We start from the raw sequence: 101,229 nt of genomic DNA, 5'->3' as shown, positions 1-101,229 counted from the left end.
TTTTACTCAACATAAGATTCCCCCAACTAATGTTTTATATATTGCTTATGGACTGCTCATTATAATTTTGGCTGAGATATGGAGGGGGAAAAAAAAGAGATACTCCTCTGATCTCAGGGAAGATGATCGTGTCTAGGAGAAATAACTCGGAAGAATTCATTATAGTACAAAATTACCTACATATTTCAGCTGAGATCCATGTCCTCGTGAGCAACTTGCTATTTGCATAGTTGACCTGCAGGTTAGACCTGCTCAGACAGTAGCATGTTTGTGCACTTCCCATTACCAAAACACTTTCTAGGTTTTACAGTTATTACAGCGTTCACATACTCACTTTACCTTTTTCCTCATCCCTGACTGGTTCCAAGTTTGTATATACTTTTGCCTGGTTCACTCAATGTGGAGAGACAATATTCCAAATTGCACGCAACAATTGTTGATTTCACGTGCACACAAACACACGGAGGTCTTCATATACTTGTGAGACTGGAGCACAGCCCCTCTTAAGGTATTTCCATTAGTTAAACACTGTAAATATTCCTGAATTTATATGCATTTAAAAGTTGCTAAGGCAGTTGTTATTGAGGGTATAATTTCTACTGACACCTTTGGGAGTTTTAAAGTCCAGACAGGCTGAAAGCTCAGCCTTTAGTCTGCATTTTTTTGCTGTGTATCTCACCAACAGCTGAAACTTTGCAAGGACGTAAATGTATGTGCATAGGTCATTTGGTAAAGCAAGTAGGGGTTAAACCTTGAAAATATTTTCAAGCTGCATGAAAACAAGACCAACAGAATTTTGGTAAGGTATTTGCCTTAATTGGAAAGGCTTAGAATAAATGATCATATGATTAAAAAAAGCAAGGATTGCCTGCTATTTGTTGTAACCCCTATTTCTGTAGTGCCCCTGTAGCCAGAGAAGCAGCTGTTCATTGCTGACATTCTCCCTGCCAGGCATTCCAACTCTCTGAGGTAATGGGCTACAAGCATACGGGCCTTCGCTTTAATTCTTTCAGCGTATCCTTCCGCATGGATAGAGCGAGGGGAACGCCTCCAGGAAAAGAAATTAAATGCACACACACAGAGGCACACAGGGACGGCCGATTTGAAAATATTCCTGAGAACGCAATTTGCGCTCATGCGGCACAGCGTCACATGAAAGAGGCCGCCTGAAGAGCTGGCTGGCACAGGTTTATTTTGTTGTAGTATTTTCTTCCACCCCCCAGCTCTTTACCCAGTGGAATGATATCCAGAGCAAGTTTTTCGAGACAGGAAGTGAGGAATGTTTTCACTATGAGTGATCTGAGAAGAAGGTGGGTTAGCCGAGCTAGCAGCTGTTTGGGACAAGAGGAGCACAGTAAGTCAGCTCCCGAGGAATACAGATGAGATGGCTCCGGCACAAGAAGCCTTGGAGCGCTGGGGGCTGTTTTCGGCTACACGTATGTGAAAGGAGACCCGGTGTCTTCGGATCGCTGTGCAAGGTAAGGGGAAAACAGCGGGCACAGCAAAAACATAGCGGCTGATCGTCTCTGCTGTGTGCCGTAAAACTGAAGAGTTTCAACAGTTACTTTTTGAAAAGCAAATGGGTGAAATGGTTGTGGGACTGTGCTTCTGGAGGTGGGCGAAGTTTGAGATATGCCCTTACTACTGCTCTCAGTCCAAGAGTCATGTCAAAGATTAATTGGTAATACAAGGAGAGGGTGGAGTATTTTGATTACTTTTTTGGCTGCCCAAATAGCTCTAAAATAAAAATATGTGTATTTCGAGAATGAAAAGTAATAGGAACCCTTTTTCACCACGATATATTGCAGTTTTATTTTGATTATTTTCATTTATGCAGGCTGTTTAAAAATATTTGTAAAGTAAAATGCTAATAATTGAGGGGGGAGTGGGAGGTGAAAGTAAAGGAGAAAGATACAACAGTGCTCAGTAATCACACATTAGTCATGGCCATGTTGCTGAAATTCTGATATAGTATTTTTGAAACGACAGGTTTCTGTTCAAATATAAAGGTACAAAGTTTGGCCACTAAAGACGTTTTTAGCTGTTGCAAGAAAATTCCAGGCTTGGTAAATAAAGGCTTGTTATTGTAAAGGTCATCAGATGGATTTGTAACTCCTGGCAGTATGTAGCCGTGAGTTTTGGCTAAAGTAGCTTAAAACAATGCAGGTAGGTCTGAATTTAAAGTAATTCAGCAGGCAAATTTGAGAGCACCTAGGACCGCAGAATACTCACAAGCTGAATAAAACCAGCGCAGCTATGTTTGCAAGAAGTACACACGGCTAGCAGTAGAAGATGCTGAATGATACCTTGGTGTTATTCAGCAAACTTGCCTTAATTCTACAATATGTATTATATGTTAGGAATCTTTTTTTAGTTGGTCTTTTGTGATGTGGCTGGAAGTTAATTACTGTAGTTTTTCTTTGTATAAATGAGTTTTAGAAGTCATGAAGATTATGTCAGGCGTACAAAAATGAAATAATTTAGGGTAAATGCTCAGTGAAGCATTTAATGTAAACAACAGATCATAACCTGGAGAATGTTCCTGGCTGGCACATTCTGTAAATTCTGCTCTAAACTTCCTTCCTATGTTTGCATAGCTACCTGTTTGCATAGTGAAATAAGCGAAAGTCTGAGACTGCCTCATGTCAGCATTAGATGGTTTGGAAATTTCACCTCTCAGGTTAGCCTCTGGTTAGTGATTTTCGGTTTTGTTTTGTTTTTTCCATGCTATTAGAATAATCCTTGATATGGGCGTAAAAGATTGAAAGTCTTTCATACTCATTGGTACTTCATAAAACCTGAGGTTGAAACACTTCTGCGTTTCTGACTGTAGTTTTCAGAGAGGAGTAAATTGGTTTCTCTCATTGCTGTAGCACCAAACAAGACACCTAATTGTGCAAAGAATGTATTGGAAAATGGACTTCGGGGATGTGAGCTAAGGTCAGCCAGCTAAAAGTTACTCTGTCAGGAATAAACCCAGTGCAAGATTCTGCTGGCAGTGGACAGCAGACTAAAAGCTTCTGTCTGTAGAGCATTCCTTGCATGCTGTTCAAGCAGGGCTGGATTTGGAGGATCAAAGTGCAGAGGGAATAATAAAGTGAGGATTCCCTCTGTATCCCTAAATTTTCAGGGAAATCTGTTGTTATCTGTTGTTACTTATTCTACAGCTACACTCAAAAATAAATTTGTTGGTGTTTGGGTGAGGATTGTTTCTCCATTCAGCTAAGATTTTCAGGTGGTATCTGTTGAGGATAGGGATTGTGTCGAATGATAGAACTGCTTCAAGATTATCACAAACGAGGTCATGAAATATGCTTCTGGTCATTCTTTGGAGTAGGGTTGCAAAGATGTCATTGAGAAAAAATGCCATGCTGCCTCCTCTTTCTCCCCATGGCAGGCCTTTAATGTGTTTCCACCTTCGTTCCTTTGCCGTGCTGCTGGCTGGGGAGTAGGGAGTCTGGGATTTTTAGCCCAAAGAGTTTGTGCTTATGTTGGATAAGTTTCTAGGTGGGTGTATCCACGTCCAAGGAGAATGTGGTATCGGTTTGTTTACAGCTATACTTTGAGTTTAAAAGCAGGTGTGCTAGGAAGACTACTTCTTCCGGTTCCTCCATTCCAAAGAAATGCATATCCTCACGTTCCTCCCGTCTGGTCATCCTGAGAGTCCTCAGAAATCAAATTGTGCCTTTTAATATGTGCTACTAATACATGGCAGCCTGGAAAAAATAAAGTTGAAGAAGAAACGTAGGCGTTTGTTTTCTTTCCCGTTCGGTCGGGGCGGCACCGCCGGGGCAGAGCTCCTGCCCGCCGCAGCGGGGGCGAGCGGCAGCGGCGCTGGCCGGGCGGCTCTGCCTGGCCCGGGCCGGCTCCGGGGTCGCTGCCGCCGCCGCCCCGCACAGCCCAGCCCAGCCCAGGGCAGGGCAGAGCAGCCTCACCGAGGGAATGGCTTCCCTTGCCCAGGGCAGCGGCGTGCAACGCGGGCATCTCTAAGGCGCCCTCCAGCCCAGACCTTTCCGTGACGCTGTGACAAATTTCACAGAGCAGGGTGCGTGCGCTACGAAAGCGCTTGGAAAAGGAGGAAGGCAAAGCGTGGAATGGAGTTGACAGGAGAGGAGGCGTGAAGGTGTTTGCAGAAGGTGGGGAGATGAGTGGCTACCTGTAATCTGGGTATGAGTATGTTTTTCAAGGAAAAAATAGAAAATAAATAGTTCTCAGAATTCACATACTCTCTCGGTGAGGTAAAGCATAACCTGAAGCATCATACAGCAGTTTAGCATAAGGAATAATGGTAGGATGGGCTGTAATCCATGGAAGATGAGAGGAATTGCACTTTAATTGTCTGGTAGGAAATGGCTAAGGTGTGATTTTTAATACCTCCCTTGCCTTTCTTTCCCCCCCCCCCCCCCCCTTTATCATATATGGGGCTTGGTTTTGTGTTTAATCCAACAGCAGATAGTGACTGAGGCTGCACAATGCTCTGAAAAGCCAGGTTGCTGGATTTGCTCTTAAAGAAAATGTCTTTGTTTAGTATTACAAATACCTTAGGCAACTCAGATTTAAGAGATATATTTAGTTTAAATACTGATTCAATTTATAAATACTTATTTTAAGACATTGCAGTCACACCTGATTAAGACTAATTATTCACTTGTGATTTAAAAAAAAAAAAAAGATCAACTTGCCAAAACCCAGTATCGTCTGTGGAAAAACCAGAAACTCTGGTACTTATTTCATTATTTGAATACCTAACAGCCTGCATTTTGGAAAGGTAGACTGATTATTTAATTTAGAAAAAATATACATGTTATTTTTCCCATGTTACCATTCCTCTTTCAGTCAAAGTATTTCTGATTCTTGTACTTCTTCTCTTTCTCTTTTGTTCCTAGGACTCCAGTGGATGTCTCTTCTCCTTGTCTCTTGGTGGAAAACTTGCTTGGCTTTAATGGATACTGCTGCTGCTGCTGGTGGTTGATCTCTGGAGACTTTACAGCTCCTTACCTTTTGAGAGGAGGTGATTTCTCATCACTTCTCAAGGTCTCAGTGGTAGTAGCTCTTTATCACTAACCATCACTGGGGGAAAAAGAAGATGCCTCTACCTTTTGGGTTAAAATTGAAACGAACTCGACGTTACACAGTGTCCAGCAAGAGTTGCTTGGTGGCTCGTATCCAGCTGCTCAACAATGAATTTGTGGAGTTCACACTGTCAGTGGAAAGCACGGGCCAGGAAAGTCTGGAAGCAGTGGCTCAGAGGCTTGAATTGCGGGAGGTGAGTTGTCAAGCGAAGGCATAACTTTAGTTTTTGGCGCTAGTTGACCTATGTGGTAAATCCTTGCCATGTAGGGTAATCAGCTACGGGAGCAGCTATCCCGTGTTCCCATTGTTATTTCACCTTCTGGTTTTTATGGGGACTTGGATTGCTCCGAAACAGTTGCAAAAGTTGTTACAGAGTTTAGGGAATCTCCAAGGGGAGGAAATGGGAGAAGTGTTGGTGAGTAAAAGCTTAGAATGATGAACAAAGCAATGTTTTTTTAAATGTGACAGTGCTGAAAATTCTGCTTAAAAAAAAAACACAAAGGAAGAAAATAATTTCTACCTAAGCAACATGGTTAAAAACTACAGCAAGACTTGAGTCATAAGACAGTGTGTTATTTGTGTGCATGTATTTTTTTTTCTGATGGATTAGTGCTGTGAAATCCTAAAGCACAAAATGTGATAAGTGTACCAGTGACCAACCATTTTCTTGCTTGTTTAAATGCCACCTATATTTGCAGACACTGTCTTGGAGCTCATATATAGTCAGATTGATTGAGTGCTGGCCTTATGATGAGACTTGGTTTGTGCTAGTTGAATATATAAGTATCTGTTCAACCTGACCTTTTCCCCCAAAATCTCCTTACTTGGTATTTTGAAGGATTCTTTTGAAACTGAAATTTTCTCCTCCACACATTTAGTGATTATTCCTACATTTCCTGTGTTGAGTGAATTCCTTCTGAAATGCTAAGCTTTGAAATGCTAATGGAAATCTACATAGCTGACCAACATAGGAACCAATGTCATTATTTTATAAAGTTGTTGAGCACAGGTGGTTTGAATGCATTATTTGAATGCATTCAATCCTGAGTAAACTGACATTTCCCCCTAGAGTCTGATTTAGTTTATTTGATTCTGGAGTCATTGAACTGTGGCAGCATGTGCACTTCTGGGGGGCAGGAGAGAGAAAACTAGTGATACAAGTTTAGTGTTGCTAACATTGTTCTGAAAAACGTGCTGTTGTTCTGTTATTTAGTCTGCCACAGAATGAGCTTTTGATTATGGGTTTCAAATACAGGATGAAAACCCTGGACTTAGGTAACCAAAATATGAGTAATTGTGCAAATAATAATAAATATTTGCATTTATAACTATGATATTTTAAAATATTATCTTTTTATTGTCAAGCATTGGTAACTTTGCTCAAATATTGAGCAAATATATTTAGAACTCAATCCTACAAACATGTATTACATTTATTATAGCATTCATTACTGTAGGATTCCTCAGTGGGAAATGATATACATAGTCATTTGTTTTCAGAAATGCTTTTTATTTTTTCTGTTTAAAGAATAATAAAAAAGGAAATCGATGTGAAGCCATTAATCCATAAGAGTTTGTTTATTGTGGTTATTTTCAATTGTAAAGTCTCCAAGTAATTTTTTAGTTATTTTGAAAATGCAATTTTTTGTAAGGGTATGCCTTCTTTTTCAAATCTTTCTCCTTCTAGCAAAAGGAGAGTCTAGTTACTCTTGTACCCTAGTGTTTACTTAGAACACATCAGATTTCATATATTTAGAATTCAATTGGTGTGTGAATGGAGTTTGTCAATTTCATCTGTCCACTTCCAGATGTAACTTCTAAGTCACAGAAAGTATAGAATTTTTACTGTTTGCAAAATGCAAAGGCCTTGTCTTCCTGAATGGTGACTGCTAGCTTCTATTGAACTACTCACAGAGTGTTGGAGATGCAGGATTTTTTTCAGCCATTCTTCATTATCTCTCTTTGGAACCACTCCTAAAAATCTTTATAAAAACAAAACAAAAACAAACAAAAAAACCCAAACAAAAAAAACCCCAAAACAAAAACAAACAAACAAAAAACCCCCCAAAAAACAACCAAACCAAAAAACAAAAAAAACCCCAAACAAACAAAAAAAGAGAGCAATAGATGCAATTCCCTCAATTAGGAGTCATATATCAGAATAAGGGAGTTGACAGTACACTATTGAACTCTGAGCAGATTCCTTCAGTCATGCATTCTTGCATGGATTATTTTGGCAGGAAAATGTGTTGCAATAAAAGGGAATGGAAAATAGGGATATAAATTACTTTCCAGAGCTTGCATTCAAGAAAAGTTGTTCTGCCTTTAAATAGTCTGATTTGCCAAGCAGATACTGGATCATTCCTGATGGCTTGCTTAGTAGCAAGTTTTCAGAAAGAAAAATGTGTTCAGCACTTTTCTTCAATCTGCAAAAACAACTTTAGACTTTGATACAGTAAAATACAAAGTATTTCTTGCATATTTTTAGTGCACTGAGCAGCCTTAAAGCATGAAGTTGAATTCCAAGTGTTAAACATGAAAGTATGACTGTTTATTTGAATACTGAGACTCGGGACCATTCTTAAATCCAAGCTATCAGTTTCAGATTACTGTATATGGCCTAAGCAGCTAGGACAAGCAGTTCCCAAGCATCTTCAAAACAGTTTATCACATGAGGCATTGGGAGAATCTCTGCCTTTTTTTACACATTCAGTGGTAACATTTGTAAATACCTCTTTCTCTCTGGTGTAGTCTGGAATTACTGAATTTGGACAGTGAAGTGTACTCTTTTTAATGGTGTGTCATATTTTAAGATACTGGTTTCAACAAATCTTTATATAAATGAGTAATCTTCAAATTATGCATTGCATGGCTAAACATTGTATTTATTTTGATTTTCATATTAGTACTTCTCAATTTCCAAGTTGTATACTAGTATGGACACATAGTTAACATTTAGGAAGATTTACATATGTTGACAATTTTTTCTCTTTTTTTTGCTGAATGATAAACTTTATAGAAAAGTGAAATTAATTCACTAAACTGAGTATTTTCTGGTATTCCTAGAATGTGACTCATCAGGAATGAGTGTGTAATCCAGATCTTTTAAACTGAGGAACGGGGGAAAGAAGCCAAAGGGAACAGTGAACATAAGTTATTTACCCTTTGTAGCACTGTCTGTCTTTTAGCCTGTGAGATAACTATAACCAAACACGATTTATGCAAAAAAACTTGCAAAAAACCCATTCTGGAATCACAAGTTTTGAAAACCTGCCGAGAGCTCTGCTGGTTAACTACCTTAAAAAGTACATACAACAGTGCTAATCTTGCATCTAGGGCATGAGTGTGCAAATGAAACAGTTGAAAATATAGCATTGAAATATAGCTAGGTATATTAGCTAGCTAGGTTTGGCAGAAGATGTAACTGGTGTCTTTCTCTTGTTGATTTGTTGTTGTTGTTTTCTAATAGTACTTCTAAACCAGAGAGAAGGGGCAAATTCTGCTGCTGTGTACAAGCAGAGTCTGACTTAACTGCAGATCTGTGGTAGAGTAAAAGTATGAGAACCAATGGAAGGAAACTTCTGTGGAGTGTATGTGCTGTTGAAGTTCCTGTGTTTGTTTTGGGCATGCAGAGGAAAGGGAACTAAAGTTTTCTGGATCCTGAATAACTTCAAAGTTCTGAAACAGTGCTTTGGAAATGCTTGAACTATGCTGTAAAACTTTGCTCTGAATTCTAAAAAATCAGTTCTCTTTTGGAGAAAAGACAAAAAAATACCTTTAATTCATTGTGGTGGTTTCTTAAATGTGTTTTGCATATGAAAACAGTGTTTTTAAAATCAGACCAAGTGCAACCATAAATATTCTTATGTCTATAAGTATCAGTAACCATATTGACAGACAAATAAGAGCTGGGCTACGTCATGACAGAGGGATCATTAACATAATTGTGTTTATGTCTTGTTTCAAAGTCTGACAGCATTTTAGCTGATGCTTGCAGAAATAAGAGAAGCAGTTCATGTAGTTGAACTGCTGTGGTTGCCTCTCTGAACCAAATTTTCCTTATAATTAGGAAAGGAGAATTTGACATGGAGGAATGTATATAAGAATACAGATCTTCCATGTGTAATCTGATTAGCTTAAAAGATGCTGCTTTATTGAAAAGCAAATTTGAATCCATCTAAAACAAATATTAGTGATAAGAGTGTGATAATTGTAATTTAGGAACCAAGACAAATTGAAGGACAGAACAGTCAGGCAAGAATCAGTAACTGCCTCAGTTCAATTATTGTAGTTCTTCCTTTCCCTGAAGAAAAGAAGATATATATTCAGGTAAAGGGTTTGCACTCAGTCTTATTATACTGAGCAGCGCAAAATTAAGGTTTTTCCATGAAAACAGTAGTGGCAATTAGGAAGCCTTGCCCCTGATTTCTTTACCATTTTTATAAATTTAAGTCAGAATTTGAATATATCACTTAATTGCATTTTGTTTACCATCGTGTCAGTGAATTGCTGTACAGTTTTATACCAATTTTGACAGAAGAGGTTTTCTTTACTTCTGAAGCAAAGGCATTAGCTTATTGTTTAGTATTTTTAGACTGCTTTGAAATTTGGCTTTTCCCCTTAGTAAACCAATCAGAGCTTAAGCCCCTGATGAATGGGAACATGACGCTTCTTCTAATGTCAGTGATGTGTAAGGTGGAAATCAAAAGCATTTACGTGAGTTCATCCTTCTCAGAGTCTTGAACAGTGGTGGGAAAAAGTAACATGATTTTTTTCAAAATAAGTATATTTCTACATTTCTGGATCATGTTGATAACTGACCTATCTCTGCTAGAGGTTAAAATATATCTTTGATATAATGTTTTCTTTGCACTATGAAGGTATGGCTCTTTAGCTTGTAAATTAGTCATCTTACCTTTGTCAAATGTCCTGATGAGTATAATCTTCCTTGCCCGTTAGTAGATTGTTTATTCAAGATATTTGAAGGGTGTGAAACACAGAGTACTGAGATTTGTACAGCGTTACAGTGTTTCAATACATCAGATTATAGATATATTATATATATATATTGATTTGCTTATTTATTTCTTATCCCTTCTGTTTTGCTTTAAACTATAGTTGGCAATTACTTCGTTTAAATAGTGTTTGTGAAATCCATATTAGAGTAGTTAGGAGGAAATTGTGTGTGTAAGTGTTGGAAAAATTGTTTCCATTATGAAAGAACTAAGATTTAAGAATAAATTGTCTTTGTTCGTATAGCTACTCTGCTAAATATTCCCTCCTGCAGCTACAGTTGAAGAGCTTGTCAGTGCTAGAACAACAAAAACAGTATAGACAAAAGTATCCTATGGTAAATGGCTTCAATATGGGGGAAAAGGGAGGGATTTTTGTCGGTGATCCTCCTATTTCTGCATGAAGAATTGGTCATGGTAGTATACAGAGAAGTGCAAATTTCTACTTGGTGGCATAGAGGCTTTTTTCTCCACCACTTCCAGGAAGTCTTGGATATTGTACTCTGGCCAGTCCAGGCTGCTCCAAATCCTTTCTCAGCTAGAGATTGGAAAGTTTTGTGGAGGAGGTTGTCTGCTGTGATAAGAATGGAGTTTCTGGAGAATTTTCAAGGCCTGTTGTCTCCTTCTGTAGTTTTAACACTGAGCGTAGGGAAAAGCTTTCATTTGATATCTGCTAGTTGTGCTTAGTATAAGATTATTGCCCCATTTCTCCTGCACGTGGTTTATTTAAGCTGTGCTATCCTGATAGCAGGAGCTGTTCTGTATCCAAGCATATAACAAAGCTAGACGTGGTGGAGCCCTTGGGCTAACTGGGATTTTAGGAGTTTGACTGTAGTTCTTATCCTTCAATAATGAGAAGGTGTTTTCAGCATTCTGATCAGGGAAGTTATAGGGTCTGTTTTATTTGTATGTACCAGCGTAAAAGAGGAAAAGCCTGAAAATATATTTTGACTGCATTCTTCTGCTATTGTTTTCTCTTTTCTGATTTTTTGCCTCAGATCTTAGGATAGCGATTTCTCAGGTGCCCTTGAAGCAGATAGCCAAGTGCATTTATTAGAAGATACTGTATGAACCGTTTGAAAACAATTCTCCTTTCCAGACTATTTGTAATCTATGACATATTTTGTAAGATTTATAGTGCAAAATATGGAAATTAACTGGAAAATATATAATTAAATATGTGAGGTTGAAGTAAAGTTTGAACACTGCTGTGCCTCAGGGGACCTCCAAGGGTTGCGTGGTCCTACCCTCTGCTCAGGAGGATCAGGTGGTTCAGGGGCTGCCTGGGGGAGTTTACCACCCAGGTGCCTCCAAGGATGGAGATTTGACACCTCTTTGGGCTATCTGTTCCAGTGTTTGGCTAGTCTTGTTGTGAAATTTTTTTACTGATCTAATTGGAATTTCCCACATTGCAGTTTGTCCCCAGTGCTTCTCATACTTGCAGTGATTACTTCCAAAAAGACTCTGGCTCTGTCTTCTCTATCTGTGTCCTGCTCTTAGGCAATTGAAGTCCACAGTAAAATTTTACTTGTCTCTTTTAAGGCTGCTCAGCACCACTTCTCTGACTTTCACAGTACAAAAGATCTAATATAGTCACCTGCAGTAATGTGGTATTGTGGCACTCATACCTCTGCTTAGCTGAAACTCCTCTGCTTAGCTTAGGAAGTCTGAGTGATTTCAATGATGAAGTCACTCCCACCAACTTATGAGCTGTAAATACTGTGTGGGGCTTTTGGTACTTTTGTGTTTTTGATAGCTCTTGGAATTTTATGCAAAAACATTTTCTGCATCTAGTGTCAGAAAGCAAATAGAAATTAACTCTGCAGAAATTATATGTTCTTTATATTTCTGTTTGATTTTCTTCAGAGGGGTTGGGTCATGAATAAGTCACTAAAATAAACGAACCACAAAGTAGTGTTAATCTTAACAGCTTAACATATTTTAAGAATTATGTCATGCCATTCTTTTTAGCACTGGATGTTGTCCTGAGCTGCTAATAATAAAATGTTTTAGCAATGAATAAAAGTGGGTTCTATTTTAATCAGTGCGAATATTCCAGGGTGCATAAGCTCCTCTGAAAACTCATAGGATCAAATTCTGCCCTTGAAGTGAAGTGAAAGGTTTGCATAGAAGTCAGAAGACCAGGTTTGGTCTGTAGTATTTTGCATGGCTTGTTTAATGATATGCTGGATTCCAGAGGATATTTTAAAATGTGAAAACATTTTTCTTAGTCCGTTATGCCAGTAACTGCTCAGTTCTGTGTGTAGGCAAGAAAAAGTGGTCAGTGTTTCAAAGAAATAGACCTACTCAAGTGATCATCATGCCTTCAAAATAGTCTGTACATTCAGTTTAAATTCAGGGTGCAGAACCAGGAGAATTTTACATCAGGGAGTTCAAAACAGTGGCAATGTTTGTGGTCTCTTTCTCCTCACCTTTGTTATACATCTGTGCTTCTATGAGGTACTTAAGTACACCAAGGATGCAAGTTAGTTTATTCAACAATTAGCTGTACTTTTCTGGGATGTATTTTTATTTGGTTTCCAAAGGTGTTTGTGTGACATCATCTATCGAAGTTTTTCAGCTGTAGCTCTTACCCTTTGCTTTCAGTGTCTGCCATGGCCATTGCCCTTGCCCAGAATGTTGTGGTTCCACATTTTAGATGGTGCTCAGCCTGAGGCTGATGTGATTGTCCTGTCAGAGAAGTGGGCTGGGTCAGAGCAGAATGTCAGCATCGCAGTCTGACTCTGGCTCCTGTGACTGCATGCATGGTGTTAGCAGTTGTGATGGAAGAGAAATACACCTTTTTACATGCACTCCTTTCCTTACTCACTCTGCAGGAAGGATTAAGGAGTAGTCAGTCATTCAGTACATTTTATCCTTTTTAACACGTAATGTTGCAGACAACATGGTATTTATTTTGTAACGGAGTGTCTGTGGTACTACTGTTTGGGTTTTTTTCCCTAGCATCTTATGGAATTTAAGATACTGTCTTCACAATATCCTTGTAGGGTGATAGTAGTCACCTAATGATTGGGGGATTGAAGAATAGAAATAAATAGAATAATAGAATAGAAATAAAATGTAGTTATGACAAACTTTGTGTGCCTGGACTGGGAAATGAGGAATGTGTTGTTCATATTATTTATATTCAGAGCCATATTTCTTTTGTCCTCTTGAAACTCAAAGTTTTTATGACTTCCTAAATCTTGGCTTTCAGAATTTAGAAGTGATGAGCACACTGTGTCCTCCTGAGAAAAATTTGGTTGTTTGCTATACAGAGAACTCTGTTTCTTATTTGGGAATAATCTAGTTCTCTATTGTGATTTTTAAACTTTTCCATTCTGCACTTTCTCTAGATATCTTCCTCTATACAGAAAAAACATGCATTTTTCTTCTATGAACAGTTCTAATTAAATTGATTTTCTGTATTATAGGCTGTCTTTTTATCAGAGGGTCAGAGTTGCTTTAGAGTTAATAGAAAGCATCTCAAGGTTAAATAGGAAGCTAAATAGGCAGATTTTATCTGTTTCTTTTTTATCTTATCTTACTAATTTTGCAATTACATGGTAGCTAGCACTAGTTTTAACATAAAGATTTTTTTAAACCTTGGGGAAATAAAGCCTCCAAACACCAAAACCCACCAACAATCACTTAGAACTGTGTTTATGCTAATTCAGAGAAGAGCAAAGAAGTACGTTTTGCCAGTATGCAATGTCAAAGAAACATTATGCCTTAGAACTAGCTCTAATTTCCTACTTTTGCGAATATCCCAGTCAAAATGGTTTTATGGAATAGATAGTTTTATTAATTTAATGTTACACCTTGACATTTGTGCCTCAAATTACTTGATGGTCTGTGCTGATTTGGAGCACTGATATGGATTCAGTTGCTGTCCGTGTTGTTTGGGATGGGTTTATATGTGCCTGTGCTGTGGTTGTTGCACACGTGGTCAGCCTGTCAGAGCTGTAAGGAAAATCTGGAATCCTGTGAGAGTGGACTCTTCATCCTGTTTAGACTGTAAACTAAGAAGATGTATGTATAAGAATTTTCAGATGTGTATATTGGGCGAGTTTTTGCAGGAATATACTGAAATGGCCTTTTTCTACTAAGCTGTTGCTCCCCAGTGAATTTCAAATTTGTGCTCCACAATATCAAAACGCTAGAGCTTTTGAGAAAAAAAGAGTAAATACTTTTTTAGCTAAGGAGACAATTTTTCCATGGCTAGTTCACAGAAATTATTTAGAGAAATCATGATAAATATTTCCTCTGCTTTATAAAACTTCATCCTTAAAAGCTTTATTTTGTGTAACTTAAAAATGCCTGAAAATATGGAAGGAAAGATATTGGATTAAAGGTATTTCTACAATTTTTACATACATTAAAGTTTATGTAGCAAGAGCTTGCAGAATTTTCATGTAAATACCTACCAGCCTAATTGGTAATTCATAACAATCACTTATCTCTCTCCCTCAGTTAAAACACTTCTAATTATGACATCTAGTTTTGCTATGATAATGGCATGAATATTATCCAGTCCACATCTGTTTACTGGTCCAGAACTGAATGAAATAAGTACTGTGAGAGCAGATCTTAGCCAGTTTAAATATAGTGGAGAAATTTAAATTTTAGTAGGTGACTGCAGTATGGATTTAGAACTGTATTTTGGAGCAAGAGAAAAAGTACTCTGATCCAAACTCCTTCTGGGAGAGGATCTAATAAAAATTAGATTGTATTGCTCAAGATGATGCCCAGTGGGATTTTGACCTTCCAAGGGTGAGATCCCTCAGCCTCTCTGAGTGGTCTGTTCCAGTGCACACTATGTTGTGTTTTGGCTGGGTCAGGAGTTGCCCACTCAGGCAGGATATCTTCCTGCTCTGCTGTCTGTGGTTATTTTCCTGCTCATGCAGTGAGCCATGCATATGGTTTAATGAGCTCATCTTTGACTGAGCAGCTGTCCTGTGCTCTTTTGTCCTTCAGCATCCCATGGGAGCCTGCCTACCAGCTCCCCAGAGAAGCCATGCTTTACTCTACTGCTGTCCCATGTCATTTTCCATTTGCCTCCCCCACTTCCCTCAGATTTTCTGTCACACGTGAATGCCTACTACTTGCATCTGTGAATTGGCACAACAGAGTTATGAGTTATGAACTGTTTCCAAATAAAGAGTAGTTCTGGTACAGTTTTAGGTGGGGGACGTTATGTACCTGAGTTGATTATCTGAATGTAATGTCTGCTTTTTATAGTAAATGTCTCTGCAGTTCCCTGAAGTTTTCTATAACCCATAGCCTTAGTGTTTTAAAACATTTATTTTTAAGTAGCAAGACTTTCATACAGTGTATTTTACAGATATCTAATATCACAACACTAACTTTTTTTCATCATTGAAATGCCTCTTTTTCAGATTACATATTTCAGTCTCTGGTATTATAATAAGCAGAATCAACGCAGATGGGTAGATCTGGACAAGCCTCTGAAAAAGCAGCTGGACAAATATGCCTTGGAGCCAACTGTGTATTTTGGAGTAGTATTCTATGTGCCTACTGTTTCTCAGCTTCAGCAGGAGATTACCAGGTAAACCTCTTAATATAAACTTCTACGTTTATAAATTTGCTCTCAGCGTTCTGAAATGTATAGTTTATTTAAAAGTTGTCTGCTTTCCACTCCCCTACCTTTATAGAAATGAAAATTATTTTAGGCAAAATTTATGTTCAAACTGTACGCTAATTTATCTTTGGAATAATTAAAATATGTGATAAACTAAGCAAGCAACTAGGTTTTTTGTAATCTTAGGAATCTACTCAAACCTGTTTTAAGTAACAGGTATACCTCCATGGTCAGACTTTTAATTGTTTTAGTCTTCATGTTTGACTTTTTGATTTGTTTGGTTGATTGGTTTTTGGGTTTTTTTTGTTGTTGTTCTGGAGATCCATATATTGCTTTCATGGATATCTATCCTGTACAAAGCACTTGCAGATTTAAGCTATGCTTTCTTTGGTTTGCTTTCAGTACTTTCTGTTCTTTTAGTACAGTACATTGGCAAGCTACAGTCTAGACTTCAGCTTGTGATTTTTTTTGTGTATCACTGAGCCATAAATATGGATGTTAGTTCTGGTATTACATGTATGTTTCTACTTTGAAACTGGGGAACGTCACATAATTGTTACTGACTGCAGGGGAAAAAGTAAAATTGAGCATATATACTAGCCAGTTATTCCAATGAGCCTGTACATTGGCTTCTAATGGCTTAATATGTATAGTTCTGATTTAATGATTATTTTTAATTGGCAGTTGAGTACAAAACCCATAGCTGATTGCAAACATGAATTGTTATTTCAAAAATATGTGTTTGTATTAACTAACCCATTTAAGCTAAAAACTTTAAGTTGGCCCTGGTCTGAGTGGGGAGTTGAAGCTGATGGTCACTCAGAGATCTTTTTCATCTTAATTTATTCTATGGTTACATGAAACTGTCTCTGTTCCTAAAATAGCCTGCCAGACACCTTTCCTGCTAATTGTGATGTGAAAGCTTTTCAGGGTCACCAGATGCAGACCTCTTGGTGCAGACACTGGTGTTGTTGTGTACTGCTCAATGCTTGGCAGCTTTAGTTTTTGGTTTTATATGTAATTTTTGAAAGAGTTATTTTTTTAAACTCTAAAATTTTGTGCTGTTTCTGGGCAATTTTAGTGGCTTAAAGATCTCTGGTTCATATTCTGTGTTGGTGTACTAGAATATATTAGAGTAAGATAAATACTATAGTATTGCTTTGGAAAGCTAAATTGCCTGAAAAACCTTGAATAGCCTTCTCTGGCATTTATTTAAAGAATATGGTGTTTATGCTGGAGCTTTAACAAAAATTTGGCAGTGGGCTACCTGGTAGAAAGCAGGAATTTATGTGCCAGCTTGTGTCCTAGAGGATGGGTGGTACTTACTTTGATAGCAAGGGTCTGGGTTAGTTTCAGAAATCTGAGTTTTTTCGTGCCTGTTTGATATAAATGAAATTGAACATGTTCAAGCAAATTATATGTTTAATGTACACCAGGAAGTGGAAATGCTATAGATAAAAAGAGATGTGCTTTCTTGAGGTAGTGTTAAGATTCTCTATCTATATGTTTACTTTTAATAGTTGTTCTATTGAAAAGAGCTCACCTTCTGCTTTTTGACTAGGAAGACTTGTTCCCCAAATGCCTTGGGCTTTATCTTTTCTGTTTTTTTAAGACCTGGGTTTAGTCCCAGCTGTTCTTGTGTGTGTTGTTTAGGGATGTTATGTACTGTCATATGATATACTGGATTTTTGTAGAAGGATCCCCAAGAATCTAAACACAATTTATAAATTATCACTGTATTTTGCAGGGCAGTAAACAGTGATGGAAGAGAGCTGTCCATTAACATCAATAAAAATTATGTGGAGTTTACCTGACCTTTCTAATCACTAAATGAGTTATAGCACATATTTCCATGTTCTCAGTATTAATACCTTGCTTCACTAGAGTTAACATACAATATGAGGAAGAATTTTTTAAAACTAGACTTACAGAAGACAAATGCCTTCCTTGGCCAAGTCTCTGTAGCTGTAATGGCAATTTTGAGGTGTTTTGGGCTCCAGATAGAAAGTTCCTTGAGTGGCTGAAAGGGACAGAAAAATACAGGCAAATAGTGGCTCAGGCTGTGGACAAACAGTACAGGTAGTAGTGGTTGCATGTATGAGAGATAATGCAGGAAAAGAATAGATTAAAAGAAAAAAGAAGGTGCCTTGAAAGTGAGAACAAAATGTACTCAGAAGTTGTAATGCAGAAATGAAAATCACTACTGGGATTGAGGGAATGTACATTGTTAGATCTATTGGAAGAGAATGCAGCAACCCAGCAGCAGTTTGCTGAACAATGTGAAGAGACAATAACAACAATTTTAAGGAAGAAAGAGGAAAAAAAGAAAAAGAGGGTTTGGTAAGTAGATAGAAGTTGTGGAGGTTCTTCGACATCACTGATTATAGAATGATATGTGAAAGCTGAGGGAGGCAGGAGTTTTAAAAGGCTTTGAAGCAGTGTGTCCAAATCATGAGGGAGACTACCCTCTACTCAAACTGGGGAATGCAGAGAGGAGTAGGAAAGGCATAGTCTTCTACGCTCTCTTGAAAATTAAGAAGCCCATGTTAGCTTTTTCTTTTTCCACCACCCCCCCCACCCCATAGGTATCAGTATTACTTACAATTAAAGAAAGACATCTTGGAAGGCAACATTCCTTGCACACTGGAACAAGCAATACGTCTGGCTGGTTTGGCAGTTCAGGGTAAGTAAGAAATTGTACCAACTAGCTAATATTGCATGAGATACTTGGGTGATATATTTTCTATTGCCAGTTTTCTATTTGTCACTCAAAAGAGCCAATTCAGTAAGTTATGAAAGGGGCTTACTCCTTAGGACTTCGTCATATGGGCTGTGGAGAGGAACAGTTCAATCAGTGGCCCTGAATTTGCTTCTGTGCAGTTCTCAGAGTTGTACCTGGGTATCTAACATGTAGTTCCAGGAGCTGGATTTGAATTAAGACACTGGAGTGCCTTTGGGGGCAAAGGCTTCAGTTGTCTGCCTATATCAATAGACCCTTGCTCTGTTTCTGTTAATGAAAACTCTTTATTCTGACATATCTTCATAAATAGGCAACTTTGAATGTACTTGTATTCCCACTTTTTATCCAAAATTTTCTATCACATAAGATTATTTCAAGTTAGTGTGCAAGACTGTTAACAGTTCTTGTGTTCAAGTCACTCCTGAAAACACATTTCTATGATACCTATATGAAAAAGGCAATTTTATTTTTCTTAGCTAGGATCATATGGGATAGAGTATATACCAGTCCTGAGTCTGTCTACACTGATCATGTTCAGTGTTCCTTGCAACGTGCTTGTCTGATACTAAATCTCTCAAAAGTTTTTAATGGCAACAGCTGTGTTTAGTATGTTTGTATATTGTTATTTGTATATCATTCACAGTGAATACCACTTCAGTATATCTAACAGCAATTGTAAAACTGCCAAAATTGAACAGGACTTAAAATCACTGGCAGTATATACAACCAAATTTTTTTTTTTTTATTTTGTTAGTTATATACATTGGTTTTATCATAATAAAGATGTTGATTATGTTTTTTGGAAATATGGCTCCCAGTGGAGTAGGATAAAATGTATTAATGCCTTGTTTATATAACAGTGAATCTGTTTAATGCAAGCCAGGTTTTAATGGTCTTCAACTGAAGAAACCTTGCTGTGTTTTTTCCATGTATTTGGACAGTGTAAATGTCTCTCTGCTCAGTGAGTTGTTTATAGAAATCTTTCAATATAACCCTCTTTCCAGATGGAAAAACATTCATCCTTTTAGGTTTCACCTTCCTTTTTTATTCCTGTATAAGAGATGAATTGTATGTGTTGATAACACAGTGAAGAAACAATTCAAAAAAAGCACAGGTTCCAAGTTAATGTGCTCCAATGACTGAGGTAGCTTATACCAGGTAGGTTAGTAATTTTAGCTGGTGAATGAACAGAAGCAGTGCTTGCTGTTTCAAGAATGATCTGTATTTAAAAGCAGTACAATAGGTTAATTCTAAGCACTGTTTTATCTCAAGAGCTGTATAGATATAGTGTGTCAGAGGTGGTCCCCTTTCATATAAATAACTCCCATATTAAGTGTTTCATCATTTCTTCTTCTCAATCCACAAGGAGTGTTACCAATTTTTCTGAACAAGGTAAAAAGATGGGAATTTTTTTAACCTTTTCTCTTCATAAACCTTATTGATTAGTTGTTTTATTTTGCTTTGATATTGTAGTTCAATAGGATAGAGGTTTGCTAATTGGAGATCCTGCTACAATTAATTGGGCTTTGAATAATTTTGTTAAAAGTGTTTGAATCCAAGATCTTTTTTATTTTTAGCGGATTTTGGAGACTATGATCAGTATGAATCTCAGGAGTTTCTACAAAGATTTGCTTTGTTTCCAGTGGTAAGTACTTTCTTTAAATTGGTGCATTTAAATTATTAATTTGACAAATTTAAATGCTTCTTAAAATTGGTAAATGGAAATAATTTTTAGCAAGCCTCCATGATCTGTCTGTCTTACTGGTCCCTAGGCTGTCAAATTTAGTAAAGATTTTCTTTGAGATTGGAGTGAGATATGACACCCTATATTACACCAAAACAAAGATGTAGTAAGATATTTTCAATTTTATTGTATATTACACTGAAAAGAAGGTTGAGGTACAGATGGGAAAGTGAGTAAAACCAGTTCAAAACAGTATTTCTGCTTTTAGGGTTTATTTGTGCATATTGCAGCATCTAAGCTCCAAGACTAGAGTCAAGTGTTGATTAGCATGTGCAAAGAATCTATAACCATTTGATTTTGTAGAATTTTTTTTGTATTTCATTCTACAAATGCTATTTTACCTTCAGGGTTGGCTACAAGAAGAAAAAATACTGGAAGAAGCAACACAGAAAGTTGCCTTGCTACATCAGAAGTACAGGTAAGTCTAAAGCGCTTCAGTGCTTAATTTCAGTCTTCAGTAGCTTCTGTAGCTCAGAAAGTTGTGAATCTTGAAATACAATTGGACTAATTTCACTTCTCATTTAAATGAGTTTTTTCTCTAGTATATCTATTAAAGTTACAAGAGCTTTTGCTGAATGAAAATGAAACAGAAAACAGAATATTTAGTAAAATAAATTAGAGGATTCAGCTTGAAAAGAGTATGAGACACAATTAAATAGTGTGACTTCAACATATAGTGTTTCTGACTCTTGTTTATATGAAGTTCTGACCCCAGTAAGGATGTTTCTTAATAAACAACATTGGGAGGTTTTATGAGCAGGAGAAATGTAGAGACCAGTAACTGTGCCAGAATGCTTATGATCTTGGGTAGAAGGGAGCTAAGGTGCAGTAGTCCAGGACAAAGGAAAGTTAAGTTCTCTTTATCAGTTCATTAGTGAAAAACGTTTGTGACTATGTGAGTAATACTGAATATTTACCCCGTATTGTTATAAAACAACAGTTAGAAAATTGCAGTTTCATTTATCTTTGAAATGCGCTTGTAACAAGATTACGTTGGTTCAGGTTCAGCAAAGAAAACTTAATCTTCATGACATTAGGAAAAAGTGGAGAAATTGAGATATTTATGATTGAAAAAGTATTGAGAGACATAACAATGAGCATGATAGGATTTTTCATGTAGAAATAAAGTCTTTTATGACATTATTTATGAGGTAACTGAGGTGTGTTGGTGGGTAGGTAAACACAAGCTTTTAAGTTCCATGATACTCCTGCAAGTCTGTGAGAAAACTGTCAGTTGGTCTAATTATAAAGAATTCTACCTTTACCTACAGATCTTGTCCTCATATTTTCAAAGTATTACAGTAAAATAGTCAGCATTTAGAAGATGAAACTGTCTTTTCTGAAATGCAAAATGCCAGACTTTGTATTTCCCCTATAGCAATATAGAGGACATTCATGTCTTGAACATGTGTGCTTCTGATAAAATGAGGAAATGTGGAGACACTGCTGGATTTGATCAAGAATGTGATAATTGTCTGCCATTAGTAGAGATGGTAATTTTGACTGATCTTTGTTGCTATTTACACTAAAGATGCCAAAGAGAAAGAAGCTATTAGAATCGAAGTGTAAAGGCTGAGCCAAATGTATCAGCCACTGGTACAGATAGAAATAGCACGATTTAATGGTTGCCTGCATGTCCTGGGGATGCTTTTTAAGCTTTGACAGTGTCATTCAGAGTAAAGCAAAGATGACTTTTTCTTATTGGCAGTATTAGCTGATTGCTGTTTTATTTGTAGAGGCCTTACTCCTCCTGATGCAGAAATGTTATATATGCAAGAAGTAGAAAGAATGGAGGGCTATGGTGAAGAGACCTATCCTGCAAAGGTAAATGAGGTTTTGATTTTTGTCTAATTGCCCTTTTCTCCCTGTTTAGAGTGGTTACTTCCTGCCAAAAGTAAATAAAACCTGAACAACAAACCACCGAGAATTTTCTCCTCCAGAATTATAAAAGCAGTTGTTTCGTATGTAACTTTGCTTTCAAAGACTTTTTTTCTGGACTTGCATAATTTTTTGCAACTTCTTACAGGACAGCCAAGGAAGTGACATATTCATTGGAGCATGTCTTGATGGTATCTTTGTTAAACACAAAAATGGTCGTCCTCCTGTTGTATTTAGGTTAGTATTGTTCTTTCATAAAATATCTTAGTGAACTTCACATTTTAAATGTGCTCCTCACATCAATGCTCTTAGATATGATGTGTACTTATGCATTTGATAAACCTGAACATACTCTCATAGTCATCATGCTACAGTGAATACTGAAGCCAGTGGGAATTTCTCAATGTATTAACTGCAAAATTAATCTCTTTAAATTCTAAGACATGAATATTTTGTATGCAGTTGCATTGCAAAACATTTCTTGAATCAAAAAGGAGCAATTCTCTGCACATAGAGCATCTTAAATCCCGAGACTGTCATATCCATTCATATAGAAATTTGTGAAACTGTCTGGGAGTTCCTTTCATATATCATAAATATATGTGGAGAGGTACAAGATAACATTTGTTTTATTATTTTGGATTCATGCATTGTTTTAGTTTATCATTGAATGTTCTTATAAATTATAAACAGAGCTCTGACTTACCTAAACACTTAAAATTCAGTCTTCACATGAAATGGCTTCCTACTGACTTTGAGAGGGGTTGCTTGGGCATCTTTGAGCAGAATTCAGAATAATTTCTTAAAAAACATTTTGAGATTTTTTGCTAAAACAAGGAATGGTTTATTCTTAGTGAACTTTAATCTCCTAGAATCGAATGTCTGACTGAATGTGAACAAAAGTCTTGAAATCCTATGGTCCAAGAGTTACTGGAACTTCACTATTGGTGAATTTCTGGGATTAGGGAAAGTAGCCAACTATGCTTCTTTCGTTAGTAGTTTTGTTTTAACAGAATTTAGAAATTCATTACTGTAAATGTCCTTCAGAAAAATTTCTATCTCTGCTGTGATAGGAGAGCTGATGCTGAGCTCTTTTTAATTGCCTGGAGTTGTCAAAGTGCCCTTCTCTGCTTTCCTACAGCATTAAACAACAGCTCTACTTACCAAACACACAGGGAGAGGAATAAATTTTTGTTCATGCATTTCACATAAAATCTCAAAGAATTGTGGATGCAGTGTCTGTAAATATAGGAAAAAGTTGCACATTGGGAAGCATCAGAAAGTATTTCTATTCCAATATCAGGATCCAGTTTTCTGCTCTTTTGCTTGTTTGTTGTAAGAATTTTGGCAATTCCAGCATGGATAGCAATATCATGTTATTTGGGTGGCAATAAAGCGTAGACAAATGACCCATTAGTATAATTTAGAAGGACTGGATTATGCTTGAGATTGGTTCAGGTAATTTCATAGTTGTGCCCACAAAGGCTTATGAACCAAGGCCTTAGATTTGAGGGATTTTTGTTCTACATTAAAATGGAGACATTAATGTTTCTCTACCTCATATACATGAGACAATAGCTACGGAAAGTGCTAACAGACACCTCTATGTAATGCAAATGGGAGCCATAAAAATGCCTTTAGAGAGAGCCCTATATGAGGGTCATGTTTTTTTCCATGGGTTTATGTACTGCAGAATATTCTTTTAATAAATCTATGATACAACCTTTATTTACACTAACATAATACTAGTGGTTCAAGCTACATATGCATTTAAAAATAAGATGAAAAAATATATTTTATGCAATCCAAATTTTTTTTATCTGTCAATGTGCAAGAGTTCTAGAAAATGTGCATAATAATGCCTTAAACGCTTTGTTTAGTGTAGGTTTAAGTTTTTTTCCCCTGGAATGTTTTGTTTGCTTTCAAGCAATTGGGACATTATAATTTACTGATGAGTAAATTTGTCTAAATTCTTGATGGTGGTTCTGCTTTGCACTTGCATTTTTTGTGGTTTGAAAGTCAGAGCTTGTCCAGTCATATCCTGTCCCTTTTGTCTGCAGGTGGCATGATATTGCCAACATGTCCCACAATAAATCCTTCTTCGCATTAGAATTGGCAAACAAAGAAGAGACAATTCAGTTCCAAACTGTGAGTACTTTTTTTTTTATTAACTCATCAGTAAATAAAAACAAATTAAAATTGATAATTTAACTCAAAGTTAAGATCTACTATTTATATATTTAGCAGCTTTAAACTGCATGAGTGAGTCAAATGTATTAACACTGTCTTTGGCCAGCTTTCTATGGGAAGGCGTTAAAACTGGACCTTTTGTGTTGAGTACATTGAAGTGTTTGTGGTCATAAACATTTTCATCCATTACAGTAAAATTTTCTAGCATGTTTTTTGACTTGAATCACTGTCAATTAAAGATAAATATAGCCTTAGAGCTTTGCTGGAATGGGCCACGGCATTCCTTGCAGAATTAATTTTATTCAGCATCTTCCAGTTGCTTTTGTCAAAAGGCAGCTGTTGACAATCTTATGGCAACCTGAAAAATAAATTATGTTAGTATTAGAGCTGGTAAGTGTCTTGAGCAAAAGGCTTCTACTTTCAAATTTCATAAGTCTAAGAAAATTGCTAGTCTAGAGTGTATATTTGGGTCTGCAAAGTAGAGTTTTAGGGAAAACCTGGTGACATTAATGAAGTTACATTAAAATTAAATCAGTCAATGGTAATTTAATCTTAAAAATTTCAGTGGCTTGTCTGAAAGCAAGTGAAGGGTATGAATGTTTGACTTAATGTAAATGTTGGGTTTTGTTTTTTTGGCAGGAAGATATGGAAACAGCAAAATATGTGTGGAGGATGTGTGTGGCTAGACACAAATTTTACAGACTAAATAAATGCAGCTTGTAAGTAGAATGCATTAGCAGAACTCTTGGTGCCCTTGCAGCTTCCATTGGGAAGTGAAATGTCCCCCTTCCTCTCTAAAGTCTTTACTGTCCTTTTTAGATGGTAGTAATTAATGACTTGGGTTCATTTTCTTAATCTTTTTTGAGAAAGTACTTACCACCAGTTTTTGAAATACATCCTGCTTTATAACAGAGGACCATATGAAGTGCTGAAATCTTACCATAAGTAATGATGTTTGGCCTTCACTTCTGGATCACAGTGCTATGAGAGACTTGAGTTGCTTTGGGGTCTAATATTGCTAGTGCTTGTGAGCTACTGGAACCAGCAGGGTTTTGGCCTGTGTTTGGATGAACTGCTCTGAAAGGACACTCGAGGCTGTAAAAGGGCGGGCAGTGTATGTGAAGCACTCCTGAAATGTGCTGGATTGACAGCTAAGAGGTATGTGGTTCTTTAGGTATCCGTGGAATCTCTATAGCTCAAGTAGCACCAGTGCAAAGTAAATTTAATACAATTCATCAAATTAAATTTAAATGGGCTGGTCTCCAACTTGTAAATCAATGGCTGGAATTTGAGCTACTTTACTGGAATGGCTTTCCTTCAGTTAAATTTTTTCAGTCAAAGAATAGAGAATTAGACACAGTGTATAGCCTATAACTGGAAAATCATAATTCCCATGTTTCACTCCTCTTCGTACATGGGAAGACAGATGTTTGATATCTGCTGAGGTCAGTGCAAAGATAATCAAGTATTTTGTGCCTCAGGTGACTCATTAACATGTTTAATGCTAATTTATTTGAGGAGTAAGATAAATTTGAAATAGAGCAAACCTCATACCTCAAAGCTTGTAAACTTGTCTGTCTTTTAAGAGTGATATGAAGCATTGGTAGAAGTAATGCATTCATGGGGCTTGTGCATTTCTGTCTAAATATGGTCAGATCTGTAGTTCTATATTAAATGTCAGTCTCTAGGACTACTTACAGTAATTGTTTCACCACAATGTGGTTTTACATGAGGTTAAGTCCTCAAAATATTTTACTGATTATCTCCGCTCTTAAGATTTCTTATCATCTGGTCCTGCTGCTGAAAACTCTTATGCATGCCTGCATCAACTTCAGGGTTTTTTCCTATATCTCTACATACCTTGTCTTTAGAGACTCCTTGGACTGTCCACCTGAGGAGGCCTCTCAGAAATCTTCCCTCATTCTTTCCCTTCCACGCTTTCCAATCCTTTCTCGTCCTTCACTTCCCAAAGGGTGAGCTTAAAAACATGTTTCTCACTAAAAAATAGCAGTTCCTGCATTTGTATCATGCTGTGTTTTGACTTGTCTTGCTATGAGATGCAGAGCACAGGTGCAGTGTAAGGTGGGGGGGAAAGGAGCTTAAGACTTCTGAACTTTATGTCCTGGAGCCAGTCCAACAAATTATGAAAATTCATTCCCATTAGCATAAATGTTAGAAATGCTAACGCAGTATAGTAATGCTTTCCAGTTCCTATGACATCTGTAACGTTACAGTCCCCATACAGTTTTATGTCTGACTTGTAGAGCAGACAACTTGTAGAACAGGAGATTAACTGAGGTATTTTGATCTTGAGCTTTTGATTTTTGCTTTGTGATGGTGGCTAATGCACAGAGCTCTTTCCTTTTGAGAGTCTTGTGCAAGACTAACACAGGCCTTTGTCCTGGAAATGTAGAGTGATTTTTAATTGAACTTGGGAGTGCTTTCTCATGTTTGAAATGGGTTTTGCTAATTGTTAAGAATAATTTCTTACCATTAAATTTCTTCTGTAGACAAACTCAGCCTGTTACAGTGAATCCTGTTAGAAGACGATCTTCATCCAGGATGTCCATGGTAAGGAAAGCAAATAGCTTTATGTTTGCATTTTTATGGATTTCAGTTGACTTTGAATCAAATATTGGTTCTCTTCAGTGAAATTAAATGAGCAGTGAAAAAGATGAGTCTAGTATGTGAGGAACTCTTTCTGACTTGTAGGAAGAGCTGCAATGCAATATCTAAATAGTGAAATTAAAGCAATTGCAATGAAGAATATCTTCAACACTTCTGTTTTCAGTTTGAACACTGTCTCTAGGAGACTGTCCTAGATGTGAGATGGCAAGATACAGTCTTGGGTTAGTAGAGTGTGATTTAAAGTTTTTTTCCTGGTTTTTAAATTACTTATTTTATGACCTCAAAGGTGAAACTTACATTGCAGATTTAAAAAGTGGTTTAAGACTAAGGCTTTGTATGTGTTTATTTGTAATATTATATGCTTTTAGAATATAATATATAATGCTTGTTATTACTATATGTATAGTATTATATATAATATGTATACATTATATATAATATTATGCATCTATATGGTATACATTATGTATTAAAAATACTTCAATAATTATTTTTTAAATGAATAATCAATTTTTAAGTAACAGTAAGATGTTTGCTTTCTTAGCCCAAGCCTCAGCCTTATATGATGCCTCCACCACCTCAGCTGCATTACAATGGTCATTATAGTGAGCCATATGCATCTTCCCAAGGTAAGTTCACTAAATCCATGGCCACACTACACAGTTTTAGAAGGTAAAAACTATAATTTATATTTTTAGCTACTTTAGCTATAGCTGAATAAATTAGGAGGTGAACATGAGGTAGGTTCGTACTGGAACACTCATTGAAGTGCTTGCTGCTACTCTAGACACATAGAATGTGAAATGCAGTCATGGAATCACCAAATTGTTTAGGTTGGAAAAGACCTTTAGGATCATCATGTCCAGCCATCAACACAACTGTCAAATCCATCACTAAACCATGTCCACATGTGCCAAATCTACATGTCTGTTAAATAACTCCAGGGGTGGTGACTCCACCACTTCCCTGGACAAGCCTGTTCCAATGCTTCACCACCCTTTCCAAGAAGAAATTTCCTAATATCCAATCTAAACCTTCCCGGGTGCAACTTGAGGCCATTCCCTCTTGGTCCTGCCGCTTGTTACCTGGGAGGATACAAACACACCTCACTGCAGCCTTCTTTCACATAGTTGTAGAGAACAGTAAAGTTCTCCCTGAGCCACTTTTTCTCCAGGCTAAACAACCCCAATTTCCTCCACTGTTCCTCCTCCATATCCTCTCCTATGGGAGATGAGCAGATCCAGTTAGGATAGCATGTACAGCAATTGTAGATGTCTTGTGTGAGTTTAAGCTGACTTTTTTTGGCTTGTGTATCAAACTGGTATGTTATGGCATTGTGAGATCCTTGTCAATATTGGTCTTAATAGCTGCAAAGAGATTGCCTCAAGACAATTCACACAACTAAAAAATAAAATTAAAAAAAGATTAAACCCAGAATGCAGGAAGAGAGACATTTGTCTAAGTTTGCTGGACTATAAGGTGTTGAGGAATTCAAAGGCTAAAAAGTTTGCAGGTTATGGACTTGGTATATATTTGATTGAAACAAAGAGCAAACTCTGACTAATATTCTCAAGCAATTAGACTCCTTATCTTAGCAGCTTATAGCAGAGTCATGGCTGCTTACTCTCATTATTTTCATTGTTACACATTGTGTCTTTAATTAACAAAGTTGCTGCCCTCAAGGGCTGAACCTAGTCTGTTGCAAAGTATCCTCAAATTTGACAGGAACTTTCCTCTCAAATCTCCTGGATAAATAGTACTCTAAAAAGCCAGCTCATTGGGAAGGGAATAAGCACATTTTCTATCAAAACAGAGTTACACAGGTCTGAATGAAATGCAGGTATTCAGCTACATTCAGAACATAACTGAATTCTTTGCAGTTTAGGGTTGTAAGTATTGCAGGGTAGTTGCTACTGCAAGTGTCCTATTTTTGAACGTTTTTTTCATAAAACAATTTTTGATTGTCAGCAAATTCATTAACATAAGTGTGGCAATTATTTTGGTGAACCCAAACAGTTAAATCATCTACATCTATAGCAATGACTTAATTGTTCTTCTCTGGAGATTGGCAAATTGTACATCCAATGAAGTAGTAATTAAAATGATTAAATATATCTTGGATATATAAACTGTTAGACCATTTTCTTTAAAGTGTAGGTATATATAATATGTACAAACAAGACATGGTGGAAGTTTAAACTGCCTCCAAAATTTCTGGAGAAAATCTGATTTTTTTTTTGAGGTCATGTGATGCTATATCTACATACATCCTGAAGGAGAAGTACAGAGAAGAGCAAGGGTTTTTGTTTCCTTGTTATGGGGCTGTTTTTAGGGTTTTGGTGGTTTTTTGTTTTGTTTTGCTTTTTTTTCCCTGTTTCTTTGCTGTTCAAACTGATTACATTAGTGCAAATCCTAGTGTAGATATTCATTTTTTCAGTGGTGTGGTTTAAGGTTGATATGGACTTTGTTTTTCTTGGACTGAAACTTAGGTAACCTATTCTAAACAGAAGAAAGTAATTTGTAAACAGACGGTGTTTTCCCATAGGGATTTGCATGATCGAAATAAATATAAGTTATTCTGGTGTATATACCTTGAATATCAACGTCAACAGAAAATCTGGGATTTTGGTTTGGGTTTTTTTCCTTCCCATTTCAATACATAGCTAAGAATAAGTGAGATTTGGAAAATCTCAAACATTGCCTTAGCTACATCTTAATAGAGGATAAGTATTTGAGGATTTGTTTGATGTTCTGGACATAAAGATTGTTCTTAAACTTTACTTTCAGATAACCTCTTTGTGAGCAATCAGAATGGATACTACTGTCACTCTCAGACTAGCTTGGATAGAACCCCTCACGACTACAGTGGTCGGATCCGCAATGGGAGTGTCTATAGTGCACACAGCACAAACTCCTTGAACAATCCACAGCATTACTTGCAGCCATCCCCCATGTCCTCTAACCCAAGCATTACTGGAAGTGATGTCCTCAGAACTGATTATGTCCCATCACACAGACACAGTGCACTAATACCACCTTCTTATCGTCCCACACCAGACTATGAGACTGTGATGAGACAGCTCAACAGGGGCATGGTGCACACAGATAGACAGAGTCATTCAATGAGAAATCTTAATATCAGCAACTCATATGCTTACAGCAGGCCTGATGCCTTAGTTTACAGTCAGCCTGAAATTCGAGAGCATGCCCACTTTGCTGCCCCACAGTCTAACCATTATCCATTTAACCTGAACTACAGCTTCCATAGCCAATCCCCCTATCCCTATCCTGCTGAAAAGCGCCCAGTTGTTGGGGCAGTCAGTGTGCCTGAGTTGACAAATGTGCAGCTCCAGTCTCAGGATTACCCAGCACCAAATATAATGAAGACTCAAGTCTATCGACCACCTCCCCCATACCCGTACCCAAGGCCTGCAAATAGTACTCCAGACCTTTCTCGACACATCTACATCAGCAGCAGCAATCCAGATCTTATCACAAGGCGAGTGCACCATTCTGTCCAGACATTTCAGGAAGACAGCCTGCCTGTGGCACATTCTCTTCAAGAGGTCAGTGAACCTCTAACATCGGCTCGCCATGCTCAGCTGCAGAAAAGGAACAGTATTGAAATAGCAGGCTTGACTCCCAGCTTTGAAGGAATAAGAATTAAAGAGAGGACCATGTCAGCTTCTGCAGCAGATGTGGCTCTTCCAAGAGTTATCTCAGAAGGGTCACAGCCCAACGTTCTGATGGAGAGAACGAAGCAAAAAGAAGGTGAGCAAGAAGAATGCGTGAACTGTGATCACAAGAAAACCCTTTCAGATGCCACTATGCTGATTCACAGTAGTGAGGAAGAAGAAGAATTTGAAGAAGAGAATAAGGCCAGTACAAGTCTTTCTCCTCTCCCTGAAGATCAAACTCAACTTTCATCTGTTATGGGAGGTTATTCTCATGATTCAGTACTAAACTATCCTTATAGCTCTGTTGCTTCATCTGCTGGCCCTTTGCATATTCTTGAACCTAAATTACATATCACAGAGGCAGAAAAGAGAATGAAAGATATGAGCCCTGTTCATTTACTAGTAGAAAGCCAGGTACAGAGAAGAGGGGAAGGACTGCTTACTCCATCTATGTCAGAATCTGATCTTACAACATCAGGGAGATACAGAGTAAGGAAAGATTCAGTAAAGAAGAGACCCGTGTCCGATCTTTTGTCTGGGAAGAAGAATATTGTGGAAGGCCTTCCCCCTCTAGGTGTAAGTGGATACTATTTGTCTTGTTTTGGGTTGTCTGTACCAGTTGATTGTTGTATTTGTTTGAGGTTTGGGGTTCTTTTAATCAGCCTGAGATGCTTTTAAAACATATAAATTAAAAGATACCTAAAGCTTGACCTTTATAGTTCTGTGTTTCCCTGGTTAACTTTGTTATCTTTTATTCCCTTCTCTGCCATGCCTGAGTTCTGTTTGTTTAGTCCACCCACACAAATCCAGCTGCACAGTCTCCATCCATCTGAAAACCTAACCTGGCTAGAAGCTTTAGAAGGAGCTAATTTAAAATCAGTTCTAGATCCCTGTTCTGCCCTACTTCTTATCTAGAGCAGAAGCCACTCTTTCCATTCAGCTTGCTCATCTTCCTCTCACTGAAAAATGATACGTAGCTGGAATGTTTACTTTTTAAAAAATTTGTTTGCCTGATTCTTCTGACCCAAGAGGGAACCTGACAACTTAAGGAATAAATTCTTTCCTTGCATTCTCTTCTTTACTTCACGCCTTCCCTTTTCCATATCCTTTCCCTTTTGCCTTCTCTTCAAGATGTTTTTATCCCATTGAGGCTATGTCTTGTTTGCCATATCTTTTTCTCCTATTCCAATCTTAGGACACCGTAAATAGTGAAAATCTGCAAGTTTTACCTTTCCTGTATTCCCCACCTCACAGAAACATCAAGGTCTATGTGGACTGCACAATTTCACTGGCACTCCTTAGAGCCCACTTTGCTTTAAACTTTTGTTCAATTCTATGTAGTTTGTGGCAGATTTCAGGTGCTAATAGAGGAAGACCAGTTTTGTTATTATTTTGCCTTTTAAAATCAATTGATACCTGAGTTAGTGTCAAATAGTCAAATTGGACTGCAAGGGAACTGTTATATAACTGGTACTGCCGTGGTAACAGCAGATACTGCAAAAAAGAACCTGTGAAAAGCTATGTATTGAAATAGTTACTACTCTCACAAGTTTTTGTCTGTCAGATGTGCTATACATGGAGCTGAACACAATGAAATGAACCTCCATCAGCTTAAATTCATTTTATAGTTATGTATGTTTTTCTACATCTTCTTTCTCCTGTTTTTTTAATGTGGATATAGGGGAAAAAAAGGGATATCTTCCTCCTTGTGTTCACATTTAGATAGTTACTTAGTATTTGTTCTCCAAAAGATACATTTTCAGACAGTAATGTGTTTACTAGGATCATACCCTGCTTTTCCTTTTGACAGTTATGTAATTAGGACATGTTCCTGTCAACCTTTAAATTAAATTAATATTAGAACTCTTTCATTAAAAATGTTTGTAACATAGTTCCTAGCCAGAAACATTTAAGAGTGTTGTTGCATAATACAGAAAATTACCTTTCTGTATTCATAACTGAGGTGAATATCCTGGTTACAAAGCTGGCCCCTACCAGTGCTTGCACATGTTGCTTTTCAATGAGCTTTTTATTTTTGTATTTGAGTTCACTTTTAAATGAAGTCTCACACTCTTAGTTTTGTCTTCCTGCTTCTTACCTCCATTTAACTTTTGAAACCACTGATTATCATTCAAGCAGCATATGTGCTCATATTTTCAGTGTATTTTTATTAACAATTAAACTTAGCAACAGCAGGAATGATGAAGTTTCCTCTTACCCTGTTTAAAAGAATTATTTGAATTGATTCTTTCATAGAAATTTCCCTTTGATATTTTTCATGAAATAATGGATGGTAATTCCATAATTTAGATTCATGGCCCGGTTCAGGACTCAAATCTGTCTGCAGTTCTGTGTTTGTGTTTTGTATGTCATGTCTGTTGCAAACTCAGTAAAACACTTTATCCAAATATCTGAAAGTTATATGGTCATTGTCTGATTGTAGGGAAGTGCCTGCAAACAGAATAGTCTAGTAAGGAATAACTTTTATGTATTTTGGGTTTGGGAAGTGATCCCAGGTCTGTTCAAGAATGTTAATTATCCGAAGCTGCCATCACACACCCTCAGTCATGAGCTTTGTAGAGAACAATATTTGTCATTCTCATGCAGTTTCATTAACCAGTCTGGAATGAAGACAGACTTGTGTTGTGTCCTTGGAGGAATGTAGTCCCACCACCCTAATCTCTCACTGCAGTGCTTATCAAAGAAAAAGGTCAGAGCTGTTCACAGGAGGGGCCAGAGAAATATATTTTGCTTAGTTGAACTCATCTGGTTTCTGCTTTATAACTGCATCTGATATTTAATAATATTTACAAGTTTTAGCTTTTCTTTTGCAGGGTATGAAAAAGAATAAAAATGATGCAAAAAAAATGGGGCCACTGAAGCTAGCTGCCCTAAATGGACTAGCATTGACTAGAATGCCTCTGCCAGATGAGGGGAAGGAAGAATCAACAAGAGCAACAAATGATGAACGAGTATGTGGAAGTTTTTTAATGCTTGATTTACACTAGCAATTTTTCAAAATGACTTTATTATGATGGTATATTTTATTGACTGTAAAATGCTTCAGATTAAGGCAACCCAGATGCTGAGAATAGAAACAAAATAAAAAGATTCCTAATTGACAAGTCGTTGCTAGAAATATTAGGTGTAACTCAGATTTTTCTTTAAGATGACAGTGATTCAACTATAGTTTACTCTCTGAACATACAGGAAGTGAATTAACTAGTACCTACTGATATATTTTTGTGCTACTGATAGTGTTTTCTTTCTTAATTTTGGGTTTTCCAGAGTGAAAAGTTGTGAAACTTAAAATTCTGAGTGTCATATTGATTTATTTGCAATTATTAAAAATTCACATGGTGTTTAGACTAAGTTTCACAGCTAAATTGCATCCCCAGAATACAACTTGTGCAGATTGTATTTATCTGTTTTCTTCAGGTAGAACCCATAACATATAGACAGAACTTGTCTGATCTGCTGAAATTTTAAACTCAGTAAAAGATGTCAGATCAATGAGAGGGCATCAAGTTCTACAATTTGAGGATCATTCTTTGAGAAATATAAGACTCCATCAGCTTGTGTCAGGATAAAAAAAATCAGTAAATCTGCTTCAGCCTGTCTCATATAGCATTAAAGAAGTGCAGGAAAGTGAAATACGGTCAATATTCAGGCTGTGATGGGCTATAAAGAGCAGTGCTGCCATCATACATCTGACCATGGAGCAACTAGGTACACCAAGTTCTACAGTGATTATTGCCCATTCTACAACCAGTGGTATCTGTAGACTCTGATTCTGAGCATGGTTGGGCAGCCTCAGCTGCAGGTCTCCTCAATTTTGTTTCTAGTCACTAGGGATCTACGCTAGGGATTAGAACCTGAAGGAATAGTCCTACTCTCACCTCTCACCAGCTGCACTTTAAATGAACAGGCCAAGAAAATTAATTGCAAATCACTCAGTAAACTGTGTTGAACTACATATACATTGCTTAAGATGCTAAGGGACAAAAATTAACATTGTGTTACTGAGGTGCAGGTTTAGTACCTGTGTTGGTTATTTCCTCTTAGCTAGAGCCATCATCTCTTTCTGGGTTGACCTTTGCTGTATTCAGCTGTGTTTGTATTTCAGCTAGCTCTGCCCAAAGCATTGTGGCAAAGAAGAAACCACAAAGTCAGATTCTGACAAAGTCATGTCACTACACTTTCTCTTCAGGCAGTCATGTAGAGGTAGAATAAATTCCATGAAACGGGAGTAGTTCCTAAAAGAGTTGAGAAGAGGCAATGCAAAGTAGACATATGACATAAAAGGAAGTCCAGAGTGCAAGTATTTTAAAAGATAAGTTTAGTGTTGATTCAATGCCTGTTTCATTGCTCAGTTTCATGTTATTATCAGTTTAAATATGTGAATTTAGCCTAAAGATAATAAAGGAGTTTGTACAGTTGATGTATTGGTGTGCAAATTGCATATGATGGAAGTTTACACCTTCCTCTGCAGCATTTGGCATACTTACTTGATATAAGACACTTCTATGACCTGATACCACAGAGCAGTTGCTGTAAGAATCTGGGGACATGTGACATAGATGAAATTTTCTGGCTGAAATCTTACATATTATTCCTCTAATTATTGTTGGCAAAGACATGCAGAAATTCCAGAAGTGTCTTATGATTTAGAAACAACCTGGTTTCAAAAGAATAAAGGGGAGGAGAGAGCAGCTTATTAAATAAAAAAGATTGAATTATACTATTAGAAAAAATTCTGGATTTGTAAATTAACTGCAGCAAGTTTCTAAGGTAGCTTTCCTACTGTAAGCAAAATTCAGGTTTTTGCTATCCAAACAACTAAGTTTGTGTGGTTTTTTATTATTATTTTGGGGGGTTTTATTACTATAAGGTTAAAGGAGAATTTTCAAATTATGTCATTTAGCTGTTGTATTGAGCAGGTGGATCAAAGGTATTTGAAGTCATCATGCAGTATGGCATAGCTGTCTGGTTGGCCAATTTTTTTCTCCCCAGCTGGGCTGTCTTTACAGAAGCTATGAAGTAATTTTTCCTTTACCAGCAGCATCCACATAAATCTTTGTGACCTAGTGAAGTATAACATGCTGCTTAGTTTGCACTTGAACAAAATTCCTGCTGGTTAGGGTTGCCTCTAATTTATTCTGGTATGTTTGTGGAAACATTAATAGCTGTGAAGGCATTGAAGAAATATGTAGGAGAAGAAAGTACATACATTTTATCCTTCATGAATTCTCTGTTAGAACAGACTCCCCTCAGAATGTGCCTTTGCATGGTTCCGTGTGTTGTGCCTTGCAGTGTAAAATGCTGGAGCAGCGGCTGGAGCAGGGGATGGTGTTCACGGAATACGAGCGCATCCAGAAGAAAAGGCTGATGGATGGCGAGTGCTCAATAGCTCGGCTGCCTGAAAATGCTGAGAGAAACCGCTTCCAGGACGTCCTTCCTTATGATGATACCAGAGTAGAGCTGGTCCCAACCAAAGAAAACAACACGGGTTACATCAATGCATCTCATATCAAGGTGAGAGAAATACTCTGGGAGAAAAATTTTCCAGTTCATGTGGTAACTAAAAATGCATTTGGCTATCAGTTTTGGTTTGGTAAGATGAGTGAGTGACAATCCCTCCATCTCTCTCTCTCTTTCTTTTCTTCTCCAGAAGTTTCTTTGGGGAAAGCAGGAACCTGCTTTCCTAATCACCTACAATAATGGAGGGTTAATTATTGGAGGGATCTTCTGCATTTTGCTTCTGTCTCTATTTGATCTACTGTCTCCATTCTGTGGTCCCTGTCTGGGGATTGCTGCTAACAGAAGGCATGTCCATTCTTCCCAGAACTAAGGAGGCAAATAGGTTTAAAACAAACTGGGATCCTCTGCAATGACTGATATTTTTTAGTTGCAGTAACAATCATAGTTTCTTCTTTTTCTGCACTCTCAGACTGTATCCACAATCGGCAGTAAGCTAGCTCCTAGCTTAAGTTTTTTTCCATGGTTAGAGGACCCGCCAGAGCCAGGGGGAAATTGGCTTTTTCAAAACCTTCAGCTGCCCTCTTTCCTCATCCTTAACTCTCTAAGCTCTGTTTAAAAAAATTTGAAAGGCGACTTCAAGAATGTGGAAGGCAGTTCATTCATTTTTCAATACATTTATCTGCTCTACGTGCAAGTACAGTTTGCTTCATGCTTTTTCCATAAAGATTTGAGATTTTTCAAGGCAGCATTTGTAGTTGTGTTGCTGTCTTTTTGTAATAAATCTGTTTGAATACCGAGATGGCATCATAATTTCTCTGCTTCATTCACAAATGTTGACTCTTCTTAAGCAAGATAATATTTTTTCAGGAAATAACAACTAGTACTATAATAGTGTTTACAGCCCCAGAGTATAAAAGCTTCTCTAAACTTGGATTTGCTAAAGTATCTTAAATTCACAAAAGAGAAATACAACTTTTTTTCTCAGTTTTGCACAATGCTTATGATGTAAAATACATTTATTTACCTATGAACCTATACAATTGTGTTTCTTCTGCATCTAATGTGACAAGCTAAAATATTGGGGCAGTATAACTCACAATGGGCTCCTACTTTTGTGGTGTTGCAGTCTTTTCATTTTGTGCATCTTCAAATGGCTGATGTTAGAACTGGAGAGAGGGTTTTCAATTACTAATCTCATGTCTTTCTTTTTACAGATCTCTGTTGGTGGCATAGAGTGGGATTACATTGCCACGCAGGGCCCTTTGCAAAATACGTGTCAGGATTTCTGGCAGATGATCTGGGAACAAGGGATTGCCATCATAGCTATGGTGACAGCGGAGGAAGTGAGTATAAATTGAGTTAGGTTTCTCCCAGAAATTCCACAATTATTTTTTTATAATCTGTTAAAGGAAGGAGATATTTGCTCCAACAAATAGACAGATCAAAGATAAGTTTCTAGTGACCCCTTTGGGCCTTGATTTCTTCGTCAGAAAAATGAATTGCCAAACTTTCTGCTGAAAAGTTGGTTTTCTCAGTAAGAGGCCATAACACGCTAGAACTGCTTAGCAGAGGAGAGATGCAGTTGTTACTACATTAGTAACATTAGGAACATTAGTTGTATGACTGTTCTTAGGTTTCTTGTTAAACACGTGTTCTGCTTTTAAGGAAAGTGGGAGAGAAAAAAGCTTCAGATACTGGCCACGTCTTGGCTCAAGACACAACACTGTGACATATGGAAGATTTAAGATTACCACGCGATTCCGTACCGACTCGGGCTGCTATGCAACCACAGGTTTGAAGATTAAACATCTTCTCACAGGACAGGAGAGAACAGTTTGGCATTTGCAGTATACTGACTGGCCAGAGCATGGCTGTCCAGAAGATTTAAAGGGATTTTTATGTAAGTTGTATTTAATAGCTTTATTTTGGGGTGTGGTTTGTGGTGTTTTTTTTAATATCTTCTAAAATGGCTGCTATACATGAAGTAGCTTTTGACAAGTATGCCAAGCATTCCATTGTAAAAGGTTTCTTTACACCAGGGAGAGATATTGAACGATATTTTTGGTAGTGATATACCTGATATTTTATTAAAGTGACTCCTTCTGTCTAAAGCAAATAATATACTAGAAGTCCGTATAGAATAAAACATAATTGTACCCCATACTGCACATTTGAGTATGTTGCAGCAGGAGCAAGATGGTCACAAGCCATCCTTAGTAGGAATAGGGGAACAAGGCAAGGAAATCCTTACAGAAGTTAGATGAGCCTTGTGGATCTGTATGGCTATGGTTGGGGCATGACTTGTTGATTTACATAATATATCGTTTTCCTGTGGCATGTCCACTGTTAAATCACTACTTTCTGGTGTCATACAGTGTAATAGCAGAGCTTATGGGGCTCCATCTCCTAAATTAATTACTCTTCTGTTGAACTTAAAGCGTACTTGGAGGAGATCCAGTCGGTGCGGCGCCACACGAACAGCACAGCAGAGCCGAAAAGCTCAAATCCTCCCCTGCTGGTGCACTGCAGCGCGGGCGTGGGGCGGACAGGGGTGGTCATACTGGCAGAGATCATGATCGCCTGCTTGGAGCACAATGAGGTGAGCTCTTTTTCTTTCTTCTGCTTTAAATTATGTTAGGTAATAGGAGAGCAATAACCTACCCAAAATATGTTACGACTGTTCATCAGAGCCATTGGAGAGGTCTTACAGCTTTGCTTGAAATGGCTCTTGGGAATTCAACAGGAGTTAATAATCTTCTAGAGCTGCCCACATTCACACCAGGCACTGGAATGCTCATTTGGATTCTTGACTCCCTAAGATTTTGAGTCATTGAGTGGAGCAAGTATGCCCTAGGCCACCGAGCATATTTCAGGATTTCATCCAGACTTTACCGCTCCTTGCCTTAATTAGAATGGAAAATATTCAAGAACATACTTTCTAGCCAGTCTCTGTACTTATTATTATTTTGTTCCTAAGTGCAGTGTATTTGCAGTATCAGGAGTAGAGGACAAAGTGGTAGTTTAATAGAGTAAAATCAGTCCCATCAACTTGTAGCCAGAAGTGGACAGCTGTAAAATGTTCATTAATAATATAATATAATATATCAGCTGAAACTCAACAAACTTATTGTTTCATTGCGCATTCCTCTCCTAACACTGTGACAGACTTTTTCAGCCATTAGATTTGTGAAGACCAATACCTCATGAGATAGGTAACTTTACTATTATGCATATTTCCTAGATGATCAGTGGTGTAGTGCAGTCCTTACTGCAGGCATGGGCAATGAATTGTCAGAGCTGAAATCAGAACAGTTGATTCTGTCCTTAGATCACTAAGGTACTGCTCTGAATCTCCTGCTGGGAAAGTGCAAGCCAGTTTCCTTGCTTGCCAGTCACTTGTAATGTTTTGTTCTCTTCCAGATGCTGGACATCCCACGAGTGCTGGATATGTTGAGGCAGCAGAGAATGATGATGGTGCAGACTCTTTCGCAATACACTTTCGTCTATGGAGTTCTCATTCAGTTTCTCAAAAGTTCTAGACTTATCTAACCCATATGATTTCCTAAGAGACTCTGCAAGAGTTTACAGAAAGAAAATCAAGAGTTGTCCAGACCTGCTCTCACTGGTGTTCTCTTCATATGATGAATCACAGCGTTACCATTTAGGGCTGCCATGAGTCAGTGTAACAGTCCCTGCACAGCAGGATCTTCACTGGACTGAATTCTTCCCATGTTCAGCCACAGTCACACTAAGGAATGATTTTACTTGCACACATTCTTTAGAGTGGTGTTACTCTGAGCAAAATAAGTATCTTATGGAATGGAGGTATATAGTACAATTTTACTAACATTATGTTTTGAAACGTAATTGTTGACTTTGCAAAAGCTAAAATCTGTAGGTGCACATGGGGTCAGAAACCTGCCCCTTGGGAATGTCAAGGTCTTATGCAGTTTGATTCTGCTTTCAATTTTATATTTAGAGCAATACATCTATATTTTTTAAAATGAACATTTGGTTTCCTCTGGTTTACTTAACAAAATTAGCAGCTCTTAGGTATCTTAAGCTGTTGCTTTAAGGACAGTTATTTTTATATTTAGGATTTTTTAAATAAAAAAAGACAAAACAAAACACCACAACAGAAAACTTTTTAAACATAACTATTTTCAGAGGAGAAGACTAACAATGTTTGAACCAACTTTTCAAAAATCATGCAGAAAGTCCCAGGGAAGCTGTTGGTAGTTGCAGCACCATGTAATAGAACAGACAAGTGAACAATAATGGTAACTGTTGATAACTTTCATTTGAGAAGAGAGTGCTTACCTGCAGCGGGCAGGGGAAAAATATTTTAAATATATACGAGATTATTGGAAACAAATGGATGAGAGAAAGTACATATTCAGTATTATTCATATATTTAGAGGACAGTTTGATTTTACTGGCTGAAATCAAAATGGATGAAAATGTTTTAAGCACTTTTTTTTTGCTCTGTTATTTATGTAGCTAAATATAGAGACTATAATCATGCATTGTTTCATTTGGTAATATACCATTACTAACCTGTTATTTTAAGAAGAGCTTTTTAAGTTGATGAAGTGAGAGAACTAAAATGAGAGTAGGAAGGTGCAGAGTTGGTGAAGTGGAAATGATTGAATGAAGTGTAATGGAGGAGGTGTGGCAGCTATGATTGCTGGTTTACACAGTGCAAAGATGACCTTAAAAAAAAGTTAATGTTCCCAGCCAAGAAAGCCAGTAAAGCACTGGAAGTTTCTGTAGAATCCTCCAGATTATTTTGTTAGTGCTAGAGCAGATTTTGCTAATGCTGTGCAGTGTTGAAATGAAGAACATTTGAGAACTTGCAGAAGAAGAGATCCTGGAGGAAACACTGGAGATGTGGGTAATTTAGCAGCTGTGTAGGTGGCTGAGTCAGTGGCTGTGGCATGGACCTGAGGTGGGCAGGTACAGCCTACAGTAATTTCCATTTTGTCCCGTGGGGCTGGTCAAATGACAATATCCCTAAATAATCCTCTGTGGTTTTCAGTGAGGACAGCCTGGTTTTCGCTGCCTTTCCAAGTGTTTTGAGATGCTGAATTGAAAATCCCTATTCCAAATTGAGCTGTAGATTTTAGATATCTTGTTTAATTTCAAAAAAAACTTATAGTAGACCAGTCTGCAGGCATGGTTAAGTGTACATTTCCCTTGATACCTGCTTAGTGAAATGAAATGAAACTAAAAGCCAGGTTTATTAGCGCTGGAATTGTTATTTTTCTGAGCTCTAACAAGGATTTGGAAACTCTTAAACCCCCTTCAAAAAAATAGTTGTGTCCCAAAACATGAATTAAGAATTATAAATAGGTTGCCTAAATTTCCTCTGTAGTAAGCTGCTTCCATGAATTTAAACACGTGGTCCAAAATACATTGTACTAGTATGTCATTTAATACAAAATATATTACTTTTAGGTACACAATATTGATCTGGTGCTTTCAGGTCTGCTTAGAAGCAGTCTGATTTGTTGTACTCTCACTATAAATTAGAATGAATACTTCAGACTAAGGAAAATAAATGTTGTTCTTATATAAAATTCCTAGGAATTATTAATTGCCAAATATAAAACTGGAAGTCCAGAGGAAACCAGTTAGTGATTCTTTATATATAAACCTTGCAAACATACCAATCTGACATATCCGTGTTGACAGAAGTATTGAAAGAAGCAAGCATACTTTGCTATTTGTGTCATGCTGTGTTTTAAAAACATTGTTAATTTTTACCACAGTTTACTTCTATCTGCAGAAATCTTTTTGAATGGGAGGGCAGGCTCTAAAATGTAGCTTGTACCTCCTGCATTTCTAAACTTTGCACTGTGATCTTCATAACCTGATAGATGCAGTTTTAATGACATGATGGACAACCAGAACTTCAAGCAGCAGTTTCTGAGACACAACGTCAGCTGTGAGGCATTAAAAGGAGCAGTTATGAGAAGCAATTTAATCTAGTATTTATGGGATTATCTGAGGTGGGTGAGGCAATGTGTGTCTTATGGCTTATTTTTCTGTTTCTAGCTAAAAGAAGTTGTGTTCACTTTTAGAGGTGGTTGTGCTCAAATCTGGTAGTCACAGTTTTGGTTTTTTTAGTGCAACACTGCTACCTCCTTCCCTTCAGCTTCCAGTTCTGTCCATCAGCAGTCTGTTTTTGCAGTAATAGACTTGACCTTATTAGACTTGACTTTATGTGAGTTTTTCTACTGAACACTGTAGGATGGCTTTTGTTTGTAAGCATATGGCTCTGAGTGAGCATTGAAAATGAGAAGTTTCTCTTCTAGATACCAAATGAAATTAAACTTCACAACCTTCTATAAAAAATATTTTTTAAAATGTTTAGACTTTCAGTTAACTTATAAATGACAATTCAGTTTTTAGCACTTTTGATCTGAGCCTTGAAAAGGGATGCATTTTTACATGTAGTTGTGCTGGGTGCTTCATGAAGTTTTGGATGTTTTAAAAATATCCACTGTCCAAATCCAGTCACAGTGTGAGTCAGAGGTGGATTTATTTGTAAAAAAACTTAAAATTTTTCTAAAAGCCTGTCCAATTTTGCCAAATGTGTATCTGTTTTTATGGGGATGAAATCAGATGATTATGCAAGATTTGAACAGAGTTTGTTTTGTAAGAAAAGTTGTATGAAAAATTTTTGCAGCAAATGGCAAAGATGATGCTGATCTCTAGGGATGTCAGAGCTCTCAGGGACAAATAAAGGTGCTATATACTGTCAAGAGACAGATTTGGTGGTTTTTTGTTGACTAGGTTAGAAGATGCTTTCTAGGATCAAATTATATGGAGAGACAGGAGAAGAACATGCAAACTGTAGTAAGGACTTCTGCATATTTGGTTTCTTTCTTGGTTACTCTATGAAAGATTTTTTGGCCAGTGAATCTTTGTAGTCTTGGGCTAAAACCTGTTCTCTAAGAAGCTAAGTCAGAGCCTGTCCATTACATGTCACTGACTCAGCTGGGTTAGCTTTAGGCTGCAGGTCCCTCCTGGCCCTGTTGAAGAGGGAGAAGCTCTGAGGTGCACAGGGGAGTTTTGCTTAGCCTCTGCATCCTGCACAGCAGTGTCCTCCTTTTCTGCTGTCCCTCAGGAAAAGTTTTATGCCTTAGTATTTCTGTCCTTGGAATACCTTTCACCCAAGTGAACAATAAAAGTGCAGGGTGCTACAGTTTATATATAGAAATATATTTAATTCAAAGCAGGTGACCAAGGCAGTGTTCCTGTATCTCTGTGGATGAAAAGCTGCTCTATGTTATCACCAACATTTAGAAAAAACCCTAAAATACAGTAATTAAAAATAAAAGGAAAATAAATTTTTACTGAGGTGGAAAAGATTCTTGACATTTTACGTTTGGCTCCTACTGTAATCCTGTGTATCTCTTTTTGAAGTGGGCAACACTCAGAGAAATTTTCTCCAAAATGGCTCCTTTAAATTTAATAAGTAAGACTGAGGCTGCTGCTCCTGCTGCTGCTGCATATTTTGTGTTGGAACAGCTGTTAAAGTTGAGTGGCTCATATATTTCAATGGCTTCTGGACCAAACTTGGAAACTGCAGCGTTGTTTATCATAGCTGTGTAATGAGACCTCAGTTTTAATATCAATAGCTAAATTACTAAATCCCTGAACTTAAAAACAGTGAACCCATTTCTCTATTTCAATAGTTTAAATTCTCAATTTAAAAGAATCTGTGCTTCAGTTGCTAAGAACTCAGTGCTTTAGTGTTTAGGGTTTTTTTGATAGAGCAAAATTGTGAAAAGCCAGAGTCCAGCCCTGCAAGATGCAAAATTCCTGCAGTTCTTCATGATACTGTAGGAATTAAAATGGGCTTACTGCCAATGAAAGCTTGAGCTCTTGAAGCACGAATATGCACGTCTGCTTTAAATTTAAATACAGATTACAAGAATTAACCAAAAGAATGCATCAGGAATGTGCATACAGGAAAGTACAGCATTCAGAGGAAAAGTAGATGAGAGTTCAAAAGAAATTCTCTTGTGCAAGAACAGAATTTTGGACATAGAGAGTGAGGATTTGAGGAGTGGCAGAAAGCATTTGGAGGAGGATTTGGAATGTTTTGTATCCAAAGTAGAGCTGCTAGTAGGGTTTGAGTCATATGGTATGTTTTTCATGGCATGGTAGGGTAAGTGAATATGTAGTCATAGGTGTTATTTTTACTGGCTTTTTAAAATGTGATTTTTTAAACTCCAAATATTTTTTCAGAGGCTGTTATTTTTACATATCTTCCTTTCCAAATGTATTGAATGCAATCTGTCAGCTCAATTTCTGTTTACTTACTAAAGGTCAGATTTTTCAAACCACAGTCTCTGGTTTTACATACACAAAATGCAGGGGCAATAGGCATACTTGCAATTTTGCAGTAATAATTTCTAATGGATGCAGGTGAGATGATTCCAAAGTTTGACTATGTTTTGAATGAAGCCAGATGTTTACAGTTGGTGTGAGTTGCACCAATTTAAGGCTGGGCTAACAATGAGACTCTTGAAATGTGGAATTCACCATGTACTTAGACGTTCTGTTGCAGTGAAGCATTCGCAGCACAGTGACATTAAAACAATGTGATACTGTGCTAATGTAAGGGAGAAAAATCTTAAACTTTTAACTGCTGTTGCAAACATGTCTATAAAAAAAGAAGTTGAAGAAAAAGAATTCTGAGTACAATCTTGCTCGGGACCAGCTAACTTGGTGTACTCTGTTGGCATCACATGTTACTTTAAGGTCTAACTGGCTGAAAAAAAAGGATTTGTTAACTTAAATGAGCATTTAAAAAAGATTTTGCTAAATAGACTTTGGTTCTATTCTTTGATATTTTCCACATCATGCTGCTTTCAGTGGTGAGGAATAACCTCCAGTGTGTTTGTTAGGTTGAAGTCTATTCTTCAGCTCTACTTAGGGAACGAAGATTGAAATCAAATGTAAAGAATCTAATGAACCGAGTTTACAACAGATCCAGCCTGTGGCAAGTCAAAGAGCAAGGCTGTAGATATTGTAATGTTCTTTTGGTTCAGATATGCAGCAATCAAAACTACCAAATTATTAATTTTATGAGTTTCAGAAGGTGCCTAACTTTTATAAAGGGAATTAAATGCTCTTTTTCCATTTGGAAATATTTAAGTAAAATTAGGAGACTTTCTTTTAATATACTTAAAAGACGTTACAAATGCCATTAATTTTTAGAATGGTAGGAAATTTGATGGAGAAAACCCCTGTGAAATCTTGCTAATCCTGGAAAATTCTGACAGACAAGTTGTGTGTGCTCTTTACAAAGATACTTGCTTAAATTGCTTTGAAATACCCAACTTATCTGTCCTCTTTGTGGCTTTTCTGGGGGCACTTGGATGGAAATTTAAGAGGCTTTACCTGGCGAATCAGCAAGTATGTACACTCCTGCACACTGCTGAAATATCTTCATTCATTAAAAGAAAACAGACCTTAAGAAATCCTATCAGCAGTTTTGTAGGATTGAGTCCTTAGTGTCAGAGGAACACAGGATCTGGCTCCATTTTCTTCAGTTTTCACTTGAGCCAGTGTGCAAGGATTTAAATGGGACTTTGTTTAAAAGTAGCAAACATGAAGTATTATTTTCTAGTACTAAGCTAGCAGTTAACATGTCTATTTTTTGCTGTCTTGCCACCAATACTGTAAAAAATGTATAATCAAACCAGCTTTAATTCTTGTAAAACTGAAATTGGTTTGTAAAACAATGTATAAATTGTGTTTCATAGACAAAAAAGCTTGTATTACTGAATGTAATATATGTGAAATGAATATATTATAGTCTATTTTTGCCATGGAAATAAATATTTGAAGCAATTATGAGTTTTTATTGTTCCATTATTAAAGGAAAAATATGAGAACTTACTGTTCATGTGTAGTCCTAGACTGGGACTTTGCCTTCAGTTCACAAAGGTGTGATCTGTCTGCTGATGTGCTTCAAGTACTGGCTATAAAACTTTTGCTGTCAGGTACTAATAGATGTCATCTCTGTGGCAGGAAAATCTTGTGCCTGCTGCACTGTCATAATTTTTCACAATGTTTTGCATTTTCTAAGGCTATTCTTGGTGCTTAACTTCCAGTTTCCCTCTAACATTTAAGTGTAGGAGGGATTAAAAACTTTGGAAAGTTGGACAACCCTTTCCAAAAGCGTGTGAGAGAACAGTTGATCGTATGCTTACTATCATTGGAGCTGCTGCCAACAGCTAGCATTGAAGTTATTTTCATTCTAGATTGGCATTGAGTTAAAAAGGGAGGTGATCCAACAGCTTGCTCTACACCCCTGGTACAGCAGGAGGCTTTGTGGGGTGAATGCAAGAATTGCACACTGGACATTATAGTTTCACACTGGACAATTGCATTTCCCTTGTGTTTGCTAAAAGTCTAGGGCATTGTCCACCTAGCTACATCTGAAACAATCAGGCTTTTGACCAAAATTTTGTCGTCTATGGGCACTCAGTTTGAAAGCAGTAATCAGCATCAGGTAAGACAATTACATACCATAGATTCATCGGTACTTGTCTGATCGGTTTCCATTCCCTGGGGAATGTCCTGTACCATGTTCAGTGTAGCAAAGCTCTTTTATTAGACATGGATTCAAAATCAGAAGAGGAAAATGTGCCTTCCTGGGACCCAAGGCTCATGATAAAGCATTCAGCAGTTTTGATCATACTTATTATTTATACTGGTTTTAGACCTCTGGTAAAGGTATCTTCAGAAACCTTAATCTCCTCTAAATCCAAATGGTTTTAAACTGCAGCTATTATTTTCCAGCCACAGTAAAATCTCCATTAGAGACTTCTGGCCCATTAGAGCCAGAGTTGGCTGACAGGGACGTGACTTGATGCTTGGATTTGGCACATCTGGCCAGAGCTCCAGGATGTGGTGTATGAGAAACTTATGGGAGCTGAGAAGTTTCTAGCTCAACCAGAACAGCAACAGAAATCCAAATGAGAAGTATCAGATGCGGTAGCTTTGATGTATTGCAAAAATCCCCAATCTGCCCAAAATAAGGAGCACTGCTGAGTGTATGTACTCCCTGTAGTCAGAGCAAATTTGTCCTTAGTGTCATGGTGTTAGGAGGGCTGCCATTGTGAGTTTAGCATTTTCAGTGCATATATGCCATCAAGCTGGAAGTAAAATGCTCCATTTGAGCCTGTTTTCCAGACAAAAGGTCAGTCTTATCCTTCTGCACAGTGCTAGTGTTTAAATAATGACAAATAAGCAGAACTGAGGGTAATGGACATTCTGGAAACGCTGCACAAATACTACAAGTTGAATTTCCTGATATTTGGGAAGGTAACTTTGGCCACAGGCTGGCCCATCCTACCACTCACCTGCCCCTCAGCTTTGTTACTGGAGTGTGCCTGGGACTGCACCACGGGTGTTTTATGGCAGGGCTGTGCTCCCACCTGCGAGCTGCTTCCTCAGGTCAAGGGAGGAACAAGGAGCTGGCTGGGGAGATGTGCCCAAGAATCCTTTGGGGAGATCTGATAGCACCACAGAGTGAATCAACAGAGACTCTAAGATGTTCAAATAGTGAGGAGGAGCCATGGAGAAAACACATCCTATGGAAAGGCATAGTAAGGGCCTTTAAAGACTGATGTTTAGGCTGAAACCCTGTATAAAGCTAAAAACTATCAGCTAAAAACTATGGGAGTAGCCATTATGCAAGCTTGTGTCTGGGGAGGGGAAAACCAAGATGAAAGCTTCAGGAGCTCTTCTTTCTCTTACAATCCACTGTTATCTTAGATGGTTGTGCCTAGCTTTTGGGAAGTCTCATAGCCAGCTTTCAAACCTGTGCTGTGTCATCTCTGGTTTCACTTGTGTCAAACACTGGGAAAAAGCAGGGTGTCAAATGCCTCTGAGCTGAATTTCTGATTGGAGAGGCTACACCTCTGAGGTCCTGCAAGGAATTCTCAGGCTGACAGGAGAGCTGATGGCCTTTAACATGTTGCTTCACTTCTTTGGCATGTGAGCATGCTTATGAGTGAGAGAAACAGATACTTGGAAGAGCTGGGGTCATCTCGTAGTTGTGTTACTCATCTGGAACCAGTCTCTGGCTGCTGTGAGATGTAAAGTATGCTGCAGCCCTCACACAGATACTGTAAGGGGAGTCCTACAGGCTTGCTGAATTCTTTGGATAACTGCAGAGAGCTCTGCACCTCGTGCTACAGATCACCCTGCCTGTCCTCTACGAGAATGGGACAGCACAGCTCTGTTGCCTGCCAGCCTGAGGCTCTGAGTTTCTCTCTCTCAGGTTTCAGAGGCCTCCCTACTCCATTTATGTAGCCTTTCCTTGCCGCCCTTCTCAAGGTCTGATTTCATTCCTCCAATGTGGTAGGGCTGGAAGGATTGTAGGGGAACCTGTGTGTGCTGAAGCCTGTGATCTGCAAGAGCAGCAAGGGCACGGCAGCAGCAGCCTGTGCTGGTCCCTGTGGGGATGTCTGGCATCCCTCCAGTCCAAAATTGCAGGCCAGTGTCATGGTTTCAAAGATGAATGCAAGTGAAGTTTTGTGTATTGTCACCTGGCTGTCAGGCACACCTCCTGCCCTTTGCTGTCAGCTAGAATTTTAGCTTAGTGGGTCAGCTAAAAGGTACCCTTAGGAACCCAGCTACTCTGGAAACTTTCTACAAAGAACAGAAAAGTTCCTCTGCATGGTAGACACTTCATCCTTAATTTTGGTACTATTCATCTGAATTAACAATTCTTGTTGCTACTCAACTCCCTCACACCCTGGAGTCCTCCTAGGCTTTCTTTAAGGTGGCTGAAATGGAGATGAGCTATGAGTGCCCTACAGCTCAGCAGATTTGTCATGCCAGTGGTAAGTGCTGATTCTTCTTTTCCCTTCCCAGTGATGCTTTATCCCTGTGACATGCTCAACTTCCGCTGGCCCACGACCTGCTACAGGTTTTGAAACTGGATCCCTTGACTGGCTGTGACCCGTGCCGGGGCAATGGCTGGGGCAGATTAATTTACTGCTCACCTGTTTGCATATCACTTGCTTTACTACTGGAATACAAACTGAAGGTGGTTGTTTCTGAATGAAGCAGATGTCACTAAAGGAAAAAGGAAGATTAGATTGCTTGTATCTGGTTTGGTTGTTTTGGAGAGTGAGAAATTATTTTTGTTAAAACTGCTGGTTGCTGTTCTGTTCCTTGTAATCTGTGTACATACCAGGTGTCAGCTCTGAGAACAGCAGGTTAAGTGCCTGGGAAGTGCCAGAGAAAAAAGATTGATGGCTTTGGAGACATCACACAACTGTAGTGCCCTGCAATTGCTTATCAATGTATGCTCCTTGGGTGGTCAAAAATTAAAGTGGGATACACTTTCCTATAGCTTTCTGAAGTAGACCTTGAGTTCCAATTTTGTGGGGTTTTTTTCCCGTTACCTAAAATTTTAGATCTCAAAAAGAAGCGCTATGATACAAAGGCAGAAAAATTGAGGGAGCTCTAAAATTCATTTGAAGGCCACTCTGCACCTGTGCTCTACCCAATAATAGATCTCACCATTTTTTAAAAGATGGAATCAGTAACTAGTTTCCTTTCACCTTTTTTCCCTGTATTCTCTTTAACATTCATTTTCCATTTCTATTTCTACCTATCCCAGGCTGTGGCCTGGGGCTGCTGCCTCTCCCAGGTACTCAGACACAGGAACAGTAGTCGTGCACTAAAGAACATTAGAATGGCTTGTTGGTTAGAAACTGTGCTGTCACCACAATAGAACAGCCTGCCTTAGGGGCTACAAATGAAACTCCTGGGCTTAATTTTTATTTATGCTGATGTTCTAGTTCTCTTACTCATAAACATTGTACAAAACATTGCTGAGGAAAAAAGTAACCCTTTTTCCCCACTGTCTGATGGAGCCATTTGTACTTGAATCATGAAATGCTGTCAGTTGGGCTGCATCATTCTTATAACTACTCTTGCATAGCTAAAAATGATAAAGTGTACAGAACAGCAGAGAAACAAGATTGTGTTGTCATTCTGCAGCTAAGCCTAAATGAAAACTCTGTAGGAGCTTTAGACACTGGGTGGATCAAGGACAAAAGGATGGCTTGATGGTTGTTGTTTTCTTGTCAGCCCTAAGACATGTAAGCACCTTTTTCTTTTGATCCTTTTAATCTTTACTTCAGATGACTGAAAGCCCTACTTTGCTTTGTAAATAAACAGAATCCTACCTTTGGAAAAAAAAGAGCAGTGATGACAAAACTGTAGCTTTTAAGATAAGAGGCTGTTTTGTTAGAGCAAAGTAACACTAGCAGGCTTCTAAGTATTTAAAAAAAAATTGATGTTATGGTGTAGATGCTCATGGCTCACATGAATCTGGGCAGAAAAGTCTTGATGTTGCAGATCATTGTTACTGACTGCTCCTAAGTTGCTTACATCTGAAGGACTGATATGTAATGTTGTATGAGTGCCTTGTCCTGCTCCTGCTTGTGCCACGACTTGAGTATAAAACAAAGTAAAACGTGACGAGAGAAAAAAAATTCAAACCCAACCAACTAAAACTCTCAGAAAAAATCCCCAAACCTTGCAGTGTTGATCAATCTTATCAGTGATGTGGGTCAGTCTTGCATATCAAGGTCTTTAAACAACTTACTTTTTAAGCACCACCTTGAAGTAAATGTGAATAGAAGAGAGAAAGTCTTAAGACCAAGGCAGCCTGAATTTGCTCTTGGCTCTGCAGATAAACTGATTTTATATAGGTAACATTTATCTGAAATAACATTTATCTGATAGGAGTGCCTGTACAATAAGAGAAACCAGTTCTGTGGACTGAACTAACTGCTCCAGTTGCTGGATACTGGGGTGTGTGATTCTCTAGTTTCTTACCAGACAGTTCACTGTGGATCCAAATGTTCACACTTAGGGTTGAGGCAGAGAGGTGCTTTCTTTGTGAAAGGTCTGTTTTAATTAAGTTATTTCCTCTTTTAAGTTGCATCTACCCAGAAAAAAAGTAATTGATGTTGAGACAGTTAATCAACAGGAAATATGGTCAAGGAGCTGTTTTTATTATTTCTGTGTTACATGTATTACAGGAAATGAGTATGTCATTACTTGTGCCTTTCTGTGAGGTTCACTACTGTGGTGTTTTCTTACAGTATTTTTTCATCTGTAGAATTTGAAGGTGAAATTCTTATTAATCTTCTTTCAGACTCATGTTGACAACAAGCCAAAGTTTGCTGAGTGACATTTTTTATGATGTACAAGTCACAGGTGTTAAGACAGATAGGGAAAAAACCCCCAAAATTCCCATTACTGATCAAGAATGGAGAACTTGGAATGGAGGACCCCAAGAGTGAAGTCCTGTCTGAGGAGCAAAGAGGCTTTATAGTTGGATACATCTAACCACACTCTTTAGTTTTCCAACCAGTCCCTCTGTGTCAGAATTCTTTGTAAAGCTGAAACAACAGTGTCCTAGGGCATCCCTTCTATTCAGCTCTCTGGGGGATATAAAGAGAAATAACTCTCCTTGAGGATGGGAGAAGGTCTGTGATTACTTGTGACTGAGGATAAACCCTCCCTGCACTATACTGACTCAACCCTGTGGCCACATTTTTGCAACAAAACAGACTCTGATGGGGGGATGAAGAAGTCCTCACATTATCTCACCTGCTTTTCAGTGAGCCAGAACACTCATGCTGGAGGCCAGATTTACAAGGCAGCCAACTGAGTGTGGCAGATGAAAGGCTGGTGCCCATCTGCCCAGCCACAAGTACATGGCTAAAATAAACTCTGGTCTCCTGTCGTTTAAGTGCAATTTATTATTGTGGACAAGGCACCCAGGAAAGTGCCTTCTGGTTTCTTTGGGAATTGTGTTCTGCACTGCAGTGCTGTGATTATGCTAGACATGCTTTTCTCTGACTGGCTTCCTCTAGCTGTTTTTTGACATTTTTGTCTAAAAGTTTATCCTTCACAAGTGAAGCAGTGGTCTGTGTCTATAGGAGCTACCTGAAGCTGCAATGGGTCATTCGGCTGACAGAGTCACAGACTTAGGTCGATGCTCATAAGGTACAGGGGAGGCAGGTGGTGGCAGTTGTTATGTAAGAACTGGTACAACTTGGGCCTGTCCTTGGAGGAAGAAGGTTAAAAGACTGACCTAGGAGATATTAGGGGACAGGCTTTATCCTGGTTCCTAAGACTTCTCCTAGTTCCTAACCTACAGCAAGACAATGTAACTTGCCAGCATTTCCTCAGAACCTGTTGAACTCATTCTGCAGCAATGGGAATGCCAAGCAAGAGCTGTACTCTGATTATACAATCACATTTGGGTTGATTTCATGCAATGCATGTGCTGACTTCAATTTAAACTTTAACCAGAAAATACACCATCTCTTTTCCATTATCTGTGCAAGGTGCCCAATGTGTCTTCTTCTAGACAGCCCTAGTCATCAAACAGTAAGCAACTCAATGCTTTTCCAAAACCAAAGCTTGATGCAGAATGCTATGCCATGGCTGTCATCAGTGCAAGAAACTGACCTTAGCAGCCTCATTCACTTAAGAACTGAAAATAAAAAAACTACAGTCATTAATCTATATAGATCTGTCAGAAGTCAGATTTTCTTCTCGTGGGCTTCTGCAAGTGGTAACATAGTACACTACATGGTACAACTGTCCATTTTGGAAGAGGATATTATTTGATGTTAAATTTATGTTATTGAATTTTTGCAGACTACAAAATCTCAGATCTTTGTAGCAGGACCACAACTACACTATCAATTAATTTATTTAAAACAACAAATATTTCATAACTTATTATTACAGCTCTAAAAATAGAAATCTAATTTTAATATTCTCAAGTTTGTTTCGAGTTACACAATTATAGGCAAAATATACAAAATTATTCTGATAACTGACACCTTATCCTTTAAGGTTTAATACACAAGAGATTAATGCCAAATTAACAGTATCCTGCTAGAGAGATCTTAGCAGTATTTCAAGAGAAATAACAACAATTTTCTACTGGTTGACAAATGGCAGCTCACCTCAGAAGGAGCTCTATCCCTGTCTAAGAGGTAAGTTTTGGTTACTGTTATGAATAGTTACGTGACATGTGAAAGGTGTCTGCAAATTTTTCCTCAAGTTCATCAAGTTCCTTACTGATGCCCAAATCATAGTCACAAGAAATCAAGTTTAAATCTGCCTCACAGGTGCGTGGAGTGTCTGGGTGTTCTTCAAATTCCACACCACAGAAATCACACTCTGTCCCAGCATCCACAGTTTCTGAGGTATCTTCTGAAGACTCCTCCCTGCTGTGTGTCTCCCTTGACCTTTCAGTCCATGACAGTGATTCATATTTGCTTGGTTCCTTTAGAGAGAGGTCCATGGTCTCAAGGGATTCTTCATTTTTTGTAGCTTTCCTCAGCCTGTGACCTTTACTGGTAAACTCGAGCTCTTCTGTCTTATCAAACTCCTGTGGGTCTAAGGCTTCCTGGTCTGCATGGATTAGCTCTGTCTCACTGTCCTGGCCACAGCCCAGGTCTGATTTCAGCACGTCCAACATCCGGCGCATTTTGCCCTAAGGGGTAAAGGAAGAAGAGCGTGACACTTCTCCAGCCCCATGGCACCTGAGCACTGCTCAGACTCGGGGCTAAAGTCTGACAGGAGGAAAGGGAGGCTGTTTGCAATCAAGTGACTAAATTAAGCACTGAGTGTCACCAAACTGAACTGACTGTCGTCTATTCTTTGCCACTGTACCTGTGACTCCTGATCTGTCATAATCCATGAGTGACCCTCAAACACACCAATGCATTTGCCCTGCTCTTTGGAAACATCACCTAAATCATGTGCAGAGTCTATGATAAAGGGCAGCACATACCTCATCAAGGCGGTTCTTATTTGCTTCTATATAGCTCTCAAACAGCTGATCTAGAACCCTACAAATAAAAAAATCGGATTATTTCACAAACTTTTATAAGATGTTTGCAACCTAATAACTGTAGTTATGGTTTTTATTTCCATTTCTTAGCTGAATGGCACCTCTAAGACTGTTCCAATGTCACCTGTAATCAGGAACTCACTGGACACATGCTCAGCAGACAGAGCTGGCTTTGGGCAGCACATGGCAATCGTGGGGTGACTTGTAGCACAACTATGTGCATGCTTGATCTGTTGGGCCTATGTGCTGGGAGAAATCAACAATCCAGTCGTGATTCTACTGGAATGCTGAAGTATCCAAAATCTCTTGGATGCACCATAGTGGCTGCTATATGCAAGAATAAATAAAGAGAAGGAATAAAATTCAGCTTCAGTAAAAAAATCCAGAGAGACCTCAGTCTTGAGAGCTCTCTTCCATTTCTTAGGCTGAATGAGAAAAAAAAAATCTGTAAAGAAAGTGTTCTGTGACAACTAATGTACACAGTCACTGGAACAGAATTCCAGAAAGTCAAGTGAATTTAACCTAGCTTACTTACAAAATTACTTTTTTAAAAAGTGCAAGAAGGGTTCTAATGGAAAAAAACATTACTGTAAAAGAGCCAGAAGGAGACTGCTGCAAAAAATTTCTTGAAGAATAATTTTTTTACTTAGTGCATTTAGTATTCTCATTGATAGCCTTGACATAAGAAGAAAAAAAAGTAAGGATGCATAGAATAGGAAAAACAGCTGGGAACATTACCAACTTAGAGCAAGATCAGAATATTATGAAATGAGACTGCCCTGAATGCAGAATTTCAAAAAAGTGTTAAGATTCTGTATATATATTCTGTGTATGTACAGAAATACTGCAATGTTTTTATGCATAAATTGAGAGTTCTTTCTTAGAATGAACCAGTATCATATTGAAAAAAAATTTGATTGACCAGCTGGTGAACTTTTATCTGAAAGAGACTGTAACCCTTGCAACCCATGTTGAAGACTGAATTCATACTGGAACAGGAAGAAGGACAGAAGGGGGACAAAAGACCTGCTGTGTAAAAGATTAGTAACTTGGTTTATTTCGCAAAACAGATGTTGCAGACTAAATGAGTTCTTAGTATTATTCCACCTAGGGCTCCAAGTCAGATTTTAACAGAAGATTTTATCTCATGTTACATAGCAGCAGATCAAAGTCAATGACCCAAAGGTATTTCCTAGTTCCCCTTTCTTACGTAAAGCAAGAAAGAAGAGGAAACGAAACAAAAGCAAGCTAACTGTGTATATGTGTGTATAAAGAAATTATTACTAATCTCTACTTCCCTTACTTATGGAGTCCATGGGTTTCTGACATAGCATTACAAAATCGAAAACAACTGTAACTTACCTGTTAGAAAATAACCCAAGTCTAAGAATTTCATTTGTTATATCTTCAATGAAAGTTAAATATAAAAGCTCCTCTTCTCTGCAGGGAGAATAGAAATCCCAATGTTAAATGCATTACCATAGAAACACAATGACATATTTTAGTAGGATTAATCACCTTCACAGGAAAGGCCATTAAGAAGATTTTATAGTTCTTGTAACACCAGTTATTTTTCATAAAAGGTAAAGCTATCATGACAAAAACTAAGTCTTTCCTTCGATCTGGATTATAATAAAAAACTGCAAAATGTGAGACTCTTGGACAGGTGGCCATGGTGCTTTGTCTTTATGCTAACTTTCTGTTGTGGTATAAATTAGCACAGAGATCCCAAGCAAGGGAATCAGTGAAAGAATCTTGGCAAGTGTTCAGAACCTGCACTGCACTCAAGAAAGGGGAGCTAATTGGAAAGAAAGTGCACAATTGCAGTTTCATACTCTAGGTAAAGGCTTCCAAAGGAGCTTCTAGAGAATCTGACTGCAGCTGTTGGTCCTATATGGAAGCTGACAAGGATTTAACTGCATATTTGGCAGCATCCACTCATTTCAGCATATCTCCTTGATGTCCATAATCTTGTTAGTGTTACACATGACTTCCACCTCTTAGCTCTATTTTAATACCTCTAAAGAGTTGTTGATGCCAATTACTCTAAATCAGACACTTTCCAAAAGTCTGGAGTTCTGCTTGAAAGACAACAGGAAAGTAAACCCCAGAAGAAAATATTTCAGTGCTTTTTCTCTTTCATAGCATCCTTCTACGTCTCCCAAAGCATCCAATCAACCTCTGCTGAGTCATTCTCCAGTCTTAATAAACAGAAAATAAAAAATGGAATACATCTTGCATGATTTTCATTACATAAAATTTGTTATTGTGCCTAAAGATTTTAATTTTTGGTTTCCCTGTAGTCAAGAAAGTTACCTACAGCTGGTGTTTGAGACCTCTATTATAAGCCTTAAGTTAGGCAAACACAAGCCTAAAGCACAAAGAATTAAATTACTTTTCCAAGGCTACTTGATGAAGCATTAGTAGTGTTTCTGAATATAACTCAAAACTCTTCTAACTTTCATCAAATTTCAGTGCAGAAATGTGGTAAGAATGCCTTTCAATTTGGCATTTTATTTGCCAATATTTGCTTCAGAGATTACAGACCTAAAAAAAATGGAAACAAACTACAGGCACTCTATAATCTTCTGAAGTTACAACGAATTTTCTTCATTTTTAGATTAACATAAAATTTTTTAAGCATTGTATGTTTCAAGTTCATCACTTTCGAGGAAAACTTTCTAGTTTGATGTTGTAAATGAGCAGAAAAATGGTTTAAGCATACTTACTCAGCATCGACAGTACTCCTTGTTGAAGACTTCTGAGGACACCCTGATGTCTTTCTAATCAGAGGGCAAGAAAAAGAACATTCTAAACTCCTTTTATACTACCTTGCATGTAATTTTCTTCTGTAGCCATTGAGTGCCATTATATTATTTCCTTTTGCCAAAAAACCCACCATAACACCCTTAAACCCTGCTCTGGTAGCAAAATCTCCTGCTGCCACTGAAACCTGAAAGACTATGGCTCAAGAGTATTACACCACCTCACCTGATACAGTGCTTACAAGACCTCGTTGCTACTTCAGATGTTATTCAATCTCTGTTATCCATAAGAATGCTTTTAAAACTCAGAATACATTTTTTTTCCTCATATAAAAATGCCTTTGTATGAAGAAGCCAGAGAGCAAATCAGCGAGTCATACATGACACTTAGGTCAGCAATGAGGAGAATCAGCTCAGAGCCCTTGGGTTCTGGCCTAATTTCCAACATTGCTCTTGCATTGTAGGAATCTCAGTATTAAGTTTTCAGAAAAAGATGTGGGAAATGCTCCTGCAATATAGTGTTTAATTATAGTACTATATAGTCTGTGAGCTCAGATGTACAGAACTAACAACTGTATTAATGTGTCATCACTCAATTCTGACAAAAATACTCATATTTCAGAGCTCTCTTTCTTAATTGGCTTCCCAGTGGAACTTATAACAAAAAACATAATGAATTTTGAAGTTGGAAAAGGCCATTGATATAAAAAACCCAACAAAAGTCCTGTGAGAAAAAGACTTATAAAGAGAAATGCTAGTGAAGACTTATGGCCTAAGGACCAGCAGTACAGAAAGGAACATTTCAAATATTCCCTTCTACTGTAAATCAGGCACCTTAGATTGCAGCATTGATACCCATCTATTCCTCTCTCAGGCTCATCCAAAGTATCTCTTTTATCTTCAGCCTACAACACAGAAATAAATATCTTTATTATCAGTGCAAGTACACAGCAAATTTTACCATTAAAATGAATGTAATAACTCCTTGTGATTAAGCAGCCCTAGAAATTCCACATATTTTCTTAGAAACTCTGGATAAACAGACAAAAGGCTGTTTACCTTCTTCTGCTGGAAAGTCATGTACCAATTATCTATGACCCTATCAGATATTTGATAGTGCACTTATAGAAACAATGAAAAAAAAGAAATTTAAAGAGATCTCTTCGTGTGCCTCAGTGTTTTTTCTTATAGTTTCCACTCAATGTTCTGAAATTCTCTCTGCTCTATGGAACTAATTCATGTCATGTAAAGAGTACACCAGTAGAGAGAACATCACCTAAATCAGCTGTTCACTGCTGTGGCAGTGATGAAGTGTATTACCCCACAGTGATGGTGGCAGGTGTGGGAAGAGTACCCACATGACTGATGGATGCATTATTACCTCTGATGCCATCTTCTGCTGTTCAGCCATAACTTTTCTCTTGTACACTTTGTCTGGAGATGTAAAGCTACAAAATACAGAGAGGTATTAGATTCCCAAGTAGACTACTTTTAAAATATGCCAGTGCCACTGTGAAAATGTCTCACTGGCCTGAACAGAATGTAGTACTGAACAGTTTACTGAAATTTCTGCCAGACAGGTGATCCAAATTAATTATTTAGCTGCATATTAGCAGGAGATAACTAAATTATTCAAAATAATTGTTCAGAATTAAGAATAGAGATGATCCTAAAATTAAAAGTGCACCAGGAAAATAGATGACCCACAGCCAGAAAATCAACAGTTGCAATACAGAGCCAAAGCTATCGTAACTCCAGTCTTAGGAAATCCCTGATTTATTCTATGACAAAGCTGAAGTTGGACATGCAGGCATGGAAGGAAAAGATTTCTCTTTACAAGGTAGTATCAGTATAAACAAAACTAAATCAGAACTGTTCAATTTGCTAAGATCAGTGCAAGAGAAGGACACTAATTTTGTTTAAAATATTTTATACAGTGTATATCTGAAGGTATTTAAATTCAAGTGATAAAAAAACAATGAAGAGCTGCATTCAAGAGTTTAAAAAGGACGTTTGCATTGTATATTAATTAACAGACTGGAACGTATGAGACTACAGGGGCAACAGTGGGGAACTACTGAGGGGCTTATATTGGTTAATTCTTTACAAGACAGAACTATACATCAGAGAGCATAGGGAAGAAAGAGAAAATGATTATCACCAGATGTGAGATTCCACAGTTTGAATTTAGTGGCACCTCAAATCCAATCTGAATAGATTAAACCAGTTCCAGAAAAAAGACAGCAGAATATGCCAGTGAAAAAAGGAAAATCACATTCTGTTCTAATTATTGCTAAAGCGTCTCTAGAACAACCTCAGAATAATTATTCTGGTTTTGTACAAATGTAATGAGAGCAAAACGTCTTACTTTTATGAAGATTCTGTTATGATAACATCTAAATCCCAGAATTTCAAAATAAAGTTTTAATCTCTGTACCTGATCATATCAGTCTGTGTCTCAGCTTCCACACGCTGCTTGTGGTGGTTTCTCTTATTCCTTCGAGGAGGAGTGTAATACCTGTACCGTGACAGGAAAGACTTAGCATCGGATACTAATGTGCGAGGAGTAAAAGGATGCTGGCTCTTAGTAAAGCATTCTGAGTGCCTCTCTAGAAGATCCCCACAGCTCGATTTGGGGTTGTTTCCTCGACACCTCCGGGAACAACCGGTCACAAAACTGTCCCTGCAGCTCGCTTTGGGTTTGCTTCCTTGACACCTCTGGGAACAATTGGTCGTAAAACTCTCAGTGGGATCTCCACAGCAGCTCGATTTGGGGTTGCTTCCTTGACACCTCTGGGAACAATCAGTCGTAAAACTCTCAGTGGGATCTCCACAGCAGCTCGATTTGGGGTTGCTTCCTTGACACCTCTGGGAACAATCAGTCGTAAAACTCTCAGTGGGATCTCCACAGCAGCTCGATTTGGGGTTGTTTCCTTGACACTTCTGGGAACAACCGGTCACAAAAGTCTCAGTAGGATCCTTGCAGCTCGCTTTGGGGTTGTTTCCCTGACACCTCTGGGAACAACCAACAGTCACAAAACTCTCGGTGGAGCGACTGCGTGAAAGTCCAGTGTGTTTAACTGTTGGCCTTGACACACAGGTGCTTGAGATTGAGTGGGATGGCCTGGATGGATGCCGACAACATTTCCTGGTGTATTTTACTGGACAGGAGTGAACCAAGCAATGCTTGCCATAAGCACATGGTGCTCTTGATAGGAAGTGTGCGTGCTGAGAACAGGGGAAGAGACCGTCTTGTACTTCCATGAAATGCTAGAAAAAAATAAAACAACATTTGATTGCTTTGCAAGTTACCTGCTTTTCCTATGATGGTACTCCCAGCTATTACTGTTACCACCTTGGAGGTATTCTCTATGTAAAACTTTCAATTTTTTGTAAAATCAAACTGGTTTCACAGCAGCCTCAGTGCTAACAGATTTTAAAACCTACGCACTGGAAATAAGAGAGTAATAAGCAAATGGTCTGCTTCAGTAGCAAAACACTGGTGCTCTGTTACAGGATACTGGTAGCTATATCAAACCAAGAGTTTAATAAGTCAAGAAATCACTGCACTGAGGTAAATTATTTCATCTGGATATACTCTGTTCATACCACCTGGGCAAGATAAGGTGGACATCATCCATAATTATCCCATGCTTAAAAATTCAAGATTATTCCTGAATTGTATTATGACACTGCAGCAGACAAATAAAACAGAAACACAATTAATTCAAATAACATTTTAAGGTGGAGTTTTTGGTTGGTTTGGTCATTTGTTAATTTGTTTTGTTAAATTAGAAAGAACAATTAAATAGAAATTTAATTTCAGTCATAGAGAGAGTTTTTAAAAATTTGCAATATCAAAACATAAATACCCAGGGTATGCACACTCATACATTTGCTTTACAATGTGTCTGAAATACCTCATAAAAACAGCTGTTGTATGTTCTTTTCATACCTAGGATACAGCCACCCACCGAATATTCTGTCAATCAGTGAAAATTATGTATGACATTTTACAATCTCTATAAGCAGGCATACTGCATAACTGGAAGATTAAACCAGAAGCCTATCACCAAACAAAATTTGTATAAACCAATTTATTGCATCCACATATATAACTACGAAATTCAAGTTCTGTTACACACAACTGTATGATGCAGAAGAGATGACTCCCACTGTGTGTACTCAAACTATCTAGCACCACAACTCCCAGAGGCAGTGCTTACAGTGCAACAGTGAGGGAGACAAGCTGAGGATAGTGTTATTCTGGAAAATCTCAATACTGTACCATGCAATCAGCAAGGCAAAATAACAGCTGAATTATAATAACTGAGAAAACCCAATTCAAAACCAAGAGCTAACTTTCTAAAATTATTACCATACTTTCCTAACACTAGGGCAGTTCATATAGGTCCACATCATCAGCAACAAAGTGCTGTAAGGTTTTAAGAGAATGTATACAAGTAAAGATGTTTCCTAAGAAGAAAATTCATTTTCTAAGGCCTTTTGAGGTTTTACACAAACTTGAAGTTTAGTTCAGATAGGCTTACACAAAAATTAACTTGTCCATGTGCCTCCACTACCTGAACAAAGAACAGGAAGATAAGCAGACACCAGTACAGACCATAAGCTCTGCAGTGACAAAAGGAAGAAAAGGAAGATGATTTCCGTAGGTGTTTCATTCATCTCTATTATACGCCTATCAAAAAAATAAAAACTATTAAGCAGAAGCATTACATTAGTGAAGTTACTGAAGGAACATGTGCCCTTTGGGAAGCCTGAGAAAGAGTGGATGCAGTATGGTATGACTTATACATATGCTGTGACATGCATTTATTTATGACATACAACCATAATGCCAGCTGAGAAGATTCACAGATTCACCAAGTAGCCTATCCTGATCTCATAATTAAGCTATGTGGAAACTACTTCCAGGGAGTAACACTGAAACACAGATCCAGTGCATTTCCAATGGGCCTTCACTGCCTGAGCACAATATAAACCTCGAGACAATCCTCAAGAACACTTCACTTTTTGAAAATAATCAGCTGATTAAGATGTGGATTGATGGCTGGATGTGTGATTTTCCCCACTCAGGAAGTGACAATGGACTGAATGCCAACAAAAGTCACAAAAACAACTGAAAAAGAAAATGCCTGTGGGGATTCTGGAAGATAATCGATACTTGTCCTGAAACTTCTGAAGTCTCCTACTGGTGTGGGCACGGAGAGAAAAAAAAACCCCAATGACCAAAACTGGAAATCTTTCTACATTTATTGAAAATTCATGACATTCTAACCCACAAATAGATGGTATAAGATAGTAATGTATTACTAGCAAACCAGTAAGATATAGTGTAGCATATTAACCTATATAATTGGTAGTACAGCTTGTAAACATACACAATTTTCTATTTTATCATTCAACCCTAAAAAAGGTGTTTTTAAAAATTCTAAGCAATAGACCCTTACAGTATAAATGCTCCATTTTCTCATAACACTGCTACCATTATTGCTTAGAATCTACACTATCTCATTTTTTTTCCTTTCAAACACAGTATTTTAAATTAAAGCTCAATTATGATGAATACCTATTTTGTAGCCTGCAATAACTACTATTTAGAGGAATATTAAAAATGCAGATATTTTATCATGAAAATTAAGTCACAGATCATACTGCTGTCATACGATATACTTCCTTCACAACAATTTTTTCTCACATCAGTAAGACCTATCTAAACTATTCCAGTACCCCAAAATATCGAGAGTTGCTGGTGCCTAATGCAAAGAGGATTTTTTTAGTTAGCTGAGGCAAAATAAGCTCTTCTTGATGGTGTCTCATGTGAATCAACTGTATTTTACTACTACAGCATAATTAAATGCTGAACAGATAACATGCAGTTACAATGCCAAACAAATGCCTGTGTTAGCAAGCAGAATAATGAGGCTTACCAGTGTGATTGTTTGCATATAAAGTAGTTGCAATGGTAGCTCAGCACTATAGAAAGCAGATAAGACTAGAAAGTTTCAGCATCCACCTATATAGATAAAAGCTAACTCCATACCCTTCAGTGTATATTATAAACAGCTTAATTCTTGAAAATGCTTTACTTGCAGTGACTCAGTTCATTGAGCTGAAATATAAATTGGATTGTAGAAGCATTTGTGAGCATACGAGGACTGGTTCCCTGCATCATGCAAAATAATTATTAAGAAACAATATGAAGTTATATAAGAAAACAACATGCTCTGCTCCTCAGAAGCAGTTGAGTTGATCCACAACAAGACAAAGGCACAAGGTTGACATGGCAGTATCCTAAACTTAAGCACTCCTTATACAGGAGGAAGCTTAGGGTAGTTATTGTCTTCTCCTCAAATATTTCATAAGCAGAACAGACCAAGTACCTCGCTAATGATTAGAGAGAACTGTAACCCAAAGCTGCATCTGTGTCAGCTGTGAGATGTACTCATTCAAATACTGAGAAAATAATGTCTTTCAAAGCCCTTATCTTGAGGCAAAACTTTGCTATTCAAATAGGGAGATGTACACTCCAAGCAGACAAAGAAACAATATCATGAACAAGGAACTGTGTCACTTCTGAAGATTTTAAGGAGTGTCAGAGAATGGTGCTTGTCTGCAATTTGTCTTTTTTGAACTTTCAGAAAATTGTCCTGTGTTGCAAGTAAACTGTAAGCGAGTAACTGGCAAATCAAAATGAAGACACTCACTTTCTGCTCTAGTCTGTTTTCTATAAAAACATTAGATGTTTAAGTAGGAAACAAAAAAAAAAGACAAAAGCCATGCCTACAAACAGCACACTTATTAAAATATGTTTAGTTCTATTCTTCAAATAATTTTTTTTAAAAATTCATTATAGTATCTGAGCTTTAGCTATTAGAACTATCAAGAACTAAGATAATTTGGAGTAAAAAAATCTTGACTTGTATCTTGCTTATCAATATACGTTTCTATTCTGTTGATTCAACCAAGTATAAACCGATTTTAAAGATAACAAATCTACTCAATGATACATTTCAGCAACTCCTTAAGAATTTCATAAAGTATGTATTTATGCTTCAATTTTATTAGTCACAAAACTGGGGTAAACTGAACAGTACTTTGCAGCAAGCATGTAGAGACCTCTGAATTTTCATAGACTCTGTGGAAGAGAAAATTCAGTAAAAAGGGATGGAAGCATATTACTGTCATCTGAGAGGCAAAAGCAGTAACACAGAGAAAAAACTCAGATTTCTCTCTAAGTTACTTTCTACAAGAAGTTTAGTTTCCCAGCTCAAAAGCCACTAAAGTATCAGCTGCCTTATAAACACCAAACTCTGAAAAGAAAGGCTGCTAAATACTTTTTCAGGTAAAAGGTGCAAGGCAGCTCTCACTGGAGTCAAGGAAATTACAGTAAGATTAATTTAATCTTGAAATTAACTTGTCCTTGTATGAAAAGGTCTTCTAATAGAAGAGTTCATCTACCGTCATTAAATGAGATTGAAGAGATGCTTTATGAACTGCACTGTCAGGACACAGAAGCTGCAAATTTGCAATAAATGAGTGCATGATTCTTTTAACTTGAGAGAGCCATTTAAATATTGCTGTAAGTCAGCTGAGCACCTGCTCTTTGTTTTCTGGACACAGCAAAGGTTTACTGTAGGAAGTGACAACCAGCCTTTAGAGAAAATTCATACAAATATGTGAACAAATTGGACCTTCTATGAACATATTCATTTTGTATCCTGGTGTCACTATTTTTCAAAACTATGTTCCTGGTACACTCTTTCATTTTGTGCATGTCTGTGTGTGGGTATCAATTCTGTAATGTGATAGGTTCCTACTTTTATCAAATACTGTGATGTTTTTAGGAAGGGGTATTACTGAGTGTGCATTAATTCAAACAACCAGCACAAGAGGTAATTGTCACTATGAAGCTTGAAAGGAAATCTGAACATTCCTAATGAAAACAAACTTTCTTTGATGCTCAGAAGGTTCTTCTGTTTTGTTTAATCACTGACATCTCCCATTATGACAGAACTAATTTAAGCACAGCACATGTTCAGACTGCTGGTATCATGAGTATAATAAATCTTTAAATATAAAGCATTTGAGTAGGCATTTCACACAGCCACACGTGTTGCATACAAAATTAACATGAGACTAGAACTAGTTAATGGTGTTTCCCAATCTGTATTTCATATGTACAAGCAGATGGCCACAACTTTCATTCTTCAGAGAAAAAAAAAATCTCAAAAAACAGGCTGAAAGGGATCTTGAAATGTCAAGGCAATGGCATACTTCAAACGGTTAAGAAAGAAAAATTTAACCTCCTATGAAGCAGCCTTCCTTCAACTGACTTTTGGCATGGACTAATTTATTTTTAAAAATTCATTAGCAGCCAGAAATGCCTATTAATAGGATTACTTGAACACGAGATATGAAATACCAAGTGTTGTTCCAATCAGAGATCTTACTCATGGGCAGTTAACTCAGGTGGAATTTCAGGAAATCTTATTTTGAAAATCAAAGGAAAGAGGCCGCATTTAGTTATAGTGCATCGTTTTATTTTAAAGCTGGGAGTTCGTGCAGTAATTAGAGACACATGTTTCTTGGTTTTGCAATGAAACAATTTAAGGAACTTTGCCTGCCCCAAGTTTGCAAGAAATAGCATGTAAGGACAAAAATGGTATTAAGAAGAAATAAAATTTATATTTTAAATATCACATTTCCTCCCTTTTCTTATTCATGCCTGTGCTTTCATCTATAACTAAGAGTCATGTATTGAATTTCAAAGCATTATTTCTCTGCACTGCAATAAAGTCACAGTCAGGCTGCCTGCAACAAAAATCAGTCACAGAAAGAAACAGTGTTTGCTGTACTACTTGGAAATGTCCTCTAGCTTTACAAACATTTAAACAATGTATGAAGCTTATGCTGTTAGAATCAAAGAGTTAAATCATTATTCTGTTTTAAGCTGCAATTGCTCATTTACAGCAATGAACAAGAATGTAATTTATTGGGCTATTTACATATTTATTTGTTAGTTAGAAATACACACCACGTATCTTGACGAAATGCCAGCCAAACTAAGTGAGCCTATGCATATAAGCAGAATATATACATACAGAATGGTATGTTTTGGTTTAAGCACTACTTCTGCTTTCAAGAAATGCAACTGAATGATTTAGTACACTGTTAGATACAAAATGTATTATCAACTAGGACTTTTCATTAAAAAAAAAATGGAAGATTCCTGATTCTTCTGCTTGGAAGGGTAGAGGTAACAGAGTTCTGCCTTAGGAAATGGTACAAAGCTCTGGAGTGACAGAGGACAGGAGTTTCAGCTGAACTGAAAGCAAGAGAATTCAGGGGTAATTAAAGCTTGCATTTACTGCAAGCACTCTTTATCCAGATACCTGACATCTTTGTCAGAAGGTCAAGACATGCATTCAGTGTTGGGCACATGCCAGGAAGACACTTGTCTACTTTCTGTTGCTTGAAAGATGCCAGCCCTCACTGCACAGCAGTGATCAGCTGTTACTATGGGAGGCAAGTATATAATAGTATCTACTAAACAGAATTACAATACATACCTTTTTAGAGGATGGAGGCAGCCTTCTGCCGTCTCTTGAACAGCACTGAGAGACAGCTTCACACACATTCATCTTCTCTTCACTCCTGCCTGTCTTCTTTTTCAGTTTCTCTCTATTTTGCTGGTCAGCAACTTAGGGAAGAGACAAAATTGGTCAGATCCAAACTAAAATATTCTTTGTTTCCCTAAGTGTTTGAAAACACTGTAGTGGTTTCCAATTGCTCAGTAAAGTCAGACTATTGAGAGACATTCCACTTCCAACACACAGCAGTTATAAAATTTATGTCAACTCTCAGAAAAAAAATTCTTAATAGAGTATGTTGGTAGCTGAAGCTGTGCCTTAACTTTCCTGAAATTTTCTTATCTCACAACAAACACCAACATACGTCTTCCAAGATCAGTGTTGCTAACAGAGTATTTTGCTCAAAAAGTTACTAAGTTTTTCAAAGCTATAACTCCTTTGACTGTACTCTTATCCAGTATTTCAGAAAATATCCTGTGCTTATTGTTAGCAAATCTGGTATGTAAAAAAATCCATGCTTACAATATGGAGTTTCCTAAATACAGAAATCCAGAGCAGAACAAGCAAGTTTTTTGTCAAGAACAAAAAAAAAAACGAAGGCCAGCTCTGAGAAGACTACTGTCAGATCAGAGGCAAGGGATTTTTGTCAATCCACGCTGGTCTGCAGTCCAAGACCTCATCTGCAGTGTGAAAAGCTGAGTCAGGTATCTATGTCATCAGAAAAAGAAACCCAAAAGATGGGTAAATTTTCTGTGTAAGAGTTTGCCATCAGCTGCCTAAATCTTACATAATACAGTCCAGTGTTTTTGCATATTGGGAACAGCCAGGTTTCACAAATGAAACACAAAATCATTTAGGTTAGAAAAAACCTCCAAGAACGAGTCCAACCTTTGACCAAACACTACCTCACCAACTAAATCACAGCACCAAGTACCACATCGAGTTGCTTCTTAAACACTTGCAGAGGTGGTGACTCCACCACCTTCCTGGGCAGGCCATTCCTATGCTTGACAACTCTTTCCATGAAGAAATTCTTCCTGATGTCAAACCTAAACCTGCCCTGTGTCCTCTTGTCCTGTCGCTGGCTGCCTGGCAGAAGAGGCTGACTGTCACCTGGCTACAGCCTCCTTTCAGGCAGTTGTACAGAGGGATAAGGTTTCCCCTGAGCCTCCTTTTCTCCAGGCTAAATAACCCCAGCTCCCTCAGACACTCCTCACAGGACGTGTGCTCCAGAGCCCTCACCAGCCTTGTTGCTCGTGTCTGAATACACTCCAGCACCTCAATGTCTTCCTCAAAGTGAGGGGCCCAGAACTGGACACAATAATCAAAGTTCACAAAGTTGTAAAATCAAAATGAGGCCGATTAAAAAATTAATAATTTCATTTCCAAATAGGGAAAAAAATAAACAGGTTTTTGAAGTCTGTATACTAAATGAAAATTTTCTCATTCACTTAACACATATCCAAGTGTATGAATCATTTGTTTGATAGAGATACATAAAGGCCTTTGAGGATTTCTTCTCTGGTTTCATAATATATTTATATCATACTCTGGGAGACCCCAATCTGCACATGCACTACTATATTTAATGCATGGAAATGCAAAAAACTTCAGGGGCTGGTGTGGTACATTCTTCTACACAGCTGAGACTTACAGCAATCTGAGGATGTTTGATCAACCGTTAAAATGCATTCATCTGTGTACATGTACCCTACATACATGTTAATCTCCAGGAAATACCTAAGTAAGTGTATTCATTGCATTAAACATTTTAGTCCCCTTTTAAGATAACATTTAATCTTTCAGATGTGAAATCTTTGCTCTCATTGCTCAGGAAAATCCCACTTTCTCTTTCTTTTAATTCTTACTTGATATGTAAGACTTAATTCTTAATTGATATGTAAAATACAGAGTAATTTCTTTTATGGCTGCTGATTTATCCACGTTATCCATTTATCCATATGTTATTAGAGTACTTCCAATATGAGACTTAAATTACTGGGAAAATATTAGCTGAAGATACAAATGCTACATTATACAACCCTGAATAAAAAATACACATTGTAACAGAATAAAATATACTGTACCATTAAATAATTAAATCTGAATGTTTTTCTTTCTATAATGAGTTATTGTGTCTGTACAGAATTGCTACTATTTCTAATTCTAATTGTGTTTGTCTTAAAAGTTAAGACTTTTAAGTGTGAAGCACTCAAAGATTAGCTACAGGGTAGACATTTTATATGTTTGAGAGAAATAATTACTTATTCTGGGCCAATAAAGCCAATGTCTGTGTAGAGCAGGGAGGCTATAAAAACTCACATCTTGCCTACTGCTCAGGTAAAATGGTGATGGCTGATTGAACAAATATGTAGAGAAACAAGGGGTGAAAGAAAGCCCTACAAAGCAAAAGTGCAAATCATACAGAAGTATGGGTAAGAAGTAGGTGTCTGAATTAGCAAATTCCTTACACTCAAGTGCTTAGGTGAAAAGTGGGTCTGCCTAAGACAAGGTTTAACATTTTACTGCATGCTCCACCTGCACACCATGGCTTAACAGGAGTGTCTGGGCAAAGTGAAAAGCAGTGGGAATATTACTGCAAAACAGAATTTCCATATTGTCTTTATTCTGCTCTTTAAAATAAAAACTCTGAAATTTGACATACACGAATGCCTTTACTACTGGCATAGTTAAAAACGCTGTTAAAAAAACCTCCTCCAGGACTTTTCACCCAAAGCATGGTTTCTGCCCAAAAATAAAGAAGGAAAGAACAGTATTCCAGCTAAGGCTATCTTGGGATATCAGAACGATGCACTGGGACTACCACCACCATGGGAAATGTGGAGTCTTTGCCTTGCACCTGTCATACAGCGAGCTTAGCTCAGCTAATCCATTAAGTGTGCTCCAAAAGCCATAATGTCACTCGTGTGTAGTGAAAGGAAGCACAGACACGCAAAACAGAATGTCAGAAAACTCCAGTAATATACACATCTTATTGCCAATTTAGGAATTTTTAGTTTAGATCTGTGGTAAAAGCTAGGAATTTTGAAACCAGCAAAGTAAGAGATAGAGAAATCCTCCTTTAAAAGAGTTAATGTAGATGTAAACAGACAGCTGGAGGTAAGTTAGGACGGCTCTGAGGCAGTCAGCAAGTAGCACAGGCAAATGCAGAAACAGGTATGCTACCCTACCTCTCCTTAGCTGCCCTTTATCTATGCAAGGACTGGAGAATCCAGTCCTATGCTTTGCCTTCAGCCAGATAGAAAAATTGCCTGGAACTTTGAGGCACTAATTACAGTATTACAACTGAGAGAAGCTGGAGATACTTCATACATAACCACTTGTGTTGCAGTGTGAATATATTAAACACAAAGAGACCAGCATTCAAGAGACATCCAACTTCAGAAGGCAGATTTAGCTTTTAATTAAAAGCATTGCTCACAGTTTAAGGTATCTTCTGCTTCAAATCCATTACAGATAAAAAGCCTCTTTAGCTTTCAGTGAGGTTCGTAAACTAAATTTGAAAGAAGTGCCCTTGGCATACTGCTGTAGATAATGGGAAGTAAACATAAACTGCATTTGTTAGGAGACACTTAGAACAGTTTCACTGCAAGTAGCTTTTATTTGAACATTGGCTCCAGGAACATGTAGAATATGTAGAGTTAAATATGGGAAAAGTACATAATAGTAAGGATCTTGTGACAAATAAATGAAAAAAAAACCCCACTGGGTTACTTTTCATCTTTTTAGAAGGGGGAAGCAAAATAAAATAATACAGTCTATAGATACAAATGAGTCCCTTTAAAAGTCTTATTAGAGTTTTAGAGATTAATTGTATCTCATTAAGTACTGTGCTCAAAACCCCACAGACTCATAGTATAGTAAGAGGAAATGTACTAGAATATAAACTATTTAGTGATTCTGTAGATCATATAAATTCAGTCTGTGAACACAGATTCCATAACTTACTGCATCCGCTCCATGAATCCATTCTCTTAATTTTATTGTCAGCAAAAGGGAGCACAAGAAAGACTATGAATTTTCAATGTTAAACTGTAGCACTCCTCATAAAGAGATACCTATAAAACACTGATCAATCTGAAACTTCTGCTTAGGCAAATACTCTTTGCAGAGTACACCACACTTCAACAGTGATCACACCACTTTATTTCCCTTTTAGAATACTCCCTCTATAGGCTAATTATTTTTTCTGTAAGTCTAGACTGCAACAGCATTTCAAGATATGCTTCGAGTTATAAAACAAATGTCTTAAATCCGGAAGAAACAAACTAATCATATATTTCACAGTCCTAGTCAGCTTGAAAGCTCTGCACTTAGAAGGACAGTATGATCTGGAATGCCAGCGGTTGGTTGTCCTTTGCTCTGAATTTCCAACTGCTAAATTTATCACATGTCACATCACAAAACAGTTGGCAGTTAAACTTCAAGTTATTTCATTTTTGATGTAAATAATCGATGGCAGAAAATGAAATAGAATGTTAGATTTAAATTGAGTTCAGCTTGCAGAACAATGTATCTTAAAGGAATTATCCAACACTCTGAATTTCTCCGCTGTGTTTTTATATATGCTATTTTTGCAATAATACACTTGGGGTTATTATTTCCCTTTTGAATTCTTTTTAGATAAATCATACAAACATCGTCTCAGCTGAGCTCGAATTCACTGAGCCTAGTGACTGTCCAGAATATCAGTCAGCAATATTATTTCTGCAAGCAAGCTCTTCCTTCTCTAAAAATTTTTACTATCAGTTTCCTAACTCTACATAAATTTCCAGTACACCATGATTTAAGCACCTGGGGTGAGAGCTCATCAAATGAAAACTGAATTTTGCCATTAACTCTGAAGTTCAGGTTTCTTAAAGTCTAAATCTAAATTCCTTAACAGAAATTTAACTTTTTTTAACTCTGAGGTGATTTTGCAGTCCTTCTTCACATCCGGTATCAGTGGTACTGTTTCATCAAATAAGGAAGGAATCACCATGAAAAAGGATGACAAAGTATTTATTAAGGGCTGGATAATAAAGCTTTGCTTGTATCAAATACAAAGTAACAATTATATGAGGGTACTTCAGAAATCTGATGCTACTTGGCAAAGTTACTAATGGCAAAATTTGGTGATTGCTAAGACGTGGAAATAAAGCCTAACAATGAGATATAAATCCTTCAAAGGCATTTCAGAAGAAGCTAGAAGCACTGGATTCCCCAAATCCATCCACCTCTGATGCTCATATGGGGTCCTCGTCCAGCAAACATGTCCTATATATTTCTGTCAGCTACAACAAGAACACAGCAGCCTGCCAACAGTGACTGCACAGAACCTGTGGAATGCTGCAACAACCCTAAAGGAAACATTTAAGCCTGCCCAGGTAAACATCTATTTTTGCACCCTATAGAGAGGTCCATTGGGATTCTAGGTGGCCCTTGACCATGATTTTTTTTTTTCAAGTTACCACTGGGGCAGCCCCCAAGGACAATTTACACACTGTACTGAGATAACGCTGAAAATAAGTAGAATGCATAATTTTTATTCTTGTTCTCTGGTATCCTATGGCTATTTTGTAATCCTGAGTAATGGTGGACAACTGTATAAAAACAATAGTTCTGCCCACCAGCTGACAGAGAGTAAAACTGGGTATGTTAGATTAAAACTCAGGGACACATTTTCAATTATAATGACAAATAACTACTGAAACATCTACGAAAGGGAATTATGTTTTCTCTATTTCTTGACCTTTACAAGACAAGACTGCAGGCTTTTCTTGTTTATGTGCTTTATTTACCACATTCAATACGACTGTTAAGTTCCACTGGATAGAACTTTTGGTCTGCTTGACTCATGGTGTCAGACTACATGATCTAAAGTCTTTTCACATCTACAAGTTGTGAAAAAGGTGTTTTTGATGTGCTAATCTAAAATTAATTACCTCTCATAAAAAAACCCAACACCTTTTATTATAGAAGAAACCTTACAGTAAGTAACTTCTGGGGGAAAAAAAGTAAAATCACTACAGTTAAAAGTACAGATTCATAAAGATGTTTCCCCGCTCACCAAATTTCAGAATTGATAAAAATATTAGAACACCTTTCCAAAGACGTAACACAGGCATTAGAATTACCTGAGTGTTTGAATTTTAAGAGCTTATATTTGTTGCTTGTAACTTTCATTTTCAGAAAAGCATACTTAAGGACAAGATGTAACAGAAAAAAAAAGATACGGTGATTTTGTGAAAGCTTCCTGTAAAATGGCAGCAACAACAAAACATGTAAGACAGCTTTTTATAGATCTCTGCTTTGTCATAATGCAAAGTATAGATGAATATATAATATATATATTATATGTATAATGTATAATAATGTATGTGTTCATGGGAAAAAATAAGGTTTACATACAGAATTACATAACATTTTTGCTTGAACTTAACCCCTTGAAAGGGTAGAAAACCAATTTACTATTAATCTGAATTGTTGCCTTTCCCCATCTCTCACTGCCCTCCTTCCAACAATTCAAGTTCCACCTAAAATAGATCTATGGTGGGTAACTTCTCAGAATATTTGTTTTCCTTCTTCTCCCCCTGTCCCAGTATCAAAGAGACCTGCATTCCTAAGCACACTAATCACTGGGTTCAAGCTGTACTATCAATATGCCTTGTGGAAAAACCTCTAAACATATGGGTAGAAAAGTTAGTACTGTTAGAAACCAGGCATGTGTAGCAGCAGCTGTCATACTTGGCACAGCCTTTGTCAAGTTTTCTGGCACAAGTTTCACAACCACAGACTTCTAATGGCCACTGGTATCAATCAACATGCCTGGACTAATTCTGAACATAGAAGTTTCACATTTCAAGAAGTTTCACATTTTAACAACTATTTTAAGTCAGTAAGCCTGATCTAATACACAGGAACATGCTCACTGCTAGCCTAGGGGCATGGCACCCTGCCTGCTTTGCTGCCAGCTAAGATACCAGGAAAAGAACAGTGGAAACTAAATCCACTTTAAGGACAGAACACATTCAGTTGGCCAGGGAGAATGCCAACTACTGTATCATGTTTAATTCTTAAACGCTAATGACTGATTCATGGCAACAACCCCAAAGGGAAATACTCACCTGCTATTCTAGCAGTACATGAAGCACAGTTTCTGATGTTTTTAACACTATCTGCAAGAATTCTGTTTTGTAATTCTATGCTATTAATAAATCATATCATTTTAAACTAAATTTACCCCCCTGCCCAAATCTCAAAACAGAGGGGGAACACAAACTTTATTTGGAATGCAATAACTAGTAAGACAAAGAACACAAAGATAAAAAATAATAATATGCTTTAGTTGAGGCAATGACAGGCAGAGAACTACTGTGAGAATAAAGGTGCAAACCCCTCATCCTCAGTGACATTATAGGGATACTGCTGATATTCAACTATATTGAAGTTAAAATTGTGCCATGATAAATCATGTGTCTCATCTTGAGCAAGAAAGAAGAAATTATTTTGAAAGTATTCTAAAACCCCTTTTCCATTATTTTTCTTCCTCAGCACATTTTCAACATTCTCACTGTCTGAGCTACTGGCTGTCATCTCCACATAATTTGTTTCAGAAAACGACAGAGGAAGAAAAATGGTTCTCCAGTGGTTTACCAGAGACTCTACAAATGGTACCTTGCACTTAACACCTGAACATGTCACACTTGGTTGCATGGTTATTACAGTGCAGAAATCTGTATTTCTTGATGAACAATGCATAGAATTGCAGGAAAAAAATGCAATCACTCTAATTTTAGGTATGAAATAAAATTGAAATAATTTTTACTTTCATTCTAAAAATCAAGAATTTATAAGGATAGTGCAGAAACTGAACAAGATGCACGGGTAGTCTTAACTTTAAATTCCTTGAAGGCAGTGGGACCAATAATGACGAATTTGAAAGCAGGTGTTTCCCATGGAATTTACCTCTTTGATAACTGCAAAACTTTCAGCCTAAACGGCAGTTTCTTATCTGTTTGTAAAGGAATCTTGGTCAGATGGAACAGCATATAAAGGAAAGCAGGTCAGAAAAAAATATCACTTACATGCACACATTCATTGAGAGAAATCCTCAAAGGTTTTTATTAAGAAAGGTCCAGGATTTTTGTCTATGCATTTGTACCAGATACTTAAGATTATCCAGTCTCTTGCAGTTGAGAGACTTCTGCCATTGACAAATGAATTGTCATGCTAAGTGTAACTAATCACTGACAGATCCACCTCTCCAGCATTCCATGCAACGAAGATTGAATGCATCTACAAGTAGCTGAAGAAGGATGTGAAAGCTGAATGAACAAGCAAAGTTCTCAATTAAGGGGTTATATGCTATTGTTACTCTTTGCTGGCTCTTTTGCCGAGTTAGTTTTACAGAAGCACTTGAGAATCAACATATAACAAATACTTACGTTTGATGCTGGATAACCTACTTTTGGGCATTGAAGAGTCTACAGCTGCTGAAAATAAGAAAAACACCAAATATGAGTAATTCAATATTTACTTAGTATATGTGATAGCTAGAAAAATGTGGTAACAAACCAACACAGAACAAAGACTAATTTAATTCTTCTCTACTTCAAAACATACTAGGTACTGTGTACTTAAAGTATTACGTTCATATTAGTATGGTCACAGCATCTGAGTGATAAAGCTGTCCGGGTAAAATATATTTAAAGGAAGAATCATTACTTAAATGAAGACTCCTTTCAAAAGATTTCTGTACATTTTGTTCCGATAGCATTTACCTGCATATCTGAGGATACTGAGTAAGTTACATGAGATAACATTGTGAGTATTGTATTTGTCAGTAACATGATTTTCTCATTTGCAAACATACAGGGCAATTTTCATGGACCTTAGAACTCACTACTACTATTCACTGCAAGATGAACAAAAGATTATGAAGTTTTTGAAATAAAAATAAAAAAAAAGACATCATGATCTAAGTTTAACTAGAAATGTTCTGCCTTCGTTCCTACAATAATTTCTGTATGTTTGCTGTTACGACTATCACACACAGTCATACGACTATGACTTTCAGTTCAGCATATTATTTCATAATTCTTCAAAAGCAGAATGAAGCCAATACAGCACAAAGTGCTCTAAAATTAAGGTAGGATCTTTGGTAATTTAAGGAAAATGTTTTCATACAAAACTTCTCATCTCAGTAACAAATTAGTAAAATACAAAAGTATTATTAAGTAGCAGTCACGTCTTGTTAAGAAACAGGAAGAATAGTAAACTTCCTACAATCCAGTTAATTCCTTCTTGGTATGAGCCAAATTTAGGGGGAGACACTTCACTCATACATACACATTTTTACCTTTGGCTGAATTAATTTTGTTATAATGAAACACCATGTGATTTCGGATCAGATATTCACCAGGTAGATGTCGAGAGGAGCCAGTGCAGAAAGCTGTAAGATTAAAATATACTTGAACATCAGAAATGCAAGCAAAAAAAATACTAAAACTGTAAACAGTTATTAACTGCAATTCAAAGTCACAAACTTTAAAACACTGTTTAACTTCTTTGCTCAAGGGAAGTATTTTTTTTACCAGTTGCTATCACATGAAATCATCCTGTCTCCTTTTTCTTTCTCCAATGAGCCAATAATTCAATAAATAGCTGCAAATGTGGCTGACATTGTACCATGAAAATGTTATCATGGAAACTTCCTGTTTCTTCACTCTATGTTCTTTTGAAAAAAAAAAGTATCTGAGGTGTCAGTACAGCACAGAAACATACACTAGCCCATGTAAACTACTGACTCTAAAGGAATGTGTTTAACCTCAGGGGTTCTTTAACGTGGTAAATATTCCACTGTTTTCTGTGCTTCAGAGTCAGGCTATAATTCCAGAGGGAAGTACCTGTGGGATTGTTAGGTAAATGCTTACAGTACCACCTCTAACTCGCCCTTATGTGACAGAATCTTAGAAGAGCAAGCATGGTAACTTTAAAAAAACAGACATTGTTCTTCTCTGTACAACCGATTCTCTTCAAGTAAGCTAAAAGACTTTGTCCCGCATTAAACACCATCGGGGACACTCAGAAACCTGCTGCCTTTACTGCCTTCAGCTGGAGACACAACTGTTCAGCACTGCAGATCGGACTTTACAATGTTCACTTGCTTTGCATCACCAGCAGATGGCACAGTGGAAATTCTGCTGGGAAAACCACTCCTGCTGGCTTTGTCCTTTACAATTAATTTGTATCCGGCTTGCGGGTAAGGAGAAGGGAGTTAAAAAAAGAAGTAGGCATCAGTATTTCATAGGCATGAAAAGCTGCCAAAAAGTGTCAGTCGGGAGAAATAAATATTTCTGCGTCCTCTATTTTGACTATGGACATACAGACAGCACAGAAATCACTCTTATGAAGAAGCATGTCGCTGATGTCCGAGAAGAAAGTGGAGAAGTTGGTATGTGCAGGCTCTTTTCTACCTTAACGAAGGTAGAAAGTGCTATTGGTCAAAAGTTTCACAACTAGAATTTCAGGTTGTCTTTTGACTTGAATGGGTATTTATTTGGATTCAGACTGTGTTTTCACAGCTATTTGCACAACAGCAGAAACAAACTGAAGGCTTAGATATGTGAAGAGAATTTTAGAGGAGAAGGTGGGATTTTCAGTAATTTACAGTTAATCAAATATAAACCAAACAATGCGAGGATAACCACGAAAATATCTTTGATATATGATACATGTAACATCTGATATAAATGTGAATTTCCTAATAGATGTAAGTGGACTGTCCACACTGAATATAACAACAGGATTTTCACACTGAGTGTCCTCCTAAAGTACAGACAGCAAACAAATTAAATACTTCTAAAAAATTATTTGAACTTTTAGTTCCTTCTATGACACTAAGCAACAATGAAGACAAAAACAAAAAAGCTTTCTCTAAATTTTTTTCCAGCTGGTATCTAATGTAACGAATAACTACATTATTCCAAAGAGAATTGAAAGATATTTTGTTTAAATTAAAATTATAATTTAAAATGCATCCTATCTTAATTTCTGATTTTACAGTATTAAAAATTATAGAAATTGGTGGTTTACTTTGTTTCCCGGTTGTTAATAGATATGCAGAATTTGTGGAAATCATTTTTCTACAAAGCCACTTCAGATTTGGAACGTGAATATGTACTGGAAAGAAGCCCAGTCATTCATTACCATGTTCTCCCAGAGAAGATTTTAAACACAAGTATTAGACTTACTATTTTTATAACAAACATGTACTTCAGTCATAGCAAATAAAAATTAAATAAATAAATAAATCATACTACCCTTACCCATCTAGACTTGCTACTTAGAAGATAATCCATAAAAATACAGAAACCTTAGGTGGAATACGGGATATAAGCATCTAAATCTATCACTACAAGCCATGAAACCTTAACTGTGTAGGGACCTGTGAACACTGTAATTTCCAAAGGGCAGCTCCCAGACCCTCAGGTCTCCCCAGCTGTTCCAGAAGAATATGCTTATCACTGTCAATATTGACCCCTTTGTGCAGTGGTTTGGTTTTTGGTGGCTCCAGGACTCCTAGATTCCTAGCTCTAGAGTGGCTTCTTCTCAGCTGGCAATGCAGAAAGCATCTCTGCCTCTAACAGACTAGAATTGCATCATTTGCATGAGATTTGGGCATTTGATCCCTCTGACACTGCTAAAAATCCAAGTTAACAAATGCTTTCCAAACACTCTAACCACTACAGTGATTTATAGAGGTTTGGTATTCTCGCTTCTTCCACTGCCAACTTTTTCTTCCTTTTTTTTTTTTTTTTGTTCCCTAATATCTCAATGCTCTAAACCAGAAATAGTTAAAGAGACACCTTTGTATAAAGGGATAATTCAGGCAACAACATGCAGAAGGTTTGTCCTGTGAATTTCATACAAGTCAAGGATGTTTATCATCACTACCCTTAATTCTACCAGTTTTATGATTTTTTCAGTGGGCTTCCTGCTATGAATTAACTCTTCTAACTCTATACAACTAACAGTACATTACAGCACTAATGCTGTTCACGTGCTGAGGAAAGAACAAAACTGGTTTAAATAATCCCTGTGAAATCCCAAATCACTTCGGCAGCAACAGAAACTCCTTTAAGCATCTTACCTAGTATGTCTGACAAGGTCATACCTAAAGGAATTACATCATGACCTGAAATCCATGCTCCTCTCCTTCTGGTACTAGGAGAATTTTCAAATCAGAGTATCCATTAATTCTTTATGCTACAGAAATTGTTGTATATATGAATACAACACAGAAATACACAGAGTAAAGACTGATAGCTCAGAGTACATTAAAAGACGAAGCTAGTTACAAAATTCCACATTGGATTTAAATTTTATTTAAATAAGAAACTATTTTTTTCTATTTTTAACTATTTTCCTTTCATATTAGCATGATATACTTTAAAAAAACCCCATATTCTATTAGTAGTACTAATAATGAGGCCAGCTCTCCTATTTATGTAGCTTACATCTTTGTACCATCTCCCTTAAACTCCTTTACATGCCCCCAGTTTGCTTCCTCTTCTTTACCTGTGGTCATTCCTTCCCTCAATCATCCCCTACTTGCTCAGCTGTGGCTGATGAGGGGCTATAGGAACTACAATTGATCATCTAGTTTGAGCTTCTCTGGTTGCTAAGTTTAAGCTTATCCTTGGCTGTCTAGTCCTTACCCTCTATTTACATACCTGGGAATGAACACAGAACAGAATAAGTTCTCTAAAAAATGTGTATTAATTTGTTGGGTTTTCTCCAACCCAGCTACTGGCTAATACTCATGCTCCTAGCTCTTACTTACAGATGGGTGAAGTTGGCAAACAGATGCAGAACTGAATAGATGAAAAGGCCAGCAGAGAGCAGTGACCCACCCAGAGACTCCTTCTTTAGGTGAAGAACACAGGTGAAAACCTGGCAAGTTTCCACTACTTTTCTGCAGCACCTATGCAATCACAAGAGACCTTCAAACATGGCTTTAGATTTAGCCACTAACTGAATGCAGACAGTACTCCATTTTAGTACTCCAAGTTACAGTGAGGCAAAACAAGCACATCATAATCACACCTCCATTTTCTTCCCTGTTCTTCAATTGAAACAGAAGCCTCTTGGATCCCTTTCTGGTTTCACTGATAACAAAACTCTTATCAGTCTTGGGAGTATAAGGTCTCACATGTGAAGCCATCTTTAAAAGAATCACATTTAAGATTTGTTAATAAATGGCAGAATTCACCAGCAGAAAGGATAGTCATTAGTATCTAAATTTCCTGAAGCAAAACTCAATGAATAGAGACCCACGAAATCACACTACCCCAATTTTGAAATAAAGTCCCAAATGTTCCATCTGAATTTTGCATGGAATCATTTGTGTCAGAGGCAAAACATGATGGAAATGATACAGCCCCTGACATGCACTATACATAACCTCCTAAGCCATTAATTAGATGGGTACTATTTATACACTTCCTATGCTGGATTACACAAAACCTCTTCTTTACACATACTCTCAATGCCTAAGATTTAGGTCTCTCAGACCTTTAGAAGTAATAATCTTATAGTATTCTATATAAATTAAAACCATGCAACCAAAATTGCATTTCAGTTTCAAGAGTCACATCCTCCTCTGAAAAATATAAGGAATCTAATGAAACCGTACAGTAGGCCTGAGCCATATCTGATTAAATGACTCTTAAAAAATATTTAAAATTTTTCTAGCTACAGGCTTCAGCAAGGGAAATTTTAGATGCAAGCTACTGCTCTATTCCTACTCCAAAAGCAGTAACAAACAGCTGTGTGTGTCAGTAGCACGTTTTGTGATATGAACTGCAGGCAAAAGCAAATAAATTTATGTCAGTTTACTACAACTACCTGAAAGGAGGCTGTAATGAGGTGGGTATCAGACTCTTCTCCCAGGTAACAAGTGACAGGATGAGAGGAAATACCCTCAAGTTTTGCCAGGGGAGGTTCAGATTACATATTTGGATTTTTTTTTCATGGAAAGAGTTGCAAAGCACTGGAACTGACTGCCTGAGGAAGCTATGGAGTGTAAGCTATCCCTGGAAGTGCTCAAAAATGTGTGGGTATGGCACCAGAGGACATGGTTTAACAGTGAACATGGTGGTGGTGCTTGATGGTTGGACTTGATGAACTCACAGGGATTTTCCAACCTTAAAAATTCTGTGTTCACTGGCTTGGGCAGCACCTCTAGAATTAGCAGTGGCACCAGCAGTTTTTGATATTCTAGGAGGGTGTGTGAGGGGTGGTATTCCAGAAGAGATTGCACACTGCTACTCAGTGATATGTGAACAACAATCAAGACTCATATCACAGTTTAGAAACTTCTGTCTTAAAAGGTTACTAATGATGGGTGGTAGAACACTGGCCCATGAGCACACCCTACACAAAAATGTGTGTGCTGGCTTCTACTGCTACACGAAGCTCTACATTAAGTCATCCCATGAAGTTTGAAGTTGTTTCGGTATTTACCATCAAACAAGCCAATAGAGAAAACATATATTTAATACCTAAATGTACAGACACATTACATATAGATTCTTCTAAATATATGGAAAAAAAATCTATTTTGCTAGTATAATCTGCACCTACAGGGATGCCCCTTCCTTCATCCACGAGCACCTGTTTCTACCTGGAAATACATCACCAAAAGCTCTTACAGCACAGCCAGCCTCACCCAGAATGGAGAGCAGAGAAACCCTGATCCACTGTGCCTCAAAGAAAGCTGCAGGTTATAATCTGGAGCAAAGAAGCTACTAGGATTAATGGTTTGAACACTGTTCATTTTAACAGGTATTTCACTTGAAGCACAGAAGAAATCCTCAATAAAATGGGGCCAATTAGGCATTTAAGTAATTATAAAAACTTATGTAATTTGCTGAATGGAGTCAGGATTTTAAGCAAATTAAGTGATTAAAACTCACTTAATAGACTATTTGAGTAACAGTTACATTAAGGATAGGTTTTAAGAGATTTCCTGAGTGAAGGTTTTAATTTGGTAAAAAGTTAAGAACAGTGATTAACATTTTCCAATTTCAGTTAAGATTATTGTGATTTAAATAAATCTTCTAAACATCCTTCATTCTTTGAAGACACAACTAAATAATTTTTCATCTTTCTTGTTGGTCAAAGAAAACTTCAGCTTCTAAAAACTAGTGCTACCAAACTAGTAATTCAGTAAGTTTAATAAGCTGTTTGTTCAAATGGCAAATGAAGAAATAATAGTAACAAAAATAATAAAAAGTAGTCCCCAAGTCTCTGTGTTAACAGTCTTTTGGCTCAGATTAATGCAAGGACTTCCTACAAAGCAGGGAAAATCTAAATAAGATGGTATTGGCTATGAACATGTGAAGCATTTCAATTTTGCTTTAAAATTCTGGAAGCCTGTGCAAATTGCCTAAATCTAACAGCCGCCTCCATGCAGCAGTAATGATGACTTCCCCACTGCTGTAAGATAAAAGTGGCACAAATGTGTGTCACTGATTAACAGTAGGTGCACGATGCTGTTAGGTATTTCTGTTCAGGTATGTGTTCCCACTGGCTGTGGGAATTAAACATCTCAATGCAGAAGACTGGATTTAAACTACAAAGCCAGTTTAAAATTACAGTATTCAGATTATTTGAGGTCATACTATAAATCTGTGAGTATATTAACCGACTCCTGAAATTACTACAGCAAATCACTTCAAGGTTTATACTTGGAATTAGGGAAAAAAACTGCAGATTAATCCTTTGATATTTCTAGGAGGGTATAAAAATCTCAGCCTTATTTGAACTTTGACAAGACCTACATGCAAGTCCTGTATACTCCAATACATTAAAAAAAATATTATATTTTCTCAGTACTCTCACTAGACAAAACAAGGCCTGATATGAGCAAGTGTAAAATTTTGGTTCTTTCTTTAAAATGATGAGGCTAAGTCTGAACAAGAAACTTTGCACGTCATACAACCAGAACATGGAACAGTGTATCCCACGTTTTCTGTCTTAACTTTTTAGATACAACTCTTTTGACAAACTATAAATACGACTTTCATGACCTGCAAGCAACCCAATGGCTATTCTGCCAAGTTTGCTCAGGCACACAGGTTTCCAGCTCAGCTCAGTGTATTAACGTGCCTGTGCTAATCCTTGCTCTCTGTAAGGATCCTTCCTGCGTGCCTGAGAACCCTCACACTGGACTGTTCAGTCACACATTTCTGCCTCCATTGTCATCTCCTGTGCAGACAAGCAATGCCTTCCCAGTTTGACACACAGTAATTCCTTACTTTTGAATTTTTTTTTGTTCAACAGAAGTCATTCAAGCAAAGCTTGCTGCAATCTGAATGAAATTTAGATCCTGTATCCTATTTATTCCCTTTTTATCGTCAACAGACAATCGGCATGCTTTCTGATTGTCTATAAAATATTTTGACAAATATAAGAATAGTCAGAAAAATGATCTATTTGCCACAGAACTGCCTTCACACTGCATAAGAGAGCATAAAAGTTGGGTGCACAAGATACTAGTTTTTGCTCTGAATTTCATATTCCCATATAGGATTAGAATTTATGTTCAAACTGTACTTTGATATCAGACATCTTCTCAAGTGGCATCTGTCACTGTCTCCAAAGATTGGAACTGACACCGAGATGCAACACAACAGCCTAACATTATCTCAAATGGCTCTGATTTTATGCAGCGATGTACGATCTTGACATTACAGTCCAGCACTGAATAATTCCTACAATTGTCTTACATTATGCATGTAATCCAGTTCATATCTAAAAACATATTAGGTATTTTCCAAGAGCCACAGTTGGCTCAGTCAAGCATTTCTGCATGTTTGTGCCTTTTTCTATCATGAATGTCAAGTGCCCCTAGGACTATTCATAGAAACAGGGCACCAGAGCAGCGCACGGATGGTTAAATGTGGGTAAGGAATCACTTTATAAGACCTTTTTGGAGTCTTTTATTTTTCAACTATACTTACATTAAAATCCCACCAAACCGAAACACTTGGATCTACTGCCAAACGACTGGGATGTTGTACACGCAGGGTACAATGCATTATAACAATTAATGAATAACAGCTTTGGAGAAGACGACAGTCGACAAAGAAAAGCGGGTACAGAAATGAGCCTCGCAAACGCGGCCGATCCCGGCAATCTGAAGCGCTGCCCGCAGCAGCACTCGGTGCTGGTGCCGTAAGGAGGCACCATGCGATGACGGCTGTAGGACGCACAACTCAGGCCCCGACTCTCGGAGGATTACAGCCTGTCACGGGCTGTACGTGCCCCCTCTCAGAGCCGCGGCACTCGGCTCTTTCCACGGCCAGGCCACCTCCCCGTCCGCTCCCCATGCGGACGGACGGTCGGGCCGGCACCGCTCGGGCCGGCACCGCTCGGGGCGGCCGCGCGGGCAGGAGCGAGGCGCGACCCCCGAGCCCCGCTGCAGGAGCCACGGCGGCTCGGGCGGCTCCCCCGCCGAGGGCTCCGAGCCGGCTCCGTGCCCGCCCACACACGCCAGCGGGGAAGGCGGAGGCGCCGCCCGCCCCCAGCCCCCGGCGAGACGGGCCACGGACCGCGCTCCGCACCCCTACGGCCGGCAGAGACGGGGGAGGCCGGAAGGCAACGCGTCCCTCGGGCTGCAGCCCCCGCCCTGCCGCGGCCAGCGCTCCCCGCTCCTCCCGCTGCCGCCACCGAGCCCCCCGCACCTTGGTTCCGCCTGCCGCCGGCTTGGGTCTTCAGCCCCATGCTCCCGGCCGGGCCCGGAGGGACGGCACCGGCCGGGGCTCGGCTGGGCGGCTGCGGCGGTTCGTCCCGCGCTGCGGGCGGGCGGGGCGCGGGCCGGGCCCGCGGGGCCCCGCTCGGCGTTGCCATGGCGGCGGGGGCGGCGCGGGGCCCTCGCCGGGGCGGTGCCCGCCCTCGCTGCCCCGGGCCGGGCTGGCGGAGGGGAGGGGCCGCAGCGCCTCGGGCCCGAAACCCCCGTCCCGCTGCCCCGGGAGTGTTTTGTCCCTGTCGGTGGACGGGCCGTCATTATCTAAGCCTTTTCCTTGTAACTTTGCAGGAAGTTGAAGGATAATGAATGCCCGGGAGAAATTCACAGCAAACTGCTGATATTTCAGGGAACGAGTGACAAAACGAGAGCCTCGAGCGTTCCCAGTACACTGAAGAAATTAATCTCAATGTCTTTGAAAACGAACAGCACCTTAAAAATGAACCACAAAACAGCCTTTTGAAAAGCAGCCTTTGATCCCATCACTGATCAATGTGTGCATGCCGATGTGCTGGATTTGAACTTTCTGAAGAAGCAATAGGGTATTTGCAGTTTGTCTGACAGGTTGCGATTTTCCCTAATGTGAAACCTCAGAGGTCTTTTGTACTTTTTGTACTTTTGTACTTTTTCAAGATTTTTCTCACTGACCAGCCAGGGGTACTGCAGTCCCCTCTATAGCCTGACACAAAAGGGTACATGTTGTCCCAAATGGATGGACATTCCCCTTCAGTATCTAGAAATGAGTGTTAATTAAAGGCTAAATATAATGTTTTATGTGATTTGCTACTCTTCCTTACAGGCTAGAAAAATTAATTTGAATGTGGTTCAAAATCATAGCAAAATCAAGGGGCTGATACTTGAAAACAACTTTTCTTCCTTATTTCTGCCTCAGTCAATGCTTTCACTTGGTCACACAAATATACATGTTGGATAGAACCAGTACTTTATCTACCCCAGTACTTTGTGTAGACTCTTCCAAACACTTCAAAAAGTTTTTCAGTAGCATTCTGACTACTGAATGTTGTGATGTCCCTTTTAATTTTAGATATACCAATTAGCTATATGAAGAACTTCTTCGATGTAGCCTTAGTTTCTGTGCTTCATGTTGTAGTGATAATTTTGGCAATCTAATTCTGTTTTCTGTAAAATCATCCTTAAATGTAGTTGGATCAAATTTGTCTGGGAGAGGTCAGGGGAGGGAATATATGCCTTGGAAATTCATCGGTCCTCTGTCTTCTGGTGGTCCTCTGTCTTTCTAACTGCTTTTTCTATAAAAGCATCAGTTGCCATGGCATTTCAACTACTGTTAACCATAAGGTCACAAACACCTTACCTTCTTGTCAAATCAAAATAATTCGATAGCATTTTGTAATTTTCCTTTATGTGTCTTGGATTTGAGGTCAATGTCTTGGAAAATATCTGCCAGGAAAAAATTACAAAACCAAAAAACCACAATGCAAGACTTTGGGTATGAGTTTTGTTTGTTTGTTTGTTTTTGGTCATGTGTTTGGTTTTGGTTGGTTTTTGTTTTATATTTGTTTTGTTTTGTTCATTTGTTTTTGTTGTACTTTCTCTGAATCAGACTGTGTGTGAAATTAGAGATTTGGGGAAAGAGCTTCTGGAAATTAGTTACCATTGTTCTTGTGTTTCAGGGTGTCTGATTTATACTTTGATACCATTCAGATCATTAAATCTGTAGATTTTAAAGGTAGAGATAATCTTTAAACAGTTTCTATTTCAGATACCTGAAGATACTGGAGAGAATGAAAATAAGTACACAAGATAATAAGTGTACACAGCAAGTGTACAAGTGTACACCTCTAAGTGGTTGGCCATAATTCTCTAGTAGAGAAATCATGTCACAGAAAACACTTGTCTCTGTTTGCTTTTTCCAAAAAAACCACGAAAACATGCTGCTCATAGTTAAATTTCTATACTTTTAAAAGACTTTTTGTTTCTTTTTCTGAATTCTGAATGTCAGTTTCCCAAATAGTCAGTTTCTAGTACTCAATATACAGTGTTAGGCTGTTCTGTACAAACCCATATGACAGATTTCTCATAGTCTCTTCCTTGTTGTTCCTATGTTTTTTCCACCATGTAGATAATTAAAACACATAAATGTAAGTAAGCATTTTTAGAAATATTCCCCTTGTTTCTAGGCAACGCTGAGGGAGTGTAGAATTTCCATTTGTTCCCTCTCAGTCAGCAGTCACAGCATCTTAGAGATGTCCTGTCTCTGAAATTTTTGATCACCAGTGACAACAAATACCAAAGCTTTATGTATTTCTAATTGGTCTCACTTGTGGGCCTTAGGCCTTTGGTGGCTTTTGACACCTTTGGTCTGTGAGAGTAGATATATTTTGAGTGTAATTGAAAAGTGACACAATTTTAAAACGGTGTGTGCATTAAGTCCCATAACATGTATTAAACTAAAAAAACCCAAAAATTGAATAACTTCTGGATTTTGATCCACTCAATAAAGTACAGAAATAAGTTACACAGATCGCTGCAGAGATCTTACCATTGTTGAAGAAGCAATAACATGTCAAAACCTGTAAGATTTGTCCTTTCCAATCTGAAAAGAGGAAACATGGCAATCACTGTTGCTCTCTCCTTTTCAGCAGGAATTTCCCCCTTTTCTTTAGAATGCATTACAACAGAACATGGTTTTTAAATGTGCCTTTACTGGGAGGGAAGGAAAGCAGCAGGAATATGAGAGTCACATTTGCAGGTGTTGGTAGGCATCTGTCCCCACTGTGGCATGGACTCAGGGAACAATTGCCTTCTTGACTACTACCTCTGCCCTCTGTATTGTCTGATGTAGACACCTAACTGCTGTGAAAATGTGCAGTTCATAGTATTCAGCAACAAACCAATACAGAGAGAAATATGTCCAAAGAAAAAAGGAAATATCCCATAAGATGTCCACCTTTTGCATGCTTAGCCCAGACAAGTTTCCATTCCTCTGAAAAAGATGGTGTGTCTGGCAGGACCTCAAATGGTTACCTGTCACTTGTGACAGAGGTCTGTTCATAATGTCAGAACTTTGCTTTTGTAGGATTTTGCTTACTTGGAAAAATAGTTTGTGTATACCCTGGAAAATTAAAATCTGCAGTTCTTTGGAGAGTCTTCTCCTCTTTCAAGCCTTTGTTTTTCTTTCATGCTTGCTTTTCCTTACAGCAGTCAAGTGAGCATACATATGCAGACAGGAAACAGCCCAACCAGATCTGCACACTCTATTCACAGAGTATTCTAGAAAAGTCCTAAATTCATAACAATATGTACTTGACCATGGAAATAAATCTCCTGGGTTTACTTGAGTGTTTATTTGGCATAAATGCCCTATCTCAGCGCAGGTTGTCACCTGCCTGTGGCTCTGTGTGTTAGTGTTCCAAATCCCTCGTTGTGGCTCTCAATGGGCTGTCACTGAGTTGCAGCAATTCCCATCTGGTGCATTCAGACCATCAACTTGTAGTCTGTTCCCCCACAACTATGTGGAAATAAAAACATTTACCTGAAAGATTAAAAGACCTTCTAAATGCATTTTGCTATTATTATTTGCTAATTAAATTGCTATCTACTTCAGAAATTCTAGTGTTGAAACAACTGAAGGAGCTTTCAGACATTGGGTGTGAGGGGAAAAAAAGATTTAATAGCTACTGAAATATGTTGTTTGCTTGTTTTGGTTTGTTTTGCATTTTTTTAAAGGATTACTTTTCCAGGAGGGATGGAGGGTTCTTTTCTGCCTTGTGTTTGCTGCATGTTCTTTGGTCATATGGTTCTTCAAGTAATTTAAAATCATGTGCAGTCTTGAAATATCATTGCAGCTTTCTAAATGATGGAGAGTTATGTGTTTTGGCAGAGCTGCAGACTCCTTAGCTTTCTTCATGGCAATGCATTTAGTTGTTCTGCTATTGTATGTGTGACAGCAGTAGGCATAGATTGTTGTAAAGCTAGGGCTCCAGTAGGAAAGACGATGCAAAAAAAACTTCAGAGAAGATGATCCATATCTTAAAAACTGTAGTTTTCAATACCTTGTAATTTAGAATGCAATAAGGGAGCTAACCTAAAATAAGAGGGAATGTGATAAGGAAGATGAAGGCAACTATAGGAATATATGATATAAAGTTTCTATGAACACAGTATTAAACTTCCCTAAAATTTATCAGCTTAGAGTAAAAAGTCTCTCCTACAGCATATATAGAAAAGCTACTACAAAAACCCCTTCAGGAAGCTACTGTACAGATGTATACTACACAACTATTCTTTCTCTTTAGATCTATACAGAGTTTTATCACGCGTCTATAGTGTGACACAAGACTAATTTTAGATGTGTCAAGGAAGAAACCTGTATAAATTGTGTGAGATGTTATTCTCAGCTGTAATGTAATATCTAGTAGCTGGGGTGACTCAAGATCTGCTTTTATTTCTCCTTATATTGTGTCATTCTCTGTTTATCTACTATTCCCATGCAAGTTTGCAGACAGAAGGCTTGTAGGTGAAAAACCGTCCTTTAGTAGGACTGACAGTTGAGCGCTGTTCTTTTCTCATTACTTTAATTGAACTATTAAGTATTAAAGAATTGGACTATTGGGTATTAAAGAATCTAGACTGGAATAACTGATGAAATATATTGGAATTTTAAAGGGAAAAACGCCCATGTAAATGTTATAACACTCTTGTCTAGACAATAAGAAATTATTTATTTTCTAACTGATTTATCTACTGTGATACCTAGAAATGCTTACTCATACCAATTAATGAGAAACAGGATGATTTTTTTAAAATATTTCAGTGAAGATCAGAAACGTATGACTCAGATTAGACATATATAAATTATACAACTCCAGTAAATTCAGTGAAGCTATTCCTGCTTAGGCAGGATGCATTATCTATGTCTACCCAGCCCATGTCAGGCAGACAGAAGAATGTCACTGTGGCATTTTGTGTGGCCCATCCACTTTCCACACAGCTACTACAGCATGCTCAGGCATACCTGGCAACATATTAATCCATGCACATTCTTGAATAAATGGGATCCTCTGTGCTAAAGAGAGTTCTTCCAGCTTTGTCAAGGTCAAGAAAAGAAATTCTCAAGGGTATCTTTAGAATTGCCTACAAAAGGAGACACAGATATACTATGATTTTCCAAAGCACTTTTATATACATTTTCAATATCTACATGAATGTGAAAAAGTTTTACTAGAAATGGGCTTAAATTCCTGCTCAGAAGAGGATATTACTTATCCTTAAAAAGATACTGTAATAGTTATACATTAACTTAATAAAAGCCTGTGTTTTTATACAAACTGGAAGATGAAGGAAATAGACTGAGAAAATAGCTGACATGCAAAGTTTGACAAGTAATAGCAATTTTGGTCACATAAACCACTTCTAAGTATGTGTGAAAGAAAGCAAAGCCAAGAAAATGGCCAGAATCAAAATGGAGTGTGTGGGATTTAACTATTGCAATTAAATACTTCAAGAGTAATTTTTCTGTGGAATCATTTTATTAATACTTAGGGAAAAAAAATCTTTGGAAGAATTACTATAAGTACTTTCTGTTATATTGTTTAGGACTTCCTTTCATCTAAAAATTGTGTTCCAAGGAAAACATCTACTACACACTAAATTTTCATGTTTCTACTGGCATCATAAAATTTCAGGAATATCCATGTTCCAATTTAGACAGAAGCAGAAATTTACTGGTTTAAAATTTGATATACACCCTTTTTTGCTCCCTCTGTCCATTAACATGTTAAATGTATCAGAAAACAAAGGAGCTTTAGTTTGATGGATGTTTCACAGGCCCAAGGGCCAGGATGCTCAGGGTCTGTTTATCGCTTTGTCAGTGACACGTGTGACCTTGTGTACAGCAATTTGGGTGTCTCGGTAAGTTCAGTCTGAATCACCTTAATTCGTAGTTGGTAGTACAAATTGAGGCATTTAGAGTTAGTGCATTTGTCTGCATTTTTGAGACGAGCCTTTTTGCACTGTGCTTATGATCAATAGGAACAGAAATTACATCTATCCTTTGAATAATAAATATCAGAACTGCAGATTACATTATATGGGTGAGACCTAAATGTAGACTAATATTTATCCCTAAGATAATGTCACAGAAGCTAGTAGGGCCTTTGATTTTTAATATTAAACATGAATATCTGTAATGGGGCCTAGCAATTCCACACAAGACTACAAGAAGTTGAATTTACTCTGAGTAAGCAAATCAGTTATACAATGTAGAAAGAAAAAAAAATACGATTAGGATGGAAAGTTTTATATGTTCTGATGATTTAATTTAATAAAAGACAACATCATAATATAAATCTCTTTCATAAGCTTTTAAATCTCTGTCTTAAAAGTTGCATGTGTTTTTTCTTGCACCTCTCTTTAAAAGTTTGCTCAAAAATTCCATCGACAAATACAAAACCTTTACATTCATGATCAGTGTATACACAGTTAATGTTGTGTATTAGTTTCAGGTGAAATTAGTCTCATGCTCTTCTGTTCACTTTTTGGAAATTAGCATTCCCATTCCCCCCAGTTCATGTTTTCCTTCATATATTCTAGTAAGATCTGTGCTAGAAACTTCAACCTGATTGATATGAATTTCATTTTCTAAGACTTTCCATGTTCTTTTAATGTTCCTCTGTCTGGTTCTTCCTATGTCATCTGCTTTTCATAACGACAATTATTTCTCTTCCAAGGCATGCCTCTGTGGTTGGTACTGCTAATACCAATTGTTTTCTAATCTGTACCACAAATCTTCAGTATTAGTAAATACTCTTCTAATTATAATGTATATTGGCAATACCTTTCAGTTTCTGTCATTCCCACATCCCATACATTTGCACAACTAGTTATTTTGCAGAATGTACTATGTTAGTATTAAAGGATTTTCAATATTGATTTTCCAGGATCATCACTAATAACTTCAATACTTGTAGTTTGCCTATCAAGAAAACATGTTTTAGCTAAGTGCATCTAAAAACCCCTCAGGTTCTATTTGATTAATAAACTTATTGGATTTGATTGCATTTACTGATTACTTCTGCAAGTCCTTTGTTTTTGCTTTCTTTAAAACACATCCTTGAAGAGTGCTTAGGTCAAACCAACAGTCCTCACCCTACCTGGATAATTTTTCTCCTTTCTAAACTATACTGTGTTCACAGTTTTCCAGCAATTTAGTATCCCCTTTAGCTTGGTTGCTTTGTTTGGGCAAGCCATATTTCTCTCCCAAGATTTCTTTTTTTCAGTTTGCTTAGAACTATGGAAGTTCTGATTCTGGGGAATCTTCATTGTGTTATGAAGCTTCATAATCTTGCTGTGTCTGATAGAAAAGGACCTTCATCTGTGAAGGGCTAAGACACCTGACAACCATAAGGCAACACACTCTTCAGTAAGTACCCAGTAAATTATACAATAATACCATGGATTAGAAAATATTTAGGAGATTCTTCCCACCTCAATGAAAGTTATGGGAAAATAATTTCTGTTCACTTTAGTGGAGGTGTAGTAATTTCATTCTTAACAATGTGTTCCAATCACATAAGTAAAAGGGTTTAAGAGATAGCAATTTAAGACACACGTTGCTTGACTGATTAAATCTTAATGCAAGCTTTAAGTAGCCCTAGTTGTTCTTGGTCTTAGCGACAATAGCAATTTTTGAGGTGGAATAAAATGTCTGAGAAGGAAGATAACATATAAAACAAAGCATTCATGATCAAAATAAAATGGAAGCGATGCAAAGCTCCTTGTAAGACTTTGGAGCCGATAAAAATGTTTAATTTACAATTAAACTAAAATGAAAATAAAGTATGATTGCTTTTTTTTGGGGGGGGGGGGGGAAGGTGGGCAGTACCAGTAATTTTAATTTGAAGATTTCATTGGCCATTTTTGTTGAATTCCAGAAGATTTTGAAGACTACCTTACTGGTAACTAACTCATGTTTGCTATGTTATGACTGCTGCAGTGTTACTGAATTGAAGACTCATTTGTCATAAAATGTATAGCTATATTGGTTTAACTGTTGTCAGTTCCCATGGCAGCCTCTCCAGTTCTAAAGATGGTATCAACTGGCAGACTGTTACATATCCAATGGTTGCAACAGCTGGATTTCCTCCTACCACTATGTGTTTGTTTTAATGACATCATCCCTAAAGCCAAAACTGAAATATTACTCATTTTGGAAAACTTGATGACAAAGAGGTACAATCTTAGACAATATTCATGCAAAGTCCTAATCCCTGAATCTCAAAATCTGTTGTTTTTTGTTCATTGCATAACCAAAGAAAAAACTCATTTGTTTAAATATCCATCCCTAGTCAGTGAAGCAGAACGAGGTTCTATGTGCCATGAATATGCTACAACTCTGAAGAAGAAAAACTATGTTTAAAAGACAAATACTAAATACCACCTCATTTGTTTAAGGGCTTGTTACAGCTTAAGTGATTGCTGCTTTCAGTGTTTCCGACAATTTCCTGCAAGAAATGGGCAAACAATTGGTTCCCACTATTTCTGTAGTTTACTCTGAGTGAATGTCTTTACCCAGTTATGAGACAAGCAAAATTATTATGATGTTTAAAAAGACTGAGCATAATGCAAAAAAAGTTTGGTTTCTAATTAGATTAAGTTGAAATAAGTCTTTAATGTACATATCTGTGTTTTATTCAGTTTTGACCACTGCTTCTCAAGACAGTGGAATGAAGATCAAAAAGACAAAGAGCATTATAGGAACCAGAAAAAGGATGTTGAGGCATGAGGTTAAATTAACAGGTATAAATTTCTGTTCTTACATAAAATAAAAAATTAAAGAGCCTTTGTGATTTATTCTTATTGGACTGTTAAAAAATAAAGAATGAGATATTTCTTATAATTAAAAGATGATGCTATACTGCCAGAAAGTGTTATGAAATTGCCAGCATGTATAATTTATAGAGGTTTGTGGTAATTGAGGGAGACGATGGTTTTATGCAAAGATTTATTATTGAATAAACTGCTGGAATAATAGGTATACTATTATCAAGCAAAATAATAACAGTTACGTATATGTCTTTGTTCTTATACTATTTCTTTAACAACAGCCTTTTTAAGTATACCAGTCTGGGTTCTTAGTTCATAAAATTACTTTTTTTATTTTCTGATTAAGTGGTTAGGTTTTGTAAAACCTCATTTTCACTTTTCACTGTATTGAGAATTTTCATGAAATTGGATAAGGTGCTAGACCATTCCATATAACAATTAAATAATCTGTAAATGGCTATTGTAATCTTCATTCTAATGGGTTTTCATGATTCACTTTATCTAGTGGACTTTTTTCAGATACTGAGCTGGAAGATGCTAAAGAAAATAAAATTAGTTGCATTATTTTTCTCTTTGAAATGCCACGTACAGGCACTGGCAATGGAAAATTATTGATCTATCTAGCAAGGACCTGTAATAGCCAACTTCCATGCCTCTTTATATACTTAGCAGCATCTAATGTTAGTTGAGTCCAATTTATGCAAAGAGTTTTATAACCACAGCTGCTCTGAGTTCCAACTCAGCATTCAGAAAACTTGTGCTGTAAATGTACATCTGTGCCCTGCTTCTGAACTTGTTGACAATGGGGTCCACCATTACAACTTTGTGCAGATAGAGAAGTATGATGGTGACAGAGCCTTCATTCCATCACCTTCTTTACAAAATGCTGGCCAACAGAATGCTGTGCTAAATTCTTTCCTTCTTTAATTCCATTAGCATGGTTACAGTCCTGATGCATTAGGTAATGTGTGCTTAAGAGATCTGCAAGATATTTAGATGCTTACCTAACTGTCGTTGACTCAAAGTTTCTTGCCTAAATACTTTTTTTTGGGAACTTGTGAAATTATTTCTTTAAGATAATGAAAAAAGAAGGAAAAAAAAATTGAGTGCTTTCAGACTGTTCATCAGAGTTGTACATGCCTTTTGTTATACAAGCAATTTTAATCCGACTGTTCAATAATGTTAAGTCTCTGGGATCTAGATATTGCCTACACCACTAATTACTTTATATAGTAAAAAGGCAGATTGCAATTACCAAGTAGGATTTTTATAGACACATATAATGTAAAGATTCAAAAATACATAGTGGTTTATATTGTTCCTTTTAAAGAGAAGATCTCTAGGCTTTTCTATGCATTACATACAGAAGTAACTGCAGCTGGTTTAGAGCTGCAGGGGTGCTTTCATGAATTAGTCCATAAGAGGCTTAACGGAAGTGTTCATTCAAAATGTAAATGTATAAGGGAGGTTGCCTGCAGACAATCTGCAAATGGTAGCTTAGGAAATTAATATAAATTATATTTTGCCATTCTTCAACGTGAAGATATGTTATCTTCAAAGATATATTATAGTTCTCAAATCACATAAGCTCTTTTTTTCCTTTATATTACCAGAATACAAATTGTCCAGAACCTTATTATAATTATATACTGTGACATATTTCCTTTGATGGGTAGCTGAATGAAATGCATGTCACCTCTTGGTCTGTAGGTTGTAGCAGATCTGCTAACTGTGAGAAGTCACTGCCTATGGGTTGATTCACAGTGAGGTTCTCACTTAGCTGAGAATATGCCATGTGTGAATAACACTGCATTCTCTTGCCATGTTGCATCTAAATTGTTGTAATTCCACTACATCGTCTCCCACAAAATACTATGAAACAGTTAATGAAATGGAGAATGGTATTTTTTCTAGAAGGTGAAATTATGCATTAGGATGAATCTAATCTTTTCAATGCTCTCTTTTTGCCAAATCCACTAGATTCCCCTCATGGGTTTTTATTGGGTTTTTTTGTTTGTTTGGTTGGTTGGTTTTGGGGCTTTTTTGTAACTCTAGATGCTTATGTATGCACAATTTGTGTAGAAACTCAAATTGGGATGCACCTACTGTTAGGCTATGCATCTTCAGAAATGCAGAAATAGCTTTTTCCTTGTGAGTATATTAAGACAGTCATGAGCTGTTTTCATGATTGTTATACTGCCTGACACACTGTTCCTCCTATTAATATTGATGATTTCTAACTTACACTTAGAACACAGCCCTCACTCTTCCTACAACAGAATAATAATTTATTGATTTTATTTTGCTTGAAATATCATCCTGTTTCAAAGAAATTTTCCCCTGAGAGCTCCTGCACTGCAAGTGGCAATGGTGTGCAGATAAAGGGACATAGGCAATTCCCAGTCTTAACCTTCCAAATAATGGCTAAACTAGTGATTGCAAAAGTTCTACATCTGGCTGAAAAAATGCATGTCCTGGACTATGAGGTTGAGGAAAAACGTGGGACAGTGCTGGCAGTGAAACTCAACAGAAAGTCTCATCTCATTCCTTATTCCACAGTTCCAATCTCAATTCCATTGCTTTCACATTGTGGGAACTGCTTCTTACTACTTGAGCCATGTGAGAAATATGTTACTGAATTTAGAAAGTAGTAAAGCTCTTCTGAGTACTGTAAAAGTGAGGATGATTAATGCAAGAGTTGTAGTCAGCCCTTCAAATGCTCAGTATAGCTTCTTTCTTCCTTTGCTGTTCAGAGCAGAAAATAAATAGGTGTGACTGAAAGCTATAGGACTGGTCACAGTGGCAAATTATGTTTATGCAGACTGTTCTTCCCTACTTTAACTGTTTGATAGCTGCATTAATCCCCACATTTAATAGGCTGCTGATATGATAAATTGCATTGCAAGACACTGAAAGGAACAACTGCTGCCAGTGGAATACTTGATTCTAAGAAATATGGAAGATTTTGGTCAAAATAGGTAGTAAGACAATGCTTCTGAGACCAAGGGCTGATGAGGCCACTGTCATGTCTGTGGGAGATAAGGTCAGAGTGCAGGATAAGCATTTTTCCATGTAGCTGCATTAGTTCTACTGGTCCTGCTGAGTAACAAGCAAATATGCAGGCTGGGCATCAGCACACAAAACAATCTGAACTCTTGCCCAAGATCTCTGTGTCTTCTAATGCAAAGCTTTGTAGGTTTATTTCTTACATCTGGAGGCTTTAAACAAAAGAACATTAGTGCAACAAGCATATACATAAAACTGTGGGGGGTTTAGCTCTATTTCCCTTTACTTTCTACTCAAGCAGCACAGTTTTGCATCTTGCATGTGAAGGTATGATTTAATATATTTCTTCCACTCATTTATCCCTTCCACTTATTTATCCCTCATTCTATATTTAAACTAGGGAATCTGTCCCACCTATTTATCCTTACCCTTCTCATGTCAAAGCCATCTATCCTTCAATCTTTCATTTGTAGTTCAAGTGTTGAGGTTTTCCTGTTCCCTTCTGACCTCATCACTAACATGATTGTCCATACTTCTGTCACTTCCTGATGGATCGCCCTTCATCTCCTGCCTCTCATTTTCCCTTTCTGGATATTTTGTGTGCTACTCTTCCTCCATGCCTGCTGCTGTGTTCTTTCACAAAGTGCAAGTGCCACTGCAGGGCCACTGCATTGCCTTGGCAGGCGGGGCTCTCACACGGGGCGTGGGCGCTCATGGCCAGCGGGGCTCCCAGCCCTGTTTCCCCTGCCCGGCCCCGGAGCCGGCCGGTGTGGCCGAGGGTGTCCCTGTCCAGGGTCCTGAAAGCTGCCTAGGCTGGCTCCTGGCACCTGCCGCCGCCCTTCCTTTCGTGGCTCTGCTGCTGGTGTTAATGGCAAAGAAACGGAAGTATCTTCGAACGCTAACTCCCAAATTTCCTGTTTAATATGGAGAAAAGTTATTAAGTCGCCAAGATAGGGTTTCATGTATCTATCAAGTAAGAAATTTTAGAAAAATGACATGAGGGAAGAGAATAGTACTGCTTAAAATGAACTTCGTGACTTGTTTTTATTAATCAGGCTTGCTAGTTTTGTCAGATATCGGCCTTTGATCTTATGAGCATTCTTCAGGGACGTCGTGGAAAAACTGAGAGCCAGATTGTAATTCTCTCATGGGTATGATGCAGGAGTAATTGAACTGAAGTCAAATTAAACTAATGTGAAACAGATGTAATTGGGTTCAGACAGACTCTGTACTCTGCAGCTTTAGTTAATATTTTCTTACACAGCAAAAAACCAAAAAATCTACAATATACTAATACACTAATAATGTGCATGTACTTTTTCAAATAGAACAGAAAAGTGAGGGAACTACTGCACTATACTCCCTGCTGGCCATGCAAAGGGACTGATATAAAAGGTGTCTGAAAACTGGAGTCTGGCTAATGAAGAATGAGTAGCAGAAAAGAGCCAAGAATGGTGAAGATGATAACAAACTGTGAACAGGTACCCCCTGTCCTCTTCTGGCACTTAGATGATTGATGTGTTAGGATGTGAGAGGCAGGATCATAGTGTATTCTGTTTAGTGTCACTGGTCAAAGGAACTGCAGACAGACTGTGGTACCATCCCAGCATAGTTTATTGCTGATGTGCAATTGCCTCAGGCAGATTCACTGTTCTCACTGAAACCATTTCTGCCAGTCAGTAAATTTCCTGTTCTGTGGATTAATCAATTAAATAAGGAAAACTTGGCACTGCAAGCTATAACTTAAAAAGTGATAAGAAACTCCATGCAATAGAAGACAATAAAAATAACAGGTGGCCCTTTCTTGCACATTGCTCATTCGTCATTAACTCTCTGATTCCTAACGACACTAAGCCTTCTGAAAACTATTTGAACAAGAAGTTTTCTCGTTATGCTAAAGAGAAGGCTTTAAATGTTCTCCTTGACAGAAAGCTTCCTAGAGTATAAAGAAATTATAAAAGGATTCTGCACTGGATCATGTCCAAATTAATACTACTGCAGAATGGGTCAATAGAATATAAAGAACAGGATGCAATTCACTTTAGTTGCTCTCTTGGTCCCAGTGTAAATACCAGCACTCCTGTGGCAATAAACTGAATGAAGAATAATCTTCACAATTAGAAATACCAGATTTCAAACAACTATATAGTTAACCATAAACGGAATAGTTACATACACAAATGAGTACATTGTTAAGTGATGACACAAAGACTGTCTAGACTTCCATCTAGCCCTGTTACATTTCTTCAGAGCATCTAAGAAAGGGAACATACAAGATAGATGATTTCTATCTGCTATCAAGGATCAAGTAATTTTTCCATTCCTACTCACTAGATTTAAGTAGGTATAAGAGGTATTTATTAATATTTTTTTCTATGGCTTTCTTTGAATTACATCAAATTCACTTCTAAATCACTCATGCCATATTACTAATGAACACTAAAAGGGCACTTAGCATTTTATTATTTTTTTCCAATGAATGGCTTGTAATAGAAAGCCTTTTTTCTATGACTGTCCTGTAAGACACTGATTCTCAACTAACTTCAGCTCTGAGGACATTAAGTCTGAACAATAAACCCTGAATAAGTTTTAAGAATTTAGGAAGACCGGTGAAATCCTGAAAATTCTTCTTCCTGTACTAAAATAGGTTTCTTTTTCTTAGTGATCTTTCATTTAAACATTAAACATTACTGAATCCACTTAGCTTATAAAAGTTGAGAGAGTAACAGCTTGAAATACTATAGCTTCAAGGCACCAGTTCTCCCTGTCATAAGAATATGACATCACTGAGAGGTGAAAGGTCTTTTATTTGCATAAGATAATAGTTATGTTTCTATGCAGCAGCTGTGCTGTTAGTGAAAGATGCCAAATCTATCTCTGGAGTAACCCCATTGATTTTAAATGAGTTACTTTGGGAATAAATTGGCCCACTCAATAAAATTGCAGGTTTGAGGCATTGAAATAATGGAGCAAGTTTTCCATGATCATAACATGGTTAAAAAAAATCACAAAACAATTACATGATGTCATGCATTTATGTACCTGATATACCACAACTGATTTGCCACAAGGTTTCTCAGTCATACAGCTAGAGCAAGTATGTGGAGCTTACAGACTTTTTTGGGAGTATGGGAACATTAAGGGGACACAAGAAACATGAATATGGTATTGTGTCATTATTATCTATGTAGTGTTACAGTAAGTTAAACAAATGTGAGATATCTCCATCATGTAATTTTCACAACAATTCCTCATCTTTAGACAGTAACAATCAGGATGTGTTTCTGGTAATGAACCTGAAGAATTCACTTCCAGATTATAGACTTCTTTCTTAGCAGGAATTTAATGTTGTCAGCTTATCAGTGGACTGTTTCAGTTTGATTATCTTAGGTGAGCTCTCAGTGGACAGGTGTCTGTGGCAGAATAGACACTTCATCAGTTAACTGCTGATAGTTATGGCAGAGGCACAGTAGTGCTTGGATTAGGGTGACACAATTGAGTAATATTTGTCTATATGTTAGGTTTTCCCTGTAATGTACAAGGAAGATGCCAGTAAGCTGGAAACTTCTGCATGCCAAGGAAAATATATTTTCACACAGATTTATATTATACATGAGTGTGTATAAATACATGAATCGATACATATTTGATAACTGCTCTTGTTGGGGGTTCAGAAAGCTTCTGAAGCCTTTTAGGTTACTGTAACCATAACTCAAGCAACTACACAGCACAATTAGCAAAGCCTACCCTCACTTTTGTTCCCACTCAGTTTGCAGAAGTAATGTCAACAGAAATCCCAAAGTGTGTTCAGAATGCATCATGGTTTGCTTGCAAAGGAAATACCTTGTGCTCCTGATGTCATCATTGCAATCATGTCAAATTCAAGTCTGACTGAGCAGGCTCATTATCATTCTCACCATGTCCTCCCTTAGAGCAGCCTCTCCCTCCTCCTCCTGTACAGCACAAAACAAGAGCGACAGGGGTGCTCAGATTAGGGAAAGCACCTCCCCTGAGAAAACTTGCTGCATTACTTCCATCTAGTTTCTTCAAACTACATGCTGCTTTACAGGACCTTGCACACCACCACTAAAAGAAAGTGTGGATTCCCCAGTACTGATTTCCTCTTCCTGTTTAGGGTTGAACAAAGACTGGGAAAAAGCACGGATTTAGTTTCACAATGTGAATGTGAAAAGAGTGTGCCAACCTTCACAGTCAGAGTTTCCTGAGGAGAGTCACACATTTTGGACTGTTTTGGGTTTGTTTTTTTTTTTTTCTTCACCAGGGCAGATTTCTCCTTTTTGGTCCTACAAAGCTACCTAGCATTCAAGCAACAGATAGAAAAGAAAAACAGAACAAGGGCAGTTGAGAAAAAAAGTAAGGGAAAATTCAGGGCACAAATTATCACATGTAACAAGTTTAGATCCCAATCACATTTCCTGAAAATTCAGAATTCTACGGGCCTCTGGACTGATTCTGGTATGGGTCTTTGACCATGACATATGAGAATTTGTGGATCTCTCCACTAAACCATCCCCTGTGGATGATCCCCTTCACACAAAGAGTTGATTTCCACTGTGGAAGAGAATAGGCAGGACAGGGTTAACCTCACACAGTTTTCTTTCAGGCCCCCAGAGGGGCTGGGGTTTTGTTTTCCTGGCTAAGGGAGGGGAGCTGGGGCATGTATTGTAACTGGAACTGGAGACCTTTCTGGTGTTACTAGCCTGTTTTGGGTTTGAGGGAAAGCCTGGAGAAGGAGGAAGAGGAGGGAGAGTGCAGATCTGGAAAGAAGCAGGTGCCTGGTAATTGCACAAGTGTCCTCCGTTTTCCCGAAGGCCCTTGAGAGCTTAGAGGGGCTTCTCTGCCTCCTGCCCCCTCCCTGCAGCTTGGCCACATCTTACAGCCCCGCTGTGCCAGGCACTGCCTTGTCGCGAAGTGTCTGTCCCTGTCCACAGTGCGCATCGGGACAGAAAGGGGGGCAGGGGTCCCCTGGCTTTCTAGGTACCCGGTCCTGGTCCCCAGAGCCTGCGGGGACTCGGACGATCCCCTGCCCTTCCCCTCCCCCTGCTCTGCAGAGCCTATGGATGCTGCCGTACTCCTGCCATGTGCTGCCGCCGCCGCTATTGCTGCTCGTAGCTTAGTCGAGCGTGTCTCCGGCTGCAAACTCCGCCAAACAAGCCTGCATTCCCCTCTCGGGAAGGATACCTCGTGAGTACCAGCCGGAGCCTGCCCCCTCCCTAAGCACCCCGCCACTGCCTCTTACAAAGGGA

At 37.8% G+C, this 101,229-nt stretch overlaps 2 protein-coding genes across 3 annotated transcripts; one reads left to right on the top strand and one right to left on the bottom strand.

The window, feature by feature from the left end:
- Positions 1-1,035: 1,035 nt before the first annotated feature.
- Positions 1,036-45,896, top strand: PTPN21 (protein tyrosine phosphatase non-receptor type 21). 2 transcript variants are annotated; one of them, XM_088167449.1, is made up of 20 exons: positions 1,036-1,478; positions 4,887-5,266; positions 15,485-15,654; positions 18,273-18,370; positions 20,005-20,072; positions 20,519-20,589; positions 21,908-21,995; positions 22,198-22,286; positions 24,110-24,197; positions 24,879-24,958; positions 26,111-26,212; positions 26,750-26,810; positions 27,412-27,496; positions 29,655-31,120; positions 33,379-33,516; positions 35,858-36,079; positions 37,240-37,368; positions 37,691-37,925; positions 38,464-38,624; positions 39,446-45,896. In XM_088167449.1, the coding sequence occupies exons 2-20, from the start codon at positions 5,087-5,089 to the stop codon at positions 39,572-39,574; spliced, it is 3,660 nt and encodes a 1,219-aa protein (XP_088023575.1). In that variant the 5' UTR covers positions 1,036-1,478; positions 4,887-5,086; the 3' UTR covers positions 39,575-45,896. The 2 variants fall into 2 exon arrangements, with proteins under 2 accessions (XP_088023575.1, XP_014725346.2); XM_014869860.2 differs by lacking the exon at positions 26,111-26,212.
- Positions 45,897-51,069: 5,173 nt separating this feature from the next.
- On the bottom strand, positions 51,070-84,255 carry SPATA7 (spermatogenesis associated 7). The gene is made up of 11 exons (XM_014869856.2): positions 84,090-84,255; positions 75,698-75,790; positions 74,784-74,831; positions 66,316-66,446; positions 59,160-59,992; positions 58,104-58,170; positions 57,557-57,627; positions 56,687-56,740; positions 55,320-55,397; positions 53,898-53,955; positions 51,070-53,597 (listed from the first exon to the last, which is right to left on the bottom strand). The coding sequence occupies exons 1-11, from the start codon at positions 84,253-84,255 to the stop codon at positions 53,112-53,114; spliced, it is 2,085 nt and encodes a 694-aa protein (XP_014725342.2). The 3' UTR covers positions 51,070-53,111.
- Positions 84,256-101,229: the final 16,974 nt, after the last annotated feature.

The sequence above is a fragment of the Sturnus vulgaris genome, chromosome 6 (genome assembly GCF_052056855.1).
Source record: "Sturnus vulgaris isolate bStuVul1 chromosome 6, bStuVul1.hap1, whole genome shotgun sequence".
NCBI lineage: Eukaryota > Metazoa > Chordata > Aves > Passeriformes > Sturnidae > Sturnus > Sturnus vulgaris.
Note: the sequence above shows the minus strand (reverse complement) of the source record. Positions and strands in the feature narration are given on the sequence as shown.

Bases quoted from the DNA above. Each gene is read 5' to 3' on its own strand.
- PTPN21 (XM_088167449.1), top strand. From the start codon at position 5,087: ATGCCTCTACCTTTTGGGTTAAAATTGAAACGAACTCGACGTTACACA. The intron at 31,121-33,378 runs GTAAGTGGATAC...TTTCTTTTGCAG, and splicing joins AAGGCCTTCCCCCTCTAGGT to GGTATGAAAAAGAATAAAAA. The intron at 33,517-35,857 runs GTATGTGGAAGT...TGTGCCTTGCAG, and splicing joins GAGCAACAAATGATGAACGA to TGTAAAATGCTGGAGCAGCG.
- SPATA7 (XM_014869856.2), bottom strand. From the start codon at position 84,255: ATGGCAACGCCGAGCGGGGCCCCGCGGGCCCGGCCCGCGCCCCGCCCG. The intron at 74,832-75,697 runs GTAAAAATGTGT...TCTTATTTTCAG, and splicing joins CAAAATTAATTCAGCCAAAG to CAGCTGTAGACTCTTCAATG. The intron at 53,598-53,897 runs GTATGTGCTGCC...TTTACCCCTTAG, and splicing joins ATAAGAACCGCCTTGATGAG to GGCAAAATGCGCCGGATGTT.